This window comes from Schistocerca americana, chromosome 5 (genome assembly GCF_021461395.2).
Source record: "Schistocerca americana isolate TAMUIC-IGC-003095 chromosome 5, iqSchAmer2.1, whole genome shotgun sequence".
NCBI lineage: Eukaryota > Metazoa > Arthropoda > Insecta > Orthoptera > Acrididae > Schistocerca > Schistocerca americana.
The window spans coordinates 527,762,827-527,907,005 of record NC_060123.1 but is presented as its reverse complement, the minus strand read 5'-3'; the positions used below and the strand labels follow the sequence as shown (position 1 = coordinate 527,907,005).

The following is a 144,179-nucleotide window of genomic DNA, read 5'->3' as shown; positions in this document are numbered from 1 at the left end:
AATATAATTTTACATAATGTAATATATTTTATATTGTTGTTATTGTTGTGGTCTTCAGACCTGAGACTGGTTTGATGCAGCTCTCCATGCTAATCCTGTGCAAGCTTCTTCATCTCCCAGTACCTTCTGCAACCTACATCCTTCTGAATCTGCTTAGTGTATTCATCTCTTGGTCTGCCTCTACGATTTTTACCCTCCACGATGCCCTCCAATACTAAATTGGTGATCTCTTGATGCCGCAGAACATGTCCTACCAACCGACCCCTTCTTTTAGTCAAGTTGTGCCACCAACTTCTCCCCAATCCTATTCAATACCTCCTCATTAGTTACGTGATCTACCCATCTAATCTTCAGCATTCTTCTGTAGCACCACATTTCTAAAGCTTCTATTCTCTTCTTACTCACACTATTTATCGTCCATGTTTAACTTCCATACATGGCTACACTCCATACAAATATTTTCAGAAATGACTTCCTGACACTTAAATCTATACTCGATGTTAACAAATTTCTCTTCTTGAGAAACGCTTTCCTTGCCATTGCCAGTCTAAATCCTCCCTACTTTGACCATCATCAGTTATTTTGCTCACCAAATAGCTAAAACTCCTTTACTACTTTAAGTGTCTCATTTCCTAATCTAATTCCCTCAGCATCACCCGACTTAATTTGACTACATCCCATTATCCTAGTTTTGCTTTTGTTGATGTTCATCTCATATCCTCCTTTCAAGACACTATCCATTCCATTCAACTGCTCTTCCAAGTCCTTTGCTGTCGCTGACAGAATTACAATGTCATCGGCGAACCTCAAAGTTTTTATTTCTTCTCCATGGATTTTAATACCTACTCCGAATTTTTCTTTTGTTTTCTTTACTGCTTGCTCAATATACAGATTGAATAACATCGGGGAGAGGCTACAACCCTGTCTCAGTCCCTTCCCAACCACTGCTTCCCTTTCATGTCCCTCGACCCTTTATATAATATAATATATTTTATATAATATAATATTTTATACTTATCCTGCACGGAGAAGTCTAAATATCCTGAAAGTGTTAGAAGTTTACGAATTTAACATTTTTGATCGATAAATATTTGCCACTTATCAATTATAAAGGTGGGTGTAATGGAGTTGATCAAGCAAAATACGACTAAAGCTGGCATATGGATACAGAGAGTCCGCTTCGAGAAAGAAATGTGAGGTCATCTTACTTCTCCTTACATAAATCTCTCAAAAGATCCAGCTACCAAAAGTAGACGAAGCACTGCACAGACATAAAGTATAAGAAATCGTTTTTATCTTAACTCTTGTTTAAATAAACTTCAAACCACACTTGTACGCGGAAACGGGTATGAAAGTTTCGGTGAATTAATCTCTGAATTTCATCCACAGGCCTGATCTCAGAGATGGTGAAGACCAACTGCGCCGAATGCTCTGAACCACAGAAAGATGATGTTGCGAAATTCCTGTCGTACGTGTCTAAGAATAAGCCAGACGATATGAAGAAGCTGCTCACCAAGTATGACCCTAGTGGAGAAGCTGTGGCCAAGTACGGAGACAACTGGAGAGCCAGAGGAGTTAACTTGTGAACATACACTCACTCACCAAATAATGATTAATATGTAAACTGTAGCTGTAAAGTATCTAATAAATAAAACAAATGCCCATCAAATAAATTTTTTAAGAAGACTTGAATCGTAAACACAACGAAGAACTATTTAGCAGTTTCGTAAGTTACCATAGTAGTAGCAATAGTAATTGCAGTAAGATTAGTACTGAGACCATTTTTTTAAAGAAAGGGGGAAAGCATGTTGCCACGCATCTCCATGATGGTGTTACCTTTTGGTAGACTCTCATTCAGTTCATATTTATTTCGCTCAAATGGAAGTTCTGTGGATGGAAATCTCGCTGGAGAGTCACGGGGTATTAGCGCAATGGCAACATCGTTCTGCATCCGCCCACTCCGTTTCAGACACAACGCAAAGTAAAGAGGATGAAGCTATGAATTTTGCCAATTTGGTCCAGAAACAGGTTTAGCAGTTAAAGGCCTTTCGTTTGCCTCCCATACAGGGGATCTGTAATTGAAGTGGTTAGAGTCTGCATAAACTTCATGTATGGGAGGGGCGGGGTGAGGGAGTATGAGTGACCTCTTAAACGTGCCGACTTCAGACGTGGCAGTAGTAGGTCATTCCACAGTGCACACTCACTGCACTCCTTGTTAATAAGTCAATAAATTAAAAAATGGAGAGAAATGCACAGGTGGGATCACATGTAGATGTAAGTGGATTTTTATTAGGGTAAGTTTAATGGAAACCGAATTGTGGCCCGAGTGGTAGATCACGAGATATTTTAAGTTTAATTAAGCTCTAGATTTAGTATTCTTGGGGACAAACAAAGGCAGGAAGCTATCATTTTTCGGTCAACGGGGCGCAGCGCACGTAAGGACGCCAAGTCCTCTTGGTGGGTTTCTGAATGGGGTTACGGAAAGTTTTGGAGGGCCGGCGAAAAGGCACAGAAGAAAAGTAAGATATAGTTTCCGAGAACAGATACCCCTTGGTAGCCAGCCGATGGACGAGTCCATGAAATGGACGATCGTGGAAAGAAAAATAGTTCATCAGAAAAATGCATTTTATAGAATAAGAATGAAGGGAGAATTATTTCGGAAAGTATTCTTAAAGAGTTTCCACCGGAGGAACGAATGTAGAACACTATAATTTTGATAGAAAAAAAATTGATAAAGTGGATTTTCTTACTTTACAGTTTCCTCAAGTGTTGTAAGTACGACTGACAGGTCGGAGGAGAACTCATCGAGACCTGACTGAGAACGGACCTAAGTCAGATGGCACTTCGGTTACATAGTAATCTTTGTTCATTTCGTGTTAAGTAAGTCTGAATGCGCCCAGGCGCATAGGCTGTGGTCTCAGAGTCTCAAAGTATATTTTTGTTGGTTGTAGTATGTACAGACTTACGAGACAATTTAAACGAACAAAACTGACGACGCGCCTTACGTCATCAGTCAATCAACTGTCGGTAAGTGAAACGGGGCTAATTATTCAGTGGTGTACTGGCTCGTGTCGCTATAGGATGTCGGTAACGGCCATGTGATCCTGAAGAAATCGTGTGTCTTATTGCTAGAAGATTACAAAACTATCCTGGCTGTTCGTGTCTAAGTCCCAAGTGGAAGGGCAGCGAAGTGATAATAATGTTACGTGTAGGACGGAAGTGTTTTGTCAGTAGGAATTAGTTTCAGTCTCGTAATCCCCTGAATTATGATGAGTGTTATTGGGAACTTTGCACAAATGTTTTAAATTATGTGCATTAACTTGACTGCAGGACAGAAGCTATTGATGTAATTGTTGATTTTACAAGATTAATTTATTCTTTCTTTAACGTGATACTAAGCCCTTCCCGAATCTGTTTGTAGTCTTGCAAGGGTCAGTTAGGATCACAGAAGGGAGCACTGCATAACCGCAACTGCATCATAGGTGAGAATCAGTACGTTTAACACGCCTATGTTGTGAGGCTGGACTTTCGGACCCAGTACCTTAACTACGTCTGTGAATAAATTAATGCCCGCACCCCTGTTGGACCGCAAGTTGTTCGATATTACTTTGGAGAACTGAATACTGGACTGTTTCTTCCTCTTAGTGTAAATCGATTGTATTTATTTTTATTAACCCCAAACAGATAAACTAAAGTCACAAAATAACCCGGTGGAAGATCAACCATGTGTCGAATTGTCTGTATGGCTGTTAGAACTTGAGATGGACCTGTGTTCAAGGACTGAGAGCATGCATACACTTTCCTGCTCGACGAGTCTGTCACTTTCTAGTACTGTTAGGCTGTCGGGTATCTTCCACATTCTCAGACGACACAAAATATACGTGGGAAAGTTTAACCCCTATTAGCCTTCATTAATACTGAATTTCATTATCAATATGCAGTCATATGCTGTCATCACACGTAAAACGACAGTAAAACCACAAATATTGTGTACAAGAGTACTATGATGTTGCTTTCCATCGCTGCAGGATCAGCTCAGGATTGCATGGTTGTGCGCTCTCCCACTGCATTTAGTTAACCGATATACGAGGTACAAAAAATGGTTCAAATGGCTCTGAGCTCTGTGGGACTTAACTTCTGAGGTCATCAGTCCCTTAGAACTTAGAACTACTTAAACCTAACCAACCTAAGGACATCACACACACCCATGCCCGAGGCAGGATTCGAACCTGCGACCGTAGCTGTCGCGCGGTTCCAGACTGTAGCGCCTAGAACCGCTCGGTCGCCCCAGCCGGCATACGAGGTACATATCGGCTAACAGTACATTAGTAAACCTATCCATACCAGACCCTCATGGAAGATGAAAACAAATCCGAGACAGAAACAATAGTGACGGCACGCTTTAGGGCAACAGGTATAGTCGGTACTATTGTCGTCAAGAACAAGTAATATGCTGAATGTAACCAATTTGTTTCCAGATAAGACATATTTTCATGATGTGTGGAATCCTACTGGTTCTGCAGATATCCAATCCATAGTAAAGGTCCTCCCACGTTTGGCACAGCATGTCGCAATCAATCCGTTCAAAAGCACTATTGATGCAAGTCCACAGTTCTGGTAGCTTTATTGGTGTAGGAAGCATAGACACTGAATCTTTCACATACCATAAAAAATGTATGCGGTTAAATCGGAAGAGCGTAGAGGCCACAACATAAATTTCTGATCATCATCCCCACCACCATCTAACCATTGAGTCCTTGTTTAAGAATTAACGAACGTCGTGATGAAGTGGATGGAGCACGATCCTATTGGTAGATGATGTCTCAATCTCCAGCTGTGGGGTGAGCCAGCATGTCCAGGTACACGAGTCCCGTAACAGTATTTTCGCATCAGAAAAAGGGGCCGTAAACTTTACACCGCGAGACAGCACAAAACACATTAACTTTTGGTGAGTCTCGAATGTGCTGCAAGATAGTGGGGGATTCTGTGTCACACATATTCGCATATTGTGACTGTTTCCTTTGCCGTTTAACAAAAAAATGTTGCTTCATCACTGAAGATGAGTTTCAGATTACATCTATCCTCATCAATAAGATGGTGCAAATGTGCCAAAAATTCAAGGCCGTCTGATCTTTATCGGGAGTTAGAACTTGTAGTAACTGCGAGCCGTAAAGCTTCATCTTAAGTCGTTTCCTTAAGATCTTCCAAATGGTCGCTTCTAATACTTTCTGCTCTCTCTTCATTGACTTCTGTAGGCTACGTGCGAAACTCGCTACAGGTTGACCCGTTGATTTCCCCTTGCAGAGTTATCCTGAAACCTTAAACTTTGCGTACCATCGCCGAATGGAGTTGGCAGTTGGTGGATCTTTGCTCTGAAGTTTCGTTGCACTGTTACGGCAGCTGTAGTGAATGCATTTCAAGCACAACATACGGTTTCTCCGCGCCTGTCGCTCTCTTACTTAACTGCTCACTGCTGCGCGCTCATGGCGGAAATCTGAAGTGCGGCTGCAACAACAGTCTTACAAAACTTTTCGATATTTTCTATATGAATGTCGAGTTATGTGAGGCAGTGTCAATTAATATAGCCGCAGCAAATTTATGAAATCGCTTCAATAATTTGTAACAATATTATGATATTAGCTACTACGTTGTCGCAGCAGGAGGAGAGGTGATACTCCAACGTGGCGTGGCCCAGGTGGAGGATAGGGGGGTCCTAACCAGCCTTGCTGGCGGACTTGAGCGTAATAAAATAGCTCTCGCGGACCAATCACACTCCACAATGTCATTCATCATCCCACCATATTTCATTTACCACTTTTCCAGATCACATCTGGAATTGTAAATCCTGACCAGGGTCAGAACACTGATGATTGATCGGACAATTAACCCAACATGGAGAGTCTTCTAACGAAAGAATTCGCCGTATTGGATACAAAGCTTCGTAGGTCCAAGAACAGACACCACTCGGATACGGTGGGGTGTCACTTAGAAGATTGTGGTGAGTCGGAGCACCTGGCAGCCCAATAGACAAAAGGCAGACAGAGACTTAAATTCAGCAAACCCGGAAAATTCTCTTTCTTTGCAATATAAAATATAAATTCAATGATGAAAACTGGTAAACTGAAACACTTAGCAGACGTAATTAATCAACACAAAATTCTACTAACAGCCCTTCAGGAACTTCAAAACGTAGATCAGGACCCATTTGAACCTCTACAAACGACCTCCGGGAAAAAGAGTAACAAAAAATGTACCGCAACTTGGAATGGGATTTCTGGTTCAAAACAGCACATTAGACTCAGTGGAAGGTTTCTCGTCGAACTCCCCAAGAACGGCAACCTTAACAATCAAAGTACAGAACAAAATATATACAATGATTAATGTCCATGCCCTAATAAATAACAAAAACGTGAAAGACACGGAAGGAACGGAAATATTTTGGGAAGAACTGGAACAACTGATATATCCCTGACACTCATATTAAAATCTTGCTTGGAGATTTCAATGGAAATATTGGGAATGAAAGAAAATATCACACTGTTGTTGGCAAATGGCCACCTCATAAACTGACAATCAAGCATGGTCAAAGACTAATGGAACTTTGCATAGATCTTGGACTTATTCTCGAAATTACAAGATTTAAGGCCGCACAAGTTAATTACTTGAAATGCCCTAATGTTAAAATGGGGGAGTGTCAAATAGACCATGTCGCAATGAATAAAAAGTACCACAAGGAAATCTATAATGTCAAAGTCCATCGTGGGGTGGACTTCGATTCAGATCTTTACATTTCAGATATAAAAATTAAGTTGACCCCAAGAAAGAAAAACAAACCATTAAAATCCCTTAGGAGGGGAAAATATGACACCAGATATTTAATAAATAATGTGTTGTGTTCAGAGAGATATCCAAAACACTTCCAAGCGGCGAACTGGGAACGATTACTGATAAACTGAAAAACATTGCCTAAGAAATTGCTCCTGTCAGAAGAAGGAAGAAACAAGCCTGGTGGAATGAAGAATATGATGAAGTAATACGGAAAAGGCACAAAGCATCGCTGAATGACCAGCAAAATGAACCCGAAAAATCTCGAGAAGAGCTAACCATTACCAGAAGACAAACGGCCAAGGAAATCAGAAGAATCCAAAGAGATCATCAAAAAGTAACCCTAAATATCATAGATGAATCATTCAAACAATATAAAAAAGGGACTATTATAGGACAGTCAGAAAATATCAATCAAAATATACTCCATCCACACACAAAAATCGGAAACTAGCACACAATAATCAAGTCAATGCCAAGATTCTAGCTGATGACTTCAAAGAATTACCATATGCCGAGGAACCAAAAGAATACCTAGATTTCGTACCACATCCAAAGAACAAAACACATCCAGAGGAGATTATTTCCCCAGATCTCAGTGAAGTGGTCGAAGCAACTAGGTGGCTCAAGAACTACAAAGCAGTAGGGGAGAATCAACTGGTCGCAGAGCTGTGGAAGAAAGCAAATAAATAAACACTTCAGAACCTCCATAAGCACATAGTAGAGATCTGGAAATCTGAAAAATTTCCAGAACAGTGGAATATAGCTATAATCCATCCAATATAAAAAGAGGGTGATAGATTGGATCCAAACAACTATCGGGGGATTTCACTGCTTGATGTCACATATAAGATCTTGTCTACAATTATCTTTCCAAGAATTCAGGAACAACTCGACCAAGAACTTGGACAATACCAAGGAGGGTTACGTCCTGGAAGAAGCTGTCCACATCAAATTATCAGTCTTAAGTGGATCATGAAACTTCAAAGACTGAGAAACAAGAAGTTGGGCACCACTTTTGTTGACTTCAAGAAAGAATATGACAGTACCAACCGTGAGTCATTACATAAAATCCTCGCGGAATTCTGTTTACACCTGAAACTCGTTAATCTTATTGGACTCACGCTTAAGAATACTAAATAAAAATAATTCAGAGGGGAACTATCTGAATCATTTGAACTCTGGACTGGACTTCGACAGGGGGCTGGTCTCTCAGCACCACTATTTAATTGCGCACTAGAGAAAGTCATGCGAGAGTCGAATAAGAAATGCCAACCAAACATCAAGATTGGCAAAAGTATCAAACTCAATTGACTGGCCTTTACTTATGGCCTAGCGCTGCTCGCAAATAGCGTGGAATAGGCTAAACACCAAACTGAAGAACTCGATAAAATAGCCGCAGAAGTCGGACTACGGATTTCGTTTGAAAAGATGATGCCATCGTTCAAGGTTGAAGCACCAGCCATTACACTGAATGATAACAAACAAATTAAAACTGTAAATAAATTCAAATAGCTTGAGGAGGTTATAAGTTGGAATTAAAACGAGAAAATGTCACTAGAAAGCAGCACAACTAAACTGAAACAAGCGCAACGCATCACCTGGCCCACATACAAGAAGAAATGTCTCTCGATAAATGCAAAACTCAGACAATACCACTCTGAAGCAACCTGTGCTAGTGAAACACTGTTCAAAATAAACACCAAATCAACCGCAGACAAACTACAGAAGGTAGACGGAAGAATCCTTAGAACAATTATAAACAAAAAATACCAACTAGAGGGACAGTGGCGACTGTTACCTAACGAAGTTGTATATCAAGAAACTGAGTCAACAATTCCCACAATGCGAAAAAGAAGGTTTGCTTTTTTCTGCCACATTGCTAGACTGACAGAAACCAGGCTACTGAAACAATTGTTCATCTAATTTTGGAAAAATAAGATCAAAAACAACTGGTTCAAATAAAGAAGTTCAAGATGATTTATACCAGTTAGGCTTGACAATGCAACAAATTGAAGGCAGAGAAGAAAAGAAGATCCTGAAACGCAGTGACACGAGATTTAAACTAAAGACATTTACACGTAAAAAATACACCATAACTGATGAAGAAAGGGCAGCCAGGTCGGAAAGGCTGAAGAAATTTTGGGAGCAGAAGAGGAAAGCCAAATCTACAACTAGTATTAAGACTCATATGAAGATGGATTGAGTGAAATGCTCCAATGTGGGCGTAAAATATTTAAATAAATAAATTACCTTGTAAAAAAAGGAACTCGGGTAACAAACCTAAAACATAATAGATATATTACTACTCCGTAGCGAGGCACGGAGACCATTGATCCTTAACACCAAAATACTCTGAATATATCATTGAAAGACTTAAGAAATTTTGTCGCTGAAGTACCGGTTCACCTTGTAAAATGATGTACCTGACAGGATCACAGAAAGAGCTTTAATGAAAATTCAATGAATTAAAAATAAAAGGTCTGTCGTAGTCTTTTCATTTTCTGACACACACACACACACACACTCACACTCACACACACACACACACACACACACACACACACACACACACACACACACATAACCCGATCAACACGTTGGATTAAATATCAAAAATGAATTTCTCTCAATTGCCTCTTTTTATTTTTGTGCAGTAGTATTTGATAATTAACCGACTGTCTCTCAGGTTCCTGAAATAAAGTGAACTCCCACTGAGATTACTCTTGGCTACAGACGTACCAATACGCGAACGGCTAACGGACGTGGAAAACTATATTCCATTACTGACTACGATCCACATTACAGATGTGTCATTGCAAATATATATGTCAATATTGTTGTCCTCTGCTAAATTGCGTGAAACATTGTGGAGATACCTAAATTTTCAAAACACTCCATGAACTGCATGTAAATACTCACTTCTCAGACTTATCAAAGGCTCTTATAAAACACAGACTTTAAGCGTTAAATCACTTTTACTGGCTCAAAAACGGCTTATATTTCTCCATCCAACGCTATGTTTTGCGGTAGATAAACTGAATTGAGCGATAAAGACAAATGGCACAGAGATATCGTCGCTGTCGCTCACAATCGCGTCAGATCATGCACAATACATTAAAATGAATGAAATAAAGGCCAGAATCGAAATCGAATCACGGATAGATACCGTATGTTCACATACCTCGAAACGCTGATGGAAGCGTTTCACAAAGTATGTTTGCAATCGTGCCATAACAAAACAGAGTATTAAAAATTAAGACAGAAAGCTACAAATTTCTCATATCAAATGTTTGGAACGAAAACAAAGTTCGTAGGAAAAATAATCTGTTAATTTTCATTGTTGCACGATAACGATCCTGTCAGAGAATTGCTTATCGTGAACAGAACAGAAAAATTTTTGAACTATTCAGAGGGAAAACTTGATGACACTTACACGTTCCTTTCATTTATGGAGTATTACAAGTCCTCTTTTCCGTTTCAATGGTCTTGTAGGCATATACAGTTTAATCACTTAATACAGTTTGTAGCAGAAGGATTCCTGTTGGTGGAGTAGCGATGGCTGGTTTCGTTCGCATCGTCATACCGGTTATTTCTAACGTTAGTAAACAATCTGTTTCTTAACACCCACTCAATAAGAGCCAGTGGAACGCTTTTGTTCGTAGCTAGATAATAGTCAAGAATTTATTACCTCATTATATGTTCACCTGCTGAAATTTCAAGTGAGCTGCTGGATGATGATAAGTTTCTCTCCAGATCGATGACAAATAGAGATGGAAAAGACCTTAAGATGACGAACATGTCAGATTTGAGTTACTAATATTTCCTTGACATATATTTTGCTCCGCAAAAAGCTTCAACACTCAAGTAATCTTCCGTTCAAAATTCTTATCTCATAACATTAACTTGCACATTTGGGACTGAAGAACTAAGGGATCCCCCTTGCACATTTGAACTGACCGAAAATTAGTGGCCAGTAAATTTAGCAAACGCTTGCTCACCGTGAAAAGGATAAAATAAAGTTTCATTTTCCAAGGGCTAAGTAATTGAGTTGGCACAGACAGCACCACACTATAATTTCTAATAAATGAGAGCTAACCGATTGTAATTAAGGTACTAGTTCACGAAGGGAACACGAATTCAGTGTTCATTAATAAGTCTTTCACGACGTGATAAAATATTTCATGACGTGATATAGCTCAGCTGTGTCCCTCTAACAATCTTTGCTAACCCACCTGCAACACGAAAATTTGTTAATACAGTTACTGATGCGCGCAGGTACCTGATATTGGCAGTCTGTCAAGAATGCGTTGATCTCTCAAGCGGTGCTAAAGGTATTCTGCTGATAGGTCGCAAACGGAACATCGTGAAGTTCGGCAAGAACCAAACTACTGCTTACAAATACCACGAAGTTTTTGTTTCATCAATAACAATTTTCCCAGTTACAATTTTGCTAAAGCATGTATTGTAGATATAATAGTGCACAATGCTTCTATAAACATTGCTGCTGTAAAGTAAAATACGTGCTGAATCACAGCCATTCATCGCCATCTCTATGCCCTCACCGAGAATATTCGAAGTATTTTCAGATATTGAAACGTACATCAAGCCCGAATATCTTTCTTTAAATAGTTGACTCGCAATCCATATTATGCACTCATTATACTACTCATTTCATTCCATAGATCCCGTAAGCGAGCAATGTCATCAGCGAGTCTTAACAATTATATCATTTTACCTTGAATATTAATTTCAGTCTTGAAAGTTTCTTCTGTTCCGTCATTGCTTCTTCGACATACAGATTGAACAGCACAGGCCGTAGATTACTTTTTTGTCTTGTACCCATTTTAATCCAAGTGTTTCCTTCTTGGTCTTCCACTCTCTTTAGTCCCTCTTGATTCTATACATATTGTATTTCGCCCATATTTCCCTATAGCTTACCAGCATTTTTCTCAGGATTTCGAACATCTTGTAGTATTTGACATTGTCGAACGCTTTTTCTAGGTCGACAGATCCTATGAATGTGTCTTGATTCCCCTACTGTAACGTCATAACTGCCCCCTTTAGTGCCTTTACTTTTCCTAAAGTCAAATTAATCGTCATGTAACACAACCTACAATTTCTTTTCCATTCTTCTGTATGTCGTTCCTGCCAGTTCTATCGATGCCTCAGCTAATAAGCTGACCGTGCGGTCATTCTCGTACTTGTCGGCTCTTCCAGTCTTCGGAATTGTGTGGAGGATGTTTTTTTCCGGTGGTAAATCGATAGTCTCATACATTCTATACACCACCTCTAACAATCGTTTTGTTGCCAATTCCCCGACTGATTTCACAAATTCCGATGGAATGTTATCTATCCCTTCTGCATTATTTTCTGTCAATCCTTCCAAAGCTCTTGTAAATTTTGACACTAATTTTGGATACTCTTTCTCAGCCCTATTGACTCCTGTTACCTCTCCTGTCATCAGGCTAGTCCTCTCCCTCATAAGGGATCTCAACGTACTATTTTCATCAATCTGCTCTCTCCTTTACATTTAACAATGGAATTCTCATTGCACTGTTAAAGTTTCCGCCCTTGCTTTTAATGTCACTCAAGGTTGATTTGATTTTTCCACATTATGTAATCAAAGTTTCCGGAAACCTGGCTGAAAATGACTTAGAAGTTCGTGGCGTCCTCCATCGGTAATGCTGGAATTCAGTAAGTTGTTGGCCCAGCCTTAGCCTTGATGACAGCTTCCACTCTCACAGGCATACGTGCAGTCAGGCGCTGGTAGGTTTCTTAGGGGATGGCAGCCCATTCTTCAAGGAGTGCTGCACTAAGGAAAGGTATCGACGTCGGTCGGTGAGGCCTCGCACGAAGTCGAGTATTCTGCAAGATTCAGGTCAGGACTCTGTGCAGGCCAGTCCATTATAGGGATGTTATAGTCGTGTAACCACTCCGCCACAGGCCGTGAATAATGAACAGGTGCTCGATTGTGTTGAAAGATGGGATCACCATCCCCGAATTGCCCTTCAACAATTGGAAGCAATAAGGTGCTTAAAAGATCAATGTAGGCCTGTGCTGTGATAGTGTCTCCCAAAACAACAATGAGTGTAAGACCCCTCTATGAAAAACACGATCACACCATAACACCACCGCCTCCGAATTTTACTGTTGGCACTACACACGCTGGCACATGACGTTCACCTGGCCTTCAACATACCCACACCCTGCCACCGGATCGCCACATTGTGTACCGTGATTCGTCACTCCACACAACGTTTTTCCTGTTCAATCGTCCAATGTTTACGCTCCTTACATCAAGCGAGGCGTCGTTTGGCATTTACCGGCGTGATGTGTGGCTAATGAGCAGCCGCCATGAAATCGAAGTTTTCTCATACCCCGCCTTACCGTCATTGTACCTGATGCAATTTGGAATTCCTGTGTGATGGTCTGGACACATGTCTTGCTATTACACATTACGACACTCTTCAACTGTCGGCGGTCTCTGTCAATCAACAGACGAGATCGGCCGGTATGCTTTTGTGCTGTACGTGTCCCTTCACGCTTTCACTTCACTATCACATTGGAAACAGCGTACCTCTGGATGTTTAGGAATGTGGAAATCTCGCGTTCACAAGTGACACCCAATCACTTGACCACGTTCGTGAGTTCCGTGGAGCGTCCCATTCTGCTCTCTTACGATGTCTAGTGACTACTGAGGTCGCTGATATGGAGTACCTGGCAGTAGGTGGTAATACAATGCACCCAATATGAAAAAAACGCTTTTTTTTGGGGGGGGGGGGGTGTCTGTATACTTTTGATCACAAAGTGTATATGCTGAGACAGTACTTGCGAGAATCATATCTTTTTCTATATCTTCACGTCTTTCATGCAGGCATTTTGCCTTACCTTCCATGCACTTCCTATTTGTTTCATTCCTAAGTACCCTGTATTTCCACATTCCCGAAATTCCCTGAACATTTTGGTCCTTCCTTCTTTCAACCAGAGTATTTCTTGAGCTACACACGGTTTCTTCGCAGTTACCTTCCTTGTGCCTACGTTTTCCCCTCCGACATCTAATTCTCTTCCTTCATTCCTTAGTACTGCTCCCGATCTTTGCTCATTGATATTTCCTGACAAGTCTCTTAAGCATAACCCAGTCTTCATCACTACTAACTTGTAATCTGTGTCTACCATTGCCGTTGGGCTTGCCTTGGAATCTAATATCCCATTCAGAAATCTCTGCCTGACTAAGATGAAATCCAACTAAAATCTTCCAGTATCTCCAGGTCTTTTCCAAGCATATTGTGATTCTTGAACGGAGTATTCGCTATTATCATATAAAATTTATTGCAAACCTCAATTAGTGTTTCTCCTCCCTCATCCTAGTGTCGAACCCATATTCTGCAGTAACACTTTCTCGTACCCCTTCCCCTATAAGCGCATTCCAAACCCCCATGACAATTAGATTTTCATCTCCTTTTACTTACTGAACTGCTCCTGATTTTTTTCTTTCTCTCCATCTCTTGCTTGCGACTTCGGCATGTGTATCTGAACTATCATTTGCGCTGTTGGTTTGCGTCGATTCTGATGAAAACCACTCTATCACTGAACTGCTCATCCTATCTTACTCTGTGCCCTACCGTCATATTCATAACGAATCGTACTCCCGTTAAAACCATTACCTGCCGCTGTTGATATTGCCCTGTACTCATCTAACCGCCAATTCTTGTCTTCTTTCCATTTCACTCTACTGATGCCTGTTAAGTCTAGATTGATCTTAGCATTTCCTTTTTCAGACATTCTAGCTTCCCTATGAGGTTCAAACTTCTGACACTGCATGCCGTGACTCGTAGAACGTTATTCGATCGTTTTCTCAAGGGGTAACTCCGCCTTGGCAGGCCCCTCCAGTACATCCGAATGAGGAGACTCTTTTGAAATTGGAGGCCCCATATCCTGTTCATACACATTATGCTTCTTTAAGGCATTATTTTCCATTGCTTTTCGCATCCTCATGGCGTGGATAACTAGCCTCGTGTGAAATACAGTAAGGGCTGCCATTAAGTTCCGATTCCCCCTTTGGATAAACGAAGTTTGGTGTTAAAAGGCGCCTTGGTGTCGTGTTTCACCCCCAACTGGAAGCAGAACTTTCGGAGCTCCCCCGACAGAAACGCTGGGCTTTGTCAATTGACGTTCACTCTTGAGGCCCGAACGAAAAGATTTTATGAGTGGCGCTATACACTGAAGAACTGAAGAGTCAACGAAACTGGTACAGCTGCCTAATATCTTGCCTAATATCGTGTCGCAACAAAACGTGACACGAACTCGACTAACGTCTGAAGTAGTGCTGGAGGGGAATGACACCATCATGAATCCTGCAGGGCTATCCATAAGTCCGTAAGAATAAGAGAGTGTGGAGATCTCGTCTGAACAGCACGTTGTGCATCCCAGATATGCTCAGTAATGTTCATGTCTGCGGAGTTTTGTAGCCAGAGGATGTGTTTAAACTCAGAATAGTGTTCCTGGAGCCACTCTGTAGCAATTCTAGACGTATGGGGTGTCACATTGTCCTGCTGGAACTGCCCAAGTCCGTCGGAATGCACAAGAGACATGAATGGATGCAGGTGATCAGACAGGATACTTATGCACGTGTCACCTGCCAGAGTCGTATGTAGACGCGTCGGGGGTCCCACACCACCCCAACTGCACACGCCTCACACCATTAAAGAGCCTCCACCAGCTGGAATAGTCCCCTGCTGACATTCTGGCTCCATGGATTCATGAGGTTGTCTCCATTCCGGACACGTCCATCCGCTCCATACAATTTAAAACGATACTCGTCCGAACAGGCAACACGTTTCCAGTCATCAATAGTCCAATGTCGGTGTTGACGGGCTCAGACGAGGCGTAAAGCTTAGTATCGTACTGTGATCAAAGGTACACGAGTTGGCCTTCGGCTCCGAAAGCCCATGTCGATGATGTCTCGTTGTATGCTTCGCACGGTCACTTGTTGATGGCCCAGCATTGAAATCAGCAGAAATTTGCGGATGTGTTGCCCTTCTGTCACGTTGAACCATTCTCTACAGTCGTCGTTGGTCCCGTTCTTGCAGGTTCTTCCTCTGGCCGCAGCGATGCCGGAAATTTGATGTTTTACTGGATTCCTGATATTCACAGTACACTCGTGAAATGACCGTGTGGGAAAATATCCACTTCATCGCACCTCCAGATGCTGCGCCCCATCGTTCGTCCCCCGACTATAACACCATATTCAAACTCGCTTAAATCTTGATAACCTGCCATTGTAGCAGCAGTAACCGATCTAACAACTACACCAGACACTTGTTGTCTTACATATACGTTGCCGACCGCAGCGCCGTACTCTGCCTGTCTACATATCTCTGTATTTAAATACGCATGCCTACACCAGTTCCCTTGGCGCTTCAGTGTATGTATATTTAGGTATAGGCGAGCAAGCATGAATCCCTGTGGTAAGCCATTACTCACTAATTTTATGCAGCTATTGTCTTTCTCCGTTGTTGCCGGCCGTGATGGCCGAGCGGTTCTAGGCGCTACAGTCTGGAACCGCGCGACCGCTACGGTCGCAGGTTCGAATCCTGCCTCGGGCATGGATGTGTGTGACGTCCTTAGGTTAGTTAGGTTTAAGTGGTTCTAAGTTCTAGGGGACTGATAACCTCAGCAGTTAAGTCCCATAGTGCTCAGAGCCATTTGAACCATTTTTGTTCTCCGTTGTTACTGTCCTTCCAACTAACAGATGGTTGTCCATCTACACGGGGCAGGTTGTAAGAGTTTATGAAGCAAACCATGCCTCCAAACCCAGTAAGAAGCAGCGTAACAGCATATTTCCTGCTTCATCTAGTATCCCGCTTCTATATATGTTATTAACGATAAGATTTGGTATGCGCAACTCTGTCCCGGTCGGAATCCAGCTTGCTCAAGGCTTTCTGATAGATAATATATTGCATTATTCTTCCAAAGAACTTATCAGCACTGTTCAATAGATTGAAAGATAATTCTTTGGCGGTATGATGCTTTGCTGTGATTGAGTAATGATATCACTTTTGATGGTTTCATTTTTGAGGGACTGAAAAAAATATCATAATGTCAGAGTATAAATCCACAAGCCAGCTTCTTGTGCAGTTCCCATTACGAAGAAGAAAATCGTAATGGATTCCATCATTTTCCGGTGTTTTTCCAGTTTTAGACTTTTAAGAACAGTACAAATTTCAGAAAAGAGAACTTGAGTACTTATGTGATTGTTCATGACAGTTCTCTTTGAGCTATGTAAGTATGATGATGAATTTTATCCTTCGCTGCTCTAGATATTGACAGTAAAAGCGACGCTAACTCGTTAGCTGAAATTATTAATTCTATTTGCTCCCAGCTTCTTTAGTAACGAGCATGCTTCTCTATCTGATGTTTGAAAATTGAGTGGCTCAACAGTCTCTATGTACTTACTAGGTCTGATTGTTTCAAGGTTATAAAGTAGGTTATCCGCTGTTTCCGGGTCAGCGCTGTTTACTAATTCATCATAGTGTTTCTCGTTAGTTTCAGTCCGGCCTGGAATATATTGTTGAATAAGAAGGATCGCTGCAACTGTTAAAAACCAAAAATCTTTAGTCATAGATACGACCGGTTTCGCAATCTCTGTTTACATCACCAGGTGTTCATTTTGTTTCAGTTGTCAGTCGTCTGACTGGTTTGATGAGGCCCGACACGAATTCCTCTCCTCAGAATAGCTGAATAGCTCTACTAACCTTTTTTTTTCTTTTTTTTTCTTTTGTCATCAGTCTACTGACTGGTTTGATGCGGCCCGCCACGATTTCCTTTCCTGTGCTAACCTCTTCATCTCAGAGTAGCACTTGCAACCTACGTCCTCCGTTATTTGCTTGACGTATTCCAATCTCTGTCTTCCTCTACAGTTTTTGCCCTCTACAGCTCCCTCTAGTAACCTATGCCCTCAATTATTTGCTGGATGTGTTCAAGTCTCTGTGTTTCTCTACAGTTTTTGTCCTCTACAGCTCTCTCTAGTACCATGGGCGTCATTCCCTGATGTCTTAACTGATGTCGTATCTTCCTGCCCCTTCTCCTTTTCAGTGTTCTACACAGAACTTCCTCCTTCCTTACCTTATCAGTCCACCCGATTTTCAACAATCGTTTGTAGCACCGCATCTCAAATAATTGGATTCTCTTCTGTTCCGGTTTTCCCACAGTCCACAATCACTACCATACAATGCAGTGCCCCAGGCGTACATTCTCAGAAAATTCTTTCCCAAATTAAGTGTTTGATACTAGTAGAATTCTCTTGGCCTGGAATGCCGTTTTTCCCAGTGCTTCTCACTATCTCCGTCGTGGGTTATTTTGCTGCCTAGGCAGCCAAATTCTTTAACATCATCTAAATCGTGATCAACAGTCCTGATGTCTACTTTCTCGCTGTTCTCATTTCTGCTACTGCTCATTACATTAGTCTTTCTTCGATTTACTCTCAATTCATATTCTTTACTCATTAGACAGTTCATTGCATTCAGAAGATCATATATTTCTTCTTCAGTTTTACTCAGGATAGCAATATCATTTGCGAATCGTGTCAGTGATATCCTTTCAACCTGAATTTGAATTCCATTTCGGAACTTTTCTTTTATTCCGTCATTGGTTCTTCGATGTGCAGAATGAACAGTAGGGGGGAAGACTATGTCCCTCTCTTAAACTCTGTTTAATCCGAGCACTTTGTAGTAGTAGGGTAGTGGAGTTATGAGCTCAGATTTGATATCAAATTAAACTGATCAATTGATCACCCCCACCCAAACCCCAACCCCTGTCCACTCCCACCCTCGCACCCCGGATGACGTCATGTGTTTTTCCCAGCTGACATATGCCCCAGATCCCTCCTGCCCCCCCCCCCCCCCCCCAGCCGGCCTGTGAGGTTTAAGTAGTTCTAAGTTCTAGGGGACTGATGACCTTCGCTGTTAAGTCCCATAGTGCTCAGAGCCATTTGAACCATTTTAACCATTTGAACCTCCTCCCCCCCCCCCCCTCTGCCACCTACCTATCCTATTGGCAGGAATTTCAAATTTTGGCGGAAATTTCTTTGTCCCGGGACTGTGCTGCCATCCCTCCACACCCCACCCCCACTTCGAAACCGGTGGGAATTTAAAAATTGGTAGTACCCTTTCCGGGATTCGAACCATGTCTACCTGGGTGAAAACGCCTAGTGACCAACCCTAACACAATTAAACCACCGGACGCCCTTGGAATTAGCAGGAAATTAAAAATGGTAGTGCCCTTTCCAGGACTCAAACCTGGTGCTCCTGGGCGGAAAGCCTAAGTGCACCCCCAACACATGGAAACTATCTAGATGCGGGAAAGGAAGGTTAGGTTGGTGTACTTTACTTATTTTGGTCGGGAAACTGACGCCAACATGGATGCTAATCACGTAATTAATCACAAAGATATGTCCTAATTACACAACTATATGCAGAGCACTGCACAAGGATGGCATAAAACTGCAGTGCAACTAAAAAACTAACGATATCGTACACCTGGTCTTACCCTGCTGGGAAAAAATTCCGCAATACCACTCGAAACTGACGCCAACATGGATGCTAATTATGTAATTAATCACAAAGATCGGTCCTAATTACACAGCTACATCCATAGCACTCTACAAGGTAATAAACTCGCAATACAATGCAAAAACTGATGATACCATACAACTGGTCTTAAGCTGCTGAGAAAAAATTTCGCATTACCACTCGAAACCAACGACAGAAACACTCAGAATCTACCCTGCTCCTACAAGCTGGCGGGAACAAGGCTGGGATGTAAGATACTATATTTGTTCTTTTTGTTAGTAAAATACGTTCAACTGACTAGATGCTGGTGTTGGACAAAGAGGAGTTTAAGAAGTATATTACCTGGAAGCATACAGTATCTATCGTTTGACGTCAGAGTTCGCTACAGCCCACATCTCGTGGTCGTGCGGTAGCGTTCTCGCTTCCCACGCCCGGGTTCCCGGGTTCGATTCCCGGCGGGGTTAGGGATTTTCTCTGCCTCGTGATGACTGGGTGTTGTGTGCAGTCCTTAGGTTAGTTAGGTTTAAGTAGTTCTAAGTTCTAGGGGACTGATGACCATAGATGTTAAGTCCCATAGTGCTCAGAACCATTTGAACCATTTGAGTTCGCTACAGGCGCCTACTAAAACTCACCCTATAGCCCAGGTAATCGAAGCCAATGAACACTACCACAGCTGATGGAATAAATGCGTCACAATTCCAATTACACTTCAAAATTGTCGTGATAAACCAGCACTCGTATTGAATGGGTCATAATGAAGAACATGTATTGGGGAAAATCGTCATCCTAAAAGATTGCAGAGGAGGTGGTAGTTGAACTTGCGTTCTCCTTGATGTAGAATCACAAACTGCCGAAAATCGAGGCCCTCTCCCCTCACTCCACGTACAGGGTGGATGGACAGAGAAAACTACCGAGCACCGCAGAATGTCCTCGTTATTTCGAAACTAAATTGGTCATGAGAGTCACTTTTTGTTTCTGTTTCTTTTCTATAGTCGGATTACACTCACCAAGTAGGTCAAATAGGAATCCATGGAGGGAACACGATGTTCTTTTCGAGGAACACTATTGAGAAATGCCATCTGCAGCTGACGACAGAGGGATTCTACAGCACACAACACACATTTCGCGAAAGGATCGTGCTATTCAAAACATATCGTCGCGAGTATGTTACCGTCACCATGCATAAGAAGCGGTCTTGAGTCTAGAGGTACACACACGAGCCGCTGATAGTGTTACGCTTTGTGGTAGCAATGCTGTCCGTGATTTTGAATCAAGTCTATCCACTCAACCACTTACTTGCGTTGGATCTTGTAGAGACATCGTTTAATGATTGCAGCCACTGGTGAATCATATTCGTGGCGCTCTCATATCTCGAAATGAGTTACCTTTTTCGAACCTATCTGCTAAGGATGCCATACGTCAGGAACTCCAGAGCTGTTTTTTAGACAGTCCCTCTGCATCATGTGATTGCACCTAGGTCTATGCCCCCGCCATTCATGTAGCTTAGTCTATGTGATCGCCCCAATTTAAGTCTGACCTGTATGGAAGTCGAAAAGCGCAATGTCTAAGACCTTCTGCATCCTCTAGGGAAACAGGACGAGCTGAGTTAATGCTACAGGACCGCGTGTTGACCACTTGGTAGAAATGGGAACATGATGTCACATCTCCGCCAACCGTGTACATTGTGTAAGACCAGCGACAAACGAAGCTTCCCACCTGCGACGCGAGGCAGTAAGAGAGATAGTACCAGCAGTTACGGTGGTGTTTCTTGTTGGAAAAATCAAGCTGACTACATATCATACGTTGTGTTTTCTACCATGACTTAGAGAACCGTGTCAGATGCTGCTGAACTAACACTAACAAGCTTTGATCCTCTGCCTCTCACAAAAAACTGAACATAGCATGGCATAAACTGTACCACGTTTAAAAGATTGAATCGAGGTCTGGTAAGCCATTAGCCGGCTGGCGAAATATTAATGCGCGAAGAACATATCTGCCACCGTCACACCTTAGCGAAAGATATGGCACGGAACCGAGAATATTCAGGCCGTACGTAAAATTGTTGAGCGAGTCTAAGTATTCCATTCAGTCGATTGTTGACCAGTCTTGTGCGGCAGTTGAACATAGCAAAACCAAAACCTAAATTTTAAATTTCACGTTTAAGACATCGTTCGGGCATGAAAATCGTACCAACATGCAGTCTCTTGACCTTCGGACAGACTCCCGTATGGAAGACATATAAATAAGTATACCTTACATAGGGAAACATCTTAAAGATTTGAAAAATAGACAAATCATCTGGTCCGGAAGGCATTTCAGTTCAGTTTTACAAGGAATACTCTCGGGCATTGGTCCGTCACCCAGTCCGCATTTATCATGAATCTCTCTCTCTCTCTCTTTCTCTCTCTCTCTCTCTCTCTCTCTCTCTCTCTCTCGTCCAACACAAAGACCGAAATGACTGAAAAAAAAGAAAGAACAACAGCGCAGTTGACTCCAGTATAGGCCGGCCGAAGTGGCCGTGCGGTTAAAGGCGCTGCAGTCTGGAACCGCAAGACCGCTACGGTCGCAGGTTCGAATCCTGCCTCGGGCATGGGTGTTTGTGATGTCCTTAGGTTAGTTAGGTTTAACTAGTTCTAAGTTCTAGGGGACTAATGACCTCAGCAGTTGAGTCCCATAGTGCTCAGAGCCATTTGAACCATTTGACTCCAGTATACGAGAAAGATGAACGAACGAACCCGCAAAATTACAGACCAATATCCCTAACGTCGGTTTGCTGCAGAATCCTTGTACGTCTTCTCAATATGAATATGATAAACTTTCTTGAGGCTAAGCTGTTTATGTTCGTGAATGAGCATAGTCTTAGGAAGCATCACTCGTACGAAACTCGGCATGCCTTTATTTCACATGATATATCGAGAACTATGAACGAAGGGTAACAGAAAGATTACATATTTCTAGATTTCAAGAAGGAATATGAAACGCTCTCCCATTGCAGCCCGTTAACGAAGGCACGAGCGTATGGAACAGGCTCAGAGATACGTGAGTGGCTATATCCAATATGCAGTCCAGTGCGATAGGATCGCTGCTGTTCTCTTTGTACATAAATGATTTGGCGGACGGTAGTTTGTCGACGATGCTGCGTTCTACGCTAAGAGATCGAACCTGAGTGACGGTAGAGGGACACAAGGCGACTTAGTCAAAATTTCCAGTTGATGTGATGAATGGTTGCTAGCCGTCAATTCGGAAAAAAATGAAACTTAATGCTGATGAGTAGGAAGAATAAACCTTTAACGTTTGGATGGAGTATTACTAGCGTCCTGATTGCTTCACTGGTGTGTTTGATCCGTACCAAGTCAGATTGAAGTAATTCAGAGGATGGCTGCTAGATTTGTTACCTGTAAGTGCCATGGCGGTGGTTTCGGAACTCAAACAGAAGTCCTTGGAGAATGGCGTTCATTTCTAGGAACACTAAACACGAAATTCAGTGAACCTCATTTGAAGCTAACTGTCAAACGATTCTACCGCAGCCAACATACTTTGCGCATAAGGACCACGAATACCAGATACGAAAAAATTAGGCGGCCTCATATGGAAGCATATAGACAGTCATTCTGCCATCACTCTATTTTAGATTAATTGTACATGGAGCCCACTGAACTTAAAGAATTCGAAACATGCAATGCCATAAACGTAGACAAAGAAAAAAATTCTGATAATAACTTCTCTATAATACATTAAAAACATGCATACGTGAAAAGCAGGAAATTCACCCATCTCAGCTAATATCGACTCTGGCATAGATTAGGTGCTGTCATTGAAATGACTTATGAAAGCGATAACTGTATGCGAAATGGAAACCCCGAGTACTGAGTATTACAAAGAGGAGGAGATTGCTGTTGTCAAGCCATGCATCTCATGGTATCAAAGCTATAGCGTTAATTAATTTAAGAAAGATTGTAAGAAGTCATGAGATAGACTGACATAAATATCAGAGGCGGTTAAGTAATTCCCATTCTATCTCAGGATCGCAGTCCTCGGTGGCAACAGTGGGGTTTACCCCAGGATATCTCGTCCAATAGGGACGCACTCGACATCCCTCTCCACCACCTTCACCATCCATCACCGTGCCTCACATCGACAGCCATCACGAGTTATTGTGTGATCTGGAACCGCCATTATGAGTCTCAGAACTAGCTATATGGACCTCTTTCGCTCTAATTATGATCAGTTCAACGTGTTTATTTCTGCACATACAAATGTAGCTTGAAAGACCGTGATTGTGAATATTTCATTTTGGTCCAGAGGAGATTGCTGATCCCAATCACCTAATTGTGTGGACAGTTTTAGTCGAGGGGCTAGAAGAAGAAGAAGAAGAAGAAGGTAATACCATCTCGACAGCAGACACTGTTCGTGGGGGGGGGGGGGCGGTAAGTAATCTAGTTGCTGCATTTATAATTACAAATAAAAACTTGCCGGCCGTGTGGCCGAGCGGTCCTAAGCGCTTCAGTCCGGAACCGCCCGACCGCTATGGTCGCAGGATCGAATCCTGCCTCGGGCATGGATGTGTGTGATGTCCTTAGGTTAGTTAGGTTTAAGTAGTTCTAAGTTCTAGGAGACTGATGACCTCAGATGTCCCAGAGCCATTTGAACCAAATAAATAACTTGAATTGATGTAACTTTTTGTTGCACTTGACTGGAAATACAGTGCACGGTGTGTTCGGTGTCCATATAATGTAGTGTCAGACACTTGTGTTTTACAGCAGTAGTCTGTGGTGGTGTTGGTGTAACACCAAACAAGTACTACCCCATCGCTGTGGAAGATGAGATTAACTGTATAGGTCATAAATTTCGAATAGTTGTTGGAACCGGTGCGACGTCTTCCACATTTTTGTCAGTGAAAAACATGACGTCTGTGTTTTATCTCTACCGGCCTTTGGTGTGGTAGCTGTACAGTTTATGCCATGCGATGTTCAGTTTTACGTGAGAGCCAGAGGATTGAAACCTGTTAATGTCGGTTTAGCAGCTGACAGGGGTCTCTAAGTCATGTCAGAAAACACAATGTATGAAGTGTAGCCTGCCTAATTTTCCCAACAAGAAACACAAGTGGATACTGCACTTTCTGACTTCCGTACTTAAACTGGAGTGATCACATATACTAAGCTACATGGATGGAGGGGCATAGACTTAGGCGCAGTTACTGTCTAAAAAATAGCGATGGAGTTTCTGCCATATGGGATCCTTAGCAGATAAGTTAGAAAAAGGTGACTCATTTCGAGATATGACAGCGCCTCGAATATGATTCAAATCCGCGGACAGTATTTGTACCAGAAAGCGTAACACTATCAGTGGATCGTATGTGTATCTGTAGACTCAAGACCGCATTTTATGCAGGGTGACGGTAACATAATCGCGATGATCGTGTTTTTAATGGCACGGTCCTTACGCGAAATGTATGTTGTGGGCTGTAGAATCCACAGATTCCCATTTGCCCTACGTGGTGAGTGTAATCCGACTACAGAAAAGAAAACAGAAACAAAAATTATTCGACATGCATAGTGACTCTCATGACCAATTTAATTTCGAAGTAACGAGGACATTCTGCGGTGCTCGTTAGTTTCCGCATCAAAATAGCGGAAGTTGTTTTTTCCTGATTTTATGCAGGGTGTGTATGCCTTTGCTGATCATTGCGATCGGTGGTGGTACACTTCGTTGGACGTGACAAAAATAATGAGATGCGAGTGCAGTTGAACGTACAAAACTGTACCGCTTTGGCTCATAAAACTAAATGAAAATGGAGTTTTCTATTTTCATGGAAAGAGGACATTTATTATCGTCGCGAATTTTTTTTTTAATAGTTACTTTATTATAGGAGTCGATTTGATGTTAAATAGTCCAGTGCAGAACAGTGGGCGACTTCCCTATGAGACCGTGGCTCTCCCTCGGTCACAGCTGGATCATTATCCGGAATTTCGTTGTTGTTCCCAAGGGCGCCTCTCATTCAGAGAAATACTTTTAACAGATAGCAAGAAAGAGTTGTTGACATTAAACAAAAGTGTTTTCCATAGCAGAATGAGAGGCCTATTGGAGGTGTAGGAGGCCTGTCTTGTCTGTGTCAGCTAGTTGCTGCAGGTGCGGCCCCTAACCATCAGGAGAGGTGTGTCACTATACTTTAGACGAACAAGGTGCATTTGGGACAGCCGTTCTTTTATCTCCTGTTGTTTAGTTAACTATGCCTGCTTTTGTGTTGGTGAAGGAGCATCGTCTCAAGGCGGCCAGCGGCCAGCACTTGTCTTGAGGCTACTGGCGGAGTAGCTCCCTCCCTCCGTCTATCCACCCTGTAGGTCGAGTGAGGGGAGAGGGCCTCGATTTTCGGCAGTTTGTGATTGCACATCGAGGAGAACGCAAGTTCAACTACCGCCTCCTCTACAGTCTTCCAGAAGGACGATTTTCCACAGTGCATATGCTGCATTATGGCCCGTTCAATACGAGTGCCGGTTTTCACAATTTCGAAGTGTAATTTTAACGGTGTTGCGTTTTTTCCATCAGCTGTGGTAGCGTGTATTGGCTTCGATTACCTGGGCTGTAGGGTGATTTTACTGGGCGTCTGTAGCGAGCTCTGACGTCAAACAACGATAGATACTGTATGCTTGCTTCTTAAACTCCTCTCCGTACGACACCAGCATCTAGTCAGTTGAACGTATTTTCCCACCAAAAAGAATAAAGATGGTACCTTATATCCCAGCCTTTTCCCCGCCAGCTTGTAGGTGTAGGGCAGAGTCTGAGTGTTTCTGTCGCTGGTTTCGAGTGGTACTGTGAAATATTTTTCAGCAGGATAAGACCAGTTGTAATTTAACGTTTTTGATCATCGACTTTTATTATTCCCTCTTGGCTCTTGTACATTTTGTATATTATTCCTACAGCTTACCTGTATTTTTCTCAGATTTTCGAACACCTTGCACCATCTTACGTCGTCGAACGTTTTTCAGTGGTCGACATATCATATGAACGTGTCTTGATTTTTCTTTAGTCTTACTTCCATTATCACCCGCAGCGTCAGGGTTGCCCCCTGGTGGCTTTACCTTTCCTAAAGCGAACTGATAGTCATCTGACACATCCTCAATTTGCTTTTTCATTTTTCTGTATATCATTCTTGTCAGCAACTTCGATGATGAGCTGTTAAGCTGGTTATACGATAATTCTCGCATTTGTCAGCTCTTGCAGTCTTCGGAATTGTGTGGATGATATTTTTACGAAAGTCAGGTGGTATGTCGCCAGACTCATACATTCTACACGCCAACGTGAGTGGTCAGTTCATAAACGAGATCTGTTTAAATCATATTTCCCATCATTTTGATCAAGGTATCTAAAATTCCTTGCTCGTAAATGTTCGAACGTCCATAACTAGAAAATGCGGAGGGAGCGCTGCTATTGCATCAGGTAACCCCTACGGATCGCATTTGTTGCTGCACTTATCATTGTTCCAACAAGCCTCCCAATAAGTTTTGCTTAAGCGGGAATTCTATCAAGGTACTGGTCCAGAATTATAGCAAATATGTCCCTCTTTGCCTTCTGAAGATCCATCTAGGGCGCGGAATGGATGTTACGAGTGGGATACTTGTCCCAATTTCATTCAAGATTGGATAGTGATGGCTGTGTGGGAAGTCTTATAATACGAATGGAAAACTTTGAAGAGGTAGTTTATTGTCATTTATTGTTACAAGGCATAGACCGGAAATACATCCTGTCCGCAAGTTGCTAATACAAGTGTTCCTTTATCCTTTTCATCAATGAACAAATATAAGTCATTGCATTTCGTTCAATTCACTTTGGATTCACCATTTTCATAATTTTTATTATACTTTATTGAGTATGGTGACTACTAAAATCTCCGTGATAAGTGGCGGTGTGTTGTGATACCGGGATGACAATGCAGCAACGTGTTCGGTTTTTAGCGAATAGTGACGGATTTCAGACGAATGAACAGCAGGTGTGGATATAACTACCAGTATAGTGGATTACTATTGCTTTTCATGAGTCATTTATTTGATGAGTCTATGCGATGCCTATATATTTCCTTTTAGAACACTGTCTGTGGTAAATGGCAGATAAAACGTGCAGTGGGCAGGACAGTGCTGTCATACACGAAAAAGGTCACCGTCTTCTTCCTAATCTTGTCTTCCACTTCCTGTGTAGATTTCATGCTGAAACCATTCGTTGTTTCCGTCGTTCATTGCGGAAGTGTTGCGGAAAAGATTGCGTGCGAGTGGTGGAAACGTTGCGGAACATGACCGCATTAGAGATAGAGAATAAGCGACAATGCCAGTGAGAAACAATGACCCTACGAGTAATTTCTAGTCGAAAGGTACGTACCTACGTTATATTCACCTAAAAAGATAAAAAGCAACACTTTTGTATGAGGGTTCTTGGTGATCAGCAGTATAGTCTTGGTAGATAGATACAAAATTTTGAGAGTTGATCAAATCGATATTATCAAAGCTCCACTGTTGTGCAGTTCTCCAAAGACGATTCTGAAATTCGCTCAAGAACTGTAGGTGCACATTACCAGCTGGTACAAAAATTTAAATAAATGTACTTTCATTAGCATTTGAATGAAGGCAGAAAGCGTTTATGAGATTATTACCTCTTACGTAACTCTTCTATAAAAGGGAGGCAGGCTGTTACAGTTAGCGAAGAAGTAACTGAAAGAGTATTATTTAGAGAAAAAAATGTTGTATAGGAAAGTAAGACGATATTCAATGTTTAATACTCAAACATTGGAAAAATATAACGGACGGCTCACTAGCAACATATTTCTCCGCATTCGATGTTTTTAAATCAACAATCACAGTCGCAAACTGCTATTATCATGATTTTTTTGTATAACAAGCAGCAATCATCGCGATATGATCTGCACCAACTGTTCCAACGAAGTTCATGTAGGCGTTCTTAATGTCAGACGTTAGAGTTTTTAGAGGAAGGATGATCATTACTATAGGCATAGTCGAAATGTCCGGAGGGCTATCTGTTGTATGAAATGAAAGTGACAAACTGCATTTAAGGCGAAAAGCAAAGAAATTAAAATTTTCTGACTATAAAGAATAGTATAGTATGTAAATGGTAGCGAGCAACTGTATATGCCAACATATAAAATATTAATATAAAACTTTGAACATAGCTGCTAAGGTTCAGTGACCGTGTCAGAATTATATTAGAACAAATAAGCCCCCGGTCACAAATATTAAGTCAAAATTGACCACGTTTCGACGCTACTATGAGCGTCGTCTTCAGAATTAAACTAACTGTTCTAATACATACTCATTATATAATACATTAATAAAATTAAAGTTAGTACTGACAGGAAAGAGATTCAGTACTTACAAGTCACGTTTTAAAAAACATTTAAGGCGGAAAGGCGACGTCATGAATAGTTGTAAATAAGTTGGCGAGCCGCTAAGGGCTGCTCGTACTTGAGTGAACAAGGGTTGCAACAAGACTGAGGTGCACACGTTAGAAAGTGTGGGCAAGTAAACATGGTGTTGCTACGAGCGCCATCTAGTAGCCGCAGAAACAACTAGGCTACTGTACGTATTAAAAACTTAGTATGCAGTTCAGACACCAAGCTCTTTTCTTTAGATTTTAAAAATCTTTATACCAATGTCCCGGTACATGAAACGCTCATCATTGTGGAAGAAAATTTACACCAATTTAAAAAAGATCTATCAGATGAACATATTACCGATTTCATGAATCTCATTAATGTCGTTGTCAGGTACAACTACTTTGAATTCAACGGACAACTGTACCAGCAGTCTGATGGGCTCGCTATGGGCAACCATTTAGCCGGCATCCTTGCCGACATGTTTATCAATTCCTTGGAAAAAAAGCTGTTTAACCGTGTCTCAGCCGCTTCTCTAGGTATGCTTTCTTACACAAGATACGTTGATGATATTCTAGTCATCTATAACGGACCCGCCGATAGAATTGATCATATATTTAAACTTTTTAACGACCTCCATGAAAAAATTTCTTTCACTATTGAACTCGAAAACGAAAACCGCCAATTACATTATTTAGACTAGAAGACAATAATATCACTTTCAATATTTTTCGAAAAGAAACGTATACTGACCAAATCGTGCCTGCTTCCTCTTTTCATCCACAGTGTCAAAAAATGGACTTTTTTTACTCTGCTGTCCACCGTGCCACCTCTATACCACTTTCAACAGAAAAGTTTAACGAGGAGATTAATTTACTTAAAACCATAGCAGTCAATAATGAATATACGCCTAACATAGTGGACGATATCCTAAAAAAGAAAACTGCAAGAACTACCACGCTCAACACCTCATGCACTGAAATTAACCCAAAAAAACGTTTTTCTATTCCTTTCGTAGGATCCATTTCCTATCAGATTCAGCGTTTGCTTCGCAAAAATACAACTGCAATGTTGCCTTCTCTACTAATAATAATCTGAAGAGAAACTTCATTCATAATTTGAAAACCTTTTGCTCCCCTAGAGAAAGTTCTGGCATTTATAATATCATCTGTGATACCTGCTCCTATTATATAGGGCAAACTGGACGTGCTTTCACCATCAGATATAAAGAACATCTTTTGAGAAACAAAGGCAGCAGTCCCCTAAATTCATCCTTTGCCGATCATCTCTTAATTACTGGACACGTGCCTAAAGCCATAGGCGATAGCAATATTCTGCATACCGAAAAGATGGTTAGATGTTTTAGAGGAATTGGAGATTTTCAAACATCTCTCTCGTCATGATGGCCTCATTCTCAACGAACGGCTGCAGCTGTGAAATAAAATCTTTTTCGACTGTATAAAGCCATTGCTTGATCTATGATTCAGATTTCCACATGCAGTTTGCCGAAATGTTGTTTGCCTGTTACATCTTTGCTGTTTTCATGTATGTCATAACAGACGTTTTTTTACGTTACAAAATTTATCTCTGTTTAAAGCAGATAAATATGTAACTTCATCCTATTATTATTAGTGCTTACGTTATGCCTGAATCAGCTTCATCACAATTTCATGTGTCTAATTTTGAATGTACAGTAGTCTAGTTGTTTCTGCGGCTACTAGATGGCGCTCGTAGCAACACCATATTTACTTGCCTACACTTTCTAACGTGTGCACCTCAGTCTTGTTGCAACCCTTGTTCACTCAAGTACGAGCAGCCCTTAGCGGCTCGCCATCTTATTTACAACTACTCATGACGTCGCCTTTCCGGCTTAGATTTTTTAAAACGTGACTTGTAAGTACTGAATCTCTTTCCAGTCAGTACTAACTTTAATTTTATTAATGTATTATATACCGAATATGTTTTAGGACACTTAGTTGAATTCTGAAGAAGACGCTCATAGAAGCGTCAAAACCTGGTCAACTTTGACTTAATATTTGTGACCGAGGGCTTATTTGTTCTAATATAAATATTAATATATTCGTACAGAGATTTGTACTAATAGCAACGCCATCTCACCTTCGGTAGTAGGTCTGCAGTATTTAAATCATGTAATGATGATTACTGAAATATTTTCTGAGAGCTAATTTTATCTTTATCGGTTAGTACTGACCCCCTACAGCCCACTCACAAGGATTTTAAAATGATAAGTACTGAATTAAATTTTAAAGCATGAATTAGTGACAACGGTCAATGCAATGATAACTTCACATGACAATTTAGTAATTTAGCATACATACATTGAGAATGAATGTAATAAGAGCGTGGATAATACTTTATATTTTCTCGAGAAGGAAGGTGAACAGCGGTTTTTTAATTCGCGCACATATGTCTCTGGAAGTAATCGTTCTCTACGATCTTTACTGCACAAGTTCACCTTATAGATTAGCGAGATACTACGCATTTGAGATAAACTGTAAAAAGTAATTGCTTCGAAAATTTCTTTCAGGAATGCAGATTGTTTCGTGACGAATGTGAGAACATGACCGGTATTTGCTTATTAGGTTATTCACAGTTATGTAGTCGGTAAACTTACATTTTCTGAGGCCTTAAACAGCTATGGAAGAACAGAGGATGCTGCGGTAGTGTCATTCTTGTTTAGTTGAGGCATACGTAATTCCAGTCACTGGGAAAACTCTTGCAGTAAGAAAATTTTTGAAGATGTGTGCCATTTTGGAACCTATGGTGATAAAATCATATTTGAACATTTGCATTGTAACTAAGCTATTTACCATACATAAGATGCTAACTTGTTACGCATGACGCATATTTTAGTGGTACTGCAGGTAACATGTTTTACGAAGAATCATTTTATTCACACATTCGTGGTTGTCGGTAAAATTAAGTAATTTTTCAATTCCTCGAACTAAACAGAGGTCGGTTGCATACATTACTTTCTATATCTCTAGACCATGCAGATTTTTCCGTAGAATTGTTTTTGAGTGTCTGTTATCGGTAATCTCGTGGAAATATCTGAGTTTAGCTTTCCATAGCTTGACACAGTAAGTTTCCCATTTGCTTATAGATGACAAAATTTTGCAGTGTGGGTCTTATTCTTCGGTTCAATGTGCAGCTTCTCCTGAGATTCATGATATGTTTTAGCATTTCCATTATTCAAGTCGCAGGTTTTAATCTCTCTTTTACGGTCTTTCGGAAAGCATACTCATCATTCTCGAAACTTCTAGAAAAGGTAATAAATCGGCTTCCTAACCATCCGACTACAAGTAATATATTGTCAGAGCCAGGGTTCGTATTACTAAAGGGCTCAGATACGAGGAGGTGATGTACACATACACTGAGAATGTATTTGATTCATTAGATAATAAATTAGAGGCTACTGGTCTATTCTGAGACAAGTCAAACGCAACTGACTGCGTAAATCACAGTACCCTCCTAAGTAATTCAAAATATTAGACTGAAACAGAAAATGCTACAAATGGTTCCCATCATACCTGTGTGACAATAAACGGATGGTATGAATGAGAAAGATCTCTTATTAAGCTATCAGACATCACCAAATGGAACTAATTAGATGTGGAATCCCACACTTCTTCTTGTGTTTATCAAACTTTCGTCAGTAACATTAGTAGATGTCAAGATTTCCTTTATGCAGATGGTATAAACATTGAAGTGAATAGTAAATCAAGTATAGTTTTAGATTGATGTGTTAATCAAATTTTCATGGCCGTTAATAAATGATCCGTAACAAATCCTTGGCCTAAAACTCTGAAAAATGCACACTAAATGTAGTTCAGAGCTTGAAACAGGTTTCGTTTCTGTCGTGCCGACAATATGGCAACAGGCAGACGAGTTAAATTTTTGGAATTATAGCTTTATAACAAATTCTGCTTTGATGAGCATACCATATACTTCCTGAAGTGCCTAAACAAACATTTAATTGTAATATGGATGACTTAAGAATAAAAAAAAGTAGCACATTTCGCTTACTTTCATTCCATAAAGTCATACGTTATCACTTTTTGGGGTAGCTCATCTAGCAAAGATGAAGTGTTCCGAGTGCAAAGGCTAGTAAAGTGTGGTGTAAACTTAAACCGTCCTTCGAGGCCTGTTCAGGGAAGTAGGGATACTAATTAACGTTTCCCTATGTATTTATTCATAATACAATTTGTCATGAACAATATTTCTCTTTTCGAATTAGTAGAAGACATGTGGCTACAGTAGCCTAAGAGTTATCGTGTGAACTTAAGTGAACATTTAAATGTATTGTCACAAGTGTGTTATTATCTTTTTTTAAGAAAAATAATTTTGCTTGTCTTATTCCACATCCATGTGTAGAATTGCCCTTAGGATCTGCGGAATGTATATTAGCATATCTCATTTTCTAGGAAAATTGTATTGTGTATTTTGTTCTGTAATATGTTATTGAGGGTATCCTCATGACAGATTTATAGGTAAGATAGTACTCCTAGTGTAATCTGAGCAACTCTATACGCCACATTAACAGCCATAAAACACTAGATGACAACATACACAGTACATCCTTAGTAATTCGAAAGTAATGAAAAACACGATAAAACTGGACTTCCTTATGTATTGCCAGTTGTAACATGTGCCTTTTAAATTCACGAAGAGCTATATCATTCTTCCTTGAGTATTCTCAGAATACTTACTATTTCACCAATAGCTGTGGACACTCGCTTTTACACGTAAAGCAAATTTAGACGCACACACACATGTGGCTTGGGCTGCAGCACTGAATGAACTATTGAATCGACTGAAAAATATAACTAATCTGGCATGAGGAAGTGGTGATACAGATTTGTCGGAGGTTATGGTGTTTCTCAACTTTGCTGAGGGTAGGCTTTCAAAATGGTATCGTCCATGTACACGAAATATACAGTTAAAATGAATGAGAGGACAGGCCTTCTATGGTCGGTCTTACTGCATCTTAAAGGAAGCACCTCGCACTTTACAGAAAGAGAAATAAGGTGAAGCATATGTATTAACTTGTCAAAGATCTTAATTTATTTGCCATATAAACCAGAAAAATTATGGAGAATTCTGAGTTTTCCTCACATTTTAGCGGTCGCTGTTAGAAGGAAAACACGACTGAAAACAGTTAACAACGAAAAACTGAATATATTTTTGCATCGTCAGGAGGATAGCAAACACTGTATTATTAACAGGATTAAAACACTGAAATTGTAAAGTCCCTTCAGACGTAACTGGTTCCAAATTACAAACAATTCATCTTCACCGATACTCATATTACAATGTAACTCGCCAATTTTAGAAACTAGGCAGTTTTGGTATTAAAAAGCGCTGTTATTTTGACTTACTTCACAAGTTCTTCAGTTCTTTGTCAGCGTGAAACTGAAAAGTACTTTCTTAAAATGAAATACAATAATTATTACGAAATGATTATGGACCCCACAAGATCCAGATTTATTTTGGGATATTCAAAATTCATATATACTGTAACCTTCTCAGATGAGATTATTACCTAGATAAATGTTGAATGATAAAAATAACTTAAACATTTGAAACAATATTCAGTTAAAAAGAACCGTAAGCACAACAAATCGAACACTAAGATTTATTATGTATGTTCCTAATGGTCTAGGGTAGCGTCTTTGATTCATAATCAAAACGTCTTCGGTCCCGAGTTCGATCCCCGCCACTGCCTAAGTTTTGATAAATAATCAGCATTGACGGCCGAAGACTTCCGGCATAAGAAGTCAGCCTCATTCTGCCAACGGCCTTGTCAAAGAGGGCGGAGGAGCGGATAGAGGTTCAGGGCACTCTCTTGTCCTAGGGGTGGGAAATTGCCCCTATAGGCGGAAGAATCAGCAATGATCAACGACATGAGGATGCAGAAGGCAATGGAAACCACTGCATTAAAGACACGTAACGCGTATCCACAGGACATGTGGCCTGTAATCGAAGAAGTGTCATGATGATCTCTCCATTGGCAAAAGATTCCGGACTAGTCCCCCATTCGGATCTCCGGGAGGGGACTGCCGAGGGGGAGGTTACCATGAGAAAAAGATTGAATAATCTACGAAAGGATAACGTTCTACGAGTCGGGGCGCGGAATGTCAGAAGCTTGAACGTGGTAGGGAAACTAGAAAATCTGAAAAGGGAAATGCAAAGGCTTAATCTAGATATAGAAGGGGTCAGTGAAGTGAAGTGGAAGGAAGGCAAGGATTTCTGGTCAGACGAGTACCGGGTAATATTAACATCAGCAGAAAATGGTATAACAGGTGTAGGATTCGTTATGAATAGGAAGGTAGGGCAGAGGGTGTGTTACTGTGAACAGCTCAGTGACCGGGTTGTTCTAATCAGAATCGACAGCAGACCAACACCGACTACGATAGTTCAGGTATACATGCCGACGTGGCAAGCTGAAGATGAACAGATAGAGAAAGTGTATGAGGATATTGAAAGGGTAATGAAGTATGTAAAGGGGGACGAAAATCTAATAGTCACGGGCGACTGGAATGCAGTTGTAGGGGAAGGAGTAGAAGAAAAGGTTACATGAGAATATGGGCTTGGGACAAGCAATGAAAGAGGAGAAAGACTAATTGAGTTCTGTAACAAGTTTCAGCTAGTAATAGCGAATACCCTGTTCAAGAATCACAAGAGGAGGAGGTATACTTGGAAAAGGCCGGGATATACGGGAAGATTTCAATTATATTACATCATGATCAGAAATCAGATACTGGATTGTAAGGCGTACCCAGGAGCAGATATAGACTCAGATCACAATATAGCAGTGATGAAGAGTAGGCTGAAGTTCAAGACATTAGTCAGGAAGAATCAATACGCAAAGAAGTGGGATACGGAAGTACTAAGGAATGACGAGATACGTTTTAAGTTCTCTAACGCTATAGATACAGCAATAAGGAATAGCGCAGTAGGCAGTACAGTTGAAGAGGAATGGACATCTCTAAAAAGGGCCATCACAGAAGTTGGGAAGGAAAACATAGGTACAAAGAAGGTAGCTGCGAAGAAACCATGGGCAACAGAAGAAATACTTCAGTTGATTGATGAAAGGAGGAAGTACAAACATGTTCCGGGAAAATCAGGAATACAGAAATACAAGTCGCTGAGGAATGAAATAAATAGGAAGTGCAGGGAAGCTAAGACGAAATGGCTGCAGGAAAAAATGGGAAGACATCCAAAAAGATATGATTGTCGGAAGGACAGACTCAGCATACAGGAAAGTCAAAACAACCTTTGGTGACATTAAAAGCAACGGTGGTAACATTAAGAGTGCAACGGGAATTCCACTGTTAAATGCAGAGGAGAGGGCAGATAGGTGGAAAGAATACATTGAAAGCCTCTATGAGGGTAAAGATTTGTCTCATGTGATAGAAGAAGAAACAGGAGTCGATTTAGAAGAGATAGGGGATCCAGTATTAGAATCGGAATTTAAAAGAGCTTTTGCCGGCCGCGGTGGTCTAGTGGTTCTAGGCGCTACAGTCTGGAGCCGCGATACCACTACGGTCGCAGGTTCGAATCCTGCCTCGGGCATGGATGTGTGTGAGGTCCCTAGGTTAGTTAGGTTTAAGTAGTTCTAAGTTCTAGGGGAATGATGACCTCAAAAGTTGAGTCCCATTTTTGGAATTAATTTATGACATCTTCGGTTACATGTATTAAGGAGCACCTAGCGATTTTCCGCCTTTTGAACTGGCGGTCCCAGATTGTTGCAGGGGGATCTACTGTTTCTCATGGACCCAGAAACACTTCGTAACTTGGTATTTTTTGGATATAGAAGTCGTTTCCAGGGGAAATAAAAGAGATTAGTGGGATAACGAGCACGAAATAGTTGTAATTTAGTCTGACACCCCCTGAGGCATCGAGCAACACTTCGACGTACTCCATGAATTGATGCATGCTGTTATTGTGGTCACCTTTCCTGTGTGGTTGCTGTCTCACGCCACCTTCGTCATACTCCGGAAACGTTGCTTGATATGGCGTTTGAGGAAGTCACAGGGGAGTTACCGCTGTAGCTAAGGAACCCACGCCGCAGTGCGATAGCCGCCAGCTTATAAGCGCCAGAAGCTGGTCTCCTAACGGGCAGACACTTCCCAGCAGTTTCCACAGCCACAGCGGCTGCAGTCCCTGGGAACCATGGCGCACTCCACGCTGTCCGCGACGGCGCTTCTTCTGCTGCTGCTGCCCGCGGTGCTCTGCTGGAGCCTCCAGCGGCCGCCCGCGGCCAGCCAGAACAGGCGTAACGTGGCGGCAGAGGTGGACGCGCTGCTGGCCGCGCCGGAGCGCGTAGACGCCGCGCTGCGCTGCTTCCTCGCCGATGGCGACGCGCCTTGCTCGCGGAAGGGCTCCGTCGTCAAGAGTAAGAGTCTTCCAGTTTTGTTCTCTTGTTCGTCCTCATCTTCTTCCGAGACATCAGTTTTCTGAAACTGCGGCTGCCCTTCATTTCGTTCTACTCGTATTCCGTGCTAATCATATCTCACATATGTGAAATCCACAATGTCTCACGAACACACTTCTTCAGCTACACTTCTTACCTTTCAAATTACACCACCAGGTAGGGTAGCGAACAGGAACGGTGAACGGAAGGAGGCTGATGATACTAGACGGTGGAAAGTATTAAGATAGGAAACAATTACGAAAAAACGAAGAGTGTAAGAACTCAGAGGTCCACGTGGAGACCTGCCCTGTGACAGAACACTTGATGATGACGATGACGACTGTGCGGCTGGTCCCGGCGGAGGTTCGAGTCCTCCCTCGGGCATGGGTGTGTGTGTTTGTCCTTAGGATAATTTAGGTTAAGTAGTGTGTAAGCTTAGGGACTCATGACCTTAGCAGTTAAGTCCCAGAAGATGTCACACACACACACACACACACACACACACACCTTTGGCAACAGCTATTATCGTATCCTGAATTGGCGTCGAGTCCAGTTGAGTTGAAATGACAGCTATTGATAATTCATTTGGTGCTGCTTCAACTCTTTGCTTGCCTCACAACAACACACGACTAGTGGTTTTCAGTTGCTGATATACCTGGAGAACGATCTCTGCCGGTCAGCAGTCAAACGCCATCTCTATTGAAGGAGATCAATACAGCATGGACAACCTGCAGTCTTGTGTTTTCTTCATTAAAGATATCGTTACTGAGACCTCAAAGATAGCACACAGCCACCACCCTTAACAAGTCAGAAATGGGACGGCTGTTGTCCAAAACTATCGGTTTTGGGAAATAGATTTGATCCTTTGGTGTAGCCACTAACAGCCCATACCACCCCCGTCTGACGAAGACCAATTCAGTCTGGCAGCAGTTGTTCTCCACAAATGAAGACTTCCATCGCGGTACACGCAGGACCGGGACGCGCAAAAAGACGACGTGGTGCTACTGTTGTGTACAGCGCAGTCGTTGGGTGCACCGCATTTTGTCTCTGGTGCCGCGTCAAGCGGAGCTGAAGCAATGTCCACCGTACCGACAATCAGTGGCGGTCCACAAATCATCACATTGTCCGTCTGGGTCAAAGTCTTGCTGCAAACATCCCAAATTCTGACAAGGCATGTAAATTGGCTGTGCGATCCTGCATGGCTAGGAGAGCCAAATTTCTCTAATCTCTTCGTATGAAACCGTCGTGATTCTGCATGGAATTATGGACCTCTAGAAGCCATCGATACCACACTCTCATGACACCAACTCCTAGCATTCCGATCAACGCAAGCAACAAATTCGCGGTACGGTGAGCTGCACTCTCCATAGGTGGCATCCTCAAGTGTTAGTTGATGCTTCACGTTCTCACACAAAGTATAACACTGTCTTCCTACAGTCAACCAAGTTCAGATGCATACTCCAATCAAGAAAACATTTCTGATGGTGATTTTTTTAAAAATAGTATGGTATACTAGAAGTGAGAGCCATTTCTAACCCTAAAGTTTCGTACACGCTGCATCACTGACGAACTCACTGCCATCAACATGCATGAAGTAATCGCTCCTCAGGCAGAAGTAATTCGTTCACTTCAATGTCGTTGGAACCTCTTGTAGACCACGTGCTTCACATGGCCCCAGAGGATGGAGTCTAGTGGCGACATTACCAGCTCAGGCGATCCGGCTTGATATTTGTAATTAGGACTGCCCGTTCCCACTCTTCGCTTTGGAACAAAAGCTGCTAAATCCATCTCCTGCTGCTGAATAACTATTGGCAGGACAAGTGTCACATCGGAAATACGTCATTTTATTATTTCTAATCGGCACATTTTCTCATAACCAGGTTCACTTATTTATCAAAAAAATGTGCGTACGGTACTGCGTTCAATAGACCGTCAACGATTTACGGGCCGATAACGTACTGTCTGATTATACCACACCAACCATTCACACTGAACTGCTGTTGGCTGAACACTTAGATTTGCCAATGTGAGTTTCCCTTTGGCCAGCAGTGCATGTTTCTCAAATTTACGCACTCGTGACTTGTGACCGTAGCCTCACCTGTAAGCAGCACTATCCCCCCAAAATTATTGTCTTACTGGAGAAACCAGTGACATCATTAAACAGTTTAGTTTTGTATTAGATGACAAGTAATGTCTATATTATTTCGCCGGCTGCAGTGGCCGAGCGGTTCTAGGAGCTACAGTCTGGAACCGCGCGACTGCTACGGTCGCAGGTTCGAATCCTGCCTCGGGCATGGATGTGTGTGATGTGCTTAGGTTAGTTAGGTTTAAGTAGTTCTAAGTTCTAGGGGACTGATGACCTCAGAAGTTAACTCCCACAGCGCTCGGAGCCATTTGAACCATTTTTTATATTATTTCAGCTGCTGCAAGGACCGCTAGTTCTTCAGTTTCGATGGTAACAATTTTCCATCGTATACTTTTTCCTGCGGCATAATTTTGTATTTTCCGAAGTCCTGAGATGGTATTAACGAAGGAGGGACTAGTTGTACTGCATGTACCTGGGATTCGTTATGCATGCAGTTGTGCTGCACTTAAGGAATTTTGGTGAAATTCGCCTTAGGTTAAGAGAATGTCGACCAATTCTTCAATGGTAAATGGCTTTGTACTCATGAATTACTAAAACACTACGAGTGAGTTACAGCATTCCTTGTGACAAACATGAGTTAAGTTGACACTATCATTACTGCGCTTCAGTTATCTCCTCCGAATGCCAGCGCTCAACTTCGGTCAGATCAGTGTAAACATCATTATCTGTCGCCTTGCCGGTGCAAGTTTCCTTGGAGAACGGTTATCATGCGGGTGGCTTGTAGTTCAACAGCCGCAACAATAGCACCCCTGAACTCGTTGTATTATTAGACCGTGATTTCTTGTAAGTTGTAAAAACGGTAATAGCACATTTGTCTCGTTGAGAGGTGCCACTCTGGCCGCAAAAAAGGCACTGTTCCATTTTAAAGAACCCAAAATGATGCCTGTATCTCGGTAATTAATGAATTTGTAGAGACGCATTGGTGTTTATTTCATGCGACCCTTGTCTTTGTTCGTCCAGGTGAAAATAGGGTACAGATATTTTTACCGAATCAAAAGTAATTTGAGAAAATGGATTTGGGAGCCTGACCGTGTATACAGAATGCTCTTGACGTTACTCCTGCACTCTCTACATTTCCCAGCCTGTAGTACATCTCATGCCCATTTGACATTTTCTGCCTGCTGGATTCAAGGTGTTGCAATGTTAATGACGATCAGTGTATAAGCGTTAAGTTTTCTTGTCATTTCCGTTTTAAGTTTATGGTAATTTTGATGTGGTAATCGTTTACGTTCCTGAAGACTGTTGTTCAAAATTACTTTCCAGGACTGATTTACAACAAAATAAGGTACAACTGTGCTGGCTGCCCAGAGGTCTACAATAAGGGTGTCACCAGACTGCTGGCACACGTGTCCCTACATCGGCCGGGAGAGATGTATCAACTGATTGCTAAGAACGATCCAACTGGATATTTCCTCAACAAGTATGGTCGGACATGGAAAGCAGAGGGTATTTTAATGTGACCCTGTTCCTCGGCAAGTGCATTTAGAGCTTTTATATGTAATTTATTTCTTTATTTATTATGTAAACATTGTAGGGAATTAAAGATGAGACTTCTCGTTTTGTATCCTTTGCTGCTTTCATCCTCTACTGAGTTAATTACAGTTGTTCAGGGTGTCGCCTCGTTGGGTCATATATTTAATGTGAGTTCAATGCAGTGAGTAACAGCCCAGTACGTACGTAAGTTATGTCTACAACACTGTTTCGTACAATGTGGACTTAAGTGGAATTTGCGATAGCACAACTGTCAAAAGAAATTACCGAATCACACTGATGAATGTATATATATGGAGAGAGAGAGAGAGAGCACATTATAGCAGACGATATTACATAAACGAGTAGATCCAAAAAACTTCTGGAAATTGGAAACGTTACAAGATAAATATTTGTAGGGATTAGGTAGCGAACTGTTGACTCTCACTTTGCTACACCACTACGGGCGATCGCTGCATAAGGCAATACCATTTTTCCACGGTTGACGGTTACATTCATTTTTAAATGGTTTATTCTATAATTTTTTTCAATATTACGATTCTAGGCGACCGAAGGTGAGGAGTGCTGAAATATCAGTAAATGTAAAATATGAGGTAGAGGCCTAGATGATTATAATACCCTTATGAGAAATGTTTAACTGATACTTTATTGACTTCCTGCCTTAAGGCTCCTGTGCATGGTAAAAAATTTGTCAAACTTTACTAGTTTGCTCAAATATTTGTCCGTTTGGTGCGTTGTTTGACGTGCTGGAGAGTAATTTTGATTGACGGCAGATTGCCAAGATAGCGAACGTTGTTTGTGCTGATGTTTCGCCTCGCGTGTTTTGTGACAAACAGAGTTGTATTACAATTTATGTCACTGCATCGTCAGGCTCCACATCTGTGGAAACTACGAACAAGGATAAAAACAAAAGATCACTAGCAATTACCAAAATGGGAGAAGAGTTACATCTTTCCCAGTCGTATATTACGCACAGAGAATTGAAAAAAGTCAATATTCTAAGAACAACATTCAGTCGGGTGTGTAAGAAAAATATAGAAGCTCTCTAATCCTTCCACGAACGATGTATGTATTCCCGCGATGAGGTATTTCAGTGAACTATCATTACAGGTTAAGGTGTAACAGAATAGATTTTCGCATACTTGAGTCTTCTTTTCCAATGTGAGGCTAAGTAACTCTAAGAAGTTATTACAAGTTTATCTGTCCATTCGGAGGAAGTTGTTGTAATCATCATGTTGTGAGTGTAATATTTCCATTAGATAATTTTCAGGGGTTTTCAAGTTGATTAGCGGCCGAAGAGTTCTCACTTCATGGAAATCAAACTAATGTAAATGAAAAAGAAGACCGTAGTTTTCATGAATGTTGCGAAATGCCGCTATCACCTGGAGCTTGCTAAAGTAACAGGGTTAATTCCAAATTCTTTACAAAAATTAATCCATCGACATATCCACACTGAGCTCACCGTAGTTTGGACGGGGACGCTTCAGAGTCCGAGAAAAAGTGTTTCCACCCTTAGACAATAAAGATTTTCAGCACAGATAATCTCTTTGCGTGACGATATTTTCTTCCTTCCACATCATTCTCTAATATAAGGAACATCAAAATACTGCGCAACATTAAATCTTGAGAAACCCGTACAGAACTCGTTTGGCATCACAACGACCAGTTAGTGAACGGGCGCATTGTTCTGGTAGAAATGGATTTTCTTGCTTGCAAATCATCGCAACCTCTGCTCAGTTCACTACCAAAACATCCAGTATGGCAGCGAAAGAAGTCATTATCACTATTTCACCCTATTCGAAATGATATAACGTAATTTTAAATATCACGTGGCTGTTTTCCCGCATGCGAAGAACTCTTCGTCTGTTTCAACAAATTATTAGTTCTAGTTAAAGCCAATTATGAGGGGTGAAACAGAGTAACGGCTTTCCGTTTTTAGCCACATAATGAAGTCCGCAATACGTCAAAGCGTGCCACTTTTCCCAAAACAATTTTGAAATGTATTTTGTCGTGCATCTGTTGCCAGTCACAGCCAAGTGTCCCATATAAAGGATACATATACGACGTCTCTGTCTTTATGAGCATATTCTTCTATATTCTTCTTCCCCCCCCCCTCCCAACTGCCCCCCCCCCCCCAAACTCACACACACACACACACACACACACACACACACACACACATACACACACACCAAGGATTTCCTTCACTTTCAGCCCTTATAACTCCTTCAATAAATTCTTTAGGTAACTAAGGCGCAATGGAATGCAATTCACAGTCTTCCCGCCCAGTCCCTTCTGGAGAATGAGTGTGATAAAAGACCATACGCACTGACACACAAGCAAAAAACACAACACATACACCAAATTTTTGTTTTTGTGTGTGTCAACTGATAACATTGTCCTAGAAGTAAAATATAAATACTGTAATCCTAATTCCCCAGATCCTATTAAGGCTACGGTAGTTCTCCTTGGATATGAAGTGAATGCTGGATGTAGAAGTCCCCTCCTAAGTGCTCGCATCTGGGGTTCCTTCTGCCCCACTAGCAGCCAGCTGCAACGTTTAGCTGAAAAGAACAGCTACTTTTTACCCGGCCGGGTATCAAACATCCCGCTCTGTTCCCATGAGTAGAAAATCAACAGTGAGAAAAGTCCTTAGCCCCGACATGCTATAGCATGCTGAAACAGCTTTATTAGTATTGCTCATAATTAGTTGGTTTCCCCTCTTCACACTGCTTTTGATACTTTCTACAGACTTCGACTATAAAAGAACGTAACCGTAATAGGTTTCAATTGCAAAGTGAGTGAGATCGTGATCGCAACCTAGACATTCATTTTTTATCAATATCGGCCCACGTCTGTCACGGCTGCACAACGCGTCTGTTGTTTCGTTAACAGTAATTGCAAACGCAGAGACGGGAATATTTAGTGATTTTGGAGTATGATAGATCAGAATTTCCACAACAGATGACAATCGAACTAGCTGAGTAACTTACGGTAAAGTGGACGCTGAACCCCTCACAATGGCGGTCGTTCGAATAACTAGAGTGCAGCGACTTCAGCTTCAAGCCGCTGGAGCAGAGCGTGGAGCTGTTAACTTCTTTACTCTCGTTTACAAACTGATACTCGATTCAGTAATGGCACAGATAGGCGAGTCTCTGCCTCCCAGTGTTATATTTTCATCACAGCCTCTCTTGCCTCAGCAAACGACAAGCTGACTTCTCCAGAAACACTCAGTACATTCTTATTGATGAATTCATTCTGCTTTGGCATGGTGCAGCAACAGTGTAGTACCTCAAAAAAAGGCTGGCATAATTTTGAGAAAAACACGTGGAAGGTGGAACCACATATTTTGTCACTTGTCATTTCATGCATACACTTTATTGCTTGACAACAATTACAAATTAAAAACCTTGTTACGAAATGAGCAACAATGCTCACAATAATTTAACAAATTTCAACAAGATCAATTCATTATTGAAATACAAGGAAAGCTAGGAATGCATACAATTTAAACTTAACTCACAGCTGGTACACACCAGAAGAAACGTTAATAATGACCCTTAAACAAATACACAGTCCCCCCAAAATAAAATAAAAGCTGGGACGGCATACAATTAAATGTGACTCCCAACTGGTACGCACCAGCAGGAGCATTAATAATGATCCTTACATAATCCCTCAAAATACAGAAAGGCGACTAATTTCAGCAAACAGTTATCACAGAAAACTGGCAGCAGTCACGCAAGTCTGACGGTGAACGGACTTGCAAAACACACCTTAACGCTTGTGTGCTTGCTCAACTCTCAAAATTTGAATAGATCAATGGTTCTGGAATTAACTGGGCGACACTCCACCGTGGCACGTACAAAATGATCAAATTTACTTGAGTTGAACAAACACGAGGCAGCTGACAGAGGCAGTTGGCTGCAGGCAACCCTGGACATCGCGCAGCGACGCAAGTGCGGCCTCAGCAGGAAGAAAACACGTCTCTGCTCCGGCCCCAGGAAACAGGAACGCATCGTCCGGTTCCATAACTAACCTGCCATCAAGCATCAGAAATCACACAGTAATCTGCTTAAGTGAGGCTACAGAAGACAATATCTAAGCTGTAGAAAATATTAACTTATTTCTGAAGCGGCTACATATACAAGTCACGAACTTGGCCCTAATTAAAATTGCATGGAAACTGACAACATGATCAACAACCTCCTGCAAATCCAAATACCAGGGCACACCCTCTTTTAACAGTGCTCTGCCTTCGACACAGACTGTATTGCAGTCCCAGCTACATTAACTCAATTTACAACAGAGAGTATTCATACACTTACGATGATTATGATCTGGAACAAGCAGATTAACATCAGTTACACTGACCAGTAACCATCCACACAATCACTCGGAGACATAATGAACATTATGAGCCCAATTCAACATTAACACAGACGTCGGGTTACGATAACAAGTAACAGTGAACGATCAGCACTTAATTCCACTCAGGTGCGAACAGCTATGGCTATCAGGATTGCAAGCAGGGGTGTTACAGCCACCAATCTGTGCATGTGATCTACAGGAACTGTAATGTTTAAGCCTCCAGAGCAGACCAGGTATTTGCTGAGCATGTTGCACCTACTGTCAGCGGCCTTTCCCACAATTCGCAGCTATCAATACTTCATCCAGCCGGAAAACCAACTTAACAACCAGCGGCTCTACGAGCTTCAAGCCCGGGCAGCAGGAGTAACGAAAAAACCAGTTCGCCACCCACGTTTCCTGTATATATACCTTTCTTTAGCCAGTCTTCAGACTGCCGGCCGCGGTGGCCGTGTTGTTCTAGGCTCCAGTCCGGAACCGCGCTGCTGCTACGGTCGCAGCTTCAAATCCTGCCTCGGGCATGGGTGTGTGTGATGTCCTTAGGTTAGTTAGGTTTAAGTAGTTCTAAGTTCTAGGGGACTGATGACCACAGCAGTTGAGTTCCATAGTGCTCCGAGCCGAGTCTTCAGACTGGTTTGAAGCAACCCGCAACAATCTCCTGTCCTCGGGTAGCACTTAGAACCTACATAGTCAATTATTTGCTGGATAAGAAATGAGGAAGTTCTGCACGGAGTCGGAGGAGAAAGGAGTGTGTTGAAGACAGTTTTCGTCCTCTACAGCTCTCTCTAGTACTATAGAAGCCAATCTCTGATGTCTTAACAGATGTCCTTTCAACTGTACCTTCTCCTCGTCAGTTTCTTCCACATATTCCTTTCCCCAATTTTCAACATTCGTCTGTAGCACCACGTCCCAAATGCTTCGATTCTTCTGTTCCGGTTTTACCACAGTCCGCGGTTTACTACCATACACTGCTGTGCTTCCTCAGATTAAGGCCTATGTTTGATACCAGTAGACTTCTCTTAGCCAGGAAGGAGATTTTTGCCAGTGCTAGCCCACTTTTCATGTCCTCCTTGCTCCGTCCGTCGTTGGTTATTTTACTGCCTAGGTACTACAATTCTTTAACTTCGTCTACTTCGTGACCATCATTCCTGGTTTTAAGTTCCTGGTTGTTCTCATTTCTGCTGCTTCTCATTACATTAACCTTTCTTCGATTTACAGTCCATATTCTGTACTCTTTAGACTTTTCATTCCATTCACAAGATCATATATATCTTGTTCCCTTTCACTCAGTATATCAGTACCATCAACCAATCGTATCACTGATATCCTTTCACTTAGAATTTTAATTCCACTTCGGAACCTTTCTTTTATTTTCATCATTGCATCTTTGATGTACAGATTGAACAGTAGGGGCGAAAGACTACATCCCTGTCTTACAACCATTTTAATTCGAGCAGTTCGTTCCTGGTAGTCTATTCTTATTATTCCCTCTTGGCTTTTGTACGTATTGTATATTACCCGTCTTACCACTATTTTCCTCAGAATTTCGAACATCTTGTACCATTTTGCATTGCGGAAGGCTTTTTCCAGGTCGGTAAATCCTACGAATGTGTCTTGCGTTTTCTTTAGTCTTGCTTATATTATCACCCGCAACGTCGGAATTGCCTCTCTGATGCCTTTTCTAAAGCCAAACTGATCGTCATCTAACAGATCCTCAGTATTCTTTTCCATTTTTCTGAATATCATTCTCGTTAGCAACTTGGATGTATGAGCTGTTAAGCTGATTGGGCGATAATTCTAGGACTTGTCAGCTCTTGCAGTGTTCAGAATTGTGTGGATGATATTTTCCCGAAAGTCAGATGGTATGTCGCCAGACTCTTATATCTTATACACCAACGTGAACAGACGTTTTGTTGCCACTTCCCCCAATGGTTTTAGAAATTCTAATGAAAAGTTATCTACCCTATCTGCCTTATTTGATCTCAAGTCCTCCAAAGCTCTATTAAATTATGATTCTAATACTGGACCCCCAGTCTCATCTACATCGACTCCTGTTTCTTCATCTATCACGTCATCAGACAAATCCTCCCCATCAGACACGTATTCACTCCACTCCATCCACGCTCTCTCCTCCGCATTCAACACTGGAATTCGCCTTTCGCCTTAATGTTACAGCCCTTGCTTTTTGTTTCAGCGGAGGTTGTTTTGACATTCCTATGTGCTGAGTGAGACCTTTCGACAATCATTTATTTTTCGATTTCCTCACATTCTTCATGCAACCGTCTCGTCTTAGCTTCCCTGTGGTTCATATCAGTCCTAAACGACTTGTATTTCTTTATTCCTGAACTTCCCTGATCAATTTTGTAGTTCCTTGTTTCATCGATCATCTAAAGCAGGGTTTCCCAAAAAAATTTTCTCGAGGACCCCCTCATCGAGCATGATTGGTGCGTTGCCATATCACAGTATCAAGTACTTAAAAAACCCAAATTAAGAGTCTTTCTATACGTTTTTTCTGCTCTTGGTACTTAGAAAAAACATTGATATATTAATTATTGAAAAAATATTGAGCTTAAAACATTTTCAATTTATCCATCATTGTTATTGTTAAATTTGTGATTATTGTTCAAAATCTTTGTCTTCAAAATCTGGGTGTTTAGTATAACAAAATCCTTGAAAAACAAAACTTGAGTATGAACTGAAAATGACAGGAAAAATTTAAAACTGATTTATTCTAATAGCATCTTGCGAACCCCTCTGGCATAGCTCGTGGACCCCTGGGGGTCCGCGGACCACCTGTTGGGAACCACTGATCTAAAGCATTTTTTGTGCTACCCGTGGTTTCTTAGCAATTACATTACTCGTACCTATGTTTTTCTTTCCAACTTCTGTGACTGCCTTTTTTAAAGATACCCATTCCTCTGCAACTGATCTGCCTACAGAGTTATTCGTTGATTTCGTAAATATAGCCTCAGAGAGCCTGAAGCTTATCTCCTCATGCCTTAACGCTTTCGTATCCTACTTCTTAGTGAATTGAGTTTACCTGACTGACCTCTTAAACTTTTGATACTAACGGTGTTCTGAATCTATCTCTGTTCCTGGGTACTCCTTACAATTTAATGTCTGATTTGGCAATCTCTGCCTGGCCGTGGTGTAATTTGAGATCTACCTGTATTTCCTGGCCTTTTACGAGTATACCTAATTCTACTGTGACTCTTGGACAGAGTATTCGTAATTACTAGCTAAAATTTACTGCATAACTCAATCTTTCCCCTTACTGATTCCGAATTCCCTTTACCATTTCTTCTACACCTTCTCTTACAATCGCATTCTAGTCCACCATGACTATTACATTTTTATTTCCCTTTACACACAATTACCCGTTCAATACCCTCAAGTACTTTCCCTACCTCTTCATCTTCAGTTTGCGACATTAGCAGGTATGCTTGAACGATCATTATCGGTATTGTTCTGCTATAGATTCTGATGGGAAAATCCCTATCTCTGAACTGTTCGCAGTAACACACTCTGTGTCCTACCTTCCTATTAATAACGAATCCTACTCCCGTTAAACCATTTTCTGCTCTGTTGATTTACCTTGTAGTCATCTGACTAGAAACCTTTGTCTTCTTTCCATTTCACTACACTGAACCCCAGTATATATAGAGTGTACCTTAGCATTTCCCTTTTCAGATTTTCTAGCTTCCCTGCCACGCTCCGACTCGTAGAACGTCATCCTTTCGTTGGTTATTCAATGTTTTTTTATAGTCACCTCCCAGTTGTCAGTCCCCTCCCGGAGATTCGAATGGGGAACTTTCCTGGAATATTTTGCCAGTGAAGAGATCGTCATGACACTTTTACAGTTACGGGCAACGTGCCCTGTGGACACATGTTATGTGTCTTTAAAGCAGAGATTTCCATTGCCTTCTACATCCTCATGCTGTTGATCACTGCTGATTGTTTCACCTTTAAGTGCAGTTCCCCACCCTAAGGGCAACAGAGTGCCCTGGACCTCTATCCGCTCCTTCGCTCTCTTTGACAGTGCCGCTGGCTGAATGAGGGGTGACGTCTTATGCCGAAAGACTTCGGACGGCACTGCTGACGATTTTTATTCAAAGTTTAAGCGGTGGCGGGGATCGAACGCAGGAACGAGGAAGTTCAGATTACTAATCAGGATTAAAGGCATGGAAAATTGTCTGAAGTGAAAAACGCAATCAACAGCACATAAACATCCTTAAACACAAAACAAAAACCATACAGGAAAGAAAAATCGCGAAATACATGCGAAACCGAGTATTCAGGATAAGGGAGGTAAATGAACTCAGCAAGCACCAGTAGCAGATGGCGTAGAAATGCCGGCGTTCACAGGCAGGTGTCTCATTAGTAAAGGGGTACTGTAGCAGACGAAAAGTGTGCTGAGGCATGGAAGAAGCGGAGTGAAGTGAGGTAAAAGCGGCAATTGATGGGAAGCGCCGAGTGGCGGTGCTTGTAGTAAGGGTAAGATGAACTGAACGAATTATGTAGGAGGGTGACATTAAAATAATACAACACACAATAGTAAGTGATTTAAAATCGAGAAGTTAAGCAGTGAGCCTGTGGAAACCGTTCGTATTGCATAAGTAAAAAACGATGAGCAATGTGAATTATAAAATGTAAGTGGCAGTGAGGAGAATGATTGGTGAGATATAAATAACAATGAAACTATAATTACCAAGGTCGTTAACGAACCAGTAATCGAATGCGCAGATATTTAGATAACTGAATAAAAAGTAATGTAAAAATCAGAGGAAGCGAAAATTATGGAACAAGGACGTGGTAGAGAAAAATTGGGGTGTGTGGCGAGGGAGTGAAGAGAAGATAGGAAATAAAGGGGAGAATAAGGGAGGGGAAAGAGAGGGTGGGTGTATAACGTAGGCGGGGTTGGTTTGAGGGGGGACGGGACAACAATGGGAAAATCTTGAATTGCAAAAACCGGTTTAACGTATATCTCGTGTTTTTTCTTTCCAGCGTACCGGTACGCATTTCAGGATTTCTATCATTGGTTGAAGATTACGCTTTCGATTCAACCGGTTTTTTCCTTGATTTTTAATGCTAAGGTGAGATCCGCTATGGCTTTTAATTCTGGCTAATGCCGTCCCCACTGACATTTTAAGATATGTTTCCATCCTCTCATCTTTAGCTTATTCTGCCACTAATGGTTTACAAAGGTTCGGGAATCAAAACTTTTGTCATAATTATTTGGTAATGTTTCCTAGTTAATAATATGATGCGCTAAGACCGTGAAATGCGTTACTGAACGATAAATATGGCTTCAGAGATTGTCTTTTATTTTGAATCTTACTGATGAAGTTCGAAGTAAATAAATGGCTACCTTACACCCTGATAGTAACCACATTGGAACTTTCACATATACAGAGCGTTTCAAGGTCTTTGGATCAAACGTTCAAGAGAGATAGATCACGTCACGAGGAGCAACATTTGTTGGAGACAAAATGTTTACTGACACTTCCGTTCTTCGCTAGGCGTCTTCTCGCTGGGTAGCGTCAGCGAACACTTCATCTCTAACAAATGTTGTCCTCATGACGTAATCTGTCTCTCCTGAACGTTTACGCCAATACTTCGAAACACTTCATATATAAAGCATGTTTCACGTATAACAGAGCCGCTGTGCCGTACGTTATGCGGTAACCGATACGTGGGTGAGAAACTTCAGACAACGCACACGCTCTGGCCCGTTCCTCGATTGTTTCACGTTGTGTATCAGCCTTAGACGAGGATGCAGTACATCACATACCTACAAACGGTCACGATGTAAGCAGGTCCATCCAATAATTTGTGTTCCACTATATGCCCACCGCACTACTGTATTTACATTATTCATGAGCTATTGATGTAACTAATGAGAATTTTCTGGACTTTTCATGTCGATTCACAGCCACGACAAATGCAGCTACGCTGCTTCAGAGCAGATGAGCATATCTGGATTAGCCTGTGTGCTACCGACAGACTGCATAACTGCAGTAGTGATGTGGTTCAGCTCTGTCTAAATTGGTCAGCCGAAACACCGCCGTTTCTGTTTGAGTTTCGCACAGCCTTGTGATCATCTACCACTGACACAACTATCTGAACTGCTAAATGGAGCAACGATTTCTCAGATAACTTCCCGACATGCACTTAAGTTGTCTACTTCGGCAAAAGCCGGGTACACTCTCAGAAATTGTCCGAGAAACAGGCCGGGGGGCATATGGAAGATTGCACACTGCCTCCGCGTCATTGGTTCCCGTGTTGGGCCGGACACGGCGCTTGCGTCGTACTTTCATAACACTCTGCAATTTTATACTGCTTAACGTGCATGCTCGTCGTTTTATCATTCACTGAATCTTACAAAAAGTACTATGGGGCATTTTATATCAACCAAAACTGGTTGTTCACAGATATAAACATACTGACAAAAATTGGAACTGTTACATCACGAAGCAACTTTTCGATATTTATCAGACATTCTGGTTATGTTAATGATATATCAGGCATTATAGTATTCGATATTTATCAGACATTCTGGTTATGTTGATGATATATCAGGCATTATAGTATTGAACTTTCACTCTGTTGGGAACGAAATGCTTCAACATCATATGAGGTTTAGCCATCACGGGAACGAATACACTCTTGTAAGGTGACTGCTTTTTTTTAAAACTGGATTACTGGTGCAAATACATCCCAACATGCACTGAATTGGAAAATCTATGCCCTATAATAGACAACACTATGATCATGTAATTGACTAACGAACGCAATCTCACTACAACATTATAGACGGAAGTGATTCTGACAGACAACTCATACTTCAGTTGCGCAACGATAAATAGCAGGCACATCGACAGGAAAATGAACATAAGTGAATATGAAAAAGTGTCTCTAACATTCGAACATTAGCGAATGCGTTTAAGCTGGTCGACTTATAGTATGTCATTGTTCTGCAGTAGGATGTGAACCCCGATTTTGAATTACGATAATCAAATATGAAACAAAGTCTCTGCAAAGTTGTACCAGCATCACACTTACCCTATTTGCTGATAAAACGGTTTAAGTTATATTAAAAAAGGGATGCTATCTATGATCTAGAGGTACTATGTGATAATTGTAAAATGAATCAATCAGCATAGACCAAGCTTGTGTATTGCATTTTCCGATCGTATAATGGCTATGAAGTTCAAAGTTGGTTAATGCAGGTAAGTAACAAGGGAAATGACCAGGAAAATTTAAATAACGAAGCCTTTTTAGAGCCTGCATCATATCATCAAGCGAACCAAATGAACAGAATAATACATGCCCTTTTAATGCACGAACGATATATGATAAATAAAATGAAAGTGTGTACCCATCATCTGAAGTTTCCATATACGACGCAAAACTGTTAACAAGTTGAACTGAGTGGAAGAGAGGCTGAATTGACTGTAGTGCTCTTTGGACTAAGTGACTGAGGTCGAATTCTGTACCAGGCCTCATAGCCACCGACCTCACATAGACACAAAAGTTTAGCAACGGCGCATGTAACGTAAATCCACTCGCGATGTTAATTGGAATTTCGAAATGAGCATCAGTGAAAATTTAAGCGTGGAATGCAGGTAGGGCGATAGGCAGCTAGCAGTGCTTACTGATAGACCCAATAACACGAAACATCTCACCAAGCAGCAACCTAATGACACACCACATTCAACATCATACTCATCCTCTTCCCGCTGCAGTCCACACTAGAAACCAACATGCAGCATGCTCCGGCGGAGAACAGCGCTCCCATTGGTCCGCCCTAGAGCATGTTTCCTTCAAACCTCACGGGTAAAACCTCCAAAGATACGGCTGCTTATACTCGATACTAGATACATAATTATCTTTGCATTACTTTAGCATTAACTGTTTCACGAAATAAGTGAAATATAAATGCAGTAGAATATTGAAAGTGACTACATAACAGGCAACTATCATGGTTTCGTTTAGGAATTTCCTGCCATGGCTGAAAGACATGATGAGTCAGTTTTTGAAAATACTGCCTGATGGCTAACAGGGAAGTAGATTGTTTTCTCTTCACATCACAACATGCTTTATGGCTGCCAATCAGGAGCCGTACATTCCTCAAGCTGTCTGAGATGTGAACTGCAGTATGAAATGCGTTATCCTGCTGTAACATGCCATTTGCTTTCTAATCATCACAATTATGACAACAGGGTTCTTGCCGTATGCCGATGGGCATTCAGTCGCCCTTGAACAACTACAAAATCATTTTTGTTGTCACATCTTTTTTTTTTTTTTTTTTTTTTGAGTCATCAGTATTCTGACCGATTTGATGCGGTCCGACACGAACTCCTCTCCCGTGCCAAACTTTTCATCTGAGAGTAGCACTTACAACCTACGTCCTCCATTATTTGCTAAATGTATTCCAATCTCTGTTTTCCTCTACAGTTTGTACCCTCTGCAGCTCCCTCTACTGGGATGGTTCAAATGGCTCTGAGCACTATGGGACTTAACATCTTAGGTCATCAGTCCCCTAGAACTTAGAACTACTTAAACCTAACTAACCTAAGGACATCACACACATCCATGCTCGCGGCAGGATTCGAACCTGCGACCGTAGCAGTCCCGCGGTTCCGGAATGCAGCGCCTAGAACCACACGACCACCGCGGCCGGCTCCCTCTACTACCATGGAAGTTATTGCCTGATGTCTTAACAGACGCCTTATCATCCACTCCCTTCTTCTTGTCACTGTTTTCCACATGTTCCTTTCCTCTCCCATTCTTCGGATAGCCTCCTCATTCCGTATTATCTGTCCACCTAATTGTCAACATCCTTCTGTAGCACATTTCAAAGGCTTCGATTCTCTTCTGTTCCGGTTCCCTCGAGGTCCATGTCTCACTAGCATAAAGTGTTGCGCTCCAAACGTTAATTCTCAGAAATTTCTTCCTCAAATTAATGTCTATCTTTGACACTAGTAGACTACTCTTGCGAAGGAATGGCCTTTTTGCCTGTTCTAGCTTGCTTTTTATGTCCCCCTTGCTCCGTCTATCATTGGTTACTTTGCTGCCTGCGTAGCAGAATTCCTTAACTTCATCTACTTCGTGACCACCAAAAACGTATTTTGCTTTCTGACTTTTCTCATTTCTGGTACTTCTCATTGCATTCGTATTTCTTCTATTTATTCTCGATCTATGTTCTGTCCTCTTAAAACTGTTCATTCTATTCAACACATCTTGTAATTATTCTTCATATTCACCGAGAATGCTATCTCATCAGCGAATCTTGTCATTGACATCCTCTCACCTTGAATTTTAATTCTGCTTTTGAACCTTCTTTTATATCCGGCATTGGTTCTTCGATGTATACAGGGTGGTCCATTGATCGTGACCGGGCCAAAATCTCACGAAAAAAGCGTCAAACGAAAAAACTACAAAGAACGAAACTTGTCTAGCTAGAAGAGGGAAATCAGATGGCGCTATGGTTGGCCCACTAGATGGCGCTGCCATAGGTAAAACGGATATCAACTGCGTATTTTTTTTTTAAATAGGAACCTCCACTTTTTATTACATATTCGTGTAGTACGTAAAGAAATATGAATGTTTTAGTTGGACCAGATTTTTGGCTTTGTAATAGATAGCGCTGTAATAGTCACAAACATATGGCTTACAAATTTAGACGAACTGTTGGTAACAGGTAGGTTTTTTAAATTGAAATACAGAATCTAGGTACGTTTGAACATTTTATTTCGGTTGTTCCAATGTAATACATGTACCTTTGTGAATTTATCATTCCTGATAACGCATGCTGTTACAGCGTGATTACATGTCAATACCACATTAATGCAATAAATGCTCAAAATGATGTCCGTCAACCTCAATGCATTTGGTAATACGTGTAACGACATTCCTCCCAACAGCGAGTAGTTCGCCTTCCGTAATGTTTGCACATGCATTGAAAATGCGCTGACGCATGTTGTCAGGCGTTGTCGGTGGATCACGATAGCAAATATCCTTCAACTTTCCCCACAGAAAGAAATCCGGGGCGTCAGATCCGGTGAACGTGCCGGCCAAGGTATGGTGCTTCGACGACCAATCCACCTGTCATGAAATACGCCATTCAATACCACTTCAACCACACGCGAGCTATGTGCCAGACATCCATCATGTTGGAAGTACATCGCCATTCTGTCAAGCAGGGAAACATCTTGTAGTAACAGCGGTAGAACATTACGTAGGAAATCAGCATACATTGCACCATTTAGATTGCCATCGATAAAATGGGGGCCCAATATCCTTCCTCCCACCATACATTAACCCGCCAAGGTCGCTAAAGTTCCACTTGTTGCAGCCATCGTGGATTTTCCGTTGCCCAGTAGTGCATATTACGCCAGTTTACGTTACCACTGTTGGTGAATGACACTTCGTCGCTAAATGGAACGCGTGCAAAAAATCTGTCATCGCCCTGTAATTTCTCTTGTCCCCAGTGGCAGAAGTGTACCCGATGTTCAAATTCGTCGCCATGCAATTCCTGGCGCACAGAAGTATGGTACGGGTGCAATCGATGTTGATGTAGCATTCTCAACACCGACGTTTTTGAGATTTCCGATTCTCGCGCAATTTGACTGCTACTGATGTGCGGATTAGCCGCGACAGCAGCTAAAACACCTATATGGGCATCTCATTTGTTGCAGGTCGTGGTTGACGTTTCACATGTGGCTGAATACTTCCTGTTTCCTTAAATAACGTAACTATCCGGTGAACGGTCCGGACACTTGGATGATGTCGTCCAGAATACCGAGCAGCATACATAGCACACGCCCGTTGGGTATTTTGATCACTATAGCCATACATCAACACGATATCGACCTTTTCCGCGATTGGTAAACGGTCCATTTTAACACGGGTAATGTATCACGAAGCAAATACCGTCCGCACTAGCGGAATCTTACGTGATACCACGTACGCATACGTTTGTGACTATTACAGCGCCATCTATCACAAAGCGAAAAAAGTGGTTCCACTAAAACATTCATATTTCCTTACGTACTACACGAATACGTAATAAAAATGGTGGTCCCTATTTACAAAAATCTGTTGATATCTGTTTGACCTATGGCAGCGCCATATTTCGGGCCAACCATAGCGCCATCTGGTTTCGCCCTTCAAGCTAGATGAGTTTCGTTCTTTGTAGTTTTTTCGTTTGATGTTATTTCGTGAGATATTTGCCCGGTTACTATCAATGGACCTCCCTGTAGATTGAACAGTAGAGGCGGAAGACTACACACCTGTCTGACACCCCTCTTGATCCGATCATTTCGCTATTTTTCTTCAACTCTTGTTGTTTCCTCTAGGTTCTTGAACTTATATAGCATACAACCCTAATTTCTCTATAACACACTCATATTTTTCTCAGAACGTCTTACACGATTTTGAACTGTTGAACCCTTTTTCCAGGTCGACAAATCCAATGAACGTGTCTCGACTTTTCTTCAGTCTAGCTTCCATTATCAACCGAAACTTTAGAACTGCCTCTCTGGTTCCTTTACCTTTCCTAAAGCCAAACTGATCGTCATCAAACACATCCTCAATTTTCTTTGCTTCATGCAATGTTTAGTTGCGTCGTCTACGAACACCTTACAACAGTAAGGAATCTGATATTTACTTTGTCATAAAAAACCATTACGCATATAACTGAAGCATTTAGAAATAAAACTTGACTATAATATTTGTATATTCTGTGAACTTAAAGTCAAATGGCCCTGATCACTATGGGACTTAACATCAGTCCCCTAGAACTTAGAACTACTTAAACGTAACTAACCTAAGGACATCACACACATCCATGCCCGAGGGAAGATTCGAACCTGCGATCGTAGCGGTCGCGCGGTTCGAGACTGAAGCGCATAGAACCGCTCGACCACACTGGCCGGCGAACTTTAAGTCCCATGGGTCATACTGACCCAAGGAAGACAAGTGTAACAAATTATTTTGTAACAAGGAGAAGAAAAGTAATATTTTCAATTTAATTTTTAAGATATTTAGAGTGTTTAGGAAAAGAAAGTCGATAAGTTTGGAACAATACTACTTAAATATGAAATCATTATGGAAGAAAAAATTTCTTTTCGGATCAGTATGACAGGGTTAAAGAGCCAGTAACAACTGATAGGTAACGGCTAATGCACAACGCAGAACGTCTAACTTCTAATATGAAAAAGTGTGTGCACATTCATACATCTGGTGTACTGCCATTTAAAAAAAATGACTATGATAAAAGCCATGCATTATTGCATGCTATCAGAAAGGTGTTATTCAAAAAAAACATTGTCGATGTAAAAGTCGCTGTTATAGTCAATTCTTGCAAGAGAGACCTCTAACTGCCGCATTATTCCCCGTGAATGACACAACTGGATGTTGGACCACCTTTGCCCTACTGTTCAGAGAGAACGGGTGGGAGGGTATTGTCTGGAGCTGACTGTTTAAGTATGCACTGCTGCACTACAGTATTCTATCGTGGTGAAACTAGAATGATAGTAAAGTCATTCTGAAAAGATACGTTCTGCCCTCTTTCAAATATTCTAGGGGAAAACTTACCTTCACATTCTTCTTAAGGAAATTAGTATCACTTCTTTTAGGAAAATCTTGGAGGAGAGTATATAGAAAAAAATTCAATCTCAACGCTGGAATTCCTAGACTAGAAGTACGTATCACTAATATATACATGAGCCTTCACCTACTTCAGAAAGAGGTATTATTATTATTATTATTATTATTATGATTATTACTCATTGCATGTTACATTCTCTCAAGCTGGGAATTAAGGTAAAAACTCTCCCCTCCCTTAGGATCGATTTCTTATGTATGTTTGTGTGTGTGTGTGTAATGTCCAGTCTAAAATGCGCAAATAATTAGTATCGCTGCCATCTCCTGTTGTGAAAAATAAACTGTGATCTTGATCACTCATTACAGCGCTTCATTCTTATTATAACGTTGTTCCCTGATTAAAGCAGCCACAGCAACGAGAGAGAGAGTTTATGATGCTTTTCACATACGCAATAAAACTGGCCGCTTCCGTAGCCAAATGGTCAGTCTGCTCTCCACAGCGCTGCGGCGAGGACGTTCTGTTTACGTCCCGTCCGCGGGGTCGCGAGTGCTCGTAGTTGTTTACTACTTCAAAAATGGCTCTGAGCACTATGGGACTCAACTGCTGAGGTCATTAGTCCCCTAGAACTTAGAACTAGTTAAACCTAACTAACCTAAGGACATCACAAACATCCATGCCTGGGGCAGGATTCGAACCTGCGACCGTAGCGGTCTTGCGGTTCCAGACTGCAGCGCCTTTAACCGCACGGCCACTTCGGCCGGCTGTTTACTACTTCGTCGCCGCTAGTTTAGAGTCCATCACTGAAGACGCAATATGGCACATTCATGCAGACAAACAAAAAAATGGTTCAAATGGCTCTGAGCACTATGGGACTTAATATCTGTGGTCATCAGTCCCCTAGAACTTAGAACTACTTAAACCTAACTAACCTAAGGACATCACATACATCCATGCCCGAGGCAGGATTCGAACCTGCGACCGTAGCAGTCGCGCGGTTCCGGACTGAGCGCCTAGAACCGCTAGACCACCGCGGCCGGCCTGCAGACAAACCACCATCAAGGTCAGTTTTCAACCTGATCATGCACGACCGCGAGCATTTGAAGTGGACCGTTTTCTACGTGACGACGTTAAAATTGAACCGCGGGACATAATCGATATCCATCTCTATATCACGAGCAGTGTTGTCTACGTCAAGTTAGTACGTGACGAGGTGTGCAACATAATCGTGCGTCACGTGCGAACGATCTTAAATTTAACCATTCTGATGGCCATATTGGGGCGGTTTCTATCGATCACGCGGGGCTTGGCCTCCGTACGACACGCATCTTCTAACTCCCTTTCTAAGTACCACCAGAAGTAATCACTGCGGCTTTCCAGCCTTACGGCAGAGTGGTCAGCCACAAACCGAAAAATGGACCACCCTTACAACGTACCCGGTTCTTAACGGGGTACGACAGACAAAAATTGAACTGACCAAACATGTAACACCCTATCCTGTATCGATGGATTTAGAGCGATCATTATGTATGTCGGTCAGCCACGCAGTTGCTCCGGTTGTGGCCAAGAAAGGCACGTCAGGCCGGATTGTCTCCGACGACGGCTTACTCAAATCGCGACCGGTGAATCTATGCCTCCTTCTACGGTGACGACCCTTCCTCTAAATTATGACGAGGTTGCACGGGCGGCAACACTTTATGATGCTGGCCACATTCGTCCGAAAGCCCCTCCCCCCCCCCCCCCCCCCCCCCCGATAGCGAGGCCATGATGAATTCTGCAGTACCGGATCCGGCCTCTACAACTGCACCCCCACCTGAAGACAATCACCGACCGACCTTGCAAGAAAGCATGGATGCCAGGATGGACATTGACCCACGGGTTGTGTCGACAGCAGCTTTTTTTCCAGACACCGGAGCAGCTGAAGAAATCCACCCACATTCGGATACTGAAACACACCGTAATCAACGTTCCCTGCGGAAACACAAGAGACGGCGGCGTGCTCCATCGGACGAGCGCTTGTAGCGATCGTCTGCCATGGACTGTGGACACTCCGACGATGGTACCGGTGGTACAGAAGCCGCAGTAGCATCCCACCGAACAAATCGCCATGGTGACTGATGTGTCGACAGAAGTGCCGACACAGTGTGGTTTGAGGAGACCGAAATGCACGCTATTAGCTCACGCAGGATGGCGTGAGGTCTGAAACAGGATAAGCAATGAATGCTATAAAGAAAAGTACGTAGCTTCTGGAATACTCAACTTTAATCCATCATTTGTATACATCGTTCTTGATGAGACATGCTTCACACGATAACTATCAATTGCTATGGCGCCTTGCTAGGTCGTAGCCATTGACTTAGCTGAAGGCTATTCTAACTATCTGCTCTGCAAATGAGCGAGGCTTCGTCTGTGTGCATCGCTAGCTAAGTCGTCCGTACAACTGGGGCGAGTGTTAGTAAGTCTCTCGAGATCTGCCGTGTCGTGGCGCTCGGTCCGCGATCACTGACAGTGGCGACACGCGGGTCCGACATGTACTAATGGACCGCGGCCGATTTAAAGCTACCACCTAGCAAGTGTGGTGTCTGGCGGTGACACCACAGTGACAACTCCAGTCCCTCCGACCCCACAGAACAGCAGGATCACAAGCAGACAACCGCTGTCGACTCGCAGCCAGTAGGGCCGATTGAGTCTGCGCCGAGTGCTGCAGCAGCCACAACCAGCCACCAGTAGTCAATGGTATTTCATGGCGACTGGGCGCACAACGGTGAGGAAAACTACTTGCCCATCGTGTCGGACAACACGAGGGGAATTTACCCCACCAGTGTTAATCCTTTTTCGCCATCAGATACAGTGATGAGAAAGCCTTACAAGTGTATTGATGGCCAACCCAGGTGCTAAGGATAGACCTCAAACTTATCGCGTTGCGACTGTCAGCATCAACACTATAAGGACGCGCGCTAAGTTATCCTTGCTTCAGGATATGTTGAATTCTGCTCCCATCGATAAAGCCCTTCTTCAGGAAGTGTACGTCGACGACATCCCAGGCATGCGTCTCTCCAGCTACCCCACAGGCAGCAGTGTCGCTGTACTTGTTCGGGAAGGGATAGTGGCGGACGATATCCTCTTTCTGCCTGGGGCAAGAGGAATGGCACTCAAAGTACTAGGTATCCGCCTTATATCTGCTCACCTTCCGGGACGGACAAACGTCGCAAACGTTCACGATTCTTTGCGGAAGACGTCGTCCTCCTCTTCCAAGGCCGCCATGACAATCTGGTGTTTGGAGGTGACTACAATTGCGTACCGGCGCCCAGAGACCAACTCCCACGACATAATCCGTGCCCGGAACTCGAGACGCTGATTCGAGATTTGCAGATGGTGGACACTTGGAAACATCTTCACCGCCACCGACCAGGATTCACACACTTCACTCTTCCAGTCGCATAGACCGTATTTATGTCTCACGCTCTCTTGCCGCTGGGACACGAGATGCGGAACTGTGGCCTGCAGCTTTCCCGGATCCCTCAGCTTACATTTATGCCGTCACCCTGCGGCGGCAACAAGTGTGGCGAAGCCGCATACCATGGATATTAAACATCGCTCTCCTGTCGTACCAGGATTGCCGCCAAGCCGTTGAGGATATGTGGCATTCGCGTGAAAATCGCCTCCGTGCATATCCCCCAACGATCCGCTGGTGTTTGGACAACGCCAAACCGGCACTGAGGCCAACGTTGATAACCTACGGTCGCGACCACGGTGCTTGGCGTAGACATACACTCGATTTTTACTTCAGGGTACAGCGCGACTGCGATGCTATGGCGCCGTCTCCGGAACGACAAACGACGGTCCACCGTGTCAAGGCTCAGATCTTCGCTAATACGCGACGCCACCTAGAGGGGGTGGTCATCCGCCAGAGGACGCAGGATCTGATACCGAGCGAACGCCCGTCGATGTTCCACATACTTCGTGAACGTAAACGACGCCAACGAGCGCTGATACGCTTCATCGATATGGAGGACAGTCCTCGCCTCACCACGCAACAAGACACAAACACAGCGTTGTACGATCATTATTCCCAGCTCTATTCAGTTCAGACCCCTGATCCGACAGCACTAAAGGACGTCACTCGGACGATTTACGGCACCGTCACCCTGGCGATGGAAGCGGCCTTCGTGGAAGAAATTATGGAAGAAGAAGTGATGGACGCCATTAAGAAAGGAGCTGTCAACAAATCTCCTGCTCCTGATGGCCTCTCCTTGGAGTTTTACCGGACTTTTCAATATTTATTAGCCACCCGATGGACGGACATCTGTCGCGAACTACTATCCTCGTAAGTGCCGCTCCCTGCGGCCCTTGTGGAAGGGATGATTATTCATATTCCCAAACCGTCCGGTGGCTCACGGCTGCAGGACTACCGCAGGTTGTCGCTATTGAACTGCGACTTTAAGATCTTTTCTCGACTGTTGGCGGCGCACATGCACCAGACCTTGCGAAACGTCATTACACGCCATCAAACGTCATTAGGAGGCGACAATAACATTCAAACAGCACTCAGTGAATATCGTGACTTGATCTTACTGGCGGGGGCTTGTCGTCTGAAGGGTGCCCCGGCGGCAATTGATTTTAGTCAAGCTTTCGACCGCGTGAACCACGACTATTTGGAAGCGGTCCTCCAACATATGCGGTACCCACAGCCACTAGTCACTGTCGTCGTGCGCCTACTCCGTGGCCCGACATCCAACGTGATCGTCAACGGCCGACCTACGCAACCCCTCATCATTTCTGGATCGATACTTCAAGTCTGCCTTCTGTCCACTTTACTTTACGCTGTGGCCATGGAACCACTCCTAAGCGGCCTGCGCCAACGACTAACGGGTATGAAGTTGCGAGGCCACGCTTTCCGATGTAAAGCATACGCTGACGACCTGGTGATTGTCATCCGGAACGGCGACGACACCGCTAGCGCAATGAACTGGATAGCGACATATAGCATGGTCACTGGTAGTCGTATCAACGTCGCAAAATCGGTAGCGATGAACATCGCGGTCGGACTGTATGAGGACAGCGTCACCCTCTTACAGCTCAGAGATACTTTGAAATGTCTCGGCATTGATTTGACGGACGATATACGACGAACCGCTGCTCACAACTTTCGACGGCTTTTACGAAATATTCGGACTGGGTTAGCCAACAACCGCCTACGAGCCCTGGACATCGTCCAACGGACCCAGTATGTCAACACACATTTAGCGTCACGCATTCCGCACATCGCCCAGATATTACCTATAACGGTGATATTAGCTTGCCGTATACTGGCGGCTTTTGGGTCCTTCGTGAGATCAGGAATGCTTTTCAAGATCAAATATGAGACTCTCAACGTTCCCCCGTATATGGGAGAGCTTGGCCTTTATCACGCTCATGACTGAGCGGGCACCCTATTTGTGGGCACGTTAGTCAAACCGCGTTTCGGACAGTCTGACGAGTTTGTTATTAGAAGAACTAACACCGCCCTCCCTGTTGCCACCTGCGCCGATACATCAAGTCCTCTCGTCGCTCTTCTACATCGGTGTCTTTTACCTCGAACTCAGTTACGTTCGACTTGCCTTACCAGCGACTCAACTGGCTACGGCAAAGACGGTTTATCGGGTCCTGCAACGTGGACGACCCGATAACGTCGTGGAGAGGAAGCACCCAAACGTCAACTGGCGAGTAGTGTTGAGGACAATTTACCACCTAACACTGGACATTGCTGTCACGGCGATGTGGTATATCACTGTCAACGGTAAGCAGGTGACCATATCAAGGCTAGATGCATCCATATGGTGGACTCACCCACGTGCACGAGCTGTGGCGTTCAAGACAACGATGAACACCGTCTCAGCTGTGGCGAGTCTACGGCAGTGTGGCACTTAGAGAAGGAAATGTCAGCATACTTCCTTCGAGTGACACCGAATCCTGTCAGCCCCAAGACTATATGATTCCCGGATGAGATGTATTACCCACTCACGAAAACTAATGCCATGACGTGGCGGCGCGACCGCTACGTTCGCAGGTTCGAATCCTGCCTCGGGCATGGATGTGTGTGATGCCCTTAGGTTAGCTAGGTTTAAGTAGTTCTAGGTTCTAGGGGACTGATGACCACAGAAGTTAAGTCCCATAGTGCTCAAAGCCATTTGAACCATTTTTGAATCACGACGTGGCTTCGTGGACATGCAGTGCATTACTTGTTTCAAGACGGCACTAAGGACACTTTAGACTTTTGGAACTATTTGAAGGAACGACATTGCAAGGTCCTCCGTAACCCAAAGTATCGACAATATTTTTCCAATTATTTGTGTAGTGCTTTCCACGACCCTCCACGCAGCTGGAACGTCACGGGTAAGAGAAGGTAAAATTACGAGACGATGATATAACACTACACGGTACAACGTGGGATCTACCTTGGTCATTGCGAGAAGCCATACCTGGATGATACAGCAGATGGAGAGTGTCATCGTGACTCCTCGCACTCTGTAGCAGTATTTGCCCCATTTCCCCTTTTTGTCCCCGGTGCGAAAAGTTCTTCGCAGTTTTTGTCTCCCATCCGGTGCAAGTTGTAGCACCGTTTAATGGTGGTAAGGATTCCACCCAGAGGTTTGGTTTCATGGCTTCCTTTGCCCCACGCTTTTCTCTCTTTCTTTATGCTCTTTGCTGCAACTATAAGCATGTTTTCGGTTATGTGAGTCCCCAACTCGACGCAACGAGTGTACTTACTAGTTTCAGTTACTTACTGTTAAAAAAATATAAAAATAAAAAAACATTTAAAAAATAAAAAATAAAAAAATGGCTAGCGTTACTGCCTCCGGTGCGGAAGGACGTCGGTTCGGTTCCCAGTACCTCCTCTTAACTCTCTGAGGTTGGGAGGTCTGGAAAGTGTAGTAAAAGAAAGAAAGATAATTTTTTTAGAAATATCCAGACTCACATTTTCAGCTGCGTTTGGTTTATCGAAGATGACATTCAGCCTGCTAAGTTCAACGACGGAAATATTTTTGTTAAAACAACGCTGCTTGGGAAACATGACAATTATTGCAAGCCGCCCGAATCTATCTTCCCACGATGTTTTTACAGCTCTGAGGCTTTTTGTTTGCTAGAGCTAGCAAAATGTGGAACAGAAGTTTTTGTGATTTATAATTTTACAATGTTGCTATAAGATGAACCAATTGAAAATTATATACATTAATAACTATTGACTAAAATCTTTATGAGACACCTCACAAAGCACTGGTCCACGTACAACAGAAGATAGATATCTTCTAGGCAATTGCACCTTGTACTATACCCCGACACGGACCCACCAACTTGGTGCCACAGAACGCGCGGCTGTTTGTAAGCGGTATAATGTGTGTTAAAATAGTGGAATTAATGCAAGAGAGTAAAAACAGACAGAATATTTTTGATAATCATGATAATACATAACAAACGTGATAGATTATTTTCATGCAAACATTTTCTCTGTGGAATTCTCCGAGTGGGCATTGGATTTCATTGTGGTGCGTCTATCCAAATAAATGTTAAAGTCATAAAAAACTGAGTTGAACCCTGTTATTATTCTTTTTTTTAATTTCATTCAGAACACATCCACTGTTGTTAGATCTTACTGCACATGGGAGAGGAGTCCTAGCAAAAACCTATGCAACAAGTCTTCGTTCACTGATTTCTGTATCTCAGAAAAAAAAACAAATATCTCAGATTGCTTAGGTCTATCTGTTTCCTCATACTTGGTGATTGTTGGCAATTGATATTTCTAGCAAAAACCTGTCCAAACACGTCTCACATCGCTTGTTTCTTGACTCTTGGCAGAACAAGTATTTCAGGTTGCTTAGGTTTAGCTGTTTTCTCACACTCAGAGTTTGTGGGAATTTGGTGTTTCTTGAGAATACGCTTATGCAAGCCCTGATTCAGCACACGAAGTAGGAAATCACTGCTACCTCAGCAGGGAGGTTTGGATGTAAAAACAGGAATACTCTTTTAGTAGCTATCAGTTGATTCTGAACCGTCTGGGGACAATGAACAACTTGGGATGAATTGTCCGTTGAGAGAACAGAGTCGGAAAATTGAACAAGAAATAATTTAGTTATTCTTCTGCTCATGTACACTGTCATTCATCGATTTTGTTTGTCAGATGTATGAATACATCTTTCTTCATTTAATGTTACAGAACCTGCGATCCTCCTGTTCGAGCACACGAGATGAGAATACTGACTCAGCAGCAGCAAGAAGTTTTTGAAAGTATCTGGAGACTATAAAAAGCACAGATTTCAGCTTTCAAAAGTCATTCCGGTTTTATCCTTGGTGCTGTGAAAATTTGTTTTGAGTTCCTGGGAAAGTCTCGCAAAAAAAGGTAGTGGAGTGTTTTCTGCATTAAAAATGCAGTTGGGTGGTGGAAATCTGTTAAAAAATTTATGTATTTTTCTTAGCCTTACGAACACTATCATTCAAACATTCAGCTTACATGTCTATGAATACGCTTTTTCCTCATTTGATGTAACTGAATCTGTGGTCTGGTGCTGAACATGTGGAGTTTCTGTAATACAAGCAAGCTCTGATTCGGTTAAGAAATTTTCAGGGGAATCACCCACCACAACTTTTTGCAGAGTTTGTAAATCTCAGCTTCATTTCACAGTAATAATTCCTTCTTTACCCTTGGAACTGGACACTGGAACTGGAAACGTTTTGAGATCCGGCGCACCTGAAAAAAATGTACAAAACAGTAGCGGTAGAGAGTTCCTTGCAATTACAGGAATGTAAGTATTCTTCTTAGTCTAACGAACACTATCATTCAAAGACATTCAGTTTGTCATGTCTGTCAATATATGTTTTTTTCTCACTTAATGTTACAGGATCTTCAGTCTTCCTAATAGCCAGTAAAGAGAATCTGTGGTACTCCTGATTGAGCAGCGGTCTGATCGAGTGGTTGAGGGGAAGAAATAGCCTGAAACAAGCAGCAGCAGCAGAGAACCTACAGAAGAAGAAGACCATCACCTCAGTAGGTTAGGCCTTCATCGACTAACCAAATAATACTACGATAATAATGTCTGAATCAACAGCAAAACGTATTAAAATAGCTGATGACCTCGGTTGGCTTCATGCCGAGTCTGCATTTAACGACGAATATGTAGTGTTGTTATAGATAATAGGCATGGATTTAACGACCCCTTAACTTTTCCTTGAACCCTTGTTTTCCCATTATGGAGAGCTGAGTTCGTAATATTAGGCAACCTATTACGATTAATGGTTCTCTAGTCCGCAACATTCTCTTGCTGAAAGCAGGTCAGTAAGAACGGGTCTGTATCACAGTCCGCTGATGACATCCGTGAAAAGTAGTCAACCAGTGACACAGGCCATCTTTTGAGAAAAGTGGAAACTATCGAATCTTGCGATTCCGGCTGGGCATTGAAGGAAATAATAGAACAGGGAGTTAATGAAAGTAATGGATTTTATGCAGGACTACACACGAAACTGCCCGTCAAAGGTAATAACAAGTAAACATGCAGTAATAGGCATCAATTCATACGACAAATCATGCTTCAAGTGATTTATTGTATCAGGCTTGTATCTTGTAAATAAGCATGCACAAAGTCTAACTAAATATTTTCCTGATCCAAGTAAATTAATCTCTGTCAACATTCTGCTCCATACAGATGTCAAACACGTTCACATTTTCGAAAAACAGAACTAAAACGAGTCTCTAAGCGTCTACTGCATCCATTATTCAGATTATGTATGGACGACTGTAGAAGATAAGAGAAAAGACAAAGAAATTAGAAATGTACCGCTGCATATTAAAAAATACTCTCAAACGAACATGCAAATCTACTAATGTTTCAGGTTGGGAGTAATACAGATATATGTTATTCCTGCATGTCATTCCTGTTACATAAAATACTTGTCTATGTTATCACTGTGTAGCATTACATCGTAATATGCCAGCGAGGCCTGCGTTACTTTTATTCTGAGGAGAGATTAGATGCGCACTCATTTGACGGTGGCCAGATTAAACCAGTCACCATGTCATGCCTAATGAAAACAAGTCGGTTGTAAAATTTACGATATCTACTAATACACTGAAACTGCCCTTTGTGATTTATGCTGAGACCGAATTTATTTTGGAACCAATCGCTAGTTGCAGTCATGGTACTGACCCTGGTCCGTATTACGATCAGGTACATTTGCATAGATCATTCAATGTCGCCTACTATATGAACTGCAGCTATAACTATTGATATTACCAAATTAATTTATATAGAAGCAGTGATTTCATGGAATGGTTTATTGAACAGCTCTATGCGATCACTGAGGCTGTGAATATCTTTCTATTACAAAATAACGCGACGATATTAATCCTCGAAGTCTGTCACATTTGACAGAAACACTTCTCGGAGGCGATATAAAGCAAGAGGATTATTGTCGTTTCACAGATGCATACCGAGATGCAGCCAATCTCGACTGCAATGTGAATTAAAAGCGTCACTATACTGTTCCCATCGTGTTCTAAAGTCTGAGCAGTTATGACGGACAAGCAGTTATGACGGGCAAGCAATTATGACGGACATTTCTTGATCGCCAACCTATGCGAAAAAAAGAAAACACATGGTGAGTAATAACATTATTAAAAGAAAGTTGCTACTCATCATACAGCAAAGATGCTGAGTCGCAGATAGGCACAACAAAAAAACTCACAAATAAAGCTTTCGGTCAGTAAGGCCTCTGTCAAAAATAGACAACACACACGCACACACACACACACACACACACACACACACACACACACTCACGCGAACGCACATCACACACACATGACTACAGTCTCGTGGCTTCAGTTACCTGAGACAAAGTGTATCAAATTATCAGAAAAATAGGTATAAGGAAAGACAGCTAATGAATAATATGTAGAAGAACTAGATGGAGACAATGGGAAGGTAAAACCAAGAACTAAGTGCTTGGAGTAAAATGACTGTAAGACTGGGAAGTATCGTGTATCTCTCCTGTTCAGTCTACACGTTGAAGAAGGAATGTCGGAAATAAAAAAAATGGCTCTGAGCACTATGGGACTTAACATCTATGGTCATCAGTCCCATAGAACTTAGAACTACTTAAACCCAACTAACCTAAGGACATCACACAAGATCCAGTCATCACGAGGTCGGAAATAAAAGAAAAGTTCTTGAGTAGTTATGAAATTCAAGGTGAAAAGATATAAGTTACAAGAATCACTGATGACATTGCTAGCCTCAGTACAAAGTAAAAATCAACCACAATTATAAGCATCTAATGTTGGTCTAAAACGAATCAATAAATAAACTCCCGCAGTAACAAGAGTCGAAGAACTAAATCAGAAACAAAAGGACGAAGTACAGGATTTGTTGAATGGAATGTACAGTCTGGTGAGAATAGAATAATGATCGAGAGTAATATGAAGAAAAATGATAGTAGTAAGGATTAGCAATAAAGGAATGTGCGATAAACTTAACAACTGGGGACCACTAAATAGGTGACGTGAAGGAATTCTGCTACATTTAAAGCTTATTATCACATGATGGACAAAGGCAGAGAGCGTGGAAAGCAGATCAGCAGAGATAAAGGGGCACTTCTTGGCAAAAAAATCTACCAGTACTAAACATTACGGTTAATTTGAGTAATGAATTACTGAGAATGTGCGTTCGGAGCACAGTACTATACAGAAATCCGGAAAATAAGAGTATTGTAGCGTTTGAAGTGCTGTAGATGGACGCTGAAAATGAGATGAGTTAATAATAAAAGAGAAGGTTCTCTGCTGAATCGGCCAAGTGAAAGGAAGCCGACAATAAGAAGGACAACAGTAAGACGTCAAGGAGAACCCTCCACGGATCTAGAGCGAGCTGCAGGAGAAAACAGAGTGCTACTTTGAGATGAAGTGTTTGACACATCTTTACAACGACTTTCTGTCTTCCATCTACAGAGGAGGAAGCTGTGGCGGACCTGACAAAAGACTGAAAAAATGGGAATGTCAGAGACTCCCGAGACATTTGTTGAGATCAGATCACCTAGACTTTTGGCGAAACCTGTCCTAAACATTGAATCGTCTCTTCCTTCTTTATCAGATTACTTGCTCTCTTACATCGCACTTTGGTACAGTTTCTCTTAATAGTAAATGCCTCCAACGTGTTGCTATACACCCGCTCTTTTTTCTGAATTTAATAGAGCGATTTCCCTTAATACCTCGTATGCGAACGCCTTTATCTTTTCCTTCTCGAAAGTTTGATCTTCATGACTTACTGATACTACAATCATATCTTTCTCAATATTTCGACATGTTTCTCTCACTCATTACTAATCTAGTTAATTTTGTTCCTAAGCAACCTGTACTTCTGTATGTTCTTCTTCTGTGGGTACACACGTACATTTCTTGAATTTTCTATGACTTCTTTGTGCCTTTTTCTGTTATATCTATGCTGCCCTGTCATGCGTTCGTTATTTCCTTCTATATAATTATCTCTTCCTCTTCTAATTAACCACTTTCTACGCTTTTGTTTATGCTACTACTCACTAGTTTCAGAGAATTTTCACATGGTCTCATTCTGTTCTAAGTTTTCAGTATTTCATTTAATTGTATACTCCTTTTGCTTTATCATCTTAAATTTCACTCTGCTGCCTATTGACCTTGCCTGGTCTGAATCTATGTCTTCTATGGGAGGACTCTAAAAGCATCTGTCCCCTCTCATTCCTCTTCCCATCCAGGAAGTTTACCTGCCATTTTCTCCCGAATAAGAGCCTTTTAGTATCCATAGATTGTCAAGTTTCCATCTCCCTTTTTCTGTTTCTTCACATATTCTATTTACTAACGATCAGTTTTTGATGTCGGCTATAAACATGTTCTTTTCAGGTGGTGTTGGTTTGGCTCCAGTCCTCAGAAGAATAAATCAGCCAGTCATCCTGTCTTACTCTGTTATCTACTTATCTGTTAATCATAAGGATGCCGACACCTGTTACACCATTTACTGACGGTGTTGTTGTCACCATATACTCATCCGACCGTAAATAGCCGCCCTCTTTCCGCTTCATTTCACTAAACAAAAATGGTTCAAATGGCTCTGAGCACAATGGGACTTAACTTCTGAGGTTATCAGTACCCTAGAACTTAGAACTACTTAAACCTAACTAACCTAAGGACATCACACACATCCATGCTCGAGGCAGGATTTGAACCTGCGACCGTAGAGGTCACCCGGTTCCAGACTGTAGCGCTTAGAACCGCTCGGCCACCCCAGCCGGCTATTTCACTAATCGTTATCTGCTCGTCTCTCTCTCTCTCTCTCTCTCTCTCTCTCTCTCTCTCTCTCTTTCTCTCTCTCTCTCTGTCTGTCTCTCTCTCTTTTTCATAGTTTACAGTTTACAATATCCACATCTCAAACGTTCATTCTCCAACATTACATTCGCCAATTCCATTCGCCAACCGGTAGTTTTACTGTCGGTGCTCGTGACTACTTCCCCTTGAGGAAAACTGTGGATCAACTTTCGATATATAATGCAGTGGTTTCTACTTTTCTCTCTATCTTCATGTCGTTGACCATTGTTGCCTTAGTAGCAGTTTTGCACCACAGCGGTAGAGAGGGTGCCCTGTACCTGTGTCCACTCCTCCTCCCACTGCTCTTTAAGAAGTTCGCTGGCAGAATGAGTTTGCCACCTTAAATCAGAAATCTTAAGCCGTCATTTATGGTGAATTCTTTTAATAATCTAAGCAGCGGCTAGTTCGTAATTGGGATCTAGGATCCTTGGATTTGTAGTTAAAACCATACACAACGATTATCTTCGTAGAGAACGAGAAACTCTTGTAGAGGAGTCGACATGGTTTCTGTGAAGAAATACACAACTGGCCATTAAAATTGTTACACCAAGAAGAAATGCACATGATAAACGGGTATTCATTGGACAAATATATTATACTAGAACTGACATGTGATTACATTTTCACGCAATTTGGGTGCATAAATCCTGAGAAATCAGTACCCAGAACAACCACATCTGGCCGTAATAACGGACTTGATACGCCTGGGCGTTGAGTCAAACACAACTTGGATGGCGTGTACAGGTACAGCTGCCCATGCAGCTTCAACACGATACCACAGTTCATCAACAGTAGAGACTGGCGTATTGTGACGAGCCAGTTGCTCGGCCACCATTGACCAGAAGTTTTCTGTTGGTGAGAGATCTGGAGAATGTGCTGGCCAGGACAGCAGTCGAACATTATCTGTATCCAGAAAGGCCCGTACAGTACCTGCAACATGTGATCGTGCATTATCCTGCTGAAATGTAGGGTTTCGCAGGGATCGAATGAAGGGTAGAGCGACGGGTCGTAACACGTCTGAAATGTAGCGTCCACTGTTCAAAGTGCCGACAATGGGAACAAGACGTGACGTTTTGCCATTCGTGCACCAAGGTTCGTCGTTGAGTACACTATCGCAGGCGTTCCTGTCTGTGATGCAGCGTCAAGGGTAACCGCAGCCATGGTCTCCGAGCTGATAATCCATACTGCTGCAAACGTCGTCGAACTGTTCGTGCAGATGATTGTTGTCTTGCAATCCCCATCTGTTGACTCAGGGATGGAGACGTGGCTGCAGCATCCGTTACAGCCATGCGGATAAGATGCCTGTCATCTCGACTGCTAGTGATACGAGGCCGTTGGGATCCAGCACGGTGTTCCGTATTACCCACTTGAACCCAGCGATTCCATATTCTGCTAACAGGCATTGGATCTCGACCAGCGCGAGCAGCAATGTCACGATACGATAAACCGCAATCGCGATAGGCTACAATCCGACCTTTATCAAAGTCGGGAACGTGATGATACGCATTTCTCCTCCTTACACGAGGCATCACAACAACGTTTCACCAGGCAACGCCGGTCAACTGCTGTTTGTGTATGAGAAATCGGTTGGAAACTTTCCTCATGTCAGCTCGTTGTAGGCGTCGCCACCGGCGCCAACCTTGTGTGAATGCTCTGAAAAGCCAATCATTTGCATATCACGGCATCTTCTTCCTGTCGGTTAAATTTCGCGTCTGTAGCACGTCATCTGCGTGGTGTAGCAATTTTAATGGCCATTGGTGAATGTTACAAAAATCTACGCGCTCAGTTCGTCCATGAGAAACAGAGAGATTAACGATGTGTGGGTTCAGGCCCTGAATGCTTTCGAGGCAGGTATACATTGTCACTTAATGACTTAAAATCGCACTTACTGTATAACGGACCAGCTTTCTGATTGGTCTCAGAACTTCCTATCATACGGTACTCAATTCATCGTTCGTAACTGAACAAAGTCGCAAAATTAAGTGTTACGGCTTAAAGGCAAGCGCCGGCACGTCAGTCGGGAACGATAGAGCACAGAGGGCTGTGACAAGACGTCAGCCAATCGGACGCTGACCGACCCCTCTCCAGGACGACGACGAGACAGCAGACAGCAGTGGTCCCTATGTGGAGTGGACAACAAGCGCCGCGCTGTACTCGCCGCGGCCCAGTTTGTCAGCAGCGTCAAGACCAGTAACTTGGCTAGAAGCATCAGTTCTAATCACTTGTGTGTACTGTCTATGTAACATAAGCTTGGGAATTGTTATACTGGAGAGCTTTCTTATTTTGTCTGTCGCCCTTTGCTTGCAAAGTTGAGTACCGTATTTTTTCATTTTCTATTAAAACTCATTAATACAATTTGTTTGAATGTTGTCTGGCGATGCGAGAAAGCAGGTTTGCTAGACCCCACATATCTGAGGACTCCGAGGGAGGTTTGAAGGACCAGTAATGCTCACATATCTTTTATATGTAAGTAGAAAATAACTGCAGGAATAACGGACGTTAGCCTGACAATCATTAAAGAAATACAATGACCGTTTTTTCAAACAAAATTCCGCACTGGCTGTATGAATGATTTTTATTAAATCTGCGACCGGTTTCGCACCACTTATCGGTGCATCCTCAGGTAATATACGCTATTTATAACATAGTAACGTTGAACATTGCCCTGGGGTTAATAGAAGAAGCAGAGAGGATCCTAAGAACGTTCCGTTTCCGGCGACTTCCTGTAGGAACCGCGGTACAGTTACGGTGAAGTCATCAAATTCCAGTGGCGGAGACACTAGAAAAGGGTCGTTGCCCTGTAGGGTCGTTGCCCTGTAGCAATGTTCAACGTTACTATGCTGTAAATAGCGTATGTTGCCTGAGGATGCACCGATAAGTGGTGCGAAACCGGTCGCAGATTTAATAAAAATTATTCATACAGCCAGTGCGGAATTTTCTTTGAAACATGTTGAAGTTTGGCTGTGGTTGCCCGCTGTACAAAACAATGTGTTACAATGGCCGTTTCTTGAGCGCTGTTTATGTAGCTGGGAAATTACTTCGTGGGTTTAATAAAAGAAGCAGAGAGGATCCTAAGAACGTTCCGTTTCCCACGACTTCCTGTAGGAAGTGCGGTAGAGTTGCGGAGAAATCATCAAATTCCAGTGGCGGAGACACTAGAAGAGGTTCGTTGTGCATCATGTAGAGATTTAATGTTAAAATTAGGAGAGTGTTCTTTCCAACATTAACCATTCAACACAGCATTACGTACCACATACATTTCACGTATTAACAATGAAAGGAACATCAGAACATATAGGAAAAAGTACGGAGACTATGGGCATTGTTTCTTCCACACTACTATTAGCGAACAAAAGGTGATAGAGAGGAAGTGGCAGGGGGCAAGAAGTAACCTCTACCAAAACGATAAGGTGGCTTGTCGAATGTAGATGTGGACGAGCTATCTATACGTGCTTCTGGGAGCGCATCGCATTTCTCACCTGCAAAAATTCATCCTGATATCCTCATAGGGACTCACGATGGACTAGTTCGCCTGAGAGTAAGTTTTTGCCATCAGCAGGAAAACGTGCGACATATTTCAGCAGGCCACGTATTTTGAGTATGGTTATTACGGTCAGTAGCTCGCACCTATGAATATCAAGAAATGAAACTAAGTTTTACAATAAATACAGACGACGGGAAGTTTTAAACTTTAACGAATTCACATACGTTGCATTTATATTAATAAGCGAGCAGTGGCATGTATTGAGCGAAGAGAGTTGTTTTAGAAACTATAAAATAAGAATGAAGTGGACGAGAGTGTTAAACGTAGCTCCGTCCGACGAAACTAGTTTGCAGTAAGCGCGTAAAGTGAGCGTCGTTGCAGTAGCTGGAAAACCATTACTCCTGAGCGCTCGTAAAACTGACCAGCGACTCGCCCTGAAACCGACTTCATAATCCCCAACACAATTGGTGAAAAAGTGTGTTTTATACACGGCCGTACAGCGTTACAGCTCTGAGCGCTCGCCTGTCGCTGTAATGGCGTACGCACGCATTTACCTGACGGGCGTAAAGTCGGGGTCTTCCGGAGCGGGCATTACGCATGCCCGCTGAACAAACGGGCGCCGTTTGACGTTTACGACGGCGGCCGTAGCCGTGGCCGGCTGTGGCGCAGTCTACTCTCGCAATCGATGCCGGCCTTGTAGCGAGTTAGCGCGCCGCCGGATTACTCGGCAATTCCACGCGAGACCGCTGTAAAAGCGCGATACGGCGCTCTAGCCGGTATTCAATTACGTCCACTGCAGATGGACGCAGATATGTTTGTTCTCCGCCGATTCAGAAACCAGGAAACAGAAACGCCCGGTTCGCGTGCTCCCGAATGTTTCTGGGCCACTTTCCCGGTGAACGCCTACAGTAATTTCCCTTTTTATGACGCTGCACTTAATATAAATGACTGATTCATTGATTGATTTCGGGGTTTCGGCGTTCAAATGACCGAAAATTAGTGCACTAACAAAAACTTGCCTAAAAGGAACAATTAACAACATAAATGTTCTGTTAAAATATCAGTCGCTTTCTGTTAACTAGTGTCACACTGACACTTACATTTGCACTAAGTCACAGAAGCCCAAATGCTGTACATTTATTCACTGTTTTAAATGTCATGTTTAGATACGAGCACACATCAGAATCATCATTATCATCCCTTAGCGAAACATTCCGTCGTAACTACCGTCTGCTTCACATCTGCTCTGCAAGCTACGTAAATTTAAGTATTAACTGTGTTTTCTTACTTGTCACTTCTTTTTCCGTGTGTTTTTGCTTTTAGGAAGCTTTAATTTTCAAGTACTTGTAATAGTGTTCCACAGATTTCGCGTTTGTTTTGAAGACAGTCCAGAGACAGTTAGTGCTTATTTTCGTTGTTTCCAACAAGAAGTGTCTGGTAAGCACAGTTTAGTAAGCTATCAGCCGCCTTTAGTGAATTAGCAGTCTAGTTAAAAGTTGATTACTTAACTCTCTAAACGGTTGATTTCTTAGGATGGATATGATGTGTGACTGCTGTGTACGGACGCAGGAGGAGCTGGCCACTGTTCGCGAACAGCTGAACGTGTTGATGGCCGCGGTCAGCCGTCTTCAGGCTGCTGCCTCGGAGTGTAGCGGCAGTGGGGCGTCTGGTGCGTCGTATGGTACACCCCAGGTGCTACATGCTTCACGCACTGTCCCTTTTGTCGAGTCATCTTCACGGGTACCGGGAGTGGTTGGGCCACCCTATCCCCAACGGGAGTGGCGGGTTCAACGGCGTTCGCGTCGCACGAGGTGGAGGGTTAATGTGGAGGCTGGCCGTGTGGCATCGCCCATCTGATTGTGAGTGGACATGTGGCCGCTCCTTCAGCAACGTCCGAGCAGGCACACGAGGGAGGGGTTTATTAGTGATTGTGAGCTCCAATGTTAGGCTGGTGATGGAGCCCCTTAGGGAAATAGCGAAAAGGTTGGAGAAGAAGGCCAGTGTTCACTCTGTCTGCTTGCCGGGAGGTCTCTTCCGAGATGTGGAGCAGGCCGTGCCGGTGGCGATAGAGAGCACTGGGCGCGCCCGACTGCAAATTGATGCTCATGTCGGCACCAATGACTACTGCAGTCTGGGTTCAGACGTCATCCTCAGATCTTACAGGCGGTTGGCGGAGTTGGTGAAGGCGGAAAGCCTCGCTCTTGGGCTGGAAACTGAGCTATTTGTAGTATCGTTGCCAGAACCGATCGCGGTCCTCTGGTTTGGGGCCGAGTGGAAGGCTGAAAGCAGAGGCTCAGACGATTCTGCGGAGATCTGGGGTGTAAATTTCTCGACCTCCGCCATCGGGTGGAGAAATGTAGGGTCTCCCTGAATAGGTTACGCTTGCACTGGACGCAGGAAGCGGCTACAAGGGTAGCGCAATACGTTGTAAGGTTTCAGGCAAATCCAACACCTTCCATGGAAACCCTGACATGATAAGCAAATCCAGTAGTATGTCACATAGCTCCGAATAAATCGTGACATTAAATTAACCAAAGTAATTCGAGTAACGAGTGAGCAAGTGGAATACCACAGACTAACACAAGAATGCCTAAATGCATGTCATACCTTCCCACTGTGAGACAGACGCAGTTCCGAGGGGAGAAACGAGAAAAGAAGCCGAGAGGCCCTACGATAAGGGACGGACACCCACGGCGCCAGCTAACCGCTAGGACCACCCCAGCCACAAGTTTTAGCGTGAGACTTTTTCGCGTCTCTGTTAAGCTAGGACCACCCCCCAGCCCACGTTAAAAGCTAGAGCCCTTCAGAAGAACAATATAAATCTTACGATAACACAAAAAGGCCCACCCCAGCTGCAAGTTTTAGTGTGAGACTTTATCGCGTCTCTGTTACGTCAGGACCACCCCCGAGCCCCTGTTAAAAGATAGAGCCCTCCAGAAGAACAGTATAGATCTTACGATAACACTAAAAGGACCATACCAGCTGCAAGTTTTAGCGTGAGACTTTTTCGCGTCTCTGTTACGTTGCAAACTTTAAAAACATTGCCCCACCACGAAAAGTATAACGTTTCTCATTGGATAGACAGAATTTTTGTAGGCGGAGCTTAACGTTAACATTGAGACCCTGATTGGTCAGATGAAAACACAGCCAGATAGTTTTTTTAAACCAACTTCGGTAAATTGTAGTAAGGAGAAGTTAGAGGAGAGTTGCTTCCGAGACGGCGAGGTGAGCAGAGCTGTGCTGCCCGCCGCCCCCTGACGAACACCGTCAAGGTAATGAACGCACGCGATGCCACATAACAGCGCATAAAGCTTCACTCAGAACTGCAGAAGTTTCATCTGTTACACTCCCTTTTTGCGTAATACTAGTGTCGATCGTCAATTAAAGCTCATGGTGTTCACATTTGCCTCTTGAAGTAAAAATCTGAAACGCGATGATTTTTCTGTTATATAGTTATTGAGAAGCCACATCAGCCACTGTAATTTACGACAAGTTAGATAAGTAATTAAAGATAATTGAGGGTCACTGTAGACCATTTTGATAGTTTTCTCTTTTGTGAAACTTAATTTAAACCGAGATTATAGATGTGATTTGGCATAGGTCATCCTTCGATCCATTGTAGAACTTGGAAACCCATTCAGGGAATATTCGTTCACATTTTTGTTGAACGCAGTTCGTTTTTACCATCCTGTATTAAAACATTTCCTTTTATCAATAGTGCAATTTATAAACAATGTTTTGTGAGTAGAATAAAATTTCCAATGGTAAACTTAACTGCTTTTCTGACGTTATTTTACCAGATAACTAAAAATAGGAAAGCCTTGAACCTCTTCCACTAAATTTAGTTAGTATTAAGATTTTTTTACAGGGAGGGCAGTGGAGCTGACGCTGAAATCATTAAGTATTTTGTTATATCATCGCTAGTCTCACTGAACTCTTGTGAACTCTACATGTCATGTGTGGTCTGACGTCTCCTAACCGCAACAGGTCTCAGGTTCAAACTAGTCAATTCCCTAAAAAACACGCTCAGAGCGTCGTTGCGCGAAAGTGGTAGGGAGACACGATATAGAACAAACAGACACCACGCAGAATGCTAGAACGTGTGGAATACACATGTGGGTTTTTTAGGTTAGAGAATTCCCTCCCTAGGCCCGACAAGACGCCCGCTGAGACCCGACAAGGTAGCAGTAGACAAAACGCAAGAGGGAATGACAATATTAATGTAGTAATAATAAATTGCAGGAGCGTCTATAGAAAGGTCCCAGAACTGCTCTCATTAATAAACGGTCACAATGACCACAGAGTACTATGGACGGAAAGGGAGGTCCATTGATCGTGACCGGGCCAAATATCTCACGAAATAAGCGTCATAGGAAAGAACTACAATGAAAGAAACTTGTCCAGCTTGAAGGGGAAAACCAGGTAGCGCTATGTTTGGAACGCTAGATGGCGCTGCAATAGGTCAGACGGATATCAACTGCGTTTTTTTTTAAATAGGAACCCCCATTTTTATTATATATTGGTGTAGTACGTAAAGAAATATAAATGTTTTAGTTGGATCACTTTGTTCGCTTTGTGGTCGATGGCGCTGTAATAGTCATAAACACATGGCTCACAATTTTAGACGAACAGTTGGTAACAGGTTGTTGTTGTTGTCGTGGTCTTCAGTCCTGAGACTGGTTTGATGCAGCTCTCCATGCTACTCTATCCTGTGCAGGCTTCTTCATCTCCCAGTACCTACGGCAACCTACATCCTTTTGAATCTGCTTGGTGTATTCATCTCTTGGCCTCCCTCTGCGATTTTTACCTTCCACGCTGCCCTCCAATACTAAATTGGTGATCCCTTGATGCCTCAGAACATGTCCTACCAACCGATCCCTTCTTCTAGTCAAGTTGTACAACAAACTTCTCTTATCCCCAATCCTATTCAATACCTCTTCATTAGTTATGTGATCTACCCATCAAATCTTCAGAATTCTTCTGTAGCACCACATTTCGAAAGTTTCTATTCTCATCTTGTCCAAACTATTTATCGTCCATGTTTCACTTCCATACATGGCCACACTCCATACAAATACTTTCAGAAATGACTTCCTGACACTTAAATCTATATTCGGTGTTAACAAATTTTTCTTCTTCAGAAACGCTTTCCTTGCCATTGCCAGTCTACATTTTATATACTCTCTACGCCGACCATCATCATTTATTTTGCTCCCCAAATAGCAAAATTCCTTTACTACTTTAAGTGTCTCATTTCCTAATCTAATTCCCTCAGCAAAACCCGACTTAATTCGACTACATTACATTATCCTCGTTTTGCTTCTGTTGATGTTCATCTTATATCCTCCTTTCAAAACACTATCCATTCCGTTCAACTGCTCTTCCAAGTCCTTTGCTGTCTCTGACAGAATTACAATGTCATCGGCAAACCTCAAAGTTTTTATTACTTCTCCATGGATTTTAATACCTACTACGAATTTTTCTTTTGTTTCCTTCACTGCTTGCTCAATATAAAGATTGAATGACATCGGGGATAGGCTACAACCCTGTCTCTCTCCCTTCCCAAGCACTGCTTCCCTTTCATGTCCCTCGACTCTTATAACTGCCATCTGGTTTCTGTACAAATTGTAAATAGCCTGTCGCTCCCTGAATTTTAAACCTGCCACCTTCAGAATTTGAAAGAAAGTATTCCAGTCAAAGGTAACAGGTAGGTTTTTTAAATTAAAATACGGAACGTAGGTACGTTTGAACATTATATTTCGGTTGTTCCATTGTGATACATGTACCTTTATGAGCTTATCATTTCTGAGAACGCATGCTGTTGCAGCGTGATTACCTGTAAATACCACATCAGTGCAATAAATGCTCAAAATGATGTCCGTCAACCTCAGTGCATTTGGCAATACGTGTAACGACATTCGCCCAACAGCGAGTAGTTCGCCTTGCATAATGTTCGCACATGAATTGACAATGCGCTGACGCATGTTGTCAGGCGTTGTCGATGCATCACGATAGCAAATATACTTCAACTTTTCCCACAGACAGAAATACGGGGACGTCAGATCCGGTGAACGTGCGGGTCATGGTATAGTGCTTCGACGACCAATCCACCTGTCATGAAATATGCTATTCAATACCGCTTCAACCACACGAGATCTATGTGCCGGACATCCATCATGTTGGAAGTACATGGCCATTTTGTCGTGCAGTGAAACATCTTGTAGTGACATTGATAGACCACTACGTACGAAATCAGCGTACATTGCACCATTTGGATTGACATCGATAAAATGGGGGCCAATTATCCTTCCTCCCATAATGCCGCACCTTACATTAACCCGCCAAGGTCGCTGATGTTCCACTTGTCGCAGCCATCGTGGATTTACTCTTGCCCAATAGTGTATATTATGCCAGTTTACGTTACCGCTGTTGGTGAATGACACTTCGTCGCTAAATGCAACGCGTGCAAAAAATCTGTCATCGCCCTGTAATTTCTCTTGTCCCCAGTGGCAGAAGTGTACACGATGTTGAAATTCGTCGCCATGCAATTCCTGGCGCACAGAAGTATGGCACGGGTGCAATCGATGTTGATGTAGCATTCTCTACACCGACGTTTTCGAGATTTCCGATTCTCGCGCAATTTGTCTGCTACTGGTGTGCGGATTAGCCGCGACAGCAGCTAAAACACCTACATGGGCATCTCATTTTTTGGAGGTCGTGGTTGACGTTTCACTCGTGGCTGAACACTTCCTATTTCCTTAAACAACATAACTATCCGGTGAACGGTCCGGACACTTGGATGATGTCGTCCAGGATACCGAGCAGCTTACATAGCACACGCCCGTTGGGCATTTTGATCACTATAGCCATACATCAACACGATATCGACCTTTTCCTCAATTGGTAAACGGTCCATTTTAACACGGGTAATGTATCACGAAGCAAATACCGTCCGCACTGGTGGAATGTTGCTTGATACCACGTACTTATACGTTTGCGGCTATTACAGCGCCATCTATCACAAAGCGAAAAAAGTGGTCCAACTTAAAAATTCATATTTCTGTACGTTCTACACGAATACGTAATAAAAAATGAGGGTTCCTACTTTTAAAAAACGCAGTTGATATCCGTTTGACCTATGGCAGCTCCATCTAGTGGGCCAACCATAGCGCCACCTGGTTTCCCCCTTCGAGCTAGACAAGTTTCGTTCTTTGTAGTTTTTTTCGTTTGATGTTATTTCGTCAGATATTTGGCCCGGTCACTATCAACGGACAACCCTGTGTATATAATGTTGCCTCTAGGATTCTTTTGTAATAAATTGAAACTTTTACTCCTCAAAAGAAAGTACAATTACAGCTGACGTTAGCACCATAAACACCACTGGCTGCATCTGCAGTGGTGGCGTGACCGAGAAGCGTAAACTGCTTACGAATGGCGTCGCACTGCATCCAACGACGACCGCGATTCTGCAATGCCCCGGGTGACCATCTTCGGCAGTTATGGCGGAAACCTGGGTGCAGGTACCATTCTTCTTATGTTTTGGAGGGGCACAGCGCTGTAACCACTGTCGTCATGAAGTGGAATATTATCGCCTGATAATAATTACGTCTGGTAATAATTTACGCCTGGTAATAATTTAGGGAACTCTGACGTCACAGCGGTACTTCACGGATATTGTGTCTCCTCATGTGTTACCTCTCATGCGGCATTTTCGACTGTGCTCGTCATACGAGGCATGTGCCTCTAAAAACGTTCTGTGCGATGTTGAGGTACTCCCGCGGAGAGGGAGGTCTCAGATTCGTTTCGGTAGAATGTGTGTCGGACCAGCTGGGGCATCGACTCCTTTCTAGAGCCAGTACCCAGAATGTCAAGGACCAGTTACAGCAGCTGTGGACCGGGTTACCTCAACAGTAGATGGTATCCTTCTTAACCAAATCAACGCACGTATCCCAGCCTGAGCAGACGCAGCATATTCATGATCAGTGGGCCCATGTTGCCAATTTCTTTCTAACAATGAGACGATTCTGTAATCACTGAAATAATACCACATAACCCCGCAACAGGTGAGGTTTCATCTCTTTTCCTCATCCCTATCTGCAAGTTTTTTTGTCAGTAGGTGTATTTGGATAGTAACAATCTGTTTCTGGTCAAATCTGTGAATCTTAATCAATAAAAAAATCTCTTTTTTGTCCCAGAAAAAAGCAGCGATCGCTATTTTGACAGGTGCTGTTAATTTTACATTGTCTGACGCCAGACGAACAGCTTCCACTCGCTGATATGAGTCCCTTCTCATTTTTGGCATGGTGTGTTGAATTCAAGACCAATCCATGAGAACAGGTCAGAGTACAAAGCTCTAGATCTTTAAAACAACGCAAAGAATGGCGAGGGTTTTCTCTGTTTGTTAAAAAAAAAAAAGCTCAAATGTGTGTGAAATCTTATGGGACTTAACTGCTAAGGTCATCAGTCCCTAAGCTTACACGCTACTTAATCTAAATTATCCTAAGGACAAAAACACACACCCATGCCAGAGGAAGGACTCGAACCTCCTCCGGGACCAGCCGCACAGTCCACTACTGCAGCGCCTCAGACCGCTCGGCTTTTCCCGCGCGGCTCTTTTGTTTACATTCGGTTTTGGAAAAACACTTAGCAAAAGCATCATCAATCTCACACACAAGTTTTGACTAATACTCAACAAATGCAGTATCTCTTTTGTACAAAGAAGTGCCATAGTTAATTCTACTTGCTACGCTTTCTTCAAATGAGACAGAGATGTAAATTATTTCATAAATCTGCGGCTCGTCCCGGCGGAGGTTCGAGTCCTCCCTCGGGCATGGGTGTGTGTTTGTGTGTGTGTGTGTCCTTAGGATAATTTAGGTAACGTAGTGTGTAAGCTTAGCTTCTGATGACCTTAGCAGTTAAGCCCCGTAAGATTTCACACACATTTGAACATTTTTTCATGAATCTGTGATCGTCGATCGTTCAGTGTATGTTGTGTACTTTATTCAGCATTTCTGTCTGCGGTTGCCCTACTGGGGAGTCCTTCAGGTGGCTGTTATTCAAGAGATATACCATCGCGTTTGAATTCAGCTGTCTAATTCGTAAGTGAAAGAGTGATTACTTTCTGTCAATTTCTGTTGAGGATATGTTGGCCAGAACAAATCACAAACGACACGTTACTCAAGTTTAGTTTCTGTACCATGTTACCATGTTATATAGTCAAGTACTGACGTATAGTTAAAATACGTAACGACTTCAGAAGCTTAGTTATACATGTCGCAATACGCTAAGGCAATTCCGCAACTAGAGTGTCGCATTGCCAGAAGAGAGAACATATTCCGGATTTCTTGAAGCCATAGTTCTGTTTCTGTACGATCAGGAAGTGCGTCACAGTGTGTTACTGAAATAGTGTAACAATAGGGAGCGTACTTCAGAGTTGAAGTACGCGGAACATACTATTCTTATGAGCAAAATGTGTAAATCGCGCACAGATTTACAGTAAAGTTCTCTCGGTGTATGAACAGAATGCAACAGTTTGACGAAGGTCGGGAAAGAAGGTAATCGAGAAAGACCAAAGAAGACAATGACCAGGCCCTTGAGGAACCGATTCGCAGCAATCGCTGGATGACTAACGAGGGCATTCCTCAGGAAACTCTTATCTCGATAGGGAATCCTCGTTCCATCGACCGAAATCGTCTGCAGTATAGGAAAATGAGGTCACGCTGGACTGTGCGATCACTATCAGTTGCAAAAGCCGTCTCTGTACTTTCTTGGGCGTTACTCCGTAGAAGACAATGACTTCTTAAGTCGCATCATTACGGGCGATGACACATGGTTCCACCATTTCACACCCGCAACAAAAAAGACTGTAGAATACAAGATAGATCTTCTCGCGCCGTGAAAGAAATGCAAAGTGGCTTCAGTGGTCGCGTAGGTTACGGGCACAGAAACTATGGCAAAGACTACAAGCATAATGCCGATTGGTACTGTGCAGAACTTATATCACTACGGAACGCCATAAAGAACAAAACCCGTACAAAATTAAGCAAATCCATTTTTCTCCTGCAGGACAATGCAACACTCCACAAGGTGCGCCAAGACAAACTTTACTTCAATATTTCCGATGGGAGGAGCGTTCGCTGCACTGTCCATACCTTGAAGAGTGAAATTTTCCTCTTGTAGTCAGGCTCAAAGAACTTTTGGGGAATGCGATTTTCCAATGATGATGATGACCTTCACACAGTGGTTTTCTAAGACCATCGTGACCAAGGAGCGTATTCTACCGTCGAGGAACAGAACAACTACTAGAAATTACCGATCGTTGTTTCCAGAGGCTTGGTGACTATGTTCAAAAGTAGTGCCATGTATCTGTGGTATTTTGAAGTGTGGCGCTACATTAAAAAAAGAGTTAACTGGTCTGTCATAATAATGTGGAGTTTGCTTTTTGAAGTCTGCTCGTGATGGTGTTGAAATAAGATTGAGTTTTAACGTCACTGTTGTGGCCGAGCGGTTCTAGGCGCTTCAGTTCGGAACCGCGCTGCTGCTACGGTCGCAGGTTCGAATCCTGCCTCGGGCATGGATGTCTGTGATGTCCTTAGGTTAGTTAGGTTTAAGTAATTCTAAATCTAGGGGACTGATGATCTCAGAAGTTAAGTCCCATAGTGCTTAAAGCCATCTGAACAATTTTTTAACTCTCACTTACACGAAGATGTCATTAGAGACGGAGCACTAGCTTGTACTGGGGGACGAAATCGGCGGTGTTCTTTTCAAAAGAACCATCCACGAAATTTGCATTAAATGGTTTATGGAAGCCACGAAGAACATAAATCTGGATGGACGGATGGCGGTTTGAACAACCGTCCTCTGGAAGCCAGTGCTCCGCTTGGCTCGGAGGAGTTTTCCCTTGTGTTACAAGGTGTTTCTGTGATTATGGTACAGACTTTTAGCTACGATTCTGAGGGGTAAATATGTCAGTCACATGCCGTGTGGCTAGGGCCGCCCGTCAGGTAGACCGTTCGCCTGGTACAAGTCTTCCGAGTTGACGCCACTTCGGTGACTTGCATGTCGATGGGGATGAAATGATGATGATAAGGACAACACAACCACCCTGAGCGGAGGAAATCTCCGACCCAGCCGGGAATCGAACCCCGGTCGTTAGGTATTGACTCGTGCTCCGGCTCCCGTTTGTGCCGTTGACAGGTTGGAGTCGTGTATTCGGATTGTGACCTCTCGTTTTCTTAGTGTGTTCACTGGCGCCACTACGTTGCTCGCTTTGTCTGTCCGTGAGTGGCAGTAGCGGCGTTTATCGATAGCGAGTACTGTGGTACTATCTTGGGAGCGACCTCTAGTATTTCCGGGTCGTCCGGTGTCGGAGTTCGCTTATGACGGAGGAGCAGTGAGGTCCGCACAGCGCCAGTACTCAACCGGGACAGCTGGCGATACACGCACTGCCCGATGGAAGGATGTAGTCGCGAGAGTGCACGACCACGTCGCAGTCCGGATTCAGTGAGTTTAAGTTGAATGGATCGCTATATTCGACTAGTGGAACCTTCATTGGTGTGCTTGAGTGTCCGTCCGTCGAAGTGACCTCATGGAATAAGCTGCCAGTCGACGATTCATACTGGGGCGTTTGCCTTGATCGAGAGCGACCGTTGGTTGGTCGTTCGGTCGGTCGTCTCAACTGACGTCGTGTATTTGGACTTCCGACCTCTTCTGGGTTCTCTGTGTTTGTGTCGACTTGTAATTCGTCCTGTTGCTCCACAGTGACTGGTTTTAATATAGTTTGAGTTGTTTGTGGTACTGTTTTCGCGGATCCGTGTGTATCTAATGTTTGAATGAGCAGTTATTTTAACGCTGTCTGCGTACTGCATTGTTGGAGTGGTTGCTTCTGCCTTTCGGTGTTTTAAAAGCCGGATTCTGCAGACGCAGTGCTGTCTGTCACGTCGCCCTCGCCTGAATTACTCCATCGTTGTACTGGTTATCAGACGTTAGGTGGATTTGGTAAGAGGGTTGCTCGGCGTTTAAACTGTCCCTAGTTTGGGTTGCCATCATGTTACGTGAGCGTAACGCTTGGCTGCCTGCCTCACCTTACTTACATTTGAGGGACTTTCCCATGGCGACCCTTGGAGCACTGTCTGTGGATCACTCCATTCTTATTTGGTCAGATTGTGTTAATTGTTTACAAAATATTTTTTTAAAATTATTCCTATTGCGGCCTTTAGCCGACAAGTGATTTGAATCTCTTCTTGATAAGGCCTTCAGCCGTCAGCGTAGCTTGTGTTACAGTCAGTAATTTTATGATTGTTTTAAAGTATATTTTAATATTTTCAATGTGTAACTGTCTTCCTGATTTGTAATTCAGGCCTACAGCCTTAATGGTTCTGAAGTCTTGCTTGTGGCCTTCAGCTGACAGAGGATTGTATTCTTCCTTAATAAGGCCTTCAGCCGTCAGTATAGCTTGTGTTAGAGTAAAAAAAATATTTTAATGATTATTTTAAAATTGATTTTAATATTTTCAAAGTGTACTTCTCTTCCTGACTTTAATTCAGGCCTTCAGCCGTTAATTGTTTGTGGTATTGCTTGTGGCCTTCAGCCGACACATAATTTTGAATTCCTTCTTAATAAGGCCTTCAGCCGACAGTGTAGCTTACGCTACAGTCAGTAATTTTATGATTGTTTAAAAATTTATTTTAATATTTTCAATGTGTAATTGTCTTCCTGAATTGTAATTCAGACCTTCAGCCGTTAATCGTTCTGTGGTATTGCTTGCGGCCTTCAACCGACAAATAATTTGAATTCTTTCTTAATAAGGCCGTCAGCTGTCAGAATAGTTTGTGTTACAGTCAATTCCTTTAAAATGATTGTTGAAAATTATCACCTTAAATAAAGTGTATGTGTTTGCTGTGCAACCAACGGTAACTGATTTGGTCCCGTCCACACCTTTTCCTGCTTTCTCTAAGTCCCACGTTTCAGGTATGACATTCCATCGCGCTCACCACTCAGCTACCAGAGGCGGACAACGAACCGCTATACATAAACGACTGAGTCGAACGTTACAAAGCCAAGCGTACTTGAGGGAGAACCCTGATAATGCAAGTCAAGAAACTCACGATTTTTTTTTTTTTTTTTTTTTTTTTTTTTTTTTTTTTTTTTGCCCGCATCTCGTGGTCGTGCGGTAGCGTTCTCGTTTCCCACGCCCGGGTTCCCGGGTTTGATTCCCGGCGGGGTCAGGGATTTTCTCTGCTTCGTGATGGCTGGGTGTTGTGTGCTGTCCTTAGGTTAGTTAGGTTTAAGTAGTTCTGAGTTGTAGGGGACTGATGACCATAGATGTTAAGTCCCATAGTGCTCAGAGCCATTTGAACCATTTTTTTGTTGTTTTTGTGAGTTGTTCAACTATATTCTTAAGAAAGATGTAGCTATAAAAATTAGAACAACGCATAGGCTAAAGCCACGAGCAAAAATCCACCGTTTCACTGCACAACAATACCGAGGTTGTAAAAAGAAATACGGGAACAGCGCGTGAAATGCATGCATGAACATAAATGATGCTGGTTGCCATGGCTACAGGTTGAACTGTTGTATTTGACCATAACGGTATGTGTGCAATTCCTCAATAGTTTGCAAATGGCAGTCCTGTTCATAACAGAGTTCTCTGTGGTTGTGAGTGCATTATGTTGCTGCTAGGTGGACTCCAAAATGGGCGCATTGTTGGCGCTCGTATTGTGGGTGCTTTCGTAAACAGGGGAGCTGAAGTGGTCTTTCAAGAGGTACGCATCATCGGTTTATACCGCATACAGGGAAAGCGGAGAAACATCATCCCTTAAGTCACATCGACGGAGAAACGGTGTGTGTTGACCGAGCGTGACAGGCTGTCATTGAGAAGGAATTTGAGGAAAAATAAAGGGATTGTGGCTGCAAAAGTCTCAGCGGAACTGAATGTCTCACTCATGAACATTGTCAGTAGCAAAACATCAAGGAAGGGAGCCCCATAAGCAGGGAATTGCATGGCGAGCTGGAATCCCAAAAGCGTTCATGAGCAACACATGCACGTTACAGGAAAAAGTCGTGCCAAAGTCATAAAACTTTGACTATGGAGCAATGGAAGAATGTCATTCGATGGGATGAAACTTATTTCACACTCTTTCCAACCTCTGACCGAGATTACGTCCCGAGGATGATGAATGGCGTCGATTCAGTGATGATTTGGGCACCCGAATCGTGATATGGGCGACGGCTTGCCACAGTGATGACACCGGTTCCCGTCATATCACTGAAGTTAAGCGCTGCCGCCTTCGTTAGCACTTGGATGGGTGACCGTCCGCTCTGCCGAGCGCTATGGGCAAACAGGGTGCACTCAGCTCTTGTGAGGCAAATTGAGGAGCTACTTGATTGAGAAGTAGCGGCTCCGCTCACGAAAACTGGTAACGGCCAGGAGAACGGTGTACTAAACACACGCCCCTCCACATCTGCATCCAGTGACGCTTATAGACTGAGGATGACACGGCGGTGGGGCAGTACCGTTAGCATTTTCCGAAACCTGTTCGGGCGGAGTATCGTTATACTCCGTGGTCCCCACGATTACGCTGTAATGTCGCACTACTGCCAAGTATCAAGTGATCGTTTTTACTGACCATCTCACGGTACGTTCCCCAATGGTATTGTGTTCCAAGAGGACAGGGACCCCTTTCGCACAGCTCGAATCGTCCAGGACTGGTTTCTTGAGCAGGATCACCATATCTCAATATTATTGAAACTTTGTGATGTGCTTTGGAAAGCAGGGGGCATGATCGCTATCTGCCTCCCTCATCGTTATCTGAATTCGCCACCATTTTGCAGGAACAAGGGTATAAGATTCCCTTGAAATTCATACATGTCATATACTCGTATTTGTCGGTGGCGAGACAACAAGGAGCTCTTTTAAATACCAGCTGGTCTTCTACACAGTATTATGGTTGGAAATGTGTCGTTTTTTTTTTTGGCGTTTCCTTAGTTTTATCCAATCGCAGTATGTACATACTCGCCTAGTCACACGCGATGGAGAAATTCTGTAGCACCGAAGTATGTGATTGGATTTTGAAGCTTACAGTTTGACAGCTACAGCGAAGTTGCATTTTTTCCGGTAACTTGATTAGCAAACACATGTCACTCGCGTACCGACGTGGAAACGGAACGTGTGAGGAACCTGACTGCTTATAACAGGCCAGGTAGTCAAGTCTAAGACATTCGACGCAAGCCACGATTCCAAGATTGTTTCAGCGACAAAGGGAAACAAAAAAGTTCGTAATCTTCCAAATAACAAGAAGCATTTTCTACTTGAGTTTATGAAGAGGCTTCAGTCATCACACGATCTATTGCACATGAAATTTTGTGTCGAAAGTAATGAACAGCAGCTACACCGTCAAAATTCACAGAATGTGCAAACTCCAACTCCTGCTTTCTACACACCTCGCATAGTGTTGAGCTCCATCCTCTCTCCTTTGCATTTATACTTTTCTCGGATGAAGCCTCCGTTTCTAGAAAAGGAGTACGAGAATCGCCACGCTACGCACGTGGAGAGATATCAACTATGATTTGTAGCGAACTTGCGGGAGGCCAGTTTAGTATCGCAGCTTATGAGTCTGGACAGCATATCAGGGACAAACCAGATACGAGAGTAACACCCTCTCGGCCTGAAAACTGCACCGTAAGTAACGTGACGCGACCGCGATAGTGACTCATAGAACTCCACACCGCTGCGCAGCAAAAGGCCTGTTGCAATTAAACCTATAGATCCGGTCACCACGCACCGTAAGATCAGCGGTATACCGTCTCCGCTTTCCTATGCACTCTTCTGGAGCAATCATTAAGACGTGTGTACTTATGACTCCCGAAGATTTTTGCTATTCACGTCGCGATATCCCATCACTCGCAATACGAGTTCTAATACTCAGAAGTCCAGATGCCAGACAGGCAGATCAGCACCAAACGCTGCATATCGACAGTTAACCAAAAGTCCGACATAGTTCGTACTATGTGTTGGCGTCCAGGAGAACGTGCTTACGGAAAAAAAGCTAACACCTGCGTAGGGAGCACAGGGAAAGAGTCTGCCGCGTAGAACCGACGTCTGGAAGTCCGTAGAGCGTTAATTTGTCGTAACAGGGGTCCCAGGTTCGAGACCTGGTCAGACAAGCTTTTGTATCGTAGCATGTGTGAAATTGTAATATGAGACAAAGTGTTCGTGGCATGTAAAAGGGGCTGCTGGAGCCAATAGCAATGATTTATTGGCAGCACGGTTTAGGTTCGTTTATGTGGAAATAGCAAACCATGTAACGTAAAATTGTATTTCACAGAATAAACATAAAGAGCCGGAATAAAAGAATAAAGAAACAATTGCATCACTTGTAGGGAAGTATTAATGTTGTTGTTGTTATTGTTGTTGTGGACTTCAGTCCTGAGACTGCTTTGATGCAGCTCTCCATGCTACCCTATCCTGTGCAAGCTTCTTCATCTCCCAGTACTTACTGCAACCTACATCCTTCTGAATCTGCTTAGTGTATTCATCTCATGGTCTCCCTCTACGATTTATAACCTCCACGCTGCCTTCCAATGCTAAATTTGTGATCCCTTGATGCCTCAGAACATTTCCTACTAACCGGTTCCTTCTTTTTGTCAAGTTGTGCCACAAACTCCTCTTCTCCCCAATTCTGTTCAATGCTTCATCATTAGTTATATGATCTGCCCATCGAATCTTCAGCATTCTTCTGTAGCACCACATTTCGAAAGCTTCTATTCTCTTCTTGTCCAAACTATTATTCGTCCATGTTTCACTTCCATACGTGGCTACACTCCGTTCAAATACTTTCAGAAACGACTTCCTGACACTTAAATCTATACTCGATGTTAACAAATTTCTCTTCTTCAGAAACGCTTTCCTTGCCATTGCCAGTCTACATTTTATATATTCTCTACATCGCCCATCGTCAGTTATTTTGCTCCCCAAATAGCAAAACTCCTTTACTACTTTAAGTGTCTCATTTCCTAATCTAATTCCCTCTGCATCAAAGATTTAATTCGACTACATTCCGTTGTCCTCGTTTTGCTTTTGTTGATGTTCATCTTATATCTTCCTTTCAAGACACTGTCCATTCCATTCAACTGCTCTTTCAAATGCTTTGCTGTCTCTGATAGAATTACAATGTCATCAGCGAATCTCAAAGATTTTATTTCTTCTCCATGGATTTTAATACCTACTCCGAATTTTTCTTTTGTTTCCTTTACTGCTTGCTCAATATACAGATTGAATAACATCGGGGAGAGGCTACAACTCTGGTTCAAATGGTTCAAATGGCTCTGAGCACTATGGGACTTAACATCTGAGGTCATCAGTCCCCTAGAACTTAGAACTACTTAAACCTAACTAACCTAAGGACATCACACACATCCATGCCCGAGCCAGGATTCGAACCTGCGACCGTAGCGGTCGCGTGGTTCCAGACTGAAGCGCCTAGAACCGCTCGGCCACATCTACAACCCTGTCTCATTCCCCTCCCAACCACTGCTTCCCTTCCATGCCCCTCGACTCTTATAACTGCCATCTGGTTTCTGTACAAATTGTAAATAGCCTTTCGCTCCATGTATTTTACGCCTGTCACCTTTAGAACTTGAAAGAGAGTATTCCAGTCAACATTGTCAAAAGCTTTCTTTAAGTCTACAAATGCTAGAAACGTAGGTTTGCCTTTCCTTGATCTTTCTTCTAAGATAAGTCGTAAGGTCAGAATTGCCTCACGTGTTACAATATTTCTACGGAATCCGAACTGATCTTCCCCGAGGTCGGCTTCTACCAGTTTTCCATTCGTCTGCAAAGAATTCGTGTTAGTATTTTGCAACTGTGACTTATTAAACTGATAGTTTGATAATTTTCACATCTGTCAGCGGCTGCTTTCTTTGAGATTGGAATTATTATAATCTTCTTGAAGTCTGGAAGTATTAATAGCAATTATTATTACTACTGTTGTTTTTATTCTTACTGCTATTACTATGATTCTTGTCATTATTATTGTTCTTGGTATTGTTACTATTATTATTATTAATACTTCGGCACATGTGGTGCACTTCCTATTTTATTCTTCTGTTGCGGTTGTTTACGTTTATTCTTTGAAACTGCAAAACTGTAGGTTCGCTACTTAAAAAGAAAAAAAACGAAGCGAAAGCGGACTGTCAATAGAACATTACTGTGAACTCCGAACAGTCCTCTTACATGTTAGGATCATGTTGTCCCATACAACAATTTCACACGTACTAGAGGCACTCATAGTAATGCTTGTACTCTGTTCCTTACGTCAGGTGTTACTAATTTCTTATCGCCTATGCACGTTCTCCTAAACGACAGCACGCAGCACAAACTACAGCGGAGTTCTAATTGATACTCTGTCGATATACAACGCTTGATACCGATCTGACTGCCTGACATCTGGAGGTTTGGGTGTAAGTGTTACTCCACCCGGCCTGCATCGACCAGGTTGACAGGTTAGACTTTTTGTATCAGGGCACTGAATTATTAAAAAAGCCTGTGTATGTTTTCGCCTTATTTAACTACACCAGCGTAGGAAATTTTTCTCATTATGTCTCATATATGTCCCGCACGATCTTCAAACAAGAATTTGGCAGCAGATTATTTAGCAGCAGTCAGATACCAACATCTAACTCCTAAAAATCTATGTCGGATGATAATAGGAAGATTGGGTCATCTTTTGCAGCCAGCTTATGCATCAGATCTGACCTCACTTTGTTTCTTCTTGTGGGGCCACATACAAAGGCTTGTACACGAAACACCTGCCGATTCGGAAAAGGTTCTCCTTACCCTAGTACTTGGTGCCTGATGTTTTCGGTCTAAAATTTAAACATTATGTTTTCTACATCATTGCGAAAAGTTGTGTATCACCACACAAACTCATGCAATAGACTTCGCTCCTCTTTCAGTGAAGTTAACAAGTAACTTGTTTTGACAAAAATGGTACCCCATTCTTTGGTTAACACTACGGTATCTGTAACGCGAACGACAGTGCTTTATCAATGACTTAATGCCTTGTTAAAAGTTTTGTGAAGCTACACTGACCACTCTTGTCCATGCTGCCCTAGATTTGCCAACAAATAAAAATACTACAAAAAGTTGTTTGTTTGTTATCTAACTCAGACCATCGATGATTTGAAATTTTCGCTAATCAAGTTTGAGTCATTCGTTTACGGACTGATGTTTTCAGTCTAAAATTAATGCATTATGCTCTCTACATCATTGCGAAAAGTTGTTTATCACCACACAATCTCACGCAATAGACTTCGCTCCTCTTTCAGTGAAGTTAACAAGAAACTTGTTTTGACAAAAATGGTACCCCATTCTATGATTACTTTCTTGTCAGGAACGTGATACAGACAAACGGTTTACGCCGCGAGGTGGGCGACGCAACAGCAGTTGGGCGCACCCTGGTCACGGTTCTCATACAGCAGTCCCGAACACGTGCTGCAGATAGTGTGTCGCCGTAGAGGACATGTTAACATCGCCTGTTATGGCTCTCCCTTCGTCATGTCTCTACGGAGCGTACTTTGCAGAGTACAACACGTCTCTGCTAACACGGAAGGCGTGCTAGTCGGGGCATCCGTATTAGCACAACATCACATGTCAACTTACCTCTAATTTTCTGCTCACGAAGTTTTTTCAGAGCCACATGGTGTGACCTTACTTAAAGGTAAATACGACGTATAAATTGACAGTGATTTCCAATTTGTATTCAGAAATCTCATTGGTGACGATGGTAAACTGAATCTACGTGTTATAATATAGATTCAATGAAAATTAAAAATATTTAGCTATTTTCGAAACAATATGTGTCACTCCAGTAGGTATATGAAAACACGCTCGTATTCGAACGCAATGTTGTGTCAAAATTTCGAAGCTAAAGGTAAAGAACTTTCGAAGATATACGATAATGAACAAACTAATATTTACCTTTTTTTTGTATAGAGTCGCAAGTCGCGTTTATCTGCTGATGTCTGAAGTCTAAGCACCGGAAACACTTTAGGGATTTTGATTTGTATTTCATTAATACGTTGATTCATGTGTAAGTTTTGTGTATATAATGTGTTACCGCCACGCCACAGAAGTCTCCGACCGATGCTGTTGCGTGTCACTAGTTTACATATACAATTAACAGCCCACTGCAGCAGCTGTATTCCTCCATAATTTTTGCATCCGCTTCTGTTAGGAGGCCACAGCAGCAGCAACAACAACAATGGCGGAAGCAATAACAGATTTCCAAGCACCTCAAACTAATTTACAGATTGATGCACAAAAATACTGTATGACATATAGCCAAATGTCAACATACATACCGAAAAATTTACCTTTTAACCGAAAGTTTCCTCATCGTAAAGAGAAACAAGAGAAATACACTACTGGACATTAAAATTGCTACACCACGAAAATGACGTGCTACAGATGCGAAATTGAACCGACAGGAAGAAGATGCTGTGATATGCAAATGATTAGCTTTGCAGAACATTCACACAAGGTTAGCGCCGGTGGCGACACCTACAACGGGCTGACATGAGGAAAGTTTCCAACCCATTTCTCATATACAAACAGCAGTTGACCGGCGTTGCCTGGTGAAACGTTGTTGTGATGCCTCGTGTAACGAGGAGAAATGCGTACCATCACGTTTCCGACTTTGATCAAGGTCGGATTGTAGCGTATCGCGATTGCGGTTTATCGTATCGCGACAGTGCTGGTCGCGTTGGTCGAGATCCAATGACTGTTAGCAGAATATGGAATCGGTGGATTCAGGAGGGTAATACGGAACGCCGTGCTGGATCCCAACGGCTTCGTATCTCTAGCAGTCGAGATGACAGGCATCTTATCCGCATGGCTGTAACGGATCGTGCAGCCACGTCTCGATCCCTGAGTCATCAGATGGGGACGTTTGCAAGGCAACAACCATCTGCACCAACAGTTCGACGACGGTTGCAGCAGCATGGACTATCAGCTCGCAGACCATGGCTCCGGTTACTCTTGACGCTGCATCACAGACAGGAGCGCCTGCGATGGTGTACTAGCCGGCCAAGGTGGCCGAGCGGTTCTAGATGCTACAGTCTGGAACCGCGCGACCGCTACGGTCGCTGGTTCGAATCCTGCCTCGGGCATGGATGTGTGTGATGTCCTTAGGTTAGTTAGGTTTAAGTAGTTCTAAGTTCTAGAGGACTGATGACCTCAGAACTTAAGTCCCATAGTGCTCAGAGCCATTTGAACCATTTTTTGATGTTCTCAACGACGAATCTGGGTGCACGAATGGCAAAACGTAATTTTTTGGGATGAATCCAGGTTCTGTTTACAGCATCATGATGGTCGCATCCATGTTTGGCGACATCGTGGTGAACGCGCATTGGAAGCGCGTATTCGTCATCGCCATACTGGCGTATCACTCGGCGTGATGGTATGGGGTGCCATTGGTTACATGTCTCGGTCACCTCTTGTTCGCATTGACGGCACTTTGAACAGTGGACGTTACATTTCAGATGTGTTACGACCCGTGGTTCTACCCTTCAACTGTGCGGCTGGTCCCGGCGGAGGTTCGAGTCCTCCCTCGGATATGGGTGTGTGTGTTTGTCCTTAGGATAATTTAGGTTAAGTAGTGTGTAAGCTCAGGGACTGGTGACCTTAGCAGTTAAGTCCCATAAGGTTTCACACACATTTGAACATTTATTTCTACCCTTCATTCGATCCCTCAGAAACTCTACATTTCAGCAGGATAATGCACGACCGCATGTTGCAGGTCCTGTACGGACCTTCCTGGATACAGGAAATATTTGAGTGCTGCCCTGGCCAGCACATTCTCCAGATCTCTCGCCAACTGAAAACATGTGGTCAATGGTGGCCGAGCAACTGGCTCGTCACAATACGTCAGTCACTACTCTTGACGAACTGTGGTATCGTGTTGAAGCTGCATGGGCAGTTGTACCTGTACACGCCATCCAAGCTGTGTTTGATTCAATTCCCAGGCGTATTAAGGCCATTATTACGGCCAGAGGCGGTTGTTCTGGGTACTGATTTCTCAGAATCTATGCACCCAAATTGCGTGACAATGTAATCACGCGTCAGTTGTAGTATAATATATTTGTCCAACGAATACCCGTTTATCATCTGCATTTCTACTTGGTGTAGTAGTTTTAATGGCCAGTAGTGTATGATATCTATTTGTTCAAAATCTTGCATTTACGACATTTCTTCGCCGATTATTTCAAGTTTTGAGACAAGATTGCATTCAAATATGTGTGAAAGTATATATTTACAGGGTGTTACAAAAGGGTACCGCCATACTTTCAGGAAACAGTACTCACACACAAATAAAGAAAATATGTGGACATGTGTCCGGAAACGCTTAATTTCCATGTTAGAGCTCATTTTAGTTTCAGTCAGTATGTACTGTACTTTCTCGATTCACCGCCAGTTGGCCCACTTGAAGGAAGGTAATGGTGACTTCGGTGCTTGTGTTTACATGCGACTCATTGCTCTACAGTACTAGCATCAAGCACATCAGTACGTAGCATCAACAGGTTAGTGTTCATCACGAACGTGGTTTTGCAGTCAGTGCAATGTTTACTAATGCGGAGTTGGCAGATGCCCATTTGATGTATGGATTAGCACGGGGCAATAGCCGTGGCGCGGTACGTTTGTATCGAGACAGATTTCCAGATCGAAGGTGTCCCGACAGGAAGAGTTTCGAAGCAATTGATCGGCGTCTTAGGGAGCACGTAACATTCCAACCTATGACTCGCGACTGCGGAAGACCTAGAACGACGAGTACACCTGCAATGGACGAGGCAATTCTTCGTGCAGTTGACGATAACCCTAATGTCAGCGTCAGAGAAGTTGCTGCTGTACAAGGTAACGTTGACCACGTCACTGTATGGAGAGTGCTATGCGAGAACCAGATGTTTCCGTGCCATGTACAGCGTGTGCAGGCACTATCAGCAGCTGATTGGCCTCCACGGATACACTTCTGCGAATGGTTCGTCCAAAAATGTATCAATCCTCATTTCAGTGCAAATGTTCTCTTTACGGATGAGGCTTCATTCCAACGTGATCAAATTGTAAATTTTCACAATCAACATGTGTGGGCTGACGAGAATCGGCACGCAATTGTGCAATCACGTCATCAACACAGATTTTCTGTGAACGTTTGGGCAGGCATTGTTGGTGAAGTCTTGATTGGGCACCATGTTCTTCCACCTATGCTTAATGGAGAACGTTATCACGATTTCATACGGGATACTCTACCTGTGGTGCTAGAACATGTGCCTTTACAAGTACGACACAACATGTGGTTCATGCGCGATTGAGCTCCTGCACATTTCAGTCGAAGTGTTCGTAGGGTTCTCAACAACGGATTCGGTGACCGATGGATTGGTGGAGGCTCTCCTGACCTCAACCCTCTTGACTTTCATTTATGGCGGCATTTGAAACCTCTTGTCTACGCAACTCCGGTACCAAATGTAGAGAATCTTCGTGCTCGTATTGTGGGCGGCTGTGACACAATACGCCATTCTCCAGGGCTGTATCAGCGCATCAGGGATTCCATGCGACGGAGGGTGGATGCATGTATCCTCGCTAACGGAGGACATTTTGAACATTTCCTGTAACAAAGTGATTGAAGTCACGCTGGTACATTCTGTTGCTGTGTGTGTTTCCATTCCATGATTAATGTGATTTGAAGAGAACATGGAAAATAAGCGTTTCCGGACACATGTCCACATAACATATTTTCTTTCTTTGTGTGTGAGGAATGTTTCCTGAAAGTTTGGCCGTACCTTTTTGTAACACCCTGTATATATCCTGCATGTAGTTTGCTGGTCTCCCATCGCGCGATTCCCTAGGTGGCGGTTAGTGGAATGCTCAGATATATATGGTGGGTGCCGGGGAAATAAAATGCCCGGGGTGGACCAAAACTAAGAAGTGCTACCTTGTAGTGTGATATTGGCTTATCAAAGGCTAAAGGAAGAAAACCTTGAGTAAAAATTACCTGGTCCTCCGGGTTGGGGGTTGTTTATTGGGCCAGCTCCTCACTCACATAAAAGCCTAAAAATGCTAAAAAACTAATAATATGCCTCCGAAAAATTGGAACTTTGGTCGACGAACTGTCGATGAGAAAGGGAAAATGATGTTTGGATGCTGTAATGTGCAAGGTATTTACACTAAAATAAATTTACTACCTGCAGAACTTGACACGTTCAACATGGATGTTGTCGTACTCTCTGAAACAAAGAAGGATGGCCAAGGAGAAGAAGAACTGGATAATTATGTACATATGTGGAGTGGGGTATCAAAAACCGTAAGAGCCAAAGCAGGAGTCTCCATTATGATAAAGAAATCATGAAAAAAAAGAATCACAAATTGGAAATTCGTGAATCAACGTATTATAACTGTTGAAATGACACTATTTGCTAGGGAAGTTGTGATTATTGGCGTATATGCACCCACGAACGACACAAAAGATAAGGAGGAAGATACATTCTGGGCCACCCTCAGGGAGACTATTGTAAAAATCCCAAGAAGAAAGGAACTGATTATCATGTGAGACATGAATTGTAGAGTAGGGATTAGAGAATCCTGTAGAATAGTAGGAAAACATGGGGAGGAAGAATATAACGACAATGGGGAACGATTGATTGCAATTTGTGAACAATTTGATCTAAAAGTTACAAACACATTTTTCAAACACAAGGAAATTCGTAAATATACTTGGCAACAGAACACTGAAGAAATTCGTTCTATAATAGATTATATTATCATTAGGCAAAGAAGTAGTTTCAAGGCAGTAGACGTCAGATCTTACAGAGGAGCCCAGTGTGGATCAGACCACTCTCAAGTAAAAATGACATCTTTTGGCCATGGAAGATTACAAGGAATGATACAAGTAACATAAATAAAACGAAACAGACTGAGAAAGATGAAAATTTACCTTTTAATAGTGACAGTCTACGAGACGAAAGTATCAGAACACACTTTACGGCCAGGATGGAAAAAAAATGGTTGGATCATTTGAAGGAAGTACAGAGGAAATATATGACTATATAAAACTACTGCGAAAATCATTGCAACAGAGGTGTTGGGTGAGAAAGGTAGCAACCACAACCGTGCAGCAGAGTGGTGGTCAGAGGAAATAGAGGCCCTCGTTAGAGAAAAACGAAATGCGTTCCTTCAGTGGTTGAATGATAAATCAAAAGAAACAAGATCAATACACAAGGAAAAGAGGAATGAAGTGATGGAAAAAATAAGGATAGCAAAAAATGAAGCATGGAAAGAATATGTGCCAAGGTTAATAGCAAATTAGGATTTGGGAGAGCAAAATAAGTTTCGTCAATATTAAAAGGGCTTCGACAGGATACAAAAAGCAAAACCAATCTCCAACTGATAACACAAAAGGAATGGGGAGAGTATTTCTAAAACATATGAAATAAGGACAGAGAAGAATATCTAGAAGAAGAAACAGTGGTAGAAAATGGACATGAAGATGATGAGATCCAGATTTTAGAAAGTGAAGTACATCAGGCGTTGAGAGAATGGTAAATCGCTGGGACCAGGCAATATCAATCTGAAGTGTCTGAAATACAGTGGAGATAAAACTGTGAAACTGATAACACAGCTCTTCAACAAAATGATACACGGAGATTCAATACCCAACGAGACGAAGCTAGGTTACTTTAATACCGTATTTAAGAGAGGGGATCGCAAAATTTGTTCAAACTATCGAGGAATTTGTGTGACAAACACATTGATGAGAACTTTTGTGAAAGTAATTAAAAGCAAACTGGAACAAAAATTTTAGAACACGCGGAGAACAACGTGGTTTCACTGCTGGGAGATTATGTGGATTTTCACATTACGACGGATTTTGGAGAAACATGGGGAAAAATCAAAAAATATAGGATTAATTTTCATAGATCTAGAAAAAGCGTATGATACTGTTCCAAGAAAATTACTTTGGACAGCACTACATAGTGCAAACATATACCCTACCTTCATTAAAATAATGCAACAGATGTATAAAGATAACATTTGTCAAGTGGAAGTTGGTAATAACTTTCACAGAAATTTAGGACAAGCAAAGGCCTTTCACAGGGCTGTCCCATGTCACAATCTTTATTTAAAACCTATATAGATATAAGACTTAGAACATGGTCTCGTAAATTTAATAGTATGGGATTATAAATAAGAGATGGAGTTTATTGTTTGCCGATGATCAAGTAATCATAGCGAAAGATGTGCAATCAACTAGCAGTAGCATACAAAACTTGGGGTTTGAAGATAAGGCCTTATTACCAAAAAAACAAAAAAACAAAAAACAGAATACTTGACTGATGATTCAGATCAGCTATACATTGAAGCAAAGAAAATCAAATAGATAAACAATTTGTATTATTTGGGATCCGTTTTAGAAATCGAGGGAAAATCAGAGTCAGAAATCAATAAAAGAATTAGTAGCGGATGGAAGATCATTGGGATGCTTAACTCAGTCTTATGGAGTAGGAATGTAATGAGCAGAACTAAAAAATTAATATGCAAATCCATATCAGAGAGTTTGGTTCTGTATTGAACGGAGATCTGGACAATTAACCTGAAGCACATTAAAAACTACAAGCTCTAGAGATGGACTTCTGGAGAAGATCAGCAAGAATCTCCAGGAAAGAGAAGACAAGGAACACCGAAATAATAAGGAGAGTGGAAATAAAAGAAAGAATATATGACATAATGGACAGGAAGAAATTACAGTGGTACGGGCATGTACTTTTCTCTTTCTTCGATTTACTCTCAATCCATACTCTGTATACATTAGATTGTTCATTCTATTCAGCATATTATGTAATTCTTCTTCACTTTCACTCAGGATAGCAATGTCATCAGGGAATTGTGTCACTGATATCCTTTCACTTTGAATTTTTAATTCCACTCTTGGTCCTCTCTTTTATTTCCATCATTGCTTCTTCGATGTACAGACTGAACAGTAGGGGAGAAAGGCTACATACCTCTCTTACACCCTATTCAATCCGAGCGCTTCGTTCTTGGTCGTTCACTCTTATTATTCTCTCTTGGCTCCTGTACAAATTGTATGTTACGCGTCTCTCCCTACAGCTCACCACTATTTTGCTCAGAATTTCGAAAACCTTGCACCATTTTACATAGTGGAACTCATTACCTAAGTTGATAAATCCGATTAATAGGTCCGCAGCTTTTGGTCTCGTGGTAGCGTTCTCGCTTCTCGAACATGAGGTCGCGGGGTCGATTCCTGGCAGGGTCAGGGGTTTTCAATTGCATCGAGATGACGGGGTGTTTGTTTCGTCCTCATCGTTTCATCGTCATTAATGAAAGTGGCGAGATTGTACTGAGCAAAGTTTGGGATTTGTATGTTTTAATTTTACTTTACTCTTGCTTCCGTTATCAACCGCAACATCAGAATTGCCTCTCTGGTGCCTTTACTTTTTCTAAAGCCAAACTGATATTCATGTAGCATATTCTCAATTTTCTTTTCCATTCTTCTGTATATTGTTCTTGTCAGCAACTTGCATGCATGAGCTGTTAAGCTGTTTGTGCGATAATTCTCGCACTTGTCTTTGGAACTGTACGGATGACATTTTCCCGAAAGTCAGATGGTATGTCTCCAGACTCACACATTCTACACACCAACACGAACAGTAGTTTTGTTGACACTTCTCCCAATTATTTTGGAAATTCCGATGGAATGTTATCTATTGTTCGCTTTCTGAGTCACTGAACCTTGTTTTTACTCTCCTGTATGTTGAGTCAGTCCTTCCGACCATCATTTCTTTTTCAATTTCTTCACAGTTTTCACGCAACCATTTTGTATTAGCTTCCCTGCACTTCTTACTTATTTATTTCCGCAATGACTTGTGTTTCAGTATTCCTGAATTTTCCTGAACGTTTTTGAACTTCCTTCTTTCATCGATCAACTGAAGTATTTCTTCTGTTACCCATGGATTCTTCGCAGTTACCTTCTTTGTACCTAAGTTTTTCTTTCCAACTTCTGTGATTGGCCTGTTTAGAGATATCGATTCCTCTTCAACTGTGCTACCTATTGAGCTATTCTTTATTTTTGTTCTATAGCCTTAGAGAACTTCAAGCGTGTCTCGTCATCCCTTATTACTTGTGTATCACACATTTTTGCTTATTGATTCTTCCTGACTATTCTCTTGAATTTTAGCCTAGTCTTCATCACTACTGTTTTGTGAACTGAGTCTGTATCTGCTCGTGGGTACGTCTTACAATCCGTTATTTGATTTCGGAATCTCTGTGTGACCATGATGTAATCTAACTGAAATCTTCCCGTACTGCCAGGTCTTTTCCTAGTATACATTCTCCTCTTGTGATTCTTGAACAGAGTATTCCGTATTACTAGCTGAAATTTATTAGAGAACCCAATTAGTCTTTCTCCTCTCTCATTGCCGACCGCGGTGGCCGAGCAGTTCTAGGCGCTTGAGTCCGGAACCGCGCGACTGCTACGGTCGCAGGTTCGAATCCTGCCTCGGGCATGGATGATGTCCTTAGGTTAGTTAGGTTCAAGTAGTTCTAAGATCCAGGGGACTGATGACCTCAGATGTTGAGTCCCATAGTGCTCGGAGCCATTTGTACAATTTTTTTTCCTCTCTCATTCCCTCTCACGAGCCCATATTCTTCGGCAACCATTTCTTCTACTCCTTCCTCTACAGCTACATTCCAGTTTCCCATGAATATTAGATTTTCATGTACAGTATTACTCTTTCGATATTCTCAAATACATTCTCTATCTCATCATCTTCAGCTTGCGACGTCGGTATGTATATCTAAACTATCGTCATCGGTGTTGGTTTGCTGTCAATTCTGACAGGAACAGCCCTATTACTGAATTGTTCACTGTAACACAATCTTTGCCCTAACTTTCTATTCATAACGAATCCGACTCCCTTCATACAATCTTCTGCTGCTTTTTGATATTACATTATACTCATCTGACCAGAAATCCGTGTCTTCTTTCCATTTCACTTCACTCACCCCTACTACATATAGATTGTGCTTTTGTATTTCCCTTCTCAGATTTTCTAGTTTTGCTACCACATTCAAGCTTCTGACATTCCACGGCCCGACTCGTAGAACGTTATTTTTGTAGTGGTCATCTCCCCGTTGGCAGCCCCTCCCGTAGACACGAATTGGGGACTATTCCGGAGTCTTTTGCTATTGGAGAGTTCGTCATGACACTTTTTGAATTACAGGCCATGTGTTTTGTGATACACTTCATGTGTCTTCAATGCAGTAGTTTTCTTTGCCTTCTGCATCCTCATGCAGTTTATCATTGCTGATTCTTCCACCTTTAGGGGCAGTTTCCTACCGCAAAGGAAAGAAAGTACCCTGAACCTCTGTCCGCTCCTCCACCCCCTTTGACAAGGCCGTTGGCAGAACGGGGATTACTTCTTATGCCGGAAGTCTTCGGCCGCCAATGCTGATTATTAATCAAAATTTAAATGGTGGTGTGTTTCGAACCCGCTACCTAAATCGTTTACCTTACTAATCGACGACGCTATCCTTAGACCACTGGTGTATTCAACAAAAGTATTATCAACAACTACTCGCTCGATACCACTCGCGATAATAATATATCTTTGCATAAATCCCCTATGGTGCCTCTTTTTGTCTTAGAGTGTATCATTCGAAGGCATATTTCTGAATAAATCGTAGACGTCCCTTGTTTACACCACAGCAGTGAGAAACATTCTGCAACTTGACGGGGAAGTTAATTTGGAGCAAAACACGTCATATGGGCATATGCCCTATTGTTGATGGGTTCCAGGATAGATCACATTTATTGTATACCGCCATTTATTTCTGTATTGTACAGCACATTATAAGATTTACACTTGCACAAATATACAATGGTCAGTAAACATTACAAGTGTTTTACAAAGTAACGATTGAAAAATTGATACTTTCAAGATATTCACCAGTACGTATTATCATACCCACCACATTACAGCTGTTGTACAGTTAACAATAAAAGTTCAAATCTCCCATTGTCAGCTTCAACTTTTTGATCACATTGGAAGAACATGTTCTCTTGTTTGCCTGCGTGCCTCTGCTCTCTCGTCAATTGTACGAGACAGCATCTCATCTCGTGATTTCAACTTTCGCTTCTACAATTCAGACGTTATTCAACCCCATAAACAAAAATCTAATGGCGTAAGGTCTGGCGATCTTGTTGGCATGTTGTGACCATTCCATTGTTTAGGATAAATTTTTCTTATGTCCATCACACGTCTGGTAGAATGTAGAGCGGCTCCATCCGGCTGGAAGTACAACGCAGACCGCATGGCCAAAGGAACATTCTCAAGGTGATGAACAAAATAATTTTGGAAAACATAAATTGATTATTTCCCGTCATTCGCTCATCTAACATCACTGGACCTGTCCACATGTTAGCGATTTGTGAGGCATCGCCGTTTGTCCGCCCCCTTGCACTTGTATTCCTGCTTAAATAGTGATTTGCGAACGACTTGTCCTTGATCAAATTGTTTTTGCGCTTAACTACATGAGCGGTCAGTAGCAGCAATGTGTGGTGTCACCGCCAGACACCACCCTTGCTAGGTGGTAGCTTAAATCGGCCACGGTCCACTAGTACATGTCGGACCCGCGTGTCGCCACTGTGTGATCGCAGACCTAGCGCCACCACAAGGCAGGTCTCGAGATACGATATAGCACTCGCCCCAGTTGTACGGACGACATTGCTAGCGACGATACGGACGAAGCCTTCCTCTCATTTGCCGAGAGACAGTTAGAATAGCCTTCTGCTAAGTCCATGGCTACGACCTAGCAAGGCGCCATTAGCCTTACCTAGTTTGAGAGTTAGCGTATAAATGTCTCAAGAAGAACGTTGTAAACCAACAAAGAATAAAGTTAAGTATATTCCAAAGCTACGTATTTTCTTTATAGCAGTCATAACGTATCTTGTTCCAGACTTGACGCCAGTCGGCGTGTGTGTACGCGTGCCTTAGGCTCCCTTCTCAGTGTGGCGTAGCTAGCTTGTTACGCCACAACACAATGCACTTTCATTCCTATGTTCGGGAAACCTATCATTACTTGACTATACAAGACTTCTGTATCTTGTTGCCTTTGACTCACGCAAACCTCAAAAACCTGGAGGAGGGACAGTCTTTGCATGGGGACAGGCGTACTAAAGGCGATACAGAAATAGAGTTCGCTGATCCGGCAGCAGTAAACACGGTGCAGGAATACAAGTGCAAGAGGGCGGACAAACGGCGATGCCTCACATATCGCTAACATGTGGATAGGTCCAGATAGCCTAATTAGAGGCTCTCATAGGACAAAAGTGTTCCTCCGGTCACGTGGCCTCAGCGTCCTGATCACACAATACAGAACGGTAAGCTTCATATATATGTGGAGAGAAGAAACCTCTTGAGACCCTGATCTGCTACAGAGGGTCTGGGCGACCACTTGCTGAAAATAACGCTTCGTTCTGTTGCTGGGCAGTACTCCAAAACGCTGATATATTGGTAGAGATGCGCCTGATAAAATTTCCATTTCAGCTTTGCATGAGAAGGACGTTCCGAAAATACATAAATTAATAAAAATCCCAGAATACTTGCCTTGCCGTGAGAATGTAGTTTTGGGCCTTTCCCAGGTGCAAAAGCGTGTTTGTCATTGGCTTTCTGCTATGTAAATTGTTGGAGGGGGGGGGGGACAGCAGGCTCGATTCCAGCCACCTCATCTGAGGGACAGTTAGGCGTATTCGGTGATTGGCCAAATAAGGGGCACCGAGAGGAGACACCGTGGCTTGAAGAGCAGTGCGGGAGGGGGGGGGGCGGGGGTGGTTCTGGATGGAGACTGATGGACACTTCGAAGTGGATGCTACTCTCAGGACCACAGTGACTTTGGTAAACAGATTTGGACTTCGGCCTTATGCCAAATCGCTGTAGTTCAATTTAGCAGATCATGGGATTTTCTTACGATCGCATCTGAGACGAAGAGTGCATCATGGGACTGCAGCCTCAACAGCCTGCTCTATGCCGGCCAGCATTAACGCTTGCTGCAACCACGGTAAGCCTGTACTGAAATGCAATCGATCGACGATAGGAATTTCAACTGTTTGAGGAGATAGGGCTTATTACTATATCTTATCTTCCGCGGTCTCTTCCTGCAACATACGCTTCACGCACCTTTTTTCTGTCATGTTAAACTTTGGGGGGGGGGGGGGGGGGGGGATTTTAACTAAGCACCACTCATGTATCACCTTTTAAATGATGATAAATAATTTCTTTGAGATCATGCTGACATGATTATTTTCTTCTCGTACTCAGTTCACGTTCTTGCTTTTTTCAAATACTTTGAAGAAACCATGTTTTCTAATTAAAGTGCTAGTTCTGACAGTAATCGAACGTTAACTCATCCAGTATTGTCCAGCAATACTCTGGAGGCAGCCCTAGACAATATTTCAGAATAATTTGCTCTTTGGTTCGTGTTATAAGGACTATGTCTAAAAGATATACTTGTATCTATTATTCATGGATCCTATTAGCGGACGAACTCTGTGATTCAACTATTTATCTCACCGTTATAATTAAATTGCCAACGCCCTCCAACCATAAACACGTAAGTGAGGCTCCCTGATGAAATCCCTTTGTTTCTATGTTTTAAATGGCTCTGAGCACTACGCGACTTAACTTCTGAGGTCATCAGTCGCCTAGAACTTAGAACTAATTAAACCTAACTAACCTAAGGACATCACACACATCCATGGCCGAGGCAGGATTCGAACCTGCGACCGTCTATGTTTTAAGTTCCACGATTTTTTCCGCCATGTTACCATTTAAGTCTCCGATTTTATCGCCTGTTTTTATTATTTATCATCTTCCCCTTATGAAAATAAATTCTGTAGGCTGACGAGAGGCATACTAAGCTGCTGCCAGCCCGCCCCCTTCGGGGAGAATCGAAACTCAATAAAGAAAAAAAAAATGGCGTCTATTGCAGGAAATAGCGTTACGTCCCCAATATTTTTTGCTAGTATGGTAAATGTGCCACTTGAACAGGGTATTGTTGAACATCTGCGCCTCAATTTGCAGGCGCGAGCGGAGATCGCAGCAAGCACGTTTCGACCCACCGCAATAAAGGCCGCAGGCAGCGAGAAACCCGTTGAAGGACTGAAGTGGTAGCGGCGGCTGTGGCGGTCATGGCCGAGGCGGCGCGGCCCGGCAAACCCTGCGAGTTCGCTTCGTCGCGACGCAGCGCGGTGCAGCGCCGTAATTTTCAATCACGCCATCGCCCTATTCGGAGGGAATGGCGTGACCTGAGACGCGATAGGCAGCTCGTGCGTGGTCTTTTGGGTAATGGGCCTGATAAACTGCGGACTACCTACCGACCACTGCTGCGCTTAGCTTTCTGAAGCCTTCTGTGAACGCGGCACTCATAAGAAAAGCGAAAGCTGGCAGTGACCTGTGTGTGTGTGTGTGTGTACACTACTGGCCACATAAAAATTGCTAAACCACGAAGATGACTTGCTACAGACGCGAAATTTAACCGACAGGAAGAAGGTGCTGTGATACGCAAATGATTAGCTTTTCACAGCATTCACACAAGGTTGGCACCGGTGGCGACACCTACAACGTGCTGACATGATGAAAGTTTCTAACCGATTTCTCAGACACAAACAGCACTTGACCGGAGTTGTCTGGTGAAACGTTGTTGTGAAGCCTCGTGTAAGGAGGAGAAATGGGTACCATACGTTCCGAATTTGATAAAGGTAGGATTGTAGCCTATCGCGATTGCGGTTTTTCGTATCGCGACATTGTTGCTCGCGTTGGTCGAGATCCAATGATTGTTAGCAGAATATGGACTCAGTGGGTTCAGGAGGGTCATACGGAACGCCGTGCTGGATCCCAATGACCTCGTATCACTAGCAGTCGATATGACAAGCATCTTATCCGCATGGCTGTAACGGATCGTACAACCAAGTCTCGATCCCTGAGTCAACAAATGGGGACGTTTGCAAGACAACAACTATCTCTCGTTCGCACTGACGGCACTTTGAACAGTGGACGTTACATTCTAGATGTGTTACGACCCGTGGCTCTACACTTCACTCGATCACTGCGAAACCCTACATTTCAGGAGGATAATGCACGACCGCATGTTGCAGGCCCCGTACGGGCCTTTCTGGATACAGAAAATGTTCGACTGATGCCCTGGCCAGCACATTCTCCAGATCGCTCACCAATTTAAAACGTCTGGTCAATGGTGGCCGAGCAACTGGCTCGTCACAATACGCCGGTCACTACTCTTGATGAACTGTGGTATCGTGTTGAAGCTGCACGGGCAACTGTACCTGTACACGCCATCCAATCTCTGTTTGACTCAATGCCCAGGCGTATTAAGGCCATTATCACGACCAGAGGTGGTTGTTCTGGGTACTGACTTCTCAGGATCTATGCACCCAAATTGCGTGAAAATGTAATCACATGGCAGTTATACTATAATATATTTATCCGATGAATACCCGTTTATCATCTGCATTTCATCTTGGTGGAGCAATTTTAATGGCCAGTAGTGTATTTGCCATACATATTCACCCGCTTCCTTCAGATTATACGACAAACAGTGTGTATAATAGATAAGGTGGATAAACGGAAATATAATGAAAAGGCAGATTAGTATGTGTCGACGCAATGGAACGCGATGATTGAATGCACTCACTTTACAATGCAATTATGTGGCACACAGATGTTGACAATTATTGCAAAATGTGGTGACTGATACAGAAAGGCTGGTGGCATCGAGTTTGTTGTCGAACTGAGTGTTTTTAGATGGACATTTTGTCGTTTTATTCACGCATGTATCAATACCGTACCCCTATGTGATCACTCCACAGAAGGGCCAAAAACGCGTAAGAATCATTTGCTGCTCAGGATCACAAACAAATTTCGTCTAACGGTTTTAAATGGTCCTCTTTGTTTCGACGTTCGATGCCACAACAAAAACTGCGACCACGTTAAGTGTCCTTAGGCAGTGGTTGTCGAGAACTTTGTCCGGTTGCCTATAAAACAAGGAACAATCATTTTCGACCTGTAATGTGTGGGAATAAATGGCCCAAGGAAAGGGGTGGTTTTATCGATGCCCTTTATGCAGCCCCCTACAGTCTTTTCGTGGACCATACTGACGTTAGCGGCAGCGTGTCTTGGTTCAAATGGTTCAAATGGCACTGAGCACTGTGGGACTCAAGATCTGAGCTCAGCAGTCCCATAGAACTTAGAACTACTTAAACCTAACTATCCTATGGACATCACACACATCCATGCCCGAGGCAGGATTAGAACCTGCGACCGTAGCAGTCACGCGGCTCCGGACTCAAGTGCCTAGAACCGCATGGCCACCGCGGCCGGCCAGCGTGTCTCAAATATTTTCCTCGGCCACCCAAAAGAAAATCGCTTGATTTAAACGCTGCCCCCCCCCCCCCCGTCACTGAGGCGTCAAAACAAGGGATCAAATGTGCATAAGAGGGGTTGTGACGTCCTTCGCATCGGATGACACGTCCACTGTCGGGTTGGATAGAGCTGTGAAATGTGGTGCCAATATATCTTAAGGAACATTACACCTCATATGAACTTCTGACCTGTGGCATTGCTTTGCATGTGTCCACACCTTTCTGCTGGAAGTGTAGCGGAGCCCATGGATGAAGTCGCCACGAAGGTTGTGGGCAACTTTGAGCAAAATTAAAAACTTCAATCTCGCAATGGGAGACAATTTCTGTGTTTCTAAAAAAGTGGTCTTTCAATTGCGTTGCGCGGTGTTCTTATTCATTTCACGCATGTGAACATTAAATGTACATCTAGTTGCGTTCGTCTCTACTTACATGACTACTGGCCACATTTGCTGTATTTTTTTCCAGATACTGCAACTACTGAACCAATATTCATGATTACTGCGACATAACATAACTTGCATCCCTTTAACCATGGACCTTGCCGTTTGTGGAGAGGCTTGCGTGCTTCAGCGATACAGATAGCCGTACCTTAGAAGCAACCACAACGGAGGGGTATCTGTTGAGAGGCCAGACGAACGAGTGGTTCCTGAAGAGGGGCAGCAGCCTTTTCAGTAGTTGCAGGGGCAACTGTCTGGATGATTGACTGTTATGGCCTTGTAACATTAACAAAAACGGCCTTGCTGTGCTGGTACTGCGACTGTGTGAAAGCGAGGGGAAACTATAGCCGTAATCTTTCACGAGAGCATGCAGCTTTACTGTATGGTAAAATGATGATGGCGTCCCCCATTCAGATCTCCGAATGAGGACTACTCATGAGGATATCGTTATCAGGAGAAAGGAAACTGGCGTTCTACGGATCGGAGCGTTGAATGTCAGATCTCTTAATCGGGCAGGTAGGTTACAAAATTTAAAAAGAGAAACGCTTAGATGTAGCTAGATATAGTGGGAATTAGAGAAATTCGGTGGTAGGAGAACAAGACTTCTGGTCAGGGGAATACAGGGCTACAAACAAAAAATCAAATACAGGTAACGCAGGAGTATGTTTAATAATGAATAACAAAATAGTAGCGCTACTACGAACAGCATAGTGAACGCATTATTGAGGCCAAGATAGACCCGAAGCCCACGCCTAACACAGTAGTGCAAGTTTATATGCCAACTAGTTCCGTAGATGACTAAGAGTTTGAAGAAGTGTATGATGAGGTAAAAGAAATTATTCAGATAGTGAAGGGAGATGAAAATTTAATAGTCATGGGGGGCTGGAATTCGATAGCAGGAAAAGGAAAATTAGTAGGTGAACATGGACAGGGGGTAAGGAATGAAAGAGGAAGCCGCCTGGTTGAAACTTGCACAGGGCATTACTGAATCATAGCTGACACCTGATTTAAGAATCATGAAAGAAAGTTGTATACGTGGCCTGGAGACACTGGAAGGTTTCAGATAGATTATATAATGGCAAGACAGAGAATTAGGAACCAGGTTTTAAATTGTAAGACATTTCCAGGGGCAGATGTGGACTCTCACCACTGTAGATTAAAACTGAAGAAACTGCGAAAAGGTAGAAATTTAAGGATATGGGAACTGGATAAACTGAAAGAACCAGCTATTGTAGAGACTTTTAGAGATAGCATAAGGGAAGGATTGACAAGAACGGGGAAAAGAAATACAGTATGTAACATCCACTACACTATGTTCTAGCCACAAGATGTTAAACTGAACTAAGTGTACAAACTTCAACAAATATTATCGATACTACGTATAAAAAAGACTGTATCGTGCAAAAATGACGATAATTATTTCTGTAATAATTTAATTTCTGTGTGAATTAAAACTATTATCAGAGAACTACATACATAGACAACTACAATTATAATCTTTTTTTTTTGTTATCTGTGATAATTGTGGTTCAGTTGTTCTTCCTGTGCTAACCGATGAACTATTCGGACGTGAGCCGTGTGAGGTCTGTAAAGAGAAAACCTGTAACTATATTGTTAATTATTATTTGAAAAATAGAGTCGCTATTGTCTGGGCGTAGATTTGTATTTATTTCAATTGTAATCCAGTCTAATTAATGTTTTGAAGTGTTAATTATCAGCTACGCAATTACGAGCGCAGCCATTAGCGCTAGTAACTTACAGCGGAGTTTACTAGTAGCTGGTATAAAAAATATGAAACATTTTTCATTGAGAATAATTTTAAATGCTAAAGAATAGAGAACAAAATGCTTAAAGACTTTTATCTGAATGCATTAGCTTGATATAAAAGGAATCGAGAATAACAATAGAAAAATTGACTATCGTCTGTCTGCCGCCATCTTAGCAAAAATATCTCCGCGGCAGTTTTGGATCGAGAATTTTAACAGACATAAATGTTGTTAGATGTAAATGAATGGAAATAAATGTGCACCTGTGGTGGCGAATCTTCTTTAAAAGACAGAATTCAATTCAGATTGAATCATTAAAAATAGTGTTCACAGCACGTTACGTAATATCAATGTCTTATTTTCTGATGTATGAAGCCTAAATATTTCGTACGATTTACATGAAATATTTTAATAGGAGCCATACGTCAGTGTTGTGCGCGGGTAGTATTTTGTGACTAAATGTTCCTTTTTAGAGAAAAGTGCTTCCATCTTAACTAACAGTTGTGTAAAATCTGGTAAATGATATGGAATTTAGTACCACTCTCACGGCTTTACAGACAATATTTCTACACAATCTCAAGTGGAGATTTCTTCAGCACAGTGACAAGTATTAGCGGGACAATCATTTTTGAGATAAAACGAATTGTTACACTGACTATAGGTAACTGGTTTTATATTATTTTTGATCTACCTGAAATATCATTTACAAGTAATTCACGAAATACTCTAAACCGGTTGCGCCACAAGTAGAAAAAGAATGAGTAGCTTTGAGAGAGTGGACGCAGCAGAGGCTCAGGTAGGTAAAAAGACGAGGGCTAGTGGAAATTCTTGGGTAACAGAAGAGATATTGAATGTAATTTATGAAAATGCAGTAATTGAAGCAGGCAAAAAGGAATACAAACGTCCCAAACATGAGATCGACAGGAAGTGCAAAGTGGCTATGCAGGATGGCTCGAGGACAAATGTAAGGATGTAGAGGCATATATCACTAAGGTTAAGGTAGATACTGCCTACAGGAAAATTAAAGAGACCTTCTGTGAAAATAGAACCACTTGCGTGAACATGAAGCGTTCAGATGACAAACCATTTCTAAGCATAGAGGCAGTTCTAAGCATAGAAGAGTTCCATGGACCACGGCAGTACAACTCGAAAGAATTCTCGGCAGCTGAAACATCCGGTCGTGAAAACCTTCATTGTATGAGTGTCTTGAATGGAGGATATAAGATGAACATCAACATAAGCAAATCGAAGATAATGGTATGTAGTCGAATTAAATCAGGTGATGCTGAGGGAATTAGATTAGAAAATTAGACAAAGTAGTAGATGAGTTTGCTATTTGGGGACCAAAATAACTGATGACGATCGAAGTAGAGAAGATATAAAATGTATACTGGCAATGGCAAGGAAAGCGTTTTTGAAGAAGAGAAATTTGTTGACATCGAGTATAGATTTAAGTGTCAGGAATTGTTTTATCTTAGCACACTGGACTCGCATTCGGGAGGACGACGGTTCAATCCCGCGTCCGGCCATCCGGATTTACTTTTTCCGTGATTCCCCTAAATCACTCAGGCAAATGCCAGGACGGTTCGTTTGAAAGGCCACGGCCGACTTCCTTCCCCGTTCTTCCCTAGTCCGATGAGACCGATGATCTCACAGTTTGGTCTCTTCTCCCAAACAACCCAACCCCAATTCTATTATCAAATTATTTGTATGGAGTGTAGCCATGTATAGATGGGAAACACTGACGATAAATAGTTAAGATAAGAAGAGAATAGACGCTTTTGAAATGTGCTGCTACAGAAGAATACTGACGATTAGATGGGTAGATCACATAACTAATGAGGAGGTACTGAATAGAACTAGGAAGAAGAAGAGTGTGTGGCACAACTTGACTAGACAAAGGGATCGGTTATTAGAATACGTTCTCAGGCATGAAGGGGTCATCAATTTAGTACTGGAGGGAAGCGCGCAGGGTAAAAATCGTCGAGGGAGACAAAGGTATGATTACACTATACAGATTCAGAAGGATGTAGGTTGCAGTAGTTACTCGGAAATGAAGACCCTTGCACAGGATAGAGTACCATGGAGAGCAGCATCAAACCAGTCTCTCGACTGAAGACCACAACAACAAGAACAACATAACTTGCCAGCAGCAGTGGTATTTTTATCACCTGTTAGTACTACTCTCACCACTACAGCTGAGTACTTCTACTATTAGACAAGTAATGTTATTATATTTATTGCAACTGCCTGCCTGTCAAAACGTAAAGTACTCAGAAAACGTTGCGGGTTGTCAGTGTAATTTCGTGCCTGTACGCACCATCGGCGGTTATTTAAATGATCAGACTTTCCATTCTCCGTGACAGGTAGAGCGGTCACCAGAATGCACAATTGAGGCTCGTGTTTAGTGTAGTTAGCACGTCAGATAGGGTGTGTAAGAGGCTTGAACAGCTCGAGAAGTTGATCACTGTGAAGGACACTGAGATGCCGCGTGCTCTTGTGGTACAGCGTTATCGGCACCTGAAAGTATCGTTGCAGTTCGTAAGCGGTGGGACGTCTGGAAGTGAGAGTGGCTCTACGTTGGACTTCATGGGATCGTGAGGACAGGCGTACTCGCCGTCAAGAATCCGGTCGAGCAAATCTGACCGTCGCAAAGGAGGACTGTCGCATTGCGTACCAATCAATTTGTAACTTCTCCACATGTGCGCCTGCCATCCGAGAACAAGGAATGGACTCCCTACAACTTTCTGTGCCATCCCACACCATTGCTCGGAGATTAACAGGAGCTGGATTAGAGAATTACCGCCCCATGCATAGGCTGCTAATAACAACTAAACACAAGCAACTGCATTTGGAGTGGTGCCCTAACCGGCAAGAACGGACTGCATGTGAATCGTGTCGCATTTTGTTTTGCGTTGCATCGTGATTCTGCAGTACACCAGGTAACCATCATTGGTGATTTTGGAGGCGAGCTGGGATGAGATCCCATTCTTCCAATAGTTGCGGAAGGCACAACTGTGTCAGTCCTGTTGTCATAGTGCGTGGAGCCATCGCCTATGGACTTCAGGTCACGCCCTGTATTGACTGAGAAAACTGTAATGCCACAACTAATTGTCACAGACATTATGCGTGTTCATGTGCTACTTCTCATTCGCGGATACATTTTTCAACAGAATAATGCTCCCCGAACATGGCCTGTATCTCTATGAAATGTTTGTTTGCTGTGGTGCTCCCATGGGCAAGATCACCAGATCTGTCCCCAGTAGAGCATGTGTGGGACCGCCTGGGACAGCGACTTCGTCTCTGTGCCAGTTTCCAGAATATCAAGGACAACTTACAACAGTCGCGGGACAGCTTGTCTCAGGAGAGGACACATCTGAATATGCTCCTTCCCAACACAATTAGTGCATGCTCCAAAGCGAGAGGGGGGCACAACGCCATACGATATGTAAATGAACTGAACCACAATAAACTCAACATGGCTCCACGTGTTTGATTAACAGTTCAAATGAACAGTAGCCTACACCGTACCTGAATTTTAACACATTTAACACTCGCGAATTAGCAAGCAAAATATGTCACGCACGACAATAAACTACACTACTGGCCATTAAAATGCGTATGATAAACGGGAATTAATTGGACAAATATATTATAATAGAACTGACATGTGATTACATTTTTACACAATTAAGGTGCATAGATCCTGAGAAATCAATACCCAGAAAAACCACCGCTGGCCGTAATAACGGCCTTCATACGCCCGGTCATTAATTCAAAGAGAACTTGGATGGCGTGTACAGGTACAGCTGCCCATGCAGGTTCAACACGATACCACAGTTCATCAATATCAGTGACTGGCGTATTGTGACGAGCCAGTTGCTCGGCCACCATTGACCAGACGTTTTCAATTGGTGAGAGATCTGGAGAATGTGCCGGCCAGGGCAGCAGTCGAACATTTTCTGTGTCCAGAAAGCCCCGTACAGGAACTGCAACATGCGGTCGTGCATTATCCTGCTGAAATGCAGGGTTTCGCAGAGATCGAATGAAGGGTAGAGCCATGGGTCGTAACACATCTGAAATGTAACATCCACTGATCAAAGAGCCGTCAATGCGAACAAGAGGTGACCGAGACGCGTAACCAGTGGCACCCCACACCATCAAGCCGGGTGATACGCCAGCATGGCGATGACAAATAAACTCTTCCAATGTGCGTTCACCGCGATGTCGCCAAACACGGATGCGACCATCAAGGTGCTGTAAACAGATCCTGGATTCATCAGAAAAAATGATTTTTTGCCATTTGTGCACCCAGGTTCGTCGTTGAGTACACTATCGCAGGCGCTCCTGTCTGTGATGCAGCGTCAAGGGTAACCGCAGCCATGGTATCCGAGCTGATAGTCCGTGCTGCTGCAAACGTTGTCGAACTGTTCGTGCAGATGGTTGTTGTCTTGCAAACGTCCCCATCTGTTGACTCAGGGATCGAGACGTGGCTGCACGATCCGTTACAGTCATGTGGGTAAGATGCCTGCCGGTCAACTGCTGCTTGTGTATGAGAAATCGGTTGTAAACTTTCCTCATGTCAGCACATTGTAGGTGTCACCACCGGCGCCAACCTTCTGTGAATGCTCTGAAAAGTTAATAATTTGCATATCACAGCATCTTCTTCCTGTCGGTTAAATTTCGCGTCTGTAGCACATCATCTTCGTGGTGTAGCAATTTTAATGGCCAGTAGTGTATGAACGATGAAAGGAATCATTTACTTTGACTAGCTTTGGAAAAATTACATAAAACGCAACATTAACTTCTCATCGAATGGGTCACTTACCGCCAGTAGATCTCACCCGTCTCGCGTCCCACGGAACAATCCGCGAGCATTCGCTCTGAAACATAAACCGCTTCCCGTACGTACGGAAGTGGCCACAGGAACGCCTACTGCGGTGCCAACCTATACAAAAGGTTCGTGCAAGGAAAACACAAACCTCTTTGCTACCTGGTACGTGTTTCCTACAGTTGGCTGTTGCGACAGAGTGGCAGACTACCACAACACTCCCACGGGTCTACACACTGAAATCGTTGCACACACCCATTCATACATTCATCTGATCGGACAAGAAGAGGAAAGAGTAGATACATTGAAATATGGCACTTAATTGTATCAAACATGCTTGTGGGACTCCGACAAGTACCAATAACCTAAAGAAATGTTAAAACGACATATGGATAGTATACTGGGGCCACCACAAACATACTCAGCTGCTCAGTCTTTTCCCTTTTCTTCTTTACATCTAGGGTAATAGACCATTTGCACCAACAATTGAGGTGTCAGAGGCAAATAAACAAAGCTGTGTGGTAAGGCAAAATCATAAGAGGCTCACACAGAGACCCTTCATGCGCGTGCTCCAAAGCGACACGTGGCAATATCTGGGCTCACGCTGCCAAATTCTTTTTGAAATTTCACTCTTTTAGTAACCACTGTAAAAAAATAAAAATAAAAATCACTTGCCCTCTAAACTCGCGTAGTCTCGTTTGTCTCGTTTTCTTCTCCGCTTCCAACCGAGGCACTAATGGGTGATTTTACTGTACTCTGCCTCTTCGTTGTCTCTGGGCTCCGTAATGGTAGGGGACAAGTTGCCAGTTTCAAGGGAGCATCGCTGCTGCCGTGAGTGGGCTGCCGCATGTCGGCCCGCGTCACCAAGTTGTTCAGGTTTCCATGGGTGGCCGGAGGCGGCTAACATGTGGTCAGATGGTCAGCGTCAAGTGTGTCTAACCAGCACCTTTAGCTGGCCGTCTGTTTCAAAAATCTTCGCTGCATTCCTTCGCTATCGTCGACTGTAAACTTCTTTGATGCGGCGCCGGCAGGACGCGGCTCTTCTGATAACGCAGGTTTTGGTTCTTCTGCTGAACTAATTCTGTTGCTGTCAGTCAGCATGGACAGAATCTGGATACAGTAAACATTTGCATATAGTGAGCTTGACGTGTTTTCTCCAGTGCGTAGTTTAGTGTCACTACCTAGCTTAAATTTTATGAACCCCAAAATATTTATGTACTGTCAGGCCTCTCGAGGGCTCTAATTGCTGCATTCCCAGCTTCCGTTACCTTCTTCTAACAAAGCTGCCTCAAAGCTTCCAATGAAAGGAAGGAAGATCATTGTTTATTGTCCCATTGCCGATAAGATCATTAGAAATAAACTATCCCGGCACTTTCCTTCATCGACTTATGGGAAACACAGTAAACGGGATTCTCGGTGGCTGAACAGGGAATCTAACCTCCTATCTCTCGAATGAAAGTCCAGTGTCTGGCGACTGAACCATCTTGTTGGAACTTTACGTTACCGGATTATCCTTACCATCAACTCTATATTTTACGGCGGCCTGAAATGGAATATATCCTCATTTTGAGAACCGTATTCCTATAATAACCTGGAATATTCTAGAGACATTCATCTCTCTTTAACCAATGTCGCCGTTATCTTCCTCATATAAAAGTATATGGCAAGCTGCACCCAATGAAAAGTGTATGCCAGTGTTATTATCAGAAGACTACGAACTCACGCACAAGCACGTTGCCACATGAATTTAGTTAAGCTTGTTCTTCTAAATAAACCACACTTTTTCCTCATACCGATCGTCTAGAATCATATAAAACCTCAATTATTCTTCTTTTCTAATTGTTTACTGCTTTCCCAGTACGCTTTTGTCTTCTTCACACGTTCTGTTTTCCTCTCTTCTGTCCCTGTCGCTTCCGTTTCTTGTTTCTTCGCCATTTAAAGCCTTCTAAATTTAGTATTTTATTCTCACAAAGGTTTATTTTTCGAGTCTTTGATGCTGTTTCTTTCCAGTTCATTTCTTATTTCCATATTCTGTTGCCTATATATTTCTTTTTTCAGAAGTCTAAAAAATTTTTTTCGTTACCATGTTCATGTTCATTTGATGGAAATGACCACAGAAGATTAAATTCCGCTTTGCCGTTATTTCTGATATCATCTTTGCTGTTACGTAGATCTCCACGTCACTACTCATTTTCGCAGCACTGGTTCTGTACTTATATATTTTTTAGATTTATATCACATGGATAGATTATGGCTTTCAGGCCAACTCTTACATCTATCTAACTTGACATCTGCAGTGAGTGAGAAGTTCAATACACGTAGTGAATAAATAATAATAATAATAATAATAAAGATGATGAAGATAACGTATGGTAATCAGTACATAGAGTTTATGAAACGACTGTCTTATTAACATTGTGTTATCCAGTTTCCTGATTATGTTCTTGTCGATTGTATTTACATTTAACAGAAATATATTAGAGCACTACAGAAGGAGAAGGGTACATAAGGTAGAACAGGAGTGGGAAACTGTAGCTAACATTATTGAATGACACAGGTGGAAGAAAATATAAACAGGAAGGGTTGAGAAAAGAATGTATACGTTAGGACAGCTATATAGCTCTCTTCTGGCCTAAAGTAAACCGACTACGGAATGACAAGAAGGAAGCTACGGCAGTGATACCTGATAAAGAATTGATCTCCGATAGAATGTTGAGTGGTTCTCAATAAGACAATGTTTAGAGCAGTAGTTCCAGATCTGTGGGTAATTACCCACTGAGAGGTGAAATGTAATTTTCTGAAAAAAAAAACAGTTCCATTGTGTTCCGGTCATCAAATAAAAATTATTTTGTTTAAAATGTTAATTCTATTATCACTCTATCGTAAGATTGTAACACTGCTTACATAAATTTTAAACATTGTTATTGGCTGAAGTCCAGCAACCGTGTGTTAACTCAGTGAGTATGTATGTATACAGAATGTATGTATAGCCACATCGTCTACATAAAATTATTGTCAGATTGACCATGGTTTCGACAGCACTAAGGAGGTCTTCATCAGAATGAAAATTATATAGTGTTATATGTAATACCACCATAGGTGAAAAACATTTTGTGATATTTTCAATTACACAAGAGCATTTTTGCTCAGATGTTTTTCACCTATGGTGTGATTACATGAAATCCTATGTAATTTTCATTCTGATGAAGACCGCTTTAGTTTTGTCGAAACCATGGTCAACTTGAAAACTATTTTATGCAGCCGAGGTGGCTATACATAAATTCTGTAATTAACTGATTACATACGTTATCACGATTTATTTTTTTCCAAATACTAGCAGTCAGTCCTGACACAGTGTGGTAGAAGTTTTTTTTTTTTTGTCATCAGTCTGCTGACTGGTTTGATGCGGCCCGCCACGAATTCCTTTCCTGTGCTAACCTCTTCATCTCAGAGTAGCACTTGCAACCTACGTCCTCAATTATTTGCTTGACGTATTCCAATCTCTGTCTTCCTCTACAGTTTTTGCCCTCTACAGCTCCCTCTAGTACCATGGAAGTCATACCCATATGTCTTAGCAGATGTCCTATCATCCTGTCCCTTCTTCTTATCAGTGTTTTCCACATATTCCTTTCCTCTCCTATTTTGCGTAGAACCTCCTCATTCCTTATCCTATCAGTCCACCTAATTTTCAGCATTCGTCTATAGCACCATGCTTCGATTCTCTTCTGTTCCCGTTTTCCCACAGTCCATGTTTCACTACCATACAATGCTGTGCTCCAGACGTACATCCTCAGAAATTTCTTCCTCAAATTAAGGCCGGTATTTGATATTAGTAGACTTCTCTTGGTCAGAAATGCCTTTTTTGCCATAGCGAGTCTGCTTTTGATGTCCTCCTTGCTCCGTCCGTCATTGGTTATTTTACTGCCTAGGTAGCATAATTCCTTAATTTTATTGACTTCGTGACCATCAATCCTGATGTTAAGTTTCTCGCTGTTCTCATTTCTACTACTTCTCATTACCTTCACCTTTCTCCGATTTACTCTCAAACCATACTGTGTACTCATTAGACTGTTCATTCCGTTCAGCAGATCATTAAATTCCTCTTCACTTTCACTCAGGACAGCAATGTCATCAGCGAATCGTATCATTGATATCCTTTCACCTTGTATTTTAATTCCACTCCTGAACCTTTCTTTTATTTCCATCATTGCTTCCTCGCTGTACAGATTGAGGAATAGGGGCGAAAGGCTACAGCCTTGTCTTACACCCTTCTTAATACGAGCACTTCGTTCTTGATCGTCCACTCTTAGTATTCCCTCTTGGTTGTTGTACATATTGTATATGACCCGTCTCTCCCTATAGCTTACCCCTACTTTTTTCAGAATCTCGAACAGCTTGGACCATTTTATATTGTCGAACGCTTTTTCCAGGTCGACGAATCCTATGAAACTGTCTTGATTTTTCTTTAGCCTTGCTTCCATTATTAGCCGTAACGTCAGAATTGCCTCTCTCGTCCCTTTACTTTTCCTGAAGCCAAACTGATCGTCACCTAGCGCATTCTCAATTTTCTTTTCCATTCTTCTGTATATTATTCTTGCAAGCAGCTTCGATGCATGAGCTGTTAAGCTGATTGTGCGATAATTCTCGCACTTCTCAGCTCTTGCCGTCTTCGGATTTGTGTGGATGATGCTTTTCCGAAAGTCAGATGGTATATCGCCAGACTCATATATTCTACACACCAACGTGAATAGTCGTTTTGTTGCCACTTCCCCCAATGATTTTAGAAATTCTGATGGAATGTTATCTATCCCGTCTGCCTTATTTGACCGTGAGTCCTCCAAAGCTCTTTTAAATTCCGATTCTAATACTGGATCCCCTATCACTTGTAAATCGACTCCTGTTTCTTCTTCTATCACATCAGACAAATCTTCACCCTCATAGAGGCTTTCAATGTATTCTTTCCACCTATCTGCTCTCTCCTCTGCATTTAACAGTGGAATTCCCGTTGCACTCTTAATGTACCACCGTTGCATTTAATGTCACCAAAGGTTGATTTGACTTTCCTGTATGCTGAGCCTGTCCTTCCGACAATCATATCTTTTTCGATGTCTTCACATTTTTCCTGCAGCCATTTCGTCCTAGCTTCCCTGCACTTCCTATTTATTTCATTATCAGCGACTTGTATTTCTGTATTCCTGATTTTCCCGAAACATGTTTGTACTTCCTCCTTTCATCAATCAACTGAGGTATTTCTTCTTCCGGAATCTTTTGCCAATGGAGAGATCACCATGACACTTCTTCAATTACAGGCCAGAAGTTAGAGCGTATGAAACGAAAATATGGCCAACATCTTTCTCACACATTCATTTATTACACACGTACTGTGAGCGATGGATCAATGACATATTCGTCACATACGCTTAAATATGTTATGAAAATACCTTCTCCGAGTTCTACGTAGTTTTCTCAGCTAGTTGACAGCACAACACGATAGTAACTATGTAATGCCTACTAAAGTGTTGCAGGACCCTGTTGTCAGTAGCAGTGGTGAGACAGAAATCACTAGCAGCCTAAAGTCTTCCAGTTTCTGTCATCTCAGAAGTAAGAAGACCAGCAATCAAGTCATTCACAAACAGTAAACTAGGTGTACACATTTTAGGTTTACTGATTGTAAATGGGGATGCAAGGTGTGGGTGAAGCAAATTCTGGTAGGGTAAGGAGCGGTGCAGAGGAAGTATGTCTTGTAACAAGAACCTACCCTCAATGCAAATAGTTAGCATGTAGTTGCTAACATCTGTTTACACTCAGGTTTAACAGGGTACTTTGTTTCAGGGTCGCACCGGCGAAATGGATAAGTAGATCGAGAAAGATGACGTGTACGACACTTTATAAAATAAATAAAATAAATAAAAAAAATGTTATTTTATATATGTTAATTATTCTATCTGTATGATGGTGATTATGATTGCAATTGTATTTGCTTATCTGGAATGTGGACGTTTAATTATTCGGTATCAGACGCTTGACAATGGCTTTTTCGTAAAGGCAATGTTACTCGTAGTTGACCGTGAAATAAAACTGAATAATCGGACTTCGTAATTAAATCGTTTCCAAAGACTGCTGCGGTAGGTGCGGACTCATAATCTAAATCTCAATATTACAATAATTTGCCAGCCATGCCAATACGTCGTACAGAGGTGATTGTCTACTAAACATAAAAAAGTTACACAGTTAGTTAAATCAGATATATTCAATGAATAAGCCTACAGTTCATAATCCTACTTACTTTTATAAATATAAATTCTTTACAGAATCGAGTGCCTAGTGTGGTTGCAACTCGCAGTATTCTTCTATAACATGAAATATGGCGGTGTGCCAGACAATAAAATAAAATACGTGCTTCTCGCACCACTTCAACCAGAGCTCTCTCCTTTCTTAAACAAAACATAAGAGTAACGTAATTGTGCTTTTGTTTTATCAGCGACACAGCGCTGCAGTTGTGTGCCATAGGCTTTATTTATTTGTCACTGATTATTTATTTAATTAATATTTCGCGTTTCCGAGGAACTCACGCTCGGCATGCAAATGTGCCTTTATAACTTCAACAACAATGTTCTTGTGAATGGCTGTAAGATACAATTTGACGTTGTCAGCATATAAATGGTATTCACAGGAATAAAGCATAGTTGAAATAGCAATAATATGCAGCAAGAAAAGCAATGGACCACGCACTGATCCGTAGGGGATTCCAGGGTGTACATCTTCACATGACAACTTATCAGATCCGTAGATGACCTGCTGACATCAATTTTTATCGTAGGTGTCGAACCAAATTATTACACTACTTAAGAAATTCAGGTGTTTCATTTTAGTGAGTATTTTATCGAAATTAATACCATCAAAAGCCTTGCGGGCATCATGAAGAGTTAAAATGGTCGCTTCAAGTTTTCCATTTTATGAGCGATGTCATTAGTCTCTTGGATTACTGCAGCTGCTGTAATATGGTGTTTTCTGAAGCCTGACTAACATAGGTAGCATGTCGTGCGTGTTGCAAGTTTTAAAGCAATCCTTCAGCTGTCCACGAACAATGTACTACAAGGCATTATCCGCCTTTAGAGACCATATAATTTTGAGTTATCATTTCTGGGTACTGGTCGAATTATTTTTCGCCTACAGTCATTAAGATCTGTATCACTAACATCAAAGACAGAAGATGTCTGTGAAATCTGGAACAATAATCATACCTATGCCCACCCTATCATTACCTGCTGCCTCAGAAGATTTTCGTGCTTGCTTCATGTACTGTACGTGTAGCAACACGTTCTAAAACAAAAAGAATCTGTGTAGATGCTATCTTGCGACATAATTTATTGAAACTTGGAAGCTGACTGGTGTGGAAAAAAAGCCACTTAATTTTTCTCCAAAGGCTTTAAAACCAGAATTATATTATGCCTTTCCTATGCACTTTCTCTACAGCACTGCGTTATTCGACTCGTTGTAAACAACTAAATGTAAACAACTAAGTGGTAACACCCGATTTTGGAGCTGCGCACATTTTGCTTCGCTTAGTCCTGAATATTCTTGTATACATCATATAGTTCAGTTGTATAATTTCGCTTGATTCTTCTATCTACAGAGTCTGATTCATTCATTAACTGGCGTAGTTTTTTCCTGTCAGCAATGTTGCAGTAGCTATCTTCACTTTAACAGAATGCGTAGCAACTTATTTGTCATATAATGCAGGAAGTCTGCAAGTGAATTCCCGAATCTCATCCTGTAATATCTCTTCTTTCAGTTTATTGTCACACTCTTCACTCGATCAATAGTTTTACAAACGTGCTATGTCTACTTGCTTTCGTTGAATTACAGAACATCTTCGGGTGAACGGTAGCTGCAAGGCTCCCATTCACATGTGCATTAAACAGCCTCCACGAGTTACTAGCTTAGGAATGTATAGACGATTTGAATAGTACTTGATACTGACGGGTTGCTCTTCAGTTAGAGTTGCTCCGAAGATTTTGTGTAACTGAACGAAACCGATTAGCTTTGTGGAAAGAGTGCGCCTGTAGGCTGTAATAAAAGAGCTATAATAATTTAGTTTTCTCAGGCTATCTCGTTTCATAGTTACGTCAAGCTTATGTAATTGTTTTATCCTTTGAATTACCACCTCTCTTGCTCGCCCCTTCCGAGAGCACGCTAAAACTCTGCCGTTAACTTAAAAAGACAGATTGGGTCTGGTGACAGACTCACTGCGAGAGACTCCCTTTGCATGCAACTGTTACATATTTTCAGGTGTGGATCTCTAAACCTGTTATCATTTTGCAAAGCGTTGGTCGTCTTTTTAGGTGCAAGATGCAGTGATAGACGTTACTATTTCGGAAGAATCTTAATGTTATATACCTGCATACGCCTCATTGTCCTGTAACCTCCTAATTATGTTTGAATTCTATATCTTGGTACGCTGGGTCACATATGGATCCCTGTGGGTAACATTTCCATAAACATTTTATCACGCTCTCTCCTGGGAACAGATGTTTTGTCTCTCTACTTAGTCTTATAAAGGTGATTGTAATACTCGTAGGCATTTCTGTGAGACATTGTCGCCATAAGGGCGAAGAATTAACTGGCATTAACTGGCGCCTCTGGAATTTGACAGGAAGCAATTGGTGTGAATTAGAGATTAAGTTGAATAAGTACGCTGAGGTGACAAAGTCATGGGTTGACGATATTCATATACACAAATGGCTGTAGATCGCGTAGACAAGGTATAAAAGGGCAGTGCATCGCCGAAGCCGTCATTTGTACTCAGGTGATTCATGTGAAAAGTTTCCGACGTGATTATGGTCGCACGACGTAAATTAACAGACTTTGAACGCTGACTAGTAGTTGGACTTCAAAAGCACGGGACATTCGTTTCGGAAATAGTGAGAGAATTCAATATTCCGAAAACCACAGTGTCAAGAGAGTGCCGAGAATACCAAATTTCAGGCATTACCTCTCATCATGGGCAACGCAGTGGCTGAAGGCCTTCACTTAACGACCGAGAGCAGTGGCGATTGCGTGGAGTTGTCAGTGCTAACAGACAAGCAACAATGCGTAAAACAACCGCTTAAATCAATGTGGGAAGTACGACGAACATATCCGTTGGGAAGCTGCGGCTAAATTTGGCGTTAAAGGACTACAGCAGCAGATGACAGATGCGAGTGTTCTAAAAGCACAACACTGCCTGCAGCGCGTCTCCTGGGCTCTAGAGCATATCGGTTAAACCCTCGACGACTGGAAAACCATGGCCTGGTCATTTGAACCCCGACTGTAGTTGGTAAGTGCCGACAAAAGGTTCAAGGGAGGTGCAGACCCCACGAAACCATGGACTCAAGCTGTCAATAAGGCAATGTGCAAGCTGGTGGTGGCTTCATAATGGTGTGGGTTGTGTTTACGTGGAATGCACTGCGTCCTATGATCAAACTGAATGGGTCATTGACGAGAAATGGTTAACTTTTGCTACTTGTAGACATTTTTCAGCCATTCATGCGCTTCAAGTTCCCAAACAGCGATAGAATTTTTATGGATTTCAAGGCGCCTTGTCGCCGGGCAACAGTTGTCCGTGACTGGTTTGAAGAACATTCTGGACTCAGGCGAGTGATTTGGCACCGCGACATGAATCCCATCGAACATTTGTAAGGCATAATCGAGAGGTCAGCCTGTACTCAATATCCCGAACCGACAAAACTTTCACAATTATGCACGGCTGTAGGGGAGGTATGGCTCCATATTTCTTCAGTGGACTTCGAGCGATTTTTTGAGTCCATGTCTTGACGAGTAGCTACACTATGCTGGGCGAAAGGAGCTCCGACACTGTATTAGGAGGTGACCATGACTTCCGTCACCTCAGTGTTGGTAATAGAAATGGGATGGGCAGCCACTGCCCTGCGAAGCTCGCAAATAAGCAACACTGTCGCGCTGACAATTTTCGCTGGCATTATATGTTGGTTTGACGAGTCCAGGTAAATCATACACTCTAACTGGTAGCCGGGAAAGCACGCCAGGGTCAGGAGATAAGTCTCCTGCCACTGGGAAAAACTGGCGATCCAGAGGACGTGGGAAAGGGGATTGCAAAGGCCTAACCAAATGTTGGTTTCTCCAGAATTTGTAGGCAGGGTAACCCCTGAACACGTTGTTAACCATTCGTATGCAGGCAACTGGGGGTGTTTATTGCCAGTATTTGGAAGCGCGTCATAATCTACATGAGGGAGAGCGGTTGGCTAGACGAAGCACAGGTGCGAAACAGCATGGACATGTAGGGGGTGGGGAAGGTGTGGGCGAGACGGATGGAGGCAGCACGTGTGACGCGCTGACCGAACGTAGGCGGGGGCTGCGAGCGGCCATCCAACCAGTGAAACACTAAGGTCCCTGAGACACGTCGTTTGAGTATGGTAAACGGGCATGGAATAGTGTGATTCAATCTTAAGTGTACTGGGTGTAGTAGAAAGTGAGTAACAACGTACTAGAAAATAGTGCAATGAGTTTCCAGTAGTAGATCGATTAGAGGTACACGAACGTTTAAAATTAATTCCATTACTGAGAGTAATGTTGGCATAAACGTGATTAATAATAGCTGACTAGTCGAAATTGAGTTAAAGAAATGGCTCTGAGCACTATGGGACTTAACATCTCAGATCATCAGTACCCTGGAACTTAGGACTACTTAAACCTAACTAACCTAAGGACATCACACACATCCATGCCCGAAGCAGGATTTGAACCTGCGATCGTAGCAGTCGCGTGGTTCCGGACTGAAGAGTTTAGAACCGCTCGGTCACCACGGCTGGCAGCTGTGACTCCGTAGTGGTGTAACGTGTGGACACTCTCGTACGAGGTTATCGACGGACCGCAATGAAATACATCGCTGCTCAACTGGACGTATCTTTTGGTATTACTGGTACACTCGACCACCATTTGGGGTAATGAAAAGTGTGCGTCAGCTGGGTTCCTCGCCGCTTAGCAGAAGACCATCAAGAGCAACGGGGAACCATCTGTGAGGAATAGCTTGTGCGTTACGAGGCGGATCGTGACAATTTTTTGTCGAACTGTCGTCACTTGGAACGGGAAACAAAACGGCAATACATGGAGTGACGCCACACCACATTTGCTCCGGAGAAGACGTTCAAAGACGCACCATCAGCCAGTAAAGTTATGGCGACTGTCTTCAGGGATTCTGAAGTGGTTATTCTGTTTGATGTCCTCTCCTAAGTGCAACGATCTATTGCGCTACCCTCAGGAAATTGGAACCGAGTGAGGTGGCGCATTGATTAGTACAGTAGATCCGGGTTTGGGAGGACGACGGTTCAAACCCGCGTCCGGCAATCCTGATTTATATTTTCCGTGATTTCCCTAAATTGCTTCAGGCAAATGCCGAGACGGTTCCTTTGAAAGAGCACGGCTGACTTCACTCGCCATCCTTCCCTAATCCGATGGGGCCGATGACCTCGCTGTTTGGTCCCCTGCCCGAATGAACCAACCACGAAATTGAAGAATCGACGTCTGTAAGTTCGTCGTCACAAAAATGAACACGAACTTCTCCTTCGCCGTGACAGTGCAAGTCCTCAGACAAGTCTTCGCTCGTGAGAGGAGCTGGACTATTGTATCTCATGAATCCTGCAGGCCGGATCCCACATCATCGGACTTCCACCTCTTTGGTCCAGTGAAGGATATAATCTCCGGGAAGCAGTACATGAATGATAGGTGTGTTATTGATGCAGCAAGGTTTTAGCTCCTACGTCGACCAGTAGAATGGTACCCTGTCGGCATACAGGCCCTACCAGTAAGGTGGTGTAAGGCCGTAGCATAGAACGGAGATCATGCTGACAAACTGGTTTCTGTAGCCAAAAGAGTGGGGAATACTATGGTGTACTGGAATCTTGAATAAAACAAATCTCCTTTCTGGAAAAATTGTGGTGCGTTACTTATAGGAGGATCCTGGTATTTATATTTCATGGAGAGTACTATGTTTCGGCCACGAGTGCACTTTTTCCATCACGATGGTGAACAATTCCATTTTGATATTTATGCCAGTGATCCAATGTGATAGACGAATCTCTCTCTTATGTTGTCACTTTATGTCGCTGCTGTATGAAACCCCAAAGAACCTGAAACGGAACTGATGGGTAACATCAGAGCTGCCTGGAACATTGTAGTGTGTTTCCCATTACTGCATTATTTAACCGTTTCGTCTCTTCAGATGTTTGTGTATGTTTTACAGTAGCTTGTAAGGTTCAAGTGATGTTTCTCCGTATATTACCGACACACCGATGAGCAGTGATTCTTCCAAACTGAGCCACTCTGGAAACGTTTGAAAATATTTTGTGGAGATAGCTCTTGTCTCACGTGGCTTTGAATACCTAGTGATGCTAGTGATTCTAAGTTACAATCTGCGCCTTATGAAGTAAACCAAGTAGTACACTGATAGCTTTCTAATGATGAGAGTTGTTGGTTATTAGGTAGCAACATCGATTCTTGTGTACAGATACAGAAGCTTTTCTAAAAAATGAGTTCGCACGGTCATATATACAGGGTGTTACAAAAAGGCACGGCCAAACTTTCAGGAAACATTTCTCACACACAAAGAAAGAAAATATGTTATGTGGACATGTGTCCGGAAACGCTTACTTTCCATGTTAGAGCTCATTTTATTGCTTCTCTTCAAATCACATTGATCATGGAATGGAAACACACAGCAACAGAACGTACCAGCGTGACTTCAAACACTTTGTTACAGGAAATGTTCAAAATGTCCTCCGTTAGCGAGGATACATGCATCCACCCTCCGTCACATGGAATCCCTGATGCGCTGACGCAGCCCTGGAGAATGTCGTATTGTATCACAGCCGTCCACAATACGAGCGCGAAGAGTCTCTACATTTGGTACCGTGGTTGCGTAGACAAGAGCTTTCAAATGCCCCCATAAATGAAAGTCAAGAGGGTTGAGGTCAGGAGAGCGTGGAGGCTATGGAATTGGTCCGCCTCTACCAATCCATCGGTCACCGAATCTGCTGTTGACGAGCGTACGAACACTTCGACTGAAATGTGCAGGAGCTCCATCCTGCATGAACCACGTGTTGTGTCGTACTTGTAAAGGCACACGTTGTAGCAGCACTGGTAGAGTATCCCGTATGAAATCATGATAACGTTCTCCATTGAGCGTAGGTGGAAGAACATGGTGCCCAATCAAGACAACACCAACAATGCCTGCCCAAACGTTCACAGAAAATCTGTGTTGATGATGTTATTGCACAATTGAGTGCGGATTCTCGACAGCCCACATATGTTGATTGTGAAAATTTACAATTTGATCACGTTAGAATGAAGCCTCATCCGTAAAGAGAACATTTGCACTGAAGTGAGGATTGACACATTTTTGGATGAACCATTCGCAGAAGTGTATCTGGAGGCCAATCAACTGCTGATAGTGCCTGCACACGCTGTACATGGTACGGAAACAACTGGTTCTCCCGTAGCACTCTCCATATCGTGACGTGATCAACGTTACCTTGTACAGCAGCAACTTTTCTGACGCTGACATTAGGGTTATCGTCAACTGCACGAAGAATTGCCTCGTCCATTGCAGGTGTCCTCGTCGTTCTAGGTCTTCCCCGGTCGCGAGTCATAGGCTGGAATGTTCCGTGCCCCCTAAGACATCGATCATTTGCTTTGAACGTCTTCCTGTCGGGACACCTTCGTTCTGGAAATCTGTCTCGATACAAACGTACCACGCCACGGCTATTGCCCCGTGCTAATCCATACATCAAATGGGCATCTGCCAACTCCGCATTTGTAAACATTGCACTGACTGCAAAACCACGTTCGTGATGATCACTAACCTGTTGATGCTACGTGCTGATGTGCTTGATGTTAGTACTGTAGAGCAATGAGTCGCATGTCAACACAAGCACCGAAGTCAACATTACCTTCCTTAAATTGGGCCAACTGGCGGTGAATCGAGAAAGTACAGTACATACTGACGAAACTAAAATGAGCTCTAACATGGAAATTAAGCGTTTCCGGGCGCATGTCCACATAACAAATTTGTTTATGAGGAATGTTTCCTGAAAGTTTGGCCGTACCTTTTTGTAACACCTTGTATATTCACCAGCTGCGACATAGTCGCATATATGAACAGTGATCCAATACTGTCAAATGTTTTTTTATTCCAGTCTTTGATCATAATATCAGATCTTTTCACGATGATCGGTTTTAGTCAGTAATGACCATCCTCAGATCTTTTCTGCACCATGGTGTCATTACTGACTGAAAACGGTAATCGTCATAAGAACTGATATTGTGATCAAAGACTGGAATAAAAAAAAATTATATATATACAACCAGTGTGCGTGGTCCATGTTGAATTCTTCACTAAGCAATTTCCATAACCTATGCTACAGATTCACAAATTAAATCATTTTTATTTAAATTTTAACGCAGTCAGATAAGCAAATTAAATATTCAGCACACTGAATCTTATTTGTTTTCAGCTTCTGCTGCGAAGAGCACCAACAAAATCTCTGAATTTGCATAACAAAATATAGCGCAGGCAGATACGATATCAGTTTGAATTTATTTGGAGATGTCATGTATGAACTGCGCTAAGGCATATAACATTGTTTACAGTACAGTGGGAGGATAAAAATAATGCAGTAATCACTCAGCGTCCTTTAGGTACATTCGATCACGTGTCACTCATACTACAGTCAAGCGTATTAACAATAGTTTAATATATTAACCAGAGCGTAAAGCTTTATGACGTCAATGCCTCATATGCGACAAAAATTTACTACCAACCTTGTCGGGACATCTACGGTAAAGGTATGTTGTTATACGCCATATTTCTAAAGCCGTTTGTAGTACAACTGGTTGAAAAAGTGCAACGAGGGAAGTGTGGGATTGTTCAGTCTGGCTGCATTTTACTTGTGTAAATGTAGGTAGTTCATAGTTCTAGCTATAAAAGCAATGTGTTAGTGAAGTGGATAACTATGAAATGTGTTGTCTACAGAGTGCGACGTGTACAATCTTCTCAGGGCCAGAAAGACTAAAGTAGAATGCTGCAACCTCTAAAAAGTCATGAGCTATTTTATGACCTTATATTTCTAAGCGACGACCCTGTTGCGCATTTCTACGGGAAGATGTATCCTACTGTCATATGTAACGAACGTAAAACCTATTAGAGAAACTGAAGGAAAAAACATTTGGTTCAACGTCCCCTCGACAACGAGATAATAGGAGATGGAACACGAGATGGAAATGTCGAGAGAGAGATCGATTATATTATTTTTAAAGAAACTATCCCAGAATTTACCGTAAGCATTTTCCGGAAACCACGGGAAACCTAAAATGGTGTTGCTGGGCGAGGATTTGAAATCTGATCTTCTCAAATGTGTGCCTACTCCGTGTTATTCGACAGCAGAGACATGGAGGGGAATAGAATCTCTGTATTCTCGTGTAGTTAAGAGAAAATATGAACCCTGTTAGAAAAACATTAACATTTTTGCGACTGGTAATGACAGGCAGTAAGTACACGGAAGGTCAACGCTTCGGAACACATGATGCAGCTCTGCTATGTCTCTAGAACCCAAAACGTAGCACATGACAGTCCGCGTATATTTATAAAAGTAGTGACAAGCTGCTGACTCAAGAGCAAATTTCCAGGCTATGCCTGTAGATAGTAGGGAATATATCTACCAATACCAATATAAATGTTGTCGTTTATGTTTGTTTTTGAAAACGCTAAGTGTCGAAAACTGGTACACGAATTTTCATGGTGTTTTCACAGATAACTTGAGAAATGTTAGTGGCACTCTACAAGCTTTAGTTAATCAAAACCTGGTCACGAGAGAGAGAAAGAAAAATATATGGTGTTTTTAATTTTGACTAAAACTTTTTTGTCCATTTGTCTACCTCTCTGAACACTCTTAACTCCAAAACTACTAGAAGGATTTTTATGTGGTGTTCACTGGTTTGTCAGTCTAGCAATGGGCACCTCATATATGTGAGTTCCACACCTCCTCCGAAACCCCTGACCGATTTGAAACAAACTTGGTACACGTATCACTAATCGTCTGGACAGAACCACCTGCCTACCAAAGAGGTTAGGGTATGGATGAAAATTACAGATTTTATTCATCCAGTATTTTAGAACGAGAGCACTTAGCGACTTCCAAGAAACTTGACAGATAATTTTAAACATTCATGAAAGTTTTTCTCGCTGACACACCCGCAAATTGATGAACTGAAAAATGTTTATCGCTTACTATACTTTCGCTGTTCATTTTTGCACCACGCATGACATTTTAATTTGTTACTTCTTTACTACTAACTATAACCGCGACATATTTATCACACAGTGTTTACATACAGCAGTGAATGTACGTGCAAAATTTTGTCATTTTACGACACACATTACAGGATATATGACGTCATATACACCGAGATGCGGGAATAACTGCAACCTCATGCACGACATTTCACTTCATTATTACTAACCTACTGAACCGATTTCGATAATATTTGATAAGGGGATAGCTAGAATCCAGAGGAAGAACATAGGTTACTTCAGATAGTGTGAAGTGCAAGATAGTTATTGATTTGAGGTATATTACGGGAATTAGAAAAAAATTACTCTTTAAAAAAAAAAAGAACATATTTAGTCTTCGACTGAACTTTGTCATCATTATGAAACCGCATTCATTTGTCAATGCGATATGATTCAAAATAGTGAATACAATGCTTATACTACCACCAATGGGTTTAATCCATATTTTCTCACTATTTGTTGCATAATGTACACTCCGCATGTTGTATAGCTACTCCGAGTGCTATCCAGAATCTGAGAAAGAGAGCACTTACTGACCTGCAGTAAATTTTACAGGTAATTTCGAAGCGTTACGAAAATTTCTCTCGCTGACAACACCTATAAAATGATGAAAGAGAAAACTTTATCGCTTACTACATTTTCGCTTTTCAAGTCTTAAAACTGTCGCATCAGCCAAGCCATCATGATATTTAAATTTGTTATTTATTTGTTGTGAAATCTATTGGCAAGAGGGTGGACTGAGAAGAGGAGATGGACAGAGAGGGGGCAGAGGTGATGTACAGAGAGATGGAGTAGAAACAGAGCTACTAATATTATCGATATAAATACATACCAGGGCAATGCCGGTTACTTAGGTAGTTGTAATAGTAAGGTGCGATACAAAGGAGAAATAAACGCCTGTGTTAAGACTGAGTGAAATAATGTTTTCTTGTAGCGCAACAACAATTATTACAATTATTTAGCGTAAGTATCTTTTTTTTTTTTTTTTTTTTGTCTTTAGCTGTGCTGATATTAAAATTGTACTGATCTTATACACTGCAATTACATAAGTGTACGAAAGCTCAGTAACTCATGACAAATTTTCGTGATGGTTGATAGTAGTCCTGTCGAGGCACCGTGGAGAGCAACGTTGGAGAAATGCTTTTTCCGATCACCACAACGAAAGGTCAAGAGCGACTCACACGATGTCCAGAGGAAGTGACAAAAAGGCAAGGGAAGATGGAACAACCCAAGGGTAATATAAAACTAAAGTTTTCCCTAATACTATTCTTGTGTTTTCAGCTGGATCTTCAAATCAGCGTCTTCAGGGGGACGCTGCAGTTGCTGGGCCTCGTCGAACTGGTCCCACGCTGGAGCTGGCACCTATATACTGTATATGACAGCAGCGAGTAGCCGGCGCATGTGCCAAGAGTAGTGACAGTCACACGACGAGGCCCATACAACGGGCTTAAAGTGAATTTGCTACAGCTTGTTTACTATAAGTGACAAAACCTTATGGTTATGCATCAAGTTTTATAAAGTTGACTTAGGACATGGCCTGTTGTAGGCAAACATTTAAATAATATTTTATGTTCTGAAGAAGATGTTATTAATAACGTTGAAACCTAGGTAAACGATAAAGTTAACCTGCAACTGTAGGCTGTATATTCTTATATAAACAATATCAGTTGCTGTCGCTGCATAAAAATGTTAAAAACTCGCCGTGAAGTTCTGGAATATACTAACAGGAGTATGGAGCCATGTCGACTCCAGTGCCGTCACCAGCTGCTCTATGTTTCTCGGCTGAGAGGCGATGAGGTGAACAGCGCGATCGAAGTAGTCCCACCGATTCTCATTTGGGTTTAAATCAGGGGGGTTTGGAAGCTAGGGAAGCAGGGTATGCTCAAGCTGCTGCTCTTAGAACCACGCGCGCACACTGATAGTTGTCCTAATAGTAGAGATAATCGTGCCGAGAAAAAAAAATCGCATATAGGAGTGGACATGGTCCGCAAGGATAGATACATACTTGCTTTGATCCATTATGCCTTCCAAGATGTCGTGATCACCCAGGAAATTTCCTCAAGTCTGCACCCTTCCGACGATTGTTGCAGGGTGTTTCCTTTGAGACGTTTCACGTAATACGCACCTGTCTGATGGAGCATAAAACATGTTTCGTTCGAAAACGCCTATTTGCGGTATTCGTGTGCAAATTCCAGTTGATGAAGAGAAGTCAGCATGGGTGCGTGGAGCAGGCACCAGCTGCGGCAACGTTCGCTCATTGGTCATTCAGGAGACACTATTGGTTCATCTGGTCAGTCAGCTGCTTAACAGTTGCACGTCTACTCGTCCGTAGACATCTCTGCAGCCATCTTTCACTCCTATCAACTGTGGTCCGTGGTGCGTCACAGTTGCCTCAGCGCCAGTTTTGGACAGGACCATTTTGCCATGCACGGTGTACTTTAACCACAGTAATAAGCGAAAAATTTACAATCTTAACCGTTTGAGAAATTCTTCCACCTTTGGCCCGAAAGCCAATGATCATGCCCTTTTGGACGTCAGATAAATCGCTCCGTTCCCGCGGTACGCCAACGACTGTTCCCCACTTGCCCCATTCCCACTTTTTATATACCCTCCACTGCTAGTGCTGCCACCTGCCGTCTGTCAGTGATTACTGCACATTGACGTCGAACAGAGGTGGTGATCATGTTAATGTGACTGGACCGTGCATCTACGTGAGCCAATCTAAAAGGCTTTCCTTATAGAAGTAATTAACAATGAATTGCTGGAAATTGGTAGTTAACTTTGTTAAATAATTGTGTATACACTATTTTTTTAGTAAGGGCCATTTTTATGTAACGTAGGGAAGAAAGACTGTATATGGAAGGTATTTGAGAGACGAGGAAATCAAATTAGGATTAAGGAAGAAAACTGAGAGAAGTATGACGAACATAAACTGTGAATATCAACTTAGAATGAAGAATAAATACCAGCTTTTCTTAAATATAAATGAGAGAAGTAAGTAGGAAACCATTCAGTGGTGACAAAAGAAACTAAAGAAAATATTTTGTCCGTAATGTTTATAAAAGTGGGGGATTATCTGAAAAATCGCATTTTATGTTGACACAGGTACAAAGTACTACTAACAATGGTAGTTAGGGACCCAATATGCCAACGTATAAATGGGCATATTTCTTGATAAAATTGTGCAGATAAAAAGAATATAAGGATACAAAAGATCGAATAATGGAGAAAAACCTTTAATGTTATTCTCGGGACGAATTGGTTAATCGAACGTAGGCAGACGCATATGACAGCCACTACAGAAATTTTCAAACTGCACAAGTGAGAATTCGTGTTTTGTTCCTTCAAAATAGGAAACACATAACTGGTTGCTGTTCAGACCACGACACCAGAAGAGAGCTAAACAGAAAGAATATGAAAGGATGTTTCAGAAGTGGTCGGCTTTTATTCCAAGAACCCTGTAGCGATACAATTTAAATATCTGACCATTAGCCGAGTAGTATTAGGGAAAGTGTCAGTTATGCTAAGAGTAGCCGAAGGCAGTTACGAGATCACATAAGTCACCAGTTTATCAAGAAAAGCTTTACTTGTCAAACAAACAGCAAAAACTGGTCTACGAAAAACATTTGCAAATGGAATGAAGGGAACGATGATGGTACAGTAATCCTGTCAGATACAAAAATCCCCTTCATATTGCAGTCCACGAACGTCGAAACTGCGGATATAATTTTGGTCTTTTCGTAGATCAAGCAATGACCTACATTAAGACAATGCTTCTCTACTGTAAATTTGTACGGTTAGCCCAGGCGTAAATGGCGATGGTGTTATTCTTAACAATATTGCACCATGCAAACTTGGATTCTCGTACGTGCCTAATTTCCCAACTTCGAGATCATCTTTTATAGAATCCAACAAATTCTCCGGTGTCGTGGGTAAACATAACACATATTTATTGCTGTGTCTGTTGACAATTTGATAATTACCTAAGAAGTATGGGAAAAAGGTGATTATTAATTGCGTTCGATAGACTGGACTCGTTTTGACTATAATGTGCTATGAATTTCTCTCTCTGAACATACTTTCTGTAGAAAAATTGTTCTTTGATGTTGAAGCTTACCCGAAAGTGGAAAAATACGCATACTCTCTAAATCAGAGAGCACAGTACACCACTATTTTGTGCAGGGTGTTACCAACTGTCGCCTGAAAATACTGATGGTTGTGGACAATCTTAAGTGCGACAAGATATCCCACTTTTACGATGGATTCCATTTGTTTCAGTACGTCTAGGATGTGTAACAAGTCATATTTTTCCAACTTCATCATTAGGTATTTGTATGGAGTGAATTTTTTTTCTGAAGTAATACAGGTCGAGTAGCTGCTCCTTGAGAACTCACGACAAACATATCATCTACATCCAGTTACATATCACACAAGCCACCGTATGGTCCATGTCGGAGGGTACCTTGTAGAAATGGTAAGCCTACTGTATACGATCATATATGTTTGTCAGTTTCGCTCCTTTTTACCAACAGGTTTGTCAAACAAACCCGTAAGCGTATCAACAAAGTTTGTTAATTTAATGTCACATCTGAAGCAGTTGCTGTTCATGTCACGAAGAGTCTAGTGGGAATGGCTACCAGTGCACATAAAGCGTGTCTTTCATCGAATTTAGCGCAGTGTATAAAGAAGAAAAAGAGCTCACGAGGCTGGTACTGGGAGTGGTTGAAATTGGAAAAGAGATACATCCCAGAAAATCTGCGAAAAGAGATATGCTCTGAACCCTAAGATTACATCTATTTTCTCTGAGTGGACGGTGAAAATTTTAATAGCTTGTTGCAGTTATTTCGCTTACAGTTATTTCATCCTCATGCTGCAAAAGAAGACACAAGTCCCCTAATGGTCCTCTAATGACGGTTTATTGAAATACATCAATGTGGAAACATGTAAATAGTCCATAGAAGAATCGGCGAGATTAGAATTTTTTTTATTTAATTGCACTCCCAATCGTCGGCCATTCGCCTTTTCTACTACCGATCTTACGTGTTCGTCCCATTTCATGTCGATTTGCAACGTTACGCTTACACATTTAATCGGTGTGATGTGTCAAGCAGCACACCTCTAATATTGTATTCGAACAATACATGAGTGTTTTTCCTACTGACTTTCATTAACATACGTTTTCCGACATTAAAATAGCCTGTTAGTCTTTACACCACATAGAACTCTGTCCAAGTCATCCTGCTTCCTGCTACAGTTACTCAATGGCAACACCTTCCCGCACCCTACAGCCTCATCAGCAAACAGTCGGAGACTGCTACTTACCGTCAGGTGACGAAGATGTGGTCACATCACACTTCACTGATGCGCTCCTGACGATACCTCTGTCGCCGATGAACACTCGCCATCGACGACAACGTATTGGTTCTATTCCTTCAATTCCGCATGCTGGGACCTTCGTTAACATTATGCAGTGTGGCGCTGCGTTCAATGTTTCCGGTAATCTCGGAACTTAGAATTTGCCGATGGCCCTTCATCTACAAAACGCAGCATATCGTCGACGTACCGCCAAATGTGGGGAAGTTTGGAGTTTGCTGGCTACAGTGATTACTTCCCATAAAGTAGTCATTACTGGAGTCAGCCAACCTAAACTTCGTAAGTTGTAAATAGTTCTGTAAACGAACTTTTCTATACAGAAATGAAGTGTCGTAATTATGATGTCGAATTAAACGATGGATGGAGGTGGTAAGGAGAAAGGAGGTGAATCCTAGTACCTACTCTGTTGTGTTTGATGATCAATGACCATGTTGTAAGCGAGAGACACATTAAAACAACCGTGGGAAGTAAGTGAATGTTTGTTAAATTGAGGAAAACTGCTTTATTGGAAATATGGGCTAATAAATTTCTGCGAGGCAGCTTAGATAACATAAAAGTATTACGTCGTCACTGCCTAGGGATGTTTAACGGGAAAAGCACACTGACATCGTGTGGAGATGTTTATTTACACTAGGGTTGTAATGTTATCATTTGGATTAAACGAACGAGTAAAGACGTATGGAAGTGAGGCTGAGAGACTTGATTGGAAATTATAAGAGCCGGCTTGCACTGAAGAAAAGTTGTGAGGTCTAATAGAAACATGAGATTGTGTCAACGAAGGAATGAAATGAGCGCTAGTTCTAAGACGACTGGCGCGGGACTACAGGGAGGAACTCTGTCGACACTGTGGTAGTATGAAGGGAATACGAAAGGTCACGTACACCTACAACCCAGCACTGTTGTGGAGCCCCCTCTTAAACTTTCTTGTGTTCAAGGTGTTGCTTCATTAGCGCCACATATGCTGTGAAGAATTAGTGTCTCAAACGTTGTTAATGGGTTATAAGTCCTAAGTACGCAATGCTCTACTTATTTCTACGTATTTAGATAAAGTGTAGTTGTTAACAGCGTGGCACGGTCTGTGGCCCGCCACGATCTGATGGCGTCCAATCCACCCCTCACCACTCGTTCTTCTAATTTTTTTCTCGTCTTTCATTGTCTAACGGAAAGTAGATAATCAGTCTGTACAAATTTATTCCTGTAATTATATTTGTTAAATAAAGTGGATATTTGTGAAACAAATGTGAACTGATGAAGTAGGTTTCATCTTGTAGCCCTAACGTAGTCATAGTGAGGGACTTGCGGTCCGCTGTACTACCAAGTCTGTACACCCTTGCAGTACAGGAATGATGTCTGATTGACATGCGTAAGTACTGGTAAGTGGTTTCGCTCGTAGATTAGGTATCTAGGAACTTTGCAAACTTTACAAAACTAAGGGCTGCGTATTGTTTCAACATAAAAGCTTACGTTTTTCATGCTATATCTCCAGAATATTCGGAAGGACCGGACATGTTTGAACCTTACTACTACAAGCAATTTCACACCAGTGACTATAAAAAGTTCCTATACATTGTAATAACGCCTGTTCTGCGATGTTTTGAGGACAATAAAGTTGAGGGTTGGTTGAAATCCCAAGAGACTGGATTTTATCTAAGGGTTTAATTTGTGCAACTGATGTAACACAGCTGGTATAAATATTAGAAAGAAAGTCGTATTTGAGGATCACTAATGAAATAAACCTTTATTCATCATCGCTTTCACTCTGTCGATCATTATCAGACAACATAATATTCTTTATATCAGCCTGTATGTTATTGTTCTTAGTGTGACGTTCTAAAATTAGGCCTGGATAAAAACCATTCTGCGTCATTGAAATTGTCATCCGTAATAAATTGCATTAATGCAGTCAACAGTAAAACCATACCACACAAGCTGATGAATATAGGATGAGGTTTTCACTCTGCAGCGGAGTGTGCGCTGATATGAAACTTCCTGACAGATTAAAACTGTGTGCCGGACCGAGACTCTTACTCGGGACATTTGCGAAGGTCCCGAGTTCGAGTCTCGGTCCGGCACACAGTTTTAATCTATCTGATGAATATAATTTTACGCTGCTTGAAGATGATAGCCTGGTCGGAACAGGTGATGAATAAATGTTTGTTTCATCAACATCTCCTGGTAGTCCGTAAAAATTACATTCTTCAATCACTTATAGAGTGTGTTGTTTTCTAGAAATAGGCCCTACACACACGTCTGCCCCTCCTCCCTTGCGCTCCCCCCTCCGTCCCCCCCCTCCCAAAAAAAAACACAGACCTAGAGAGACAGCGATTCAAAATGTTTAGCTGAAGTGTGTGTCTGAACAATCGACACTATTTATTCCAGTATGGGCCATTATGTACCAGTGTTCATACCCCTTATGGAATGCAGTCCATCGACTATCTACTTCCTCAACGTGGGAGGTCTACCCACAAGCTTGCCTCAACCATCTGGCCTGTGAAGCCAGGAATTTACACGCAACTTCAGCTCACCTAAACGCGACACCAATTTCGAAGCCGTCGGTTTCAAGCTGAGACTTTGTTACAGGCACAACGGTCTCGGCATTGTTGTGTATTTTCTACCACCCAGTGCTAGTCTTCATTTCAAAGTGTATGTAGCGTAATAACTATCATCTGTCTGTCGGTATCGACATTTGAAGTATCCGAGAGTAGCAGAGACTCGTTTTTATTGACATTGTTGTTGTGTTGACTGTCTTCCTTGAACTCGTCATCTTACACGATACATATGTTGTCTTAGACATGCATAAATGTCACTGTCCGTTTCAAGGATGTTCGTTTCAAGCTTGTACGTTTATTGATTCTGAGTTGTTGCAACGTTTGTTTTGAGCCTCACATTTCAACGATATCATTATGGAAACACCATTGCATGAAGGAACGAGTAATAGCTTGTTTAGGATACAGGGAAATGAGTCATTATTTTTGCCAGGTGACTAGTGGCCGATAGCGGATGATGCTGTAGTATACAGAGAAGTTGCAGCATTAGAAAATTGCAGCGAAATGCAGGAAGATCTGCAGCGGATAGGCACTTGGTGCAGGGAGTGGCAACTGGCCCTTTGTTGTTGTTGTTGTGGTCTTCAGTCCTGAGACTGGTTTGATGCAGCTCTCCATGCTACTCTATCCTGTGCAAGCTTTTTCATCTCCCAGTACCTACTGCAACCTACATCCTTCTGAATCTGCTTAGTGTATTCATCTCTTGGTCTCCCTCTACGATTTTTATCCTCCACGCTGCCCACCAATACTAAATTGGTGATCCCTTGATGCCTCAGAACATGTCCTACCAACCGATCCCTTCTTCTGGTCAAGTTGTGCCACAAACTTCTCTTCTCCCCAATCCTATTCAATACTTCCTCATTAGTTATGTGATCTACCCATCTAATCTTCAGCATTCTTCTGTAGCACCACATTTCGAAAGCTTCTATTCTCTTCTTGTCCAAACTATTTATCGTCCATGTTTCACTTCCATACATGGCTACACTCCATACGAATACTTTCAGAAATGACTTCCTCACACTTAAATCAATACTGGATGTTAACAAATTTCTCTTCTTCAGAAACGCTTTCCTTGCCATTGCCAGCCTACATTTTATATCCTCTCTACTTCGACCATCATCAGTTATTTTGCTCCCCAAATAGCAAAACTCCTTTACTACTGTAAGTGCCTCATTTCCTAATCTAATTCCCTCAGCATCACCCGACTTAATTACACTACATTCCATTATCCTTGTTTTGCTTTTGTTGATGTTCATCTTATATCCTCCTTTCAAGACACTGTCCATTCCATTCAACTGCTCTTCCAAGTCCTTTGCTGTCTCTGACAGAATTACAATGTCATCGGCAAACCTCAAAGTTTTTATTTCTTCTCCATGAATTTTAATACCTACTCCGAATTTTTCTTTTGTTTCCTTTACTGCTTGCTCAATATACAGATTGAACAACATCGGGGAGAGGCTACAACCCTGTCTTACTCCCTTCCCAACCACTGCTTCCATTTCATGTCCCTCGACTCTGGCCCTTAACATAGACAAATGGGATGCATTGCGAATACATAGAAAGAAGGATCCTTTATTGTATGATTATATGGTAGCGGAACAAACACTGGTAGCAGTTACTTCTGTAAAATATCTGGGAGTGTGCGTGAGGAACGATTTGAAGTGGAATGATCATATAAAATTAATTGTTGGAAGGCGGGTACCAGGTTGAGATTCATTGGGAGAGTCCTTATGAAATGTAGTCCATCAACAAAGGAGGTGGCTTACAAAACACTGGTTCGACCTATACTTGAGTATTGCTCATCAGTGTGGGATCCGTACAGGTCGGGTTGAAAGAGGAGATAGAGGGTTATTTGGTAAGCGTGATAGCGTTACGGAGATGGTTAGCAAACTTAAGTGGCAGACTCTGCAAGAGAGGCGCTCTGCATCGCGGTGTAGCTTGCTGTCCAGGTTTCGAGAGGGTGTGTTTCTGGATGACGTATCGAATATATTGCTTCCCCCTACTTAAACCTCCCGTGGAGATCACTAACGTAAAATTAGAGAGATTCGAGCGCGCACGGAGGCTTTCCGGCAGTCGTTCTTCCCGTGAACCATTCGCGACTGGAACAGGAAAGGGAGGTAATGACAGTGGCACGTAAAGTGCCCTCCGCCGCACATCGTTGGGTGGCTTGCGGAGTATAAATGTAGATGTAGATGTAGACAACAACGAGCTAGTGACACCCCTCCACCACTTGTTTGGTTCGCGGTATATCGTTTATTAAAACCATCTGCGAGCAGACAAGAATCTAGTTTCGCCTCAGGGGAACAGCGAGCAAGAATTTGAGGAAGGTTGACGACCGCGGCCGTGACACGCAGGAATGTGGTTGCTCAGGTCGTGCCTGGGGGTGAGCCGGTCCTGCGGCTGGCCGCTGGCGAGTCTGAGGCCAATGGTCGTCTGTGCGCCGCCTCCCAGGTCGATGACACACGGCCAACAGTCACAGGGACTACGTTCAGCCCTCGATTTAGAAGCAGTCTATCATGTCCAGAGTTCGGTAGCTATGTACCTGCTCATTAGACAGAATTTGCGGATAAACCAGACTACTTTCTTTAACAGTAAGCTTCACTTGTAGGTGTCAGGGCTAGAGGTAAACAAAAACTATTAATATTTATACCGTTATTTGCCCAACATTGTACACAGGAGCTCAAAAATTTTTATGCATCTTG

The 144,179-nt window shown here is 42.5% G+C and overlaps 2 protein-coding genes across 2 annotated transcripts in view; both read left to right on the top strand.

The window, feature by feature from the left end:
• LOC124616096 (ejaculatory bulb-specific protein 3-like) overlaps nt 1–1,669 on the top strand; it is a 6,893-nt gene extending 5,224 nt beyond the window's left edge. The window contains exon 2 of the mRNA XM_047144352.1: nt 1,390–1,669. Within this exon, the coding sequence (XP_047000308.1) occupies nt 1,390–1,586 (197 nt within the window). The 3' untranslated portion in view covers nt 1,587–1,669. The remainder of the gene's footprint in view (nt 1–1,389) is intronic.
• Nucleotides 1,670–36,969: 35,300 nt separating this feature from the next.
• Nucleotides 36,970–134,940, top strand: LOC124616485. Its single transcript, XM_047144796.1, has 3 exons — nt 36,970–37,192; nt 40,620–40,802; nt 134,843–134,940. The coding sequence occupies exons 1-3, from the start codon at nt 36,970–36,972 to the stop codon at nt 134,938–134,940; spliced, it is 504 nt and encodes a 167-aa protein (XP_047000752.1).
• The last annotated feature ends 9,239 nt before the right edge of the window (nt 134,941–144,179 follow it).

Coding starts and splice junctions, on each gene's coding strand:
- LOC124616485 (XM_047144796.1), top strand. CDS start 36,970: ATGGCGCACTCCACGCTGTCCGCGACGGCGCTTCTTCTGCTGCTGCTG. Junction 37,193..40,619: donor GAAGGGCTCCGTCGTCAAGA/GTAAGAGTCTTC, acceptor ATTACTTTCCAG/GACTGATTTACAACAAAATA. Junction 40,803..134,842: donor TCGGACATGGAAAGCAGAGG/GTATTTTAATGT, acceptor TTGTGTTTTCAG/CTGGATCTTCAAATCAGCGT.